We start from the raw sequence: 144179 nt of genomic DNA, 5'->3' as shown, positions 1-144179 counted from the left end.
TAAATATTCTGAATAAAACAATAAAAACAGTAAAACAGTTTTTTAATGTTTGCACAGTAAAGATATCAAAACTGAATTAATTATTTGATTAAAGGTTTAAATTTTAATTAAAACGTTATTTGTTATCATTTTCTCTTTTTCTGTAACTTAAGCAGAGCCAGCGTATTTTGTAAGGTATGGTTTCACGAGAGAAGTCCATTTATTAATGTGTCACATTACATTACTTCTTCAAAGGTTTTCTTTATGATTAAAAGGTAAATCAGTTGAAGTTAAAGAGATATTAGCCAAATAAATAAAGCCGTTATGCTTTCTCTGAAAATAATGATATTTTAACAACAGATCCTGGGATGAATAGAATAAAGGTTTCATATGTATTGCTTAATATTACCGGCATTTCTGCAAGCTTGCCGTATTGAGTACGACAGAATCCTTTGCTCAGCAAAGAAGAATGGTAATACCATTCTCAACAATTTTTTTTTTAATTACTTAACTAAAAAAAAAAAACCAAATAAACCATGTAGTATTTATCAGTTTTTTCAATTGTATCTAGTTTTAAATTTAATTTGATATTTCTGGCACTGCATACATTTTGGATTTTAATTTAAATGAATTGAGTACTGAGCTGGGTTGTTTTTCTACGGTTAATGTTCTTCATAATTTCAAAATATTTGATTCCAAAAAGAAATATAACACAATGTTTTAATTTTTTATAAATTGTCTAATATTATGAATTCAAAATTTTATTCATATAATTTGGATTTTCATTTCATTAAATAACTCATTAATATTGAAAGTTGACCGTAAACTTAATTTGTAAAAAAAATAACATAAATAACTGATTACTAGTTTAAATTGTGATTTTCATCATGGTGTCAACATTTTACTTAATAAATTTACTCTTCCACACTGATAGAAAATAAATTTTTAAATTTAAATTTCGGAATAAGACGTCTAGTTTTGCTGGGTAGATATTTTGGCTATTCTCTTTTTTGAATAATCCTCAGAAGGAAATCAGAATCCTTTGAAAAGCCCATGGGCACAGTCATCATTCCACCAAGTCTAATTGTTTCACTCATTTAGTGAACGGCACAAAATCATATATATAATACAACGAATTGTTTGTATTAAAAAATATAAGAAAAGTAATATAACAAATTAGAATGATCCAACGTTTATAAATAAATCATTAATAAACATCTAATTTTAATTGCAAATTCAGTCGCATTCCTAATATCAATAGGTCTATCAGGATATGCTTTCAAAGAGAAAAAATCTATATCAAGTGCCATATGTATAATAATTTTGTAATATGACCTGACATGAGTTATAAGTCACTCCCGAAAATTTCACACTAATTTAAAAAAAAAGAATATAACAAGAATTCTATGTTAGGATTACTAGCGAAAGGTTTCCCGTTTCTAAATGGAAAGTATATTCAGCATTATTAGTTTAATAACAACTATAAGTCTTTTCACTACAGGAACTTTCTAGTTAGTAAAAGTCATTTTCTTTGAAAAAGTGACTAGACTGGTGCCTCTGGTAACTCAACTGCCTTATATAGCTCATAGCAATAAAGATACTGGGAGAGATAGTGTAAAGCCAGAAACTATTTTACCCCTTTCTGATACGTTCACTCCTTAAACTCAGCGGATGAACGGTAGAAATGAGAAACACTTTCTTTCTTTTTTAAAGAGGTGGAGGAACCCCATTTACGGGCGCCTAGCAGTGTCGGGCTGCTAACAGGTTCCGCCAGTTATAACCAAGGGCATATATATACCTCCGCACTACCGACTAAATCTCCACCCCAGGCTTTTCCCCTTTCTCATACTGCTTATAAAAGCATTTCACCAGAAGAAGGGGGAATCGCCCGCACACACAGTCATAACAAACCGACAGATGGCACACACCACACAAACAACACCATTGGAAAGAACACACACAGCACGTCAAATACAAATACCGACGCGATACACACCCACAAAGCAGTGAAGACAGAAATTTCAACTAGTCGCATCACTTACCAGCGGCCACTAACAGACGCACGAGTAGAGTGTCCCCGCTCTCATCGTACCCAGGCGACCCTCATACGTACGAGGGACCCCCTAGGCACTCAGTCGAGAACCTGTTCACCCCCACGCCTTCCGGCGCCATTATCCTCTGTGGGACTCCTTATATAAATGCAGCTTCCTCATAACTGTCCTGATGAATCTTTCCGGTCTACCACTGTGCCTCACCTGGTAATAGGATTCGTTATGTATCTTCAGGGCGAAACATGTGTTCACATCTCAGGTTGCCCTGGATGTGTGCCACATCTCTCTATGCTCTATGGCGAATCGTGGGCACAAAAATAATACGCGTTGGGGGTCTCTTCCACCTCGCACTCCGGGAAATTTTCAGATAGGTCGAGTCCGAATCTGAACAAATAAGACCTGAATTCCCCATGACCAGCCAGGAATTGCATTAACTCAAAACTCAGCGTGCCATGGGTCCTCCGGCACCACCCCCTGATGTCCCCAATAAGGCGGTGGGTCCACCTACCCTTCCTGGTCCGGTACAGTGAGGAACACTGTACTAAATTGGTTTATTCGTACCGCAGTCAATTTTTGAAGCAAATTATTTTCTATTTATTAAAAGAACCTTCATGTTGTATAATAATCTCGTCCTGACAACAGTGGGTTGTACATTTCTATAGACATCAAAATCGACTAGCTTTTGAAAATTCACAGCAGACCTGTGGATTATATTGTTGAAACGTCCTTCAATTCTTTTTCCGATGTATCCCGTTGAAGTATTACTTTTTGACATTACTACTGGTGAAATTAAAACGGTGGAATGTAAAAGATAGGAAATCAAACGAAAAAAGACATTGCAGGCTGTTTAAAAGGACGTTGAAGTTATCAGGAATTCAAAAGTAAAGCGTGAAAAAGTAAAAGCAAGGAATCTATTTCAGGGAAAATAACCGTATGGTTATGTTGATGAAGATGGCCAAAACTATAATTTTGATTTAGCAGGAAATCTATCTATATTTTGTTTTATTTTAGATAATTGATGAATTGGTTCATTTTATTCCAAGAACTCAATTCAGGTTAAAATAATTATAACCGACTCATATTTGAGTCAGATTTCGTTAATCCGAAAATTGGTAACCAATTCTTTTTATTTTAAATGAAACGGAATAGAAACGCTAAAATATTAATAATAATATAATAATTATCACTGTTTGTAAATAAAATTTAGTTGGTTAGTACCTTCCCTCACTTACATAATTTCGCTATCATACTAATATCATTTAATAAATAAGGTATTAAATATTCTACTAATAATAGAATAAAACAAAATAATACAGTTTAAATACAAAATGATTTTTACTTATTTAAGAAAATAAATTACTTCCTTTTTTATTTATACTCCTTTGAAGAAAAAAGTGAACTTTTAATGATCAAAAAAAATAAAAAAACAAATCGGAGATGGAGGGAGGACTGTAGAAAAAAAGCCTTATAAATCACCTTTTTTATTTAAATATAAATTCTCTTAGGATGTATATTTAAGGATACTCCTTTTTTAATAAAGTTAAATAAAAGAGTATATAAATTCTGTCTTTTAATGAAATGCTAGACTTTACTGATTTTCAATGTTTTTACCAATTTCCGTTCTTTTGATATGAAAAGCCTGCACTTTATTAAAACAAAATTGATGTCAATTCATTTGTTTCCTAACTCATATTTTCTAAAACACTACCTTTGTAAATTGTAACTAAATTTCACCCTATTAAAATATGAACAACGTTACGTAGATTTATAATAAATTAATTAAATTTAAAAAGTATGTATTCAATACTACAGCTTTTGTAACGCTTTTGTTAATGCATCCTTTCATGTATGTGGGAGTTTGCCAGATCAGGTTATCAGTTTACTTTCACAGTTTTCAGTTTAACACGGACGCCCGCATTTCCCTTCCACAGACCTGTTAACGGTCACATTTCAAGAGAGCTGGCGCTACTATTAATACCAAGCGTTGTGTATTGTTTTAATTAAAAGAGGAAAGGAATGGTCGAAGCGGGAAAAATAATATTTATGCAGAATTATTTTGCTGTTTCTCTTGCACATAAAGAATGTAGGTATACAACAGTGCATGATGATAATAACACGTAGTCCAGTAGAAAAAAATCGATTTCCTTTGATAAAACCTAATTATATTCTGTTATTTAAAATTAAATATCAGTTTAATTAAATTGGAATAATTCTTTCATAATAAAACAATTCTGATAGTAAAATGAAGAAAGAAAGATGATGTAAGATTTTAAATTGAATTAAAAAAAAAATAATAGCTTTAAATAAAAAAATATAAAATAAAAATTTACTAAATTAATCTAATATATGAATCTCACCAACTCAGGAATCTTATTTTACAAGATTATCAAATTATAATTATTTTTTTTTTGCGTTATATCCATCGACTCCTGCGGTCATTAGCCCTCGTCACATTGTTTAAAAAGAATTAAATTACCAGCAGAGGATTGTCAGGCATAAGGATGTGTAGAACCCTTACCTTTTTATAAAACACAAAACTAACGTAGCCCAAAACATTTAAACCAAACGCACACATATAACATACTTACACAGTGTAAAGAGCCCTGATATTTTTATAAAACACAGAAATAAATTTGAAACATTAAACACACACTAAAATAAAAACCATAAAAGATGGACAATACCATGTAAATTTGAGAACTCGATGTTCAGGTGTAAACTGCCTTCAAAAGAAAATTCTCTGTCAGTTGTAATACATAATGGCTTAATCGAAGACGTACTATAATCTCTTCTAATTTGCTGGCTTAACAGTAACTATTTTATCACATACGCTGTACACTGGTCTTTCTTATTCGGTTAACAAATATTAATTTTTTATTTGCGTGTGACCGACTCTGAGGCTGGTCATCGCCACACTTCTTTTCTGTAGTCATTTTCGCGTTGCTCTTTCATTTAGAGTAATTTTAATCGCACTTAATTTTGTATTTATTCTTCTCCATTTATTACTCCACGTGTTTCTGATAGTATTACACGATTTTTAACGTGTACCATGCGAATAGTAATTATATTTATATTCTCACAAATTGTTGGCATTCTGGCAGCTTCGTCTTCAATTTCATTTCCTAAGAAAAAAGCATGCTCTGGAGTCTAAAACAAATACATATAGTTCTCCTATTCGGTTTAATATATAGAAAATGGTCAGAAGTTTGCGATAAGGATATCCTCAATCTTCTTGTTGCAAGTATCAGTTAGTGCACTTAAAGAAACAGAAAATATAAGGACTCTGTCTTTGCAGAAATGTTCTGTTTAGCGAAATCTGCCGTGTAAACACGGACCATATCTGGCAGTCTCCATGAATGAGCTTCTCCAAGTATGTGTATGCACCATTCAACACCATATTCAGTTTTAGAACAATCAGTAAAAACATATCCTTCATCGTTACTGATGGTTGATGAAAATCCTTGTTGGATGATCACGGCTTGTTTCTCTTTTATTTCTTCATGAGAGAGATCTAATCTTGTGCTTACCGTTGGTAAAAGCCATGCAACCACGAAGCCATTTTTTTGTAGAAATTACTAACGTATTCGGTAAAGCAGTTCAGTGTTTTCTTGCTTCTGAATTTGAAGCGTCGACAAAGAATGCTCAAATGTTATATTTGGTCTATGTCAATGTATGGGTGTGAGATCTGGACATTGAAAGCTGTGACTATTATATGAGTGGGAGCGTTTGAAACGTGGTTCCATAGAAGAATATTTTGCACCCCATGAACGGAACGGAAGTCTAATGAAGATATTTTGTGAAAAGGCGCGGGATTGGACCAGAACTCTTGATTAAGTGTAGGAAGCTGGCTTATTTGGGTTATGTTTTAAGGAGGGGAATGTATCGACTTTTGAAAATGGTTTTTCAGGGAAAAATTAAGAGGTGGTATGAATTTGGAAAGAGACAAACCTCCTGGTTGGACAACATTAAGGATTAGAGCGGTATGCAAGGACAGAAAATCCTTTTCATAGTACTCAGATCAGAGAAGAATATTTCATATTGACAGTCAACGTCAGGAAGACCTGATATAACACTTTAAGAAGGAGAAGTTGCTAACTCACGATACAGCATTCCGGCTAGTCTGGAGTAGGTAGCGCAGCGTTCATATATTGCTGCTAAGGAATTACTATTAAAGTTTTATAGTTTATACGGGTGGCAAAGGCCCATTTATTTGCTTCATATAACTTTTAGTTATAACATTTAACAACTTAACATTTAGTAACTTCTACTACTTCTTCTACTTAACTTCTTCTACGTAACTTCTTCTACTTCATTTAGTAACTTAACATTTAACTTTATAACATTTAGTAACTTCTGTAATATAATGATATAAAAGATTTCGACAGTGTTTCCTGATGATTAAACTGTTGTATATAGAATTTTTTAAATTGATCATCTGGTTACTAGTTGAACTGTATTGTCGAAATCCTGCTTGATGCACGGATAAAAAACTTTCTCTTTCTAAACTCCAAACGAGTCGATTATTTATCATTTTTTCTGAGATCTTTTCAATAGCACTCGTCAAGGAAGTAGAATGTTTTTTTTTTAATTGGAAAAGTAAGTGTTTTATCACACTGCCGTGGGTACATTCCATCCTGCCATATATAATTCTAGCAATCTATGTTTAACAGCGGTGCTTAGTTGTCTGATCATGAAATAAGGTATTTTGTCTGAACCAGATGCTGTATTGTCAGTTTTCCCAATGCTTGTCGTTTTGAAAGATATATTGTATAAAAAAATTAATTTCAGTTCCAAAATTTGGAAGACCCTCTAGTTCTGTTTTATTTTGAATTTTGAAGCAGTCGGCATTATTAGCCATTATCGCAATATAATAAAGTTATGAATGAAATTAACAGCAAAGTAAGACAAATAAAAAATAATATTGCATTAATACATTTAAAGAAAGCATGCGAGATATTCGAAACACTTGGCGTTAGTAAATGACTTGATTATGAAAAAGAAAAGTCAGCAACAGAAATTGTGTTAGAAAACATTAAACATAAATCATCATTCATAATAGCAACAAAATTTAGTGATACATTTAAAGATAGATACGATTAGAATACACTTAATATGAAAAAATTATTCCAATTACGGAAAAAACCACAAAACAAAATGAAGGAAAAGGAAGGTTTTATTTAAGATAGATACAAGATAGAAACGTAGGTAATATAATGAAAAATAAAACTATAAACGCAGACCAGGTTTGGGCAATAAATGACATCCTAATGGTATAAGTAATAACATTAACATACTATATCAGTATTATTCAAACTATACAATAACTTACTAAAACAAAGAGAAATACCTTTAAAATACATAATACTAACACCAATTCATAAAATGGAAACAAAAACGAGACACAGAATTACAGGCCAATAAGTAATGAAAACTTTCTGTTAATAATATTAGAACTTATCCTAACACATAAAAACTTATCGTAACATATAACTGAATGAACATATAATTAAGCAGAAATAATAATACAGATTCACAGAAAAAAAGTCCACGCAAATTCTATTGTATGATTTTATTAATGAGCTTTCACTCAAGTAGATAAGAATAATTGTGAAGTTGGGGTATTCTTGGACCAAAGAACAGAATTTGATACCATAATCATGAATTACTAATTGATAAATTACATAAAATAGGAATTGGTGGGAGTCTGTTGAGTTGCTTCAAAAGTTATCTGAGCGAAAGTTGGGTTATTGCTGATATTGATAACGTGATTTCCAGACCTATTGAACAAATATGTGGTGAAATCAAATCAACCAAAGGTCCAGTATTATCAACAGTGCTATTCACTATATACTTAACACACATAAATGAATTGGAACTAAACTCCGAACAATTTTATTTTGTTGATGATATGGTGATACAATTTTCTCACAAAAATCTAGAAAATGCAATACAAATAATGATAAAGAAAATGTCAATCAAATATTCAAATATATATACAATAAACAAATTTCTGTTAATAAAAAAAATCGCAAGTAATGTTTCTCATCCTAGTCCATCCGCGAAGTATTTAGGCGTGTGGCTGGACAAGAACCGATCCTTTATTATACATGTTGAGGAGGCGGCGAGAAACGGCGATAATGTGGTGAAGGTGCTGAGTAACATGACGAGAAATAAGGGCGGTCCTCAGACGGGTAAGAGGAAACTGTTGGTCAGTGTGTACTCTTCTATGGTGTTATATGGAGTTCCTATATGGCTGGGAGCGTTGTCGAGGGCAAGGAACGTGAGGCGTTTGGTTATGCAACAACGTAGGCTGAACATACGTGTCATCGCAGGGTATTGTACGATCAGCGCCGAGGCGGCTTCGGTTATAGCTGGAGTACCGCCCATAGATTTACAAGCGCAAATAATAGCTGCAATAGTGAATGGAGGGGCAGAAAGGAGGAAATTAACGGTCTCTACATGGCTTGGCGTGACAGATGGCGAGATTCGGACAAAGGAAGGTGGACCTATAGGCTCATAAGAGACGTCAGGAACTGGGTGGAGCGAAAGCACGGTAACACAGGCTACGAATTCACACAGTTCCTGTCTGGACATGGATGTTTTCGAGACTACCTGTACAGGATGGGCAGATGCCATACAAGTCGCTGTCACGATTGCGGCGGACTGGATACAGCAGAGCATGTAGTATTTTTTTGCCCTAGATGGCGCAACTTCCGCGTAGTGCTCGAGGGTCAGGGTGTGGAGGGGGCCAACAATATAATCAAGGTAATGCTCAGCGATAGCAACAAGTGGGAGTGTGTCTCGACTACGATCGCATCAATGATACGAGTGAAGGATAATGATGAGAGGCGACGGCAGGCTGATTTGATGCGAATCTATGGAGGCTTGGATTTCGATGACGGGTGATCAAGGGAGGCCAGCTTCTGGTGGTGGGCGGCGGGGTCTCCTCAGAGTCGTTGCTCTTCGATTGCCCCCTGGGGACGCCTTCCGATCACACGGATTCGGATAGTGGAGGCCTGGGTGATCATGCAGGCTCTGTACATACCATATGGCTTAGATCCGGCCTCTGCATGGTAGAAGGGGAGGTTTTTTAGCGGGTGAGAGCCCCGCACTGCCGTCAGTGCGGGCGGGCCTGACAGAGATTTTTCCTCCGCTACGGAAAGAAAAAAAAAAAAAAGTAATGTTTCTAGACAACAATACAACACAACACAAACCAGTATGAATAATGCAAATGATATAAAATGCCAACGGACAAAATGCTTAACAGACAATCGATGTTAAATTGCATTACCTTGGATTTCTCCTAGAATGTCAAATACCTAGAAGTACATTTAGACGAACAGTTAAAATGGGACACGCACATTAACAATTTGACAACAGAATTAATACAAATTTCCTACAGATTAAAGCATACAGTACTAAATATGCCAATATATACAAAGTAAATTATCTTCTCAGGACTTATTGAATCAGACTTCAGATATGGACTAGCGATATAATCTAGAGCACCATTATACATGACTACAAATCATAAGACAAAGAGAAAAAATGTTAAATTACATATTCAAAGATTTTTTCTTCAAAAACAATAGGATATTTAATTTCATCCAATTAACTTCATACACTACAGTCATAAATAATCGTTGCAATCCAAATTCCAGACAAAGAATTAAACATAAGGATGACGCAAGAGAAAGCAGCAAGAATTATATACCATTTAAAACCAAAAACTATTATGCATAATTGCTCGATCCCAGAATATAATCTGGTACATTTATTTAACAAATTAAGAAATAAAAAAAAACCTTCACAAACATAGGATCATATACTGAATTAAAATGGAATATGTCAGACTATTTATTTGGATAACACAAAGCACACAACTGCACTGTAAACAAAGCAAAAAATTATATATAAGTATAAGAATACTAAATACTATATTTAACTCAATATGTTAACAAAGTTTGATATACGGAGGCCATGCAAGAAATGTACGAAACAAAAATTTATACGAATTAAAGGAAAAATAAAATGTTTTTCGATGAGTAGAATTTAAATCTTATTTTACAAACTCAAATTGGATGAAATTCACCTAAAAAGTTTTTTTTAAAAACGCTTCATATTGCCACTTAATAGAAGGGCAAAGCTACATACAACTACATACCAGCGATTTATTTCAGAGTGTAGAAGCACCAGTGTACATAAGAATGCAAATAGCATAAGACTAAGCGATAAAGTGTTAAAATCAATATTCAGAGATGTGTACTTCAAAAACCAATTTCCTAGATTTATATGCTTCCTCAAATTGTATTGAAATCCCAATTAAAAACAATATTTATCACAAATAAACCAGTTTCAGCGAATAAAATGTAGGGTCAAACGAAAAAATTATGTAAAAAATGAGGATTAAACAAACTGTGAAAATTAAAAGAGTAACAGTAATTGCCTTTGCACAGTTCCTTTGACCCTGATGCAACTTATCAGTGGAAAAGTACTGTTGGTAGATTAATATACTAGTACTTTATATTTTGTGGATTATTCCGTTGGCACAGTCATTGATTATAATTCATTACATACTGAATTCATCACTTTCTAAGTGAACCTAATCTTCTTCCTCTGCAGCTATTATTTTCCATATATTTTTTTGGATATCTGACCATGAGAAAATTCCTTCCACTAATTCTGGTATTCATCTTTGCTGGTCATTGTTATAGACGTATATACATAAGTAAATTATTTTCATCAACAGTATATATCTTTTTATTTTATTAAAACAAAAAAATTACATTGTTATTATTGTAAATGTTTTAGTCTACAACTTCCTTGTACACTATTTAGCCTACTCTGATAATTATTACTTAAGTATTCAAAAACTATCAAGTTTTAGGCATTTAGTAAAAGTTATTTTTAAACGTTTTTAAATATTTTCTATATTTTATTTCAATAACCATTAAGTAGGTTTTATATATATATATATATATATATATATATATTTATATATATATATATATATATAAATATATATATTGTAAACAATTTATTATAAAATATAGAACTTAAATTTATAAATAAAGTCAATCCATACTGTGAAGATAAATCCTTTATTCTCAGACTGGTAGATGATTACTTTTCCTTCTATGTTCGGTTAAGAAGATTTAGAAATATGATATCAGTTTTTGAAACTCAGAGCTTGTTATTTGTCTTTTTTATTGTAAAAATGATACAAAGAAATTATAAAAAAATAGTTGAATTATATTTTATTTAAAATTTAATAATAACGTATAAGATAAAGAAAATATTAATTAAATAACTCTTTTATTTAATTTAACGTTTAATGTGTTTTTTTCAGTCATGTAATGCTGTTACTAAAAATTAATGCAAGTTAAAAAATGAAGTTGCGAAAAAACTGTTCTTTACAAAGAGGAACCAAAATTTTCTTCCTACATATTTGAAATGTTTGTAGCCTAGATTTGAAGTGAATTAGTAATAAAATTAGGCTACCATTTAAAACATATGAGACATTCAAGAATGATGAGTAAGTAGATGAAATCCAAAATAATTTCAATGTAATTGTAAAGTGTACGGTAAGAGTCTAGCAGATATCATCGACTCAAAAAAAAAAAAAAAAATTTCTGTAGTTTAAATAAAATTGTTTGTAATAAATCGATACTGGTATTAAAAAATCTCAGACTGTATTTAATCTAAGACTTTATTAAAATCTGTATTTCTTTTTTTTTGCTTAAATATTATTTGTTATCTATTGTCTATTACATTAATTTAACATGTATTTTTTTAAGGAAAATTGTAAACTAATAACATATTTTGATCACAGAAATGAAGAGTGTTATCTTTTTTGATATCAGTATCGTTTTGATAAAAACAATTTTATTTTTTTATTTATTTTTTTTTTCTTTCCGTAGGGGAGGAAAAAGCTCTGCCAGCCGCCGTCAAGCCCGTACTGACGGCAGTGCCGGGATCTCACCCATTAAAAAACCATCCCACCTACCATGCAGGGGCCGGATCTAAGCCATATGGTATGTACAGCCCCTGCATGATCACCCAGGCACTCCGCTATCCGAATCCGTGTGACCGGAAGGCGTCCCCAGGGGGCAATCGACGAGCGACGACTCTGAGGAGCCCCCGCCGCCCACCGCCAGAAGCTGGCCTCCCTTGATCACCCATCATCGAAATCCAAGCCTCCATAAATTCGCATCAAATCAGCCTGCCGTCGCCTTTCATCATTGGCGTTCACTCGTATCATTGATGCGATTGTAGTCGAGACACACTCCCACTTGTTGCCATCGCTGAGCATTACCTCGATTATATTGTTGGCCCCCTCCACACCCTGACCCTCGAGTACTACGCGAAAGTTGCGCCATCTAGGGCAATAAAACACTACATGCTCTGCTGTATCCAGTCCGCCGCAATCGTGACAACGACTTGTATGGCACCTGCCCATCCAGTAGAGATAGTTCCGAAAACATCCATGTCCAGACAGGAACTGGGTGAATTCGTAGCCTGTGTTACCGTGCTTTCGCTCCACCCAGTTCCTGACGTCTCGTATGAGCCCATAGGTCCACCTTCCTTTGTCCAAATCTCGCCATCTGTCACGCCAAGCAATGTAGAGACCGTTAAATGCCTCCTTTCTGTCCCCTCCATTCACTATTGCAGCTCTCATTTGCGCGTTTAAGTCTATGGGCGGTACTCTAGCTATAACCGAAGCCGCCTCGGCGCTGATCGTACGATACCCTGCGATGACACGTATGTTTAGCCGATGTTGTTGCACAACCAAATGCCTCACGTTCCTTGACCTCGACAATGCTCCCAGCCATACAGGAACTCCATACAACACCACCGAAGAGTACATACGGCCCTTTACGATTCGTAAAGGTACATTAAAAAATTGAATAAAATGACATATTCGAGTCCCGCGATTCATCAAATGGGGGAAAATTGTCTAACAAAATTTTTTGAAAGTATTCTTTATTATTAATTTAATTGAACTGAAATATAATGTTTACGCGCGTATTATTTATTTTTTCCTTTTTTCAAGTTAGGTCATGTTTAGAACTGTATACGTAGTTCGTTGACTTCGTTGCCTCTTATCGACGAAGTTCTAAACTACTCCGTGATCATTTATATGTAACCGTAAACAAAAAATTATAAATTAATAAAAAATTACAAATTTTATTACTATTCAAAATTAAAGTATTAGTTGTACAAGCATATTTTTAAGAATAGCATTTAGTCTATGAACTACCTTTATATATTCATATTTATTTATATATATATATATTCAATTTAAAGATGAGATATAAAATAAATAATGGTAGTTCTTTTTACCGTTGTAAAATGTTGTATTTAAATAGATGTTTAAAAATAAATAAAATTTGTAATCAGTAGAATTAGTTTAAAAAATATCCCATTACTTTTCATTATTAAGCTTAACTTAAAATCGTATTTAGTCATTAATACCGCGAGAAACCTAGTAAATAAACACTTCCTATAACATCGAAACTCAAAGCGAGAGTAGTTTAATTTAAAATAATGATTGCCTTACGTAATTCGTTAAATGTCAGATAAACAAGATAACTTATTCTGAAAAGTTTCTTGTCAAATAAATTAAATATTTTCTAACATTCAAACAATTTCTTAATAAGAAATAATAAAAGTCAAACAAATCAATATTCATTAATATATTTAATCATTTTCCTGCGAATGGAAAACCTAAATGAAATGACTAATTTCAAAGAAAAACATTCCTAAATGCATTTTTATTACGAATATCTTAAATTTTCCTTTTATTATTAACTTTTCTTATGTAGGCTTGTTTCTCATTAAGTTATTATGGAAACAAATGTGAACTATAGTTTTTATCCTGGTAGATAGGAAATTATATAATTTTTAAACAAGTTTTATAATGAAAATTATGAAGTTATACCATAAGTCTCATCCCATAAAATAGACGATACGTGTATTTGTTTGCTTTTGTTTGTTTAATGTATGTGCTTATACTAGATCGTGGATACCGGTGTTCTTTGGTGATTGGGTTTCAATTAACCACACATCTCAGGAACGGTCGAACTGAGAATGTACAAGACTACACTTCATTTACACTCATACATATCATCCTCATTCATCCTCTGAAGAATTACCTAAACGGTATTACCGGAGGCTAAACAGGAAAAGAAATGTATGTGCTCACATTTTTATTTTAGTTACTAGTGGCGCAGAGCACAAAACTTGATGCGCTGGGTGGCTGCGCGCAGCGCACGAACGATTCATTCGTTCAAAAGATTTATATTTCTTAATACGAACGATTTATCTAAAATTATATTTGTGATTTGGGTATAAAAAAGGAAAATATTGGAGTTAGAACTGTGTGTTAAGAAACTTAAGAAACAGCTAAATATTTTCAGGATTTCGAAGCTTTTCATTGCAAACGTTTTTGCTGTTGTTAGTACGCTAAATTCATGATCGTTATTTAGTTATAATTTGCAAAAACAAAATCATGTGTAATGAAAAATAACAATGTAACATTTTTGCGGTGTGCCATAGGCCCGCAATTTTTCTAGTATAGCAATAATAATAATTATAATAATAATAATTTTTAACAATGCAACAATTTTTTGCCTAATAATTTAAGTTCGCTATCAGATATTTCTGTACTAAATGTGGTTATACATAATTGACAAAAAAAATCTCCTGGATCTTCTCCCAGCTGAAGTTTTAAAATTTTGATAATCTATTGTAGATAGTAATAGTGAAAATAATATTATTTAAAGTTAAATAAACTTATAATTCACAATTAAAAAATTGATATTTATATATGCAAAGAAAAACTACAACGAATATACCACATAGAGTCGACTTTTATTGAAAAAAATCAGCCCACTGCATTAATAGAACATAAAGTGGAAGAAAGTAAATAGTAAATGGATGGTTGTTTGAGTCAGCTGCCTGCGTGAAAAAAATTTACTTATATAAGTCTGAAGTGATGATTCCTTACAAAATATCCCTCTTCAATTTTTTTTAGTTACATAATGGTTCGAAATTTGAAAAATTGCTTCTGTCGTTTTATCTTAATTTGTATAAAAAAATCTCAGTGTACGCCCGGTGCTAACAGTACGATCATACTAAAACTTACTATATCCAATCATAACGATGAGTTAAATGCGCAAGCGGTCTTAGGACTATCGACTACCAAAAGGAAAGGAGCGCTAACCATCTCTATACGCATTACCATCAGGATCAGCCGGCAAATTAAAAAGGTTGTCGAGTGTATAAAGAGATTCTCCAGAAAAAGAAAGGCAAAAAATGAGTTATGCTCCTAAGATTGTATCTAAAGGATCCCTAGGCTTCCATGGGAGATCAGTTGACGGTCGCTAGGATAATTTTTCATTGCTAGAACGGGATACACCTAAGAATTTGAATAACAGTTCAGGTAGTTAATTCAGTGCTCGCTCTAACATTAATCCCAGGTCATTTTCTGAGTCAGTAAGGCATATTATTCGTGTTGATTCAACTTCTTGTGATAAACTTGAAAAAATTACTGCTAAATCGAATTACTGGAGAAGCATAACGGGAATCTGATGGGACTCCTTTAAAACGGTCATTTTAAGATTTGTCAATGAGGAACTATTTAAAAGTTGCAGCATAAAACATCGGTTTTGCACCGACGAGAGAAGCCAGAGATGCTACTTTACTTGGAGAAACCGGATATCGTCTTTGACTCAGAATCCCAGTTTATGGATCGAAATCTCCTGTACATTCTGAGTTTCAAAATGTATGTGACAAACCATCCTGATGGTTGGGTCCATGGGGTTCTGCTTTTTGATAGGATATGGGATAAAAAATATTCAGCTTCCTCCTTTCGTAACTGCTCGCACGCAGGCTACCTCTCTGGAGATATTGATTGGACTAAGCCACTCAGACTTTATACACTTTATTATTATCCACCAAATCACACGATCTCGAAGAACATGTTTTGTGAGTACATTTACAGCTCGGTAATGCATTCTTCCCAGATGATGACTGTAATACGAAAAACGTATTCTGGAGTTCATGCCTAATAAACTACAAGGAGAAGAGCATTGAAACTGTCTACAGAGAAATGGTGATTGAATGTTAAAACCGGCCTACTGATCTCACAAAGGTCCCCCCCTACATGCTGAATTTTTTTATTAGCTGGGTATTTCTTCGTTTCATACGGATGTGTAAAATGTTTACGACTCTACGTCCGACCATTTTCCTATAATTCTTATCTTTACTACAATGAATATACGTACGATAAACTCCTCTACCCTGTACAAAAAAAAATAAATAAACAATTGGTGGTCTTTCAGTGACTGGATGGAGGTAGAGGTGCATTTGGATATTCCATTGAAATGTACAAATGATGTGTACAGATGACATTGACGAAACCACGAGATACTTAAGCTCAACAATGCGAGAGACTACTTGGCATTCCACGCCTAGTGGAAAGCTTGCTAATCTGGCAGATAGGTACTACTCAGAGAAGTGTGTAACCTGATTTTTCACAAGAGAAAGATCAGGAGGATATAGCAGCGCTACAGGAGGTTGGAGGACACGACAGCCCTGAACAGGGCTGCTTAGAATTTAAGTTAAGGAAATTGCTGAGGAATATCAAAAACGAGCTATTCAGCGATTTAGTTGAATATCTGTCCTCTATCAAGAGAGACGATTACTCATTATGGAAAGTTACGAAGAAATTCGAGTGGCCACCGCTCTCATTTCCTCCTCTAAGGACTCCCGACGGATAAGTTTGTGTGGATGTCAAGAAGACCGAACTATTTATTAAACATTTTGGCACAGTAATTCGGCCGTAAAATGAGCAAGAAGCAGGTGACAAAAAAATCTTTGACTTTTTGAATAGCCTTATTTTTCTGAGTCTGCTCACAAGACATTTTCTCAGAAAGAGCTGGCTAGTGAATTCAAGGGAATAGGAATAATAAGAAATACACCCGGGTTCGATTGTATAACGCAAAAGATTTATTTATGCTGCCGTTTTCGGGCATATTATACATAAGAAACTTGTTTTATGGGGTTCTTCGAACGACACACTTTCGTTGGAATGGCAAATCTCTCAAGCGATGACCATCCTAAAGCTAGGTAGAACCTTCGAGAAAATTTCTTGTTACAGGCCGATTAGCTCCTGCCAATTTTAACTAATATCTTCGAGAGGCTGTTTCTTCGAAGCCCTATACTGGAGTGTGATATAATACGTGACCATTAATTTCATTTCAGAAGAGGCCACTTAACTATAGTCACAGGAGGGCAGGCTGCTGCCACGAGATCCTGAGGTGACCGAGTGATGCTTAATCGCCGAAGCGGTTGCCTTAGGGGTGTTTAAATCAGAAAGAAAAAATATATATAGATCAAAACCATGGAACATATGATGTTATTATCGGGTGTCTCGAGAGAAGGAGGTCCTGCTTCTTTGCGTTTTTAAACGTGCAACAGACCTTTGACAAGATTTGGTTACCAGGCCTGTTTTTAAAATTGAAATCTTGTCTTCCTCAAACGTATTATTTGAGTCTACAAAGAAGGTCGCTTCTCGCAGGTTAGGTATAATCAAGGTCTACATAAATTCTCTAAAAATGCGTTGGGAATGCAGCAGGGCTCGGTATCAGTATTGGTTTTATTCCTAGTACATGGTTCGGACCTCTCTTGTACAGGATATCATACAACTGAATCGTATGCAGATAACAGGTGATTTTAAAAGTTGAGTATGACCGGATTGTAGCCTCGGAGAAGCTTCAGTTGGCGTTGAATGCAATCTGTACGTGGCTGCACAAATGGAATATTAAAATCAATTTGGAGAAATCTACTCCCATTGCGTTTAAAATTAGGAGAGAAAACTGCCCTCCAGTCTACTTTGATAACGTTGAAGTTCTTAATACAACTAGTGTGAGATGCTTGGCTTACACCTAGATCGAGGAGAAACATTGAGCGGTGAGGTCCTGGAGAAGAAAAAAATTGACTAGAAATTCAAGCGTACGGATGTATTAAAACGAACTTTTGCAGTTATTATAATCGTTTACTTTTTATTTTCTGGGGAACGGTGATAATTGGATGTCCCTGTCTCATGTAATATTTTAACATATTTACTTATTACTTATTTCGTCAGGAGAAACTGATTGTTAAAGCTGTAAAAATATATAAAAACATATACAAAAAAAAAAAACATGTAAAAGACAGGTGTTATATAAAAAACATATATATAAATATGTCTATAATTACGCTGTAATTACGTTGGAAAAATAAAATCTATCAAACAAATAATGATATTAAGCTAGTGTTTATGATAAAATATGTGTGATTTTGTTTACTTCTTATTTAATTACTGATAGATAAATATCTTCACCCTTTCTTATTATAAGGGTTTCATTAAAGTTCACGATAAATGAGAAAATTTAAAACCTAAAGTTTGTTAACTAGTGGGTGCGGTATTTAATAATTAAAGATGCAAAATGAATTTTCAATATGAAGGTTGAAAGTATCGAGGTATATTAATTTTCATAGTATGAGTGAATACTAAAGAATATTTCTTTTCAAAATCTACCACGATATGGTTTTACAAATTTCTGTGTATGAAAAACTGTTCAACTCATCAAATATTCAGCAAAATATTCATTAAAATTCTAATTTGTGGTAGTAATTAATGTTTAACAGAACAGTGTTGATACACTAGACAGATGTTTCTATCTAGGAACGTCATTAAAATATTTTTATGAAAGCAATGCTTTGTATAGAATTAAATAATTTCATTCCTATAATACTTTCGAAGAAAATGATATTTCGTAAAAATTATTTTTCTTAATAATGCTTCTACATAAACCTAAATTATTTAATAAATAAAGATTAGTACGACATAAGCTGTATCCAAAAAATTCAATTCGGTTAGTATCAAACTTATTCAGTTGACATACTGACTTAATAAAGATTAATTTAGTTATATTATTTTATTAACTACTTAAAAAAACAATCAAAAAAATTTATTGCGCGGTTCTACGCAAGAAGACCAATCTTTCGTTATTCTATATGGTTTCCTTTTGAAATAGTATTAACTCATTCTAATTTAACAATTACTAAAAAAAAAAAAAAAAAAAAATTCTTTGTTCTGTAAAAAGTAGTTAGTTGCATGTCAAAAACGTACAATATAAAAAAATTGAATAAATAATATTTCTAGCAATAGACCGCAGCTAAAGAGACGTGAACATCCAACATGCAGCATCATAAAGAGCCATGCTTCTAACTTAGCCCGCTCAAATTTTTTTGACATTAAATTGAGCGTAACTCAAGAAGGACTCAACCAATCTTCTTCAACGTTTTTCATGTCCAACTTCAGATACACTACTATAGCATACCTAAATTTCAGTGAAATTGATCTAGTAGTTTTGGAGATTGTCCAGCCACAAAATTTTACACTTAGGCCTATATACTTTTCTTAAAAAAACCGGGTAAAACATTTTAAGAATTATAAATAAAATTAATAATAAATAATTAAATTAAAAATAAACCAGTTAAATTCAGAAAAGAAAGGTGCACATTATGAAGTAGTTTACAGCAGGAGAGGAGAGAACTGTATAATCCAACTGTACTTAAATTAAGGCTTATGTGTTAAATCATATAAATGTCATGCGTGAGAATCATAAATGTATATATATCCACCCATGGTAAATGTAACCATATATCCATACAAATATAACCAAGCACCATCCATTAAAACCATGTTACCCCCATATAAATGTAAGCATTGCAACCACGTGATTGGGTGCTTCCGTGCTACCCGTGTTTTAAAGCTAGTTAAATTTTTTTTTATATGGGCCTAAGGTAATATAAATTTTATTAAAACCAAAATTACAACCTTGAAAATACGAGGTTTTACATCAGATACAAGATTATGACTGTTCCGGATTTTACAGACCTGTAGTTAACAATGAAAAAAGGAAACGGTGAACTATCAATTTTTTCAAGTCACCTTCTGAATAATATTTTTTTACATAATTAGTGGAAGGTTTTGGTCCACTGCAAACATATTTAATTAATTAACCGGTCTAATTATATAATGAAAATCGTCATCGAATTTATTATGAATGAATTTTTTTGTGTTCCATATATGAATCTTAACGTGAAATAGTTGTAATTAAGCTTAGTTCGCTTATAATGTAATTAACACTAGTCTACAAGAGTTTTATAAACAGATGACGTTGGCTTATTCTTGTGTATTTTTAATCCTGAATATAAATACGACTGTAAAATCATTCCTAATGCTTAATTATTTATAATTTTTACTCGTAAATAATGAAAATAATTAAAACTATTTATTTTCTCTATTTAGAATAAACATTTGTAAAGTTTTGCAGTGAGTAAATGAATCGTTTTCGTTAATGGGTCAGACTGGAATAATTTGGAGGGGGTACCGGCTTGACTTAAATAGTATTATATCATACAGGACATTGATACCGATTACCATAACTCATTCCTTCTAGAAAAAATAAATTTATAACAGCAATATAATTTAATAAATGTCCTTTATTAATGAAATTATAATCGATATAATCATTTCAATCAACAATTTTAGTGTGAATAACCCAGCCCAGATATCTGTTTCGTTCTGTATTTCATGCGAATAATATAGCGGGTTTGGCCTTTTGTTTTATTCCTACTGTTTTATCGTTTATTGTTGTGCTTCATATATATATTTTTTTTTGTATATTGTTAGTAATTTATATAAAAATATCTGGTAGTTGTACAAATCATCTTAAGAGATCATCCTACTGAATTTTTTATAAATAAAAAATTTATATAAAATAAATCTCAATGAAAAAAATATACTTCTGGTTAAAAAATTATATGAACTCTATTTTGGATGTAAAATACTCATTGATCAGAGCGATTTTTAGGTTTCTGATATCTGATGTAATTCTTGTGTAAGTTTGACTAAATAGGAAGCGGCGACGTAAGCCTTATGCTGTTCGTATTGTATGAAGATAACCTAAGGACCACTCGATAGACGGTTATATTTGTATCACAAATATTAAAGGCATCACAAGTAAATTGAAGAAGTTTTTTGACATTCTAGTCTTCCTTCAGCCAACTCTAAGATCTATTCCACACAGTGAAGAGTTATGTTTTCCAGTTCAGCCAGAAACATGAAGTCAGAAAGAAAATGTTGACGATGAACTAGGCTACAGTGAAAGAAAGAAAGAAAGGAGAGTATCGAAAAATAAGAGGACTCCAGGGTGAGAATATCCAAGGTGAGAGCACTGAACCTCACAAAATTACTCAAGCAGAACTTAATGATCTGGTTCATGATATTAATTTATCTAAAACGCAGAGTTACTGGCTTTAAGGTTAAAAGGCTGGAATCTCCTTGAATGTGGTACTAAAATATGTTTTTTCCTCTGTAACCCGGCAAGAATTTTAGCACCTGTTCCTTACAAGTTAATATAGCCTACTGCACTGATGTAAATTTTTTATTAAATTTACTAGAACAGCATCACAATCCTGCGGAATAGAGATTATTTATAGTTTTCTCTAAAAGGAATTTGAAAGCCACCCTACTTTCACTATAGAAAGGAAAAAGGATAATTTTTCCTGCTTATACAGAATAAATGAAGGAGACGTATGATTTTTACTGTATAAATGCTAAAGGTGGTAGCTATATTGTTTGGACTGCAGCGCAGTTATACTAAGTATTATTATTTCTTATGTGTGTGGAACAGTGCAGTCAGAAAAAACACTGTACATTGCGACAGAGCAATATAGGCAAGCGAGAAAGACGCTTAACTTCCTCATAAAGCAGGCCAAAAGAAGGAAATGGTTAGAACTATGCGAGGAGTTGAATGCTGATCCGTGGGGAAGGGCTTTCAAAATAGTAACCAAGCGGCTTGGGAGACAAGCTCCGACACTGAATGAAGAAACGGCTGCGTTGCAGATCAGAAAGTTATTCCCCAGAACGGAGGAGCAATATAATAGAGAGGTGATAGAATGCCAGGGAGGAAGATTTACACAAAAAGAGGTCATGGAAGCTATAAATAAATTAAAAAATAAGAAAAGCCCCGGCCCAGATGGCATCCCAGCGGCCATCATTAAGATAGTAGCTAGGATCGTACCTTGGGAAATAGTCGATGTAGCCAGCTACGGCCTACAAAATAGAAGCTTCCCTGAATGCTGGAAGGAAGCAAGAACAGTCTTCCTCCCAAAGGCAGGACAAATTGAAGAGAACACAGCATATAGACCGATTACGCTCATAAATAATATGGGAAAAGTAGTTGAAAGGTTGTTAGAAAATAGACTTAGAGAGGAAATAGAGGAAAAACAATGTCTACATCCGGAACAATACGGATTTAGAAAGGGACGGTCCACGGTGACCGCAGTCGAGAAAGTAAAAAACTGGGCATTAAATTGCAGAAGCGGTACATGGAGGACTAGAAAAATCCCCATGATCATAATGCTTGATGTTAGAAACGCATTTGGTACGGTCCCCTGGACAGCCATCATTGAGGCGCTTCAAGCCATGCAAATAAGTAAATACTTAGTAAATCAGATAGATCAATATCTGCAAAATAGGTTCATAAAGGTCAAAACCCTAGAAAGGAAAGCCATATTTCAGGTATTCGGAGGGGTGCCGCAGGGATCTGTCCTTGGCCCAACCTTATGGAATGTTTTCTATGATAAAATCTTCAGGCTGAACTACCCCGAAGGGGTATCGATAGTAGGATACGCGGATGATATCGCAATATTAGTAGAAGACAGAGATATTAATGAACTGGAGAACAAGGCAAACCAAGCGCTTAGAACAATAGATGAATGGATGGAGGATAACAAATTAGAAATAGCTCCTAATAAATCCTGTTGCCTGGTCCTTTCGGGTAGAAGACCATTAAGAAGTGTGAATCTAAATATCAGAGGACAGAGAATCGATGAAGTAAAAGAAACAAAATACTTGGGGGTACTTTTGGACAAAAGTTTAAGGTTCAGCAAGCATATTGATAGGATTTGTGGGAGAGTTACTCCTGCTGTAAAGGGATTAAGAGGATTATTTCAAAACCACGGCACACCTAAAATGGTTATTCGAAGATTGATAACCGCGGCTATCACTTCGACGGTACTGTATGCGGCTCCCATATGGGGGGCGGCAATGGACATACAGCGAAATAAAAAGAAATTGAGAAGTGTCCATAGACTGGCATTGCTGCGTGTAGCTGCTAGTTACTGTACGGTATCGTATTATGCGCTGTGCGTACTGACCGGGGTCCTACCCATAGACCTTCAGATAAAAGCCAGAACCCTCAGACACAGCGGTATGTCGAAAGTAGAGATGGAAGGGATTATAGAACAGGAATGGAAAGAAGAGTGGACAGGGTCCAGAGTGGGAGAAAGGACCAGACGCCTAATCCCTAATATTAAAACCTGGAATAACAATAGACTCGGAGATGTCAATTTTTACATGACACAATTACTGACGGGGCACGGCTCTTTCGGTCAGTATCTGTATAGGATCGGGAAGAGAGCCACCCCGCAGTGCATCTATTGTCCAGAGAACGACGATTGCGAACATACGTTGTTCATATGTCCAAGATGGGCTGTTAACAGAGGTCAAATAGTAATTAATGGTCTTACACCAGAAAATCTCATAAACCGGTTGGGGTACAACAATGAGAACTGGGAATGGTTCCGCAGGTTCGCCGGGGAGGTCCTGCGGGCCAAAGAAGATGAAGACAGAAGAATGGGAGTATAAACAGTAGGGTAGGGTGGACAGTCACTCCATGGAGGGCCTGTACGCCTTGGTGTGCGGGTACCTGACTGGTTTGATGCAGCTCTCCAAGATTCACTATCTAGTGCTAGTCGTTTCATTTCAGTATACCCTCTACATCCTACATCCCTAACAATTTGTTTTACATATTCCAAACGTGGCCTGCCTACACAATTTTTTCCTTCTACCTGTCCTTCTAATATCAAAGCGACTATTCCAGGATGCCTTAGTATGTGGCCTATAAGTCTATCTCTTCTTTTAACTATATTTTTCCAAACGCTTCTTTCTTCATCTATTTGCCGCAATACCTCTTCATTTGTCACTTTATCCACCCATCTGATTTTTAACATTCTCCTATAGCACCACATTTCAATAAAACAGTTAGAGCCAAAAAAATGGAATATATCTTTTTTTAGAGATGGGCAATAAATTTTAAGAATAATGTTTTTGATTATATTCATATATAGTTTAAACTTAACAAATTTGCTGAAGTAAAGCTTTCCCTAAATCTAAATATTCTTCAATAAAAAAATAAAATAAGAAAAAAAAATTAAAAAAAGATTCTGCATTTTAAGTCCGGGGTGTACAGTTTAAAAACATTGTAGTTATTTCTTGATGGCTTTATTTATGAACTTTCAAAATATGTAAAAAAATTTTTAAACCGACGGAGATAGAGCAAAAGAACAAAAAAACATATATATCAATTTTAAGAGGTGAGGGTTGATTTTTTTTTTTTTTTTTGTATAAACTTGTTTGGATTCTTTATATGCTTGCATTATAGGAAAAAAACTGATTTAATAGTTTCCTATAAAATACCTGTCAAGAAAACCGAAATTGGTTTTTTCGCGATATTCTTCCACCCTACAGAAATATTTGAGCCAAATTTGAAGAAAATCGATTTGGTCATCCCTGAGATATAAGTGTTATAGCAGTGTGACAAACTTTAGTAGATACTTAATTACATACGTACGCACACACATATATACTTACAATATTTTTTTGGTCTTTATAAATTAGTTTGGTCTCTAAAACGTAAAGATTTGCAAAAAGTCATAATCTCAAATTGTCTTGATCATCATACTTAATATAGCTATTCTAACAATATTCGACGGGAAAGTTAAAGTTATGTGGAAGTAAATAAGCACATCTTCAAGTTTAAGTTAACCACTATTATGAAATACCTAACTTCACACACATCGGAAAAAAAGTAGCAAGATTAGTACGTACAGTGACTTGCATTCACATTCTTTTTTAAAGTTTGTTAAAATAAGAATTCTTATGAAGAATGTTATTTTTCCTCTATCAATTTTTCTTTTAATTTTAATTTTCTCTAAAAAAAAAAGTAACAATATGCCGTAGTATTTTTGATTTAACAAAAAATAACGGTGATAACTTTACTATTTATATTTTTCCTCTTTACGTGCTTTTTGTTTTCTTTTGACTTCCTCTTAATAAGTAAATTTTCAGTTTCTTCTTGTTCTGTACGCATTTTAATTGTATTGCATTTGACACACTTTGAATCAAATAGTAAACGTTCACTAAAGTAAATGTGTATGTACATGTGTATATCCAAAAGCAGAAAGTAAATTTGTTACTTTTATCGAAGGTGTACAGAAGTTTTTATTTTAGATACGCAAGTATTTTTTAAAATAAAATATATAATTAATATTTTATTACCTAAGATGCCTTTTTGTAGTCTATCTACTTCAAAGTAAATTCAATTTAATCATATTTCAAGTAAAAAAAAAAAAAAAAAAGAAAAAAAACGCTAAAGAAAAAAAATTATAAGTTACGGCATTTTCACTCCTATTTCATTCTTTTTGATTCGTTTCTCATCGTATGTTAGCAATCTTCTTCTTGACAATTCTCAGTTTTCCTTCACTGACTCAAAGCAGCTCAATAGTCGTCAAGGCAATCCAATTTCTAAGATTCCTCAACAAAGTGATCTTCTTTAACTCAATTTCAACTCCTTTCCTTCTTTTATAGAAAAAAAGATTAATTTCAAAGGAAATATATTGTTTGTTTCACGACTTAAATAATAACAATACACCATATTTATTAATTTACACGCTAATTAAATTAAAAAATTATTTACTTCATTATTACAATTAATAATTATCCGGTAATACAAACCGATCATATAAATGCTACTAATCGGTTACAAAAAAGATACAGCTAAATGCTGAAGCTGTGTCTTCTTTTGAAAAAAATTCCTGGAAATCACAGCAAATCAGCGATCAGAAACCATCACAAATTTCAATAATAAATTAAAAGAAAGGCAAATAGTCAATACTAATTCGATCACCTGATCGAATTCGTCAGTTATGCAGCAATGTGAAGTAACAACCTCAAGGCGTTAAGTAAAAAATATGTGTATTTATTATTTAAAGATTAATTAACAGAGCGATATATTCTTTTGTTAAAGTATACAAGGTGTGATCAAAAAATACGGTGAATAATTTTTCATTAAAAAAAGTAATAAGGTTACATAGAATTCGATCTAATCTCCTTCAAAGTACTGTCCTTGGCTAACAATGCACTTATCCCAACGTTGACTACATGACTGGAGGCATTTCTGGAAGGCGTCTTTCGGAAGGGCTGCTAGGGCGTGGCCCTCTCAATGTCAGCAATGGTGTCAAAACGTTTTTTTTTAAGCGCAGTTTTAATTTTTGGGAAGAGCCAAAAGTCGCCTGGTCCTAAATCCGGTGAGTATGGCGGATGTGGACAGACAGGAACACATTTTTCGGCCAAAAACTCGCGAATGAGAAGCGAGGTGTGACACGGCGGGTTGCGGTGGTGAAAAAGGAAGCCATCGGTCCATTTTTCTGGTCGCTTTTGTACTCACTTTGCAATTCATTAGTTAAAATGCTTTGAACGGATCCGTAAGAGATGTTAAGGACTTCCGATAGCTCTCAAAAAATAATAATTCGCCTGTTTGAACGAACCATTGTTTCCTCTTTTTGCACATTTTCAACTGTTTTTGAGGTTACTGGACGTCCCCGCACGCTGCTCGTCTTCAACAGACTCATTTCCGTTTTTAAATCGGTCATACCACTTGTACACAGTCTTCAAAGTTACCATATTATCGCCGTACACCGATTCTAACGTTTCGTGAGCTTCTTTGGCAACTTAAAACAAAACTTAATGTTAATGCGTTGTTCAAAATCCATGTTTTGCGACAGACACGATAAACACAACCTCACTCTAGCGGCTCTGGCAGCTGACTGGCAAGCTCGAACGTGTTACAACTTGTCCCTGCTTGTCTCAGTTGATCACGTTATTGGACAAATTACAGCATATGGATGTAGCGTCGGCAGTTGCCGCTATAAAAATTCATTCACCGTATTTTTTCATCACACCTCGTACTTATACTTTGTATTACATATTTTAATTTAATTTTATATAATATAACATGAAGGAATTCTATACGGGTAGTTAATTCATTAAACATGAGATAAATATTAAAAAAACAAGACTGCCAAAAAAAAAAATACATTGCTCTTTCATGTAAGATTAGAGTAGTAATCCTACATATCCTTTATTAGTAAATAAAGAATAATTAAAGAGGGTGCGGGAGCCAAATTTGTAGATAGTGTAATTTTTTTTTTTTAATTTTTTATTTTATTTAAATATATATATTTATATAACCTGACGTTCCCGGTATCTAAGGATTCCAACGCAGGATCATAAATCTAAATCGGTTCAGCTGTTTGAGCTGCTACGGTAGAACATACATACATACATACACCCTAAATATATTACACTCTTTTCTGAGCAGCCGTGTAAAACAGCCTCTAAACCATATATTCAGTTATTTTGATGTTTATTTCATTTTTTTCTGCTTGTTATAGAGTAATGATTTTTTCTTTAACTCAGCATGGTTTATATTCTGGTGATTTAATTTTAATTTAATTATTATGAAATGTCACTCAAAATATTTCTGTGTTTTAGCTTTTTTATATTTTTTAATAAATAACTGAATTAAGATAAGTACCGTATTTCTTAAATATAAAAGCTTGAATATGTCAGAATTTAATTATATTAAACTACCAAAAAATAATTCTTTGCACAAGTGTATTAAAAATAAGATGAAAAGTTTGACTGCTTTTAGTAAACCGATTCATTCTTGGCTGTTCAAAATTGGAAACGTGACAATCGATTTTGATTAATTGTTCATAAAAAAATATCGATTAATTCCCAGTCTTATGAAACTGTTCTACTTGTAATTCTGTTCGTTTATTATTTGTAATAATGGCGAAGCTAACCCAAACGATTTATGATTACTTTTAATTATTAAATAAATTAAAAATTATCTCTAGGCGCAATACTGTCTTGTGAGCCTAATTACGTGATGTTATGTATCATTCTATTTATTTCTAACTTACACTATATAATTTATTTGCGTAAAGTTGTTGTATTAGCTAGATAAAACTATATATTTTTAACAGTTATGAAATAAATTTTTAATAGAAGATCGGTAAAAGGTAAGTAGGATTATTAGATTTTGCACAGCGATTTTTATTAAATATAATAACTACACTATGAAGTGCTTGAAAACCAGTGTCTTGTTCAAACTTTTAAAAATGGCAATTCTTAAATGCAAGAAATAATTCCTATTTGAATAATCCTTATAAATATATTAAAAATCAAACTTTGTTTCAATAGTAATACATGGAGGTACTCGTGCTATAATAATGCTAATTATCATCATTCATTTATCGTATCGAGGAATAGTTAAAGAAAATGCGTGCACAAGAAAATGGAAGAATGTGTAATGAAGTAAACCACAATTAACTTATTAAATAAAATGTTAATTTGTAGTCAGTTTTTCTGATAAATTTACGCTTAGAATATTTAAAAACAATTTTGAAATCAACAATTTTTTTAAATAATAAGTCGATGATTTTAAAATAAACTATTTTAAAATATAATGTTCTCAAACATTTTTCATAGAGCTTATGACAATGCACGTAACTTCAAAGAGAAGTACACAGATTATAGTCGTAAATTATAATCTCATTACAAGCTTTAAACAAAAGGATTTATGAAAAATTTATAAAACTCAATAAGAAGTAGTAATATTTCTGTATAATAACTGTAAAAATACAAAGATTTATTTGTAAATAAAAATTTATACGATCAGTATCAATATATTTTGCTTACGTAATACTGTGCTACTTTTGTTCGGTGAAACGTTCTGGTAGATAGCGCTAAATAAAGGGAGTAGCCGCGGAATAAGAATTACTGGGAGTTGGCTCGGTGGAAAGGGATATTTAAATTTGTCAGGAAAGGAGGTACAAAAATGTCGAGCGGGGAAGAGAGGGCGGTAGAGCCCGCGGAATCGCGGGACGTTAGCCCGGCTAGTCACGGAAGTTTCGATAGGGCCAGCCCGATGTTGCGGCCGGACAGCGCGCTTAAGTCTTCAGCGTCCTCGGCAGAGCTGAGAACTCGGGGACACAGCGATAATGATGATACGGATTCAGAAGTTTCGGAATCGGAAAATTTCCTTTCCAAAGGAGCTTTCCTACTCACGCCTGCCGGTGAACTCAACATGGAAAAGGCATCGGCTATTTGCGAAAAAATGAATTTTAAGGGACCGTATTCTCTTACAAAAACTGCAACAGGGATTCTCTTTAAGTTCGCTGAACCTGAAGATTATCAAGCTACTTTCAAAAAGGGTTTCCATAAAGTCACAGGAGCTCGATTTTATAGAAAGGTAAAAAAAATTTATTTAAACTATTATTACTAAACATTTATAAATTTTCAATTTTACACAATCATTTATAGAACCACTCTAAAGATATTGTAAATTACGGTTAATTTTAATAAATATAAATATATATAAAAAAAAAAAATAAAGAAATATTTTTATCTGAATTAGCTTTGAAATTTAATAAAAAGCGTAAACCTTTTTTAGACGGTCTTAGAATCTTGGTTTTCATGAAATAGATTTACGTAAAAATCTTATATCGTCGGCAATTAAAAAATTAAGGCGAGCATCTTAGTTAATCAGTCAATTTTTTTTGCAAAAATTGCTTAGATAAGCTTTTAACTAATTACAATTAAAGATTAATTAATTTAGCTTGTAATGTTTAATTTCCCTGTAAAGTTAATTAACTTGGACTTTATATCGAAATGTTTTTATCGCATTAGATTACCCACGATTTGAATAACAAAAACCGTAGGTAAATGTTAATCTGTTACAGCACCACAATTGTATGAAAACCTTTTCGGCTTTATATAAAAACGATAGGAGTAATTATTGATATATAAGAAATTATAACATCTGGGTGGTGACTACATTCCAATAAAACTCGTTATAAAATATTATTCTTATCTTATTTTTTTTTTTTTTTTAGAAAAAAGTGATTATCATTAAAATTTATTTTTACCAATCTTTAAGCATATATATATATATAGTTAAAATAAACCTTATTATTGTTATAATATATACATACATATTTTATTGTGAAGCTCAGAAATTTCAACTGGAGAAACCATATTTACATTTGAAAACGATATTGAAAAAATTTTATGCATATTCCCAATTGTTAAAATCCCCTACTTCAATAGCTTTTTTAATAGTAAATTGAACCCCTTTCTTATTTTGAGACAGATGCATAAACTAAGATTATAAGTGTCGTAAGAAATTAAAAATCATTTTATAATTTTTCCTTTATAAATATATTTTATTTGTTTTTTTATTATACAACATATATATATGTATTAAACAAGAAACGATTTTTTGTTTCAGCAATCTACATTATTGCTGTTCATAATAAAAGGACAATAAACATAAATTTGGAAATAAAATTTTTCTTTTAATTAGAGTAGGAGGTATTAATTAATACTTTAATAAAATAATAAAAGGTTAGGTTGATAAAAATTTAAATAAAAAAAGGAACTTTAAAAATAACTTAAATTTTACGGTTTTCTAACGGTCACCTTTATTTTATTTCCTCTTTCTTTTTTTTTATAAATTATTTTCTCTGGTGGCTCCTTCCTACGTTTTTTCAAGAGATATAAGTAAATTAAAAAAAAATAAAATTTACATGATCTGTATTGAAAATTTGTAATTTTATTTTTTAATTTTTTGATAGAGTAATAACACGCAGCCTGACGTCATTCTGACATTCATTGTACTTTCCGGTAATAATTTAAGAAAATTTTGGTAGAAACCATAGAGAAATATTACAATAAATTTTATTATATTTCAGAAAGTTTACTTATAATAGCCGTGGCTTTACAAGTATCTTTACATTCCCTGTTTTACCGCAATCAAGATACTTCATTATCTTTGTTTCTTGCAAACAGTTTCTTTTTTTCAAATTATGAGCAGTTTTCTAGGACAATCTATATTTTCAATAAAACTTAAAAATTGGATAATAAAGTACATTTTAAAGACTATTAAAAATGTAAGAAAACACAATATCGTCAAAATAATGATTTAATTCTCGTTAAATATTTAACTTTCAGAAGATCCTAGTACACTAAAGTTAGTAAGTTGAGGGTTAGTTTACCCTCAACTTACTAACGTTAGTGTACTATGTTGAGCTTACCACTGGATTTAAAGTAAAAATTTAAAACTTAAAATTAAAAAAAAAAAACATTTATTTTAATTTTTTAGCAGATTTTTTTAAAATTACTGTTATTGTAAAATATATATATATATATTTATTTATATTGTAATAAAATACACAGTATTGTTTTTAATACACAGTATCTACTTCATGGAAATTTTATTATTTCTGATGAAAACTAAACATCTTTAAATAATACAAATCTAAATAAGTATAAAAATATTGATCCTATTTTGGATGTAAGACAGATATATATATATTTATATAACTAAGACCTTAATAAAGAAATACATTACCTGTAAAATGGATTTTTTTATATATATATAATGAAATGCTATATTTACGAATCCAGAATTATCCTCAATGAAATTCTTGAGAGGCTAAATGCACCACTATAGACTATGGCTAGTTTTGGCTGCTATAGACTATAGCTCTCAGATACAACGGAAGCCACTCATTGGGAATGATACAGTAAAGTATACTTAGATTAATATTCTGGTAATGCCTCTCAAAGGGAGTGGCAAACTCATATACTAATGAAATTCAATCAATATTATGACCAATTCATGGAATAAGAATAATATTAATTCTTCTGAGAATTGTATAGGATATATTTTCTTATAGATTGTAAATCTGGAAACATGTTATCAATTTTTCCCAAAATTGGAAATTTACGCATACAAAATTTCTTAATAATGTTGAATAATATGTGGCCTTTAGTTGTTATTCTCTAAACAGATTTAGTTAATTATATTTATTGAATTTTTAGAAAATGTAAAATTTAATAATAGAATTATCAAATAAAAATTAACTAGACTAAACCAAATAGAAAATCAGCTATTGCTCTATGAGCTGAACTCCCTGATAAAATTCATACTAAAAGGTAGAGAATATGTATTAACAAAAAAAAATCATCTTTAGATTACGAAGTTTCACACAGTTAAAATAAAAAAAAAAAATTAAATCTTATTTTAGCGCTTAGTTTAAATAGTTAAACGATAAAAATTAATTCAGTATTTTATTTTTTATACTAATTTTCTGAAGATATGTTTTAAAATTATAACTTTGTTATTTAAAATAAAAGTGTAAGTCTTTAAAAAAAACAACCACTTTCACGAAAAATTCCGTTTACAAGAACAGTTTCGACGTTCAGTTTGCATTTCTGATAATAAGAAACAGAATTTAGATTATGACCGTAAACTACTTATTTACTTATTATATATTCTATAATGTGGTTATATGAATTGATTGTTTTTTACTTCACGTTTTCCAACAAATGTTCGTGTAATTTAGTATAAAAATATTTTGAATATATATATATAAAAATCATGCTAAAACATTCCTACAGGGCTATACTAAATGTAAATGGGATAAAATAATAAAAATTATATACAAAAATCATATACGTGGCCATGTAATGTTTCTTTTAAACTCTTCCACAGCTGTTATACACGACATATTTACTTCAATATTACTAAAAAACTCATTTACAAAACATAAAAGAATAACTATCGAAATAGGTCCATATGATGAGGAGTAAGCATTTAACGTAAATAAGAAATACATATAGGTCGAACTGAAAACTCCACCTACTTTTTAAGGAGGGTTTAAACAGCTTTTACGTTAAAAAATGATAATATTGGTGTTGTATACGGATGTATTATTTCCCATAGTTTATACTTTTATCTCTTGTATGCAACTTTTTTTTAATTAACGTTAAAAGATGTTTTTTATAGTTTAAACTGCTTTATAATGTTAGCTGCCATCGCTGAAATACTACTGAAAAAGACATCACGAAAGATGATTTAATGTTAAGACTCTTTACAATAATCCAACAAATATCCATTAAAAATTATATTCGAGATGGGTTAAACTATTATATAAATCAGAACACACACGCGCGCGCGCTCGCGTGGATTCCGTGTAGTAGCCAACGTAGATTCCAGTACACTTCTACTACTTTTTCTTTAATATTGATCATTTTTTACAAAGTTCCATTTCTGACAGTCACAAGGTCACATAGTACTTATTTTGGAAATGAAACGAAAATTGAAAAAAAGTAGTATGGGAATTTTAATTATCATCTGCTGATTTAAAACAGTTTTCATCAGTTTATGTGTATACATATATGTTTATTATGCATCTTATTTATAGTTAATAATTAGTTGTACCTGAGAAACGAAATTGAAAATAAATAACACTACAAAGTTGGATAAAGGTTTTTAATATACGCATCAGTTTTATTAACCTTTAGTCTCTATCAGAAATATAAGTACATTAATATTAAATTTTTTATTTAATTTAACACAAACGAGTGAAATAAGGTCATTAAAAAAAAGTACCAAATTTTTATTAGTATTTTCTAATGCATTTTCATATCCAAAAATTATTTCAATAACACATTTTTTACGGTTATAAACGGTAAGTTAACAGAATTAATTCATTATATAGTTTTAAACAAGTGTTCCATAAATAAAATTGGCGTAGAAGATTACACATAAAATTGATGATTTAATATTAGCTAATTAAGCTGTACATAATACATATATTATATTTATTAATTTAATAGATTAAATTTTTATTAATATTTAGATCGTGTAATAACTGATTAATTTATTGTTAAAAGTAGAAAAAAATATTGAAAGAAACTTATACAATTTTAATAACTACAGAAATTTAAAACATGAAATTTAAAAATGTGTCACATAACGTTTAGAAGTGGGGCACACATTCACATAAATATTTCTGAAATCATTTAACTGACAATTTAAATTTGATTCATCTTATATATATATATATATATATATATATATATATATATATATATATATTTATTTGTGTGTGTGTGTGTGTGTGTGTGTGCGTGTGTGTGTGTGTGTGTGTGTGTGTGTGTGTGTGTGTGTGTGTGTGTGTGTGTGTATGTGACTATACTTTTTATATAAATTGATTTTTGTCTTTTCAGTTAGGAATGGTAATATATATGTTTTTCTTCAAATTTGAACTAAAATAGTAACAACAAGTAAGAAATTAAAGGAAAAACTACTCTGAGTACTTCACTTACTTATTATTGAGGGGATGGATCTTTACTTTTCTACTGAAGTTAACCAAATGACAAAGAATGTATATGAAAAATTTGTTAAATCCAAACCTGGTATTTCACCCATGATGTAATTTTCTTTAAACTGATTTTATAAATTATTTTTTAACTGAGAAAGTAAAAAAAACCGAGACAGTAAAAAAATGTATTTTTTTAAATTTAATTTAGAATTGCGAAACGGATTTTTTATTTATTTCTACGCACAGAACGATATCTTGCTTTCTTATTACGTACACAAATTTTTTTTAGATACTGATAATATTTCACAGAATTTCATCTGCATTTAAAATTTTCAAACCTATCTCGGGTTACACTATCAGAAAAAACCTACTGCATTGTATCTTTACACTGTTATTCCTAGAGTTTTTCCATGTAATTTTTTAAGTTTCCGGTTCTGTATATCATGTTCTGCAGGGAAGAAACTCAGGGATGTATTCAACGTACATCCATTATAAAAAAACGGATTTACCTTTTGATTATATATAAACATTTCTTATACATATATATATATATATATATATAAAGTAAACGTCCAACATTACACAGATATTTTGCGGAATACTATTAGAAAATTAAATGAAGTTACTGTAGATCAGTCTATGTGATTTCGTACACGTTGCTAACTTACTGGGTAATAAACCAAGTAAGTTATATTATCCATTATACAAAGTTACCCAGTAGGTTAATATGTTGAATGGTTGTAATTGTGTTTCAAACATGATTAATGTTTCAAACCTTTAAAAATATAAATTTTGATTGTAGTCTGCAGACGGAAAAACAAAATATTTTACCGGATGTAAGAATTTTTCTACCACATATAATTATTTCCTATCTTTTTCACTAAAATACAATTTTTTCATTATTGGTTGCGAATATACCTCAATCTGAAAATAAAAAGTTATCGTAAAATTTAATTTCACCTATGTGCTTTTTTTAATATTCAAATTTTCGATAGTTAGGACTAGCTGTTTCCGTTTGTTCTATGTATGTGTCTTCCAGATAACCCGTTTAATAAATGGTAAAAGTAAATGCTAAGGTATTTATTCAGTAGTGTTCGATATGTAGTGTTTAAAAATACTGGGAAGAAAGTGTTTGTGTGGGTGTGTTAAAGTATAAAGATGTAATGATGTAGACTTTATTTTGATTTTGATTGACTTCATATTGATTTAGTGATGTAATCGTTCAATTTCCTGCAACTTACAAGATATGAGTAGTTATATGAGCTGTAATACAATCTGGAGATATTATTTCACTGCTCAGTGTTATGAGAAGTAAAATTCATTTAATCTAATGCTTTGTTAAATTAAATTTATTCTTCATTATGTTCAAGCGTATGTTCACCTTTATATACACGTTTTAAAATAGACATACATATTTACTACATAGATATAGTTTTGATATTTTAATTTCGAATGTAATAAAGCAAGTACAGTTTGTTCCAATATGAATTAGTTCCATATAAATTATCCTGAAAATTAAACGAACTGAAATGAATGATGAATGTACAGTCCACTAATATAATTACTAGAATAGGCTGTATGACTCTAATATTGAGCTGACTGTTCGACTAGAAATCGGTTATTCTGATGTAGTTGAATGGTATTCGAATGACATAACATTTACGGCATACAAAGCGTATTTTGATAAACGTTATGTGAAACTGTACGAGGTAAATGTCGATGAAGTGCTCATGGTAATTCTAGCATCAAAACTGCATTGCCAGTCACCACATACTGTACAAGTTATTTAATAAGCCTAGAAGCGAGCTAACATTCAGCATTTGAATGCGGTTCAATGATAAAATATGCCTCGCTGAGTAATGTACAAAAGCGTAATACATACGGTTATATTGACGAGTTCATGTGTGATAATGAAATAAAAATAATTTGCGTTTGACCACAATCTGTACTTTAAAAATATAAATTTAAAAATAATATACTTTCCACGTTTATAAAGCTACATGATTACAAAGGACCAATATTTTTTTTTTTGCAAACGAATATTTCAAATTTCGATTAATGAATATTTCATAAAAATGGCACAACTTTTAAAGATGAATAATATTATTTTCATACATATTAAAGGAATATTATTTTATTACTAGATAACTCTAGAATATATCGTAAAAAACTAAACCAAACTTTGGTATGATACACTTTATTGTGAACGATATTCCAGCTGTAGCATACTAAGTAGAACCCTACTCCTTCACGTTTAACGTTTTCATCCATTTTATATTTAATATATATCCTACAATGGTTGGATTTATGTTGAATTAAAGTCAAAATAAAAAAGTAATTTCATACATATTGATGCTATTATTATATGTTAGTGAAGCTGAATGTTAATTTATTTATTAAATACGTAGTTAATAGGACAAAATACCCCACTGTATACTATTACTATCTTACACCATAAAAACATTCTTTTTGAAAAAAGAACCAATCTTATCTTACATTTTATGAAATAAATCGTTTGTTTCGGTCAAGATAAAATATTTCCCAACATAAACTGGCATTATTCAAGGAAATACTTAAACTGGAAATAATTTTTAATATGCAACTATAAGAAACAGTAATATATAAGATCTATATCCACATGCGTGTATGTATATATGATTTCAAGAAAGATTTCAGAATAAATCTTTAAAAAATTCTACTTTTTTTCCATTACATCTGTTGAACTTTTAAGAAGATTACATATAAAACTTTAATCAGTTGTGTAGTAAGAATTAATCTAAGAGTGATTGTTTTTTGGAGGATTATTATTTTTAGTCTCTACCTACATAATATTCTATATATATATATATATATATATATTTTAGATGTTAACTTCAGAGGATGAGATGAATGACTATTTTTGTAGCGTGTGAAAATGCCATGCTTGTCGGGATTCGAATCCGGGACCTCCGGATGGAAGGTTGAGACGCTACCAATCGCTCCACGGAGGCTGGCACATAATTTTCAATTAGTCTTCGCTTTCGGAATCCAGAAACAGTATTTCGAAAATAAACTGATATTTAACAAAACCTTTCAATAGACAAAAGTAACATTCGAAATAACTTGCCTTGGTGATTTCTTATTCATTTTAAAACTGCTGCACAACTTATTAAGAAAAAATTGATTTTCTATTGTTTATTAGGTGTAGTTGATGCATTTTAACGAATAATTTGAGGCGATAAAAATTAAAGATAAGAACTGGCATCTGGAGAAACCCTGATTTATTTAGTTTGTCTTAGAACTCAACAATATAATTTTATCAATAATAAAAAATTTATAAAATTTTCTTGAAATTTAATACAATTATTCATTAACTGTGTTTTCTCTAATAACAATAATTATATATATTTAATTTTTTATCCGGAAAATTGGTCCGAATGATTATATTAACATTCTTCAAATTCAAAAATATAATGTTATTTTTTTTGTTATGTTACCTTAAACATCTATTTATGTTCTCATGTATTTATTGAGTTCTCAATTAACTTAGCGAGTAATCTGTAAATAAAAGATTGATTATTATAATAATTTTATGAAAAAAGACAAGAATATATTTTACGGGTTCATCAATGTTCATTTTTTGGGTTTTATTTTATACGTTTTTCTTATTTTTAGTATTTATCAAATAAATTTCATCTTAAGTTAAACACAGTGCTTAACAGAATAACAGTTGAACGTTTTTTATGGTCTTTTTTAATATAACTTAAAACGTATACTGAAGAAGATAAAAAGCGAAGAAAACTATCATCAATCATTTTGAACAACTTTACTTTAAAAAGTTTCTGGTGACGGTAATCTATACGAACCTATATAAATAGTTTTTATCTGATCTTTCAATTTTTGTTTCATGAGAATCAGAGGAATAGTTATCTAAACAGTTGTATTGATATTTTCTGAAGAGAAAGACCTTTGAATGCTTTATAATTTTAAAGATTCACGTCAAAAATGTTTTTCAATATTAAGGAATTACGAAGACTTCTTTTGAAATAGAATGCATAAACTCAGCAAGGACTACGATCTCACCCGAAAGATAACCGGATGAATAGTAACAATACAAGGAATAACAAAAAAAAGAATCACCACAAATAATTTGGTCAATAGGATTTATATTCCTATTTACAATAGGAGGTTTAACAGAAGCAATCCTATCTAACTTATCAACTGATGTAATTTTACACGTTACATACTATAATTTCTTACTTTCATTATGTTTTATCAACAGGCGCAGTACTTGCATCATTATTCCCTGTCTATTATAATTTCATTTTAATTTTTTGTGGAGGTATGGATTTAATATTATTGTGACCTATAAAAAACGGATTAAAAATCTTGAACCGATTATAGAAACGTTAAAGTCGAAACTTGGAAGTGTTTTGACTGAAAATCGTTTTATAATTTTTATAACATAAAAGCTCTACTTCAATTTTTTTTTAATTGTACAACGTGTTCTGCAGAAATTAAACAAAAAGCTGTGCAGTCGCATTAGACTTGCATATACTCTGCTCTAATAATATTCGAACGAGATATTTGTATGAGTGTAGTATCCTTCGATTATTTCACAACCCGATACCTGTAGTTAACATGAAACATAACTCCTTATGAAAAATATCATCATCACTCACTTCAAAGAACAAATGATCGAATGGAGGAGGAAATGGAATCCTTACTGATAAAACTGACGAATATTTCAAATATTCAACAGGTTTTACTATTTTAATGTTGTACTATTTTATACGGAGGCAAAAGTTTTAAAATGTGTTTTCCCTTAGGAAGGTGCATTTAAAGAATCTTTGAGCAGCTGTTCTATTGGACAACCTAATTAAATAGTGAGTGGAAGTATTTAGTCTCAATCTTAAAAATAGTTTTTTTGAATTATAAAAAATGTATTAGATCTTAATTTTCTACCTTTGCCGTTATAATTATTTAACTACTTTTGGACTTGTCAGATACACATTTCGTCTATTTCAAGAAAGTAAATTTTTATCTTGCACATTTTTTCCAAAAGTGAAGAAGGTCATTTTATTTTACAAATCAGCTCTAACATATGTAATTCAATAAATTAAAGCATGCGTACTAAAATTTTTCAAAATTACAATAAACCTATAATTAAGAAAATGAAAATAAGGTTTGTAGTTATATTTGTAGTTATAATTGTAGTTATATTTATATTTTTACTCCAATATTGATTTATTTAGCGGCAAATTCTAACACAGATTAATATTAATTACATAGCGGGTACAGAACATGAACGTAATTATACCTACGGTAATATTTAAATCAGAGAGTACAAATAAGTTTAAAAACGTTTACTGTAATAAAATTATTTATTTTCTAAACAACTAAATCGACTTATAAAGCAAATACGTACTAAAAAGAAAAAATGGTTTATCAATTATTAGTCAAATTTTTATTTTTCGTAACTGACATCAAATTAAACCGGCTACCAAAATTACTAACTTTTGATGTACTTAAAAAAAAATTGACATTTAACGAATAATTGAAAACGTATTGATTTTTTGTGTTGTCTCTTTTAAAAATTTAAAGTTAATTTAAATTTAATTTGGTTAGACTTAAGAAACCATTGCCAAGGAATAATAAAAAAAAAGTTTTCAAGAAAGGCAAAGTTGAGCAACGCACGATTAAGGTTCTTGAAATATAGGAATATGTAATATTTTTCCTCATGTGTAAACGTTTAAGCAAAAAAGAAAAAAAAGGTTTAGACTGTTAAAGAGCGTTAGCTAAGGCCGAAGAAAAGGTGTCAGATGAATCGGTGGAATTTAGAGAAGCTTGAGGAAGAGGAGGTAAAGAAGATTTTTGAGGAGGACATCGCAAGAGGTCTGAGTAAAAAAGATAAGGTAGAAAATGTAGAAGAAGAATGGGAGAATGTTAAAAAGGAAATTCTTAAATCAGCAGAAGCAAACTTAGGCGGAATAAAGAGAACTGGTAAAAAACCTTGGGTTTCAGACGATATATTGCAGCTGATGGATGAACGTAGAAAATATAAGAATGCTAGTGATGAAGAAAGTAAAAAGAACTATCGGCAATTAAGAAATGCTATAAACAGGAAGTGCAAACTGGTGAAAGAAGAGTGGATTAAAGAAAAGTGTTCAGAAGTGGAAATAGAAATGAACATTGGTAAAATAGACGGAGCATACAGGAAAGTTAAGGAAAATTGTGGGGTACATAAATTAAAATGTAATAATGTGTTAAACAAAGATGGTACACCAATATATAATACGAAAGGTAAAGTCGATAGATGGGTGGAATATATTGAAGAGTTATACGGAGGAAATGAATTAGAAAATGGAGTTATAGAGGAAGAAGAGGAAGTTGAGGAGGATGAAATGGGAGAAACAATACTGAGATCTGAATTTAAGAGAGCATTAAAAGATTTAAATGGCAGAAAGGCTCCTGGAATAGACGGAATACCTGTAGAATTACTGCGCAGTGCAGGTGAGGAAGCGATTGATAGATTATATAAACTGGTGTGTAATATTTATGAAAATGGGGAATTTCCATCAGACTTCAAAAAAAGTGTTATAGTTATGATACCAAAGAAAGCAGGGGCAGATAAATGTGAAGAATACAGAACAATTAGTTTAACTAATCATGCATCAAAAATCTTAACTATAATTTTATACAGAAGAATTGAGAGGAGAGTGGAAGAAGTGTTAGGAGAAGACCAATTTGGTTTCAGGAAAAGTATAGGGACAAGGGAAGCAATTTTAGGCCTCAGATTAATAGTAGAAGGAAGATTAAAGAAAAACAAACCCACATACTTGGCGTTTATAGACCTAGAAAAGGCTTTCGATAACGTAGACTGGAATAAAATGTTCAGCATTTAAAAAAAATTAGGGTTCAAATACAGAGATAGAAGAACAATTGCTAACATCTACAGGAACCAAACAGCAACAATAACAATTGAAGAACATAAGAAAGAAGCCCTAATAAGAAAGGGAGTCCGACAAGGATGTTCCCTATCGCCGTTACTTTTTAATCTTTACATGGAACTAGCAGTTAATGATGTTAAAGAACAATTTAGATTCGGAGTAACAGTACAAGGTGAAAAGATAAAGATACTACGATTTGCTGATGATATAGTAATTCTAGCCGAGAGTAAAAAGGATTTAGAAGAAACAATGAACGGCATAGATGAAGTCCTACGCAAAAACTATCACATGAAAATAAACAAGAACAAAACAAAAGTAATGAAGTGTAGTAGAAATAACAAAGATGGACCACTGAATGTGAAAATAGGAGGAGAAAAGATTATTGAGGTAGAAGAATTTTGTTATTTGGGAAGTAGAATTACTAAAGATGGACGAAGCAGGATCGATATAAAATGCCGAATAGCACAAGCGAAACAAGCCTTCAGTAAGAAATATAATTTGTTTACGTCAAAAATTAATTTAAATGTCAGGAAAAGATTTTTGAAAGTATATGTTTGGAGTGTCACTTTATATGGAAGTGATACTTGGACGATCGGAGTATCTGAGAAGAAAAGATTAGAAGCTTTCGAAATGCGGTGCTATAGGAGAATGTTAAAAAATCAGTCGGGTGGATAAAGTGACAAATGAAGAGGTATTGCGGCAAATAGATGAATAAAAAAGCATTTGAAAAAATATAGTTAAAAGAAGAGACAGACTTATAGGCCACATACTAAGGCATCCTGGAATAGTCGCTTATTGGAAGGACAGGTAGAAGAGAAAAATTGTGTAGTCAGGCCACGTTTGGAGTATGTAAAACAAATTGTTGGGGATGTAGGATGTAGAGGGTATACTGAAATGAAACGACTAGCACTAGATAGGGAATCTTGGAGAGCTGCATCAAACCAGTCAAATGACTGAAGACAAAAAAAAAAAGCTAATGCTCTCAGGAATTTAGAAAAATAAGTCTTTTTACACAAAATTTCCCTAATAATTATCTTAGGTTTTGGAATAAATATATTTCTCTCAAATGACGTCAGGCTATGCATCATTATATTATATTGGAATAATTTAATACTAAACGATGATGAAGAACAAAATCTTTTTGTCGTTTACTTAGACATGTAACGTTTGTTTAACAAATATTTTTAGTTTTCAATTAAATAGATTAAAAAAATTACAACGAAGCCACTCAAAATTTCCTATAAAGAATTAAATTGTGTCATCGAAGTCGGTCATTTTGGGGTAGATTAAACCTTGAAAATTCAAAAATGTGCCATACAAGTCAATTATATTTGAGAAGTTTGTTTTTAAAATCATTTAATAACATTACTTGAATTGTTATTTCTCAATTAGCCTTCAAAGTCTACTATATAATCAGAACGGTTTTATACAAGAGGTTCAACTAAGTGAAATTTAAAATTGATCACTGTAATTTTATTTCTAATGAAATTTTGGGTAATAATACATTAAATATAAAAAAATAAACGTTTATTACATTTTTAATATGATCGCTAAAATACACTGTACTAATTTAATACGCAGGAGAACTCAAAACTGAAAATGTATATTTGTTCTATTCCAGATACCAATACCTTGCAGACCTCAAAAGACATTTGTTGTCTTTATATTGGAAGTACCGGAAGAAATTCCAGAGGAAGACATCAGACATTCCTTGTATAAATATCAGTCAATAGTGGAAGTTACTCGTCTCCAAAACATCGGAGGATTATCAGCTAGCCCGAGCAGTTCATCTATACCTTCCATTCAACAATCTTCCGGTAATTTTTTAAATAACTATTTATTTGTTTTTATAAAACTATTTTGGTATCGAATGAATATCTTGAGCCAAATTTCATGTAAGTTCAAATTCAAATTCAAGGTCAAATTTAACTAAAGACTAGTATTTACTAAAGTGACCGTAAAATACATTTACATTTGTTAATATAGAGTTTAAAAGCTGATAATACAGTTGAAGGACTTTCTCATCACGCGGCTTTTTTCTGATGCGTGGCTTAAATATTTTTAAAAAATTATAATTTTATTTAAATATAATATTTTTTGTACAGCTGTACTTCAGTGCTGCACTAGCGCTCCTTGTGGTGACAAGGGGAATTATTGAAGAAGTATACCCACTTAACCACTAGTTTAGAGCATTTTTATGCGGAAGGGGTGCGATTTTGAAAAAATCTTTATTTACAAATAAAACCTTAATTAGGCGAAATCTCGAGATACTGAGAGTGACCTTGCTCTACAGCCTCACCATCTTAAGTTGAAAATTTAATGGCATCAAAGCCCCATATACAGTAATAATCTGACCAAGTTTGGTCAAAGTTTGGTTCTGTAGTTCTGGATATATAGGGTGTGAGACACTGAACACACATACGTATATACTAACATCCGGATAATTTCAATCCGTTTGTTTGGTTTTATGGGTTCCTTAGGTGTCAAAATGTCAAGATCCGAATATGTCCAAATTGGATCGATTACAATACTTTCCCTTCTACAGCTACAGCTTTGCTTTAGCGCTGAACGGGAATTTAAAAATCTAAAATATATTTGACATCCAGTCATGTTGCTTAATTAACAGAATCAAACGTCTTCGCCGAAATTTTTTCCACATTCATGTTTCCCTTATTTAAAAATATAGTATTTAAAGTTTTATTTAATTACACTGTTATATTTTTCCAGAAAGATTTGATGATTTAAAATGTTTACCTATAAGTATATGCGGTCAAACTTGTTATCGTAAAATCTGCTGATTTCAAATCCAGAGTTCTAAGATTCCAGTCTTTGTAAAGGAAGTTGCTTTTATATAAATTTCAATGCTAGACTGCGGATAGCAGTATTCTTTGGTGGTTGGGTCTCAATTAACCACATGTCTCGCGGAGTGATCGATCTGAGTGTGTTCCCTTCTGTATGTTTGTAGGTACATTTTCACTTACATTACATTACAATTGCAGCTACGTCTGGCAAGCCGTAGTAGCGGAAATTGCATTTGCCTACACGCTCACGCGCGCACACAAACACACACACACACACATCCAGACCCGGTAGTAGATGGCAAACCGGTTGGAAAAAACAAAACCATATGTAAGTATATGGTGATTATATAGTCGGGTTACCAATTAAAGAGAAGTACGTAAATATGTGAATTTATTTACACCAGAAAAATATCAAAGGAATAATGAAAATTAGGATCAAACTAAAGATGATATAGGCAGAAAGTAATATAACAAAATTTAAAACGCAAAAAATTTTAGTAGCAGACAAATATGAGTTATTAACCGCTTTTAATTATAAATAAAATTTATTTTTGAGATTTAGCTTGTAATATTTAGAAGGAAGCTTTTTTCATGATATATTAAGGTGTTATACGTGACAAATTCTCCCTTTACACTCCATTATGAAAAGCCATTATTAGGCAGTAGAAGGGAGAGGCCATTATAACTTCTAAGTCGGATATTAATTGATACCACACCAGGCTCGGGAATTTATTTAGGAATTGCTCAGTACACCACTACCTCCGCCCAACCTCTACCACCACGCCATCGAAAGCGGCAGCAAAAGCGACATTATTCACCGAAACTTTTTAATTACTTCCTCTGATAACTACCCGACCACGTTATTAAACATATTTCTTCCCTTTTTGTTTCATATAACATCACTTATAACATCGCTTAATCGATTGCGCGGTAATTTATTTAATTATGACTTTAAAATTTTAAATCACCTCTGACAGCAGATTAAAAATATGAATACCTTTTTCTGAAATAATATCGACACGTTCACTACAGAAGATAAACGGCTCCTGCAATTAAAAACTACCAAATCTATAGAAAGCAAATTATTTTCCCAAAAAGTAAAATATATTTTACATAGAAAATACCGCCGTACAATAAACTTACTATAATATTTCGTTGAAAACATAATTTAAATCCTAAACGTATAAATAAAATCCTGTAAATTGCTGCAGTGAAAATAGTCTTAGAGAGAAATTTAATAATCTAGAATGTTTATAAATGAACTATAATACAATTCTTTATTTTCACTCACTTATGAAAGATATTCGAGGCAAAAGGAATTATAAGTATTTTAGAACCCTAAATAAGGAATTTTTACTTTTATTCTATTCTTCCAGATGTAAAACTATTTATTTAGACAAAAGAAACTTATATTACCACCTAAACCAAAGGGATTTGGTTGAAATTTACACAAATATGTGAACCAGAGGAGTTGGTTTATTCAGGCTTGAATGTTAACTGTAACATTAATGTGTAAAATTAATAACGTCTTGTTATACAAAGACTAATATTAACTTACAGATAGCCTAATATATTTTCTGATATGTTTTGGACATCTTATTGACTCCTAAGAAACAATAGTGTATATTTAGATTTTCAAAAATTTATTTAATTAATTATTATGCTAAATAAATGTATTACAATATGTAAGATCTATTAAAAAACTGATTTGGACACCACATGACTCCTTGTACGCCTGTAAAATTCACATTTTTAAAAGTACATAAAGTTTTATTTCACTAGTAACTTCTTATTTTTTTGTTATTATTACTGAATTATTGTTTTACGTAAAATGGTTTTTACAGTCAGCGGTTAATAATTATTAATAAATCAATATATCTAAATTAAAAAAAAAAGTTAAAAAAAGGAAATGGAGTCAGATTCAAACTGATGTGCTTTCCCCTTGTAAGAACCAAATATTTCAATAATTAAACTTTTATTTGGCTATAACTCTGGAACCAATGAAAATAAGTACCAGTTATGATATATCGTTTAAAAGCTCTTAATGAGGGCTTATTACTGCTGTTAAGAAAAAAGGTCATATCCAAAAAAGTCCAAAATCCAATTTTTGGGGATTTTGAGCTTTTTTGAACATTTTTGGTCCAGTCGATTGCAATCAAAAGGAGAGATGCACAGCTAGATGTTACAACAGTACTAAATTAACAATTACAACATTCTATGACTAATCGTTATTGAGTTATGCGAGATACATCCATACACGTACGTACAGACGTCACGCCGAAATTGGTCAAAATGGATTCAGGGATGATTAAAACGGATATTTTCGTTGAAATCTGAAAACCGAAAATTTTCACGATTCCAGTAGTAGTACAATAAAGTACAAACAAATATATATATTAAATATATATGTCTTTTAAGGAGAGGTATTTTTACGTAGAGAAATAAAAATTAAGTTATCTCTCATGGCCCATTAATTAGGATCGGAAGGGATTTCTGAGATGATTATGCGAATCTAAAGTGGCATTTGAGCTGGAAAAAAGTAATTTTAATATAATTAGTTCAAACGCAAGTTATTTGATAGTTTAATCATGTAACATGCAAAATCAACTAGTGTATTGGATTAGTATGAATATAAACATTGTTAAAAAAATTAATTATTGATTTTCTATCTTTCTTTAATGCCTAACGTATAATTTCGCTCATAGACTGTTTTCTGTAAAATATTAAAAAAAAAACATATTTATTTTTATTGTTTGGGTTTGCAAGCTATTTAAGAAAACCTAAAAATTATGAAAAATTCCTTATGAATCGTTATTCGTTAATGTTTCTTTTTTCATAGAATTTTTAAAAAATTCAGTTTCGTTTAGGAATTTTACATCTTACTTTATATGTTAAAACATGAGGCGTTACAATTTAATAAACCTTTGATTAACTGAATGACTGACTATCATACGATATTATTTATTTTTTATTTTCTATTAGTATTCCTGATGTAATATTTTACCTCTGACAAATGACAAAAAAAAATGATCCATAGATTTGGTGGATTGAGTTATAACATGACATCTATAATTTGAAGTAATTTAGAACATGGGTGGTTAGGATTTTCACATTTACATTTTACTACGCTGAAGCAGTCGGCTGTACTTCCTGCTGTTATAAAAAAATTAACATAATATTCTTAGAGGCATTAAAAACAGTGTAGCATTTTAATAAAACAAGTATAAAGTTTAAACATTACTCATATACGGAATGTATATTTTTTTAAGAATTATATATAAGTTACAAAGGTTTAACGAATTTAAAATTTTTAAAATAAATCAATGAAAAAAAGCGTAGGTTAATAGACTACATAAAATTTCTCAAAAATAACCATAAACACTATATTAAGCCAACGGTAATTTGCTTTTGAGTTTTTTTTTTGAGATCAACCATGCAGTTAATATAATAATTTAACGTAATATTAATCTGAATATCAACATATTTTTCTTTGAAAATCGCTGCCAAATTCAAATTAATCGTATCTGATACAATTAACATTAATTTTTGATGTCGGCTTTGAAACGTAGAAAATGAATGAAGAAGCAATCGAAAAATCATTCTTTTTTTTAAATTGTACCATATTTTATTTAAGTTATTATATATAATTTAATTTGTTTTATTTGGCACTTGTTAGATTTATTAATTAAAAACAAACAAAAACATTGATTTTATGATGAAAGTCATTTGAAAAACTCAAAAAATTTGAGACAGTAAAAAAAATTTAAAGCATTACGAGTGCTGAGAAACGAAGTGATGAGACTATTGAAGAGCATGAGATAAAGTATTTTGGAATGCGAGAGTTTGTATTATATTTTATCCTAGGTTTTTCTAAATTTTTGCGTGAAAATAATCTGAATATCGGAATGGAGTGATTCTGTATAAAATTACGTTATACATAACCAATACTAAGCAACTATGTCAAAAGTAAAAAAAAAAAAAAAATAAAAATATTCGATGTTACTTAATGAAAATCCATTATAACAAAAAGAAATAAAAAAGATACGTTATTTGATTTTCACAGAATTTATTTAAAAATTACGTCAGCTGTTTCGGTCTATAGTACCGAAATTGTATTCTATGTATTCTGCTCATAATATTTGAGGACATTACTGCATACCGAAACAGTTGTCGTTATTTTTTAAATAAATTTTATGAAAATCAAATAACATGCTTTGTTTGTTTTCTTTTTGAAAATAAAAATATCTTCAAATCTTTAATAAAGACAAAGTAATTTTGTTTTTCACTTCGGTTATACGGATAAATTCTAATTGGGACAACCAAAGAAACATCCTCAACAAAAAAAATAAAAATAAAATAATTCGTCTAAATCGGTTAATTTGTTGACTAATAAATACATTAGAGAAAAGATAACAATAAACGATCAGGTACAAACCGTCCTTATTTTTTTCAGGTCAGTAGCTAAAATAGTCTTGAAACTTTTTCGCTTAAAAGAAAAGGTCTCCTATACTAATTACAGATAATTTAGGCAAATAAATAGACAATTTCCGCATATACAGGAATAACTAACTGTGACATCTTCGTCTGGATTAATAATAATACGCCTTGTAGATAATAAAAGATTTCATAAAAATTAAAAAAAAAAGAAGTATATCAGTTAACACGTTTTTTACAAAGAGAAGATATCATACATAGCTTACTTTCTGGAATAATATCCAAATGTAAAGGATAATTTAGTTTTCAATTTATAATCCATTTTTCTAGTTCTTTGGTAACTTACCTTTATTATACGGTTATTTATTAGCATCATTATTCAATTAATAAAGAAGAATGTAAAAGTTAAATTATTAAAAAAAGCTCGTGTGTACTTATGTATGCGCGTAAGAATTCTTTGGCGTGAATAAAAAAATAATATTTTTACGCATTCTAACAAATTTGAACCGAGTGATACAATTGAAAGACGACATTAAATACCACGAATAAAAGTTTGAATAAACAAAACTTTAATTATAAAAACTTCAACAATTTCTCCTCCACTATGAATCATGAGACCTTGCCGTTGGTGAGGGGGCTTGAGTGCTCAGGGATACAGAGTAGCTGGACCGAAGGTGCAACCATATCGGAGAGGTATCTGTTGAGAGCCAAACTAAGGAATGATTCCTGAAAGAGGGCAGCAGATCTTTCAGTAGTTTTTAAGGGCGTAGGTCAGGACGACTTAAACGGCCATATCAACATCACTCAATTCTCTGAGTATTGCTCAGCTAGCAATTAAAAGCAATTAAAAACTATAGCTGCTTTTTTTCCAAGAAAATGTAGCTCTCTGCATTTTCATATAACAATGATGGAGGCGCCTTCGTTGGTAAAATATTCCGGAGGTAAACTAGTTCTCCGTTCGGATCTCCTGGTGAGGACTACTAAAAAAGGGGTCACCAGAAAATTAAAAAATAAGATTCTACGAGTCGGGGCGTGGAATGTTAGAAGTGTAAAAATGGTTAGTAGGTTAGAAAATTTAAAGAGCGAAATGGGTAGGATAAATTTAGATGCAGTAGGAATTGGCAAGGATCGGTGGGAAGAGGATAACGACTTCTGGTCAGGTGATTTCAGTATTTCAAAATGCATAGTGATAAAATCATTGTAATAAGGATAAAATCAAAACCTAAGCCGACAACGATTGTTAATGTCTATATGCCTACAAGTGCCCATGATGATGAGGTAGAGTGTGTATATGAAGAAATTGACGAAGCAGCTAGACACATAAATGGGAAGAAAATTTAATAATTGATGGAGATTGGAATGCAAATATTCGAAAGCATTGGAAAACTACAGCTATTTTTTTTCTTCAAGAAAATGTGGCTCTCTGCATTTTCAAAAGCAATAATGGAGGCGCCTTTCCTTGTAAAATATTCCGGAGGTAAAATAGTCCCCCGTTCGGATCTCCGGATGGGGACTACTAAGGAAAGGGTCACCAGAAAAGTAAAAAATAACATTCTACGAGTCGGAGCGTGAAATGTTAGAAGCTTAAAAAAGGTTGGTAGGGTAGAAAATTAAAAAAAAAAACAAATTGTTAGGGATGTAGGATGTAGAGGGTATACTGAAATGAAACAACTAGCACTAGATAGGGAATCTTGGAGAGCTGCATCAAACCAGTCAAATGACTGAAGACCAAAAAAAAACAACAATTTCAAAATTAAAGTTTTGATACAATTGGAAAAGATGAAAGCTCTTGACATTACTTTCTCAAAACTATAATACTTTTTCCAATTGATATATTAAGCCATTAAGAATCACCTAATTTGTAAATAGAAGGATGCATAAATGATAAAAAACGGAGTATAAATTCATGTTAAAATTATATTAAATCTACAGCTTAAAGCTGAGAGAATATAAAAAAATATGATGTATTAAAAGTTTAAAGTAAAACAGAAAGTAATGGAGAAATGCAACACCCTAATAAATTGACTGAAGACAAAAAATTACTTACAAAATCTATATCGAATTGTTTTGTGATTTTTTAGCAGTAATTTAAATTATTTTATTTGGCAACTTAGCAAAAATACTTATGTAATTAAAATAAGTTACCTTATGTAAAAAAATAAATTATTATGTACAACTTAATCTAATAATGCAATAACTGTTCATAACGTAACTTAAAATAAGATCATTATCCTCAAATAAATATCAACCAATCTGCCTAAACTAAATACGTTTAAACCTTAATTAATGTCGACTAAATTTACGTACATTTATTAAGCTCTTGAATTATTAATATTGATAACACTCAGTTTGCTAAGTGTGATGAAATACAAAGTAATGTCTACACTGAAATACATTGGTAGAGAACGGTAGCTAACAATCATGAACAAACTTTAATAGAAATTAGAAGAGAGGTCGGGATTATTAGAGTAAAGTGATAACTGTTGTATCAATTATACCGGTCTTGTAAAGGAGATATGAGTTTCATTAAGGTTGGGTGAAGACACGACAACATAATATCTATATCTAAGAAACAAATGATGCAGTCATGAATGATTCACGTATCACTTCACGTTGAGTACATACATCCAAAATAATTGTATTTTATTCAATAAATAAATTTTACAATTCCTAATAGGTCTAATGTATTTAAAATCTATGTATTTTCGGTTGAAATAGTTAAAACTTACGAATTATTGTAAATATTATTATGATTATTTTTTTAAATTTTGTTTTCAGTCATTTGACTGGTTTGATGCAGCTCTCCAAGATTCCCTATCTAGTGCTAGTCGTTTCATTTCAGTATACCCTCTACATCCTACATCCCGAACAATTTGTTTACATATTCCAAACGTGGCCTGCCTACACAATTTTTTCCTTCTACCTGTCCTTCCAATATTAAAGCGACTATTCCAGGATGCCTTAGTATATGGCCTATAAGCCTGTCTCTTCTTTTAACTATATTTTTCCAAATGCTTCTTTCTTCATCTATTTGCCGCAATACCTCTTCATTTGTCACTTTATCCACCCATATGACCACCCATGTGATTTTTAACATTCTCCTAAAGCACCGCATTTCAAAAGCTTCTAATCTTTTCTTCTCAGATACTCCGATCGTCCAAGCTTCACTTCCATATAAAGCGACACTCCAAACATACACTTTCAAAATTTTTTCCTGACATTTAAATTAATTTTTGATGTTAACAAATTATATTTCTTACTGAAGACTCGTTTATCTTGTGCTATTCGGCATTTTATATCGCTCCTGCTTCGTCCATCTTTAGTAATTCTACTTCCCAAATAACAAAATTCTTCTACCTCCATAATCTTTTCTCCTCCTATTTTCACATTCAGCGGTCCATCTTTGTTATTTCTACTACGTTTCATTACTTTTGTTTTGTAACGGGGATAGGGAACATCCTTGTCGGAGTCCCTTTCCTATTACGGCTTCTTTTTTATGTTCTTCGATTATTACTGTTGCTGTTTGGTTCCTGTACATGTTAGCAATTGTTCTTCTATCTCTGTATTTGAACCCTAATTTTTTTAAAATGCTGAGCATTTTATTCCAATCTACGTTACCGAATGCCTTTTCTAGGTCTATAAACGCCAAGTATGTCAGTTTGTGTTTCTTTAATCTTCCTTCTACTATTAATCTGAGGCCTAAAATTGCTTCCCTTGTCCCTATACTTTTCCTGAAACCAAATTGGTCTTCTCCTAACACTTCCTCCACTCTCCTCTCAATTCTTCTGTATAAAATTCTAGTTAAGATTTTTGATGCATGACTAGTTAAACTAATTGTTCTGTATTCTTCACATTTATCTGCCCCTACTTTCTTTGGTATTATGACAATTTATTATGAATAATTGTAATATATTGTGAATTCAAACCTATAAACGCAGTACAAAACGATAAAGAAAATTATGCTGTCACTGTATACAATGTATTTTTATTAAAATGACAGAAAGTGACACATTTCTTAAATTATATTTTACAATTCTATATCCGTTAATGAACCGATTGGCCAGGTCATCCTTAAATTAAATTTTTTACATCCAAATTGTCAAATTTAGATAATAAAGTGTTGTGGTCAAACCAGTAATACATAAGTATGAACTTATGTATTCCTGTACACTTGTGTACGGGAACGTAAGTAGTAACAGTGAAGTGCACAAGCATCAAACTACTTACTAATCTTTCTAACAATAAAAATTTTATAGAAATATTTGCTTATTTGCTTATGGCAGTAGTAATTCACACGTAGGATATTGCCATGTAAAAAAAAATTGTAAATATTGTAATACCTAATACCGATTCAATGTTGCGTTCGTACAGATACGTATGAATCAATATTTTAAAACGATACATTTCTCGTAGTACGTTAATTATTTTTCAAATAGAAAGAGTAATCACATATTGCATTTTCGTTTTAGTTAAAGAAAACTTATAACCATAAAAAATAAATCCCATAAAACTTGCTTACATTTTTTAAATTCAACACAACAGACAGAAAAAAAAATTTGGAACGAAAAATACTTTCGCGTTATCATCGCCCATACGTACATATTATGGTAGGGCTTGTTCTTCCTCTTTTATTTAATAAAAATTAATAATAATGTTAAAAATCAGACGGGTGGATAAAGTGACAAATAAAGAGGTATTGCGGCAAATAGATGAAGAAAGAAGCGTTTGGAATAATATAGTTAAAAGAAGAGACAGACTTATAGGCCACATACTAAGGCATCCTGGAATAGTCGCTTTAATATTGGAAGGACAGGTAGAAGGAAAAAATTGTATAGGCAGGCCACGTTTGGAATATGTAAAACAAATTGTTAGGGATGTAGGATGTAGAGGGTATACTGAAATGAAACGACTAGCACTAGATAGGGAATCATGGAGAGCTGCATCAAACCAGTCAAATGACTGAAGACAAAAAAATAAAAAATAAAAAAAATAATATGTATAACGTTTTGCAATATGAAAAAAAAATAGTGTGATTAAATAAAAAATCTGTGTATAAGATCTAACAAATCTATAATATATCTTAGCATTCTTAAACCAACGATTACTCCGTTCGGAATTGTCAATGCCTGGATCGCCAAGATACGCTGTCCATTAATACTACAAACATCTAAAAGTTGGCTTTAATATTTCAGTAAGATAGCAATAATTCTAATATATAATAAATTAATTTATATACTATTTTACTAAAAAAAAATACAAACCTTACATGCTCTGCATTTAAATCGTCACATAAACATGATATAACGTCTTACACGCCGCTTGTAATAAAATTAACCTGACAGACGACAAATTTTCAAATTAAGTAGTTCAAGTATAAGTAGTTCATAGGTATTTGTAACTATGATTGTAATGTATGAGAATATTCACTATTCTTGTTTTGTTTTTTTTGTTAATCACGGTTTGTTTACAACACTATTCAGTTCTTACGTGACTTCTATTATACCATCTAAAAGTATAATAATAATCAACTAAATTATTTGTTATTGCTGCAATAGCCTTTAATAATCTCGTTAGATTTATTCATACTATAATGAGCTTCAAATTTTGATTTATATCTTATTAAAAATTCTATTATTATGATTTATCAAAGATAAAATATCGATACAGGTGAAAATATTTTTATTAACACAGAAATAACGATTAAAAAAAAGATAAGAATTTTTAAAAGTTGTAAGCTTATTTTTACTTTAGTAAAACTTCTTTTGTTTAAGTGATATCGTTTTTCCCTATGGTCTTCGTACTTTTTTTGAGGTGCTGGTTTACATTTCGGTGTATGATATTATTAAAAGAAAAATTTAAGGGATAAATAAGTTTATCATTCGTAGATAATTTGTGAAGAATAAAATAATAGGATTTTTTATCGGAGGAGGAGAAAACTTTTATAGGCACCATATGGTCTCACACTCCATAGTACATGGGACTCTCTGTTGTGAGCCTACCCACTCCCTCAACAACCTGAGATGCCGGGTTCACCTTACGATATTATCACAGCGTCCCATGTGACTTGTCTCCATCCGAGCCTCTATTGTTGGCCCCACGCCTCGAACTTGTCAGGACCGTGGTTTTTTTTTAACTTCGACTTTTTGGGGCTAGGGGCCTGTTCCAAGAGAAACTCAGAGGTAGTTATTCACTGCTAGACATCTTCGACCGACTTCTTTTTTCTTGTATTTTAATCCTGCCTCCCGGAACCAGACCCGCAATTAAGTATTATTATGGTTCCGGAAGGTGCCTTCGCCACTAGTCGGTAGATGAGGGAAACGCCATACCCATCTCAGCTATGGCGTTCGCGGCCTCCAGCAATCGGAATTCAATCTTTGTGCTTCACTTAAACGGTGACACCCCCGAAAGGGCAACACCGCCGGGACTCAGTTTTTTAGCTCAGGGGCTCGAGAATCCCTGCACTTCATCATCAGTACCCACTTATGCAAGCACGGGCAAACGGCAGCTCCGTATGGAGCTGTATCTCACCTCTGCGCTTCCCGAATTTTCATTTGAAGTATTCCCAACACAAAATCCCCCACAGTGTTGAAGTTCACTAGACTGCGTAACATCGTTCCAACGATCGTGTATACCTCGAGATGCCTAGTTACGGAAGTACAGTCGCGGCGTTCTCCTACCCACCTCGGGTACTGGAAAATCATGTGCTCTGGCGGGCCCAAACCTCAAAATAGGGGCAAAAGAAGTCTTCACCTCTTTTTTGTCCAAACAGGTATGAACGAAAGAAGTGACAACTCACCATTCCGCACACAGCGGGTTTTCTAGCATTTAAATCGCCTCCTACAAAGACAGTTTTTGCCAACTATCTACCTATCTCCACCATTATACCGTCCTGGCAATCCTCGAAAACATCGAACGAACAGTTCGACGAGATATAGTAACAAAAAAACAGGCCCATCGGACTCTCTAGCCAGGCACGCTCTGGGCCGCTGCCTGAGAAAATTACCGGCAAGGCACCAGAGACCTCAATAACGGCAGCGCTGCTCTCAGAATCACAGATTCACTAATTCGCAGCGGATAATGGCATATTTGGCTTGATGCACACCATGAAGTCGGCTTTTCCCCTTCTTGTGACTTCTTAGACAAGTCATAGACCCTCCGGGTCCTGTTTTTATTTATTTGGAGGAATTTCATTTCCTATATTTATGGCACTCTATTCTACCAGTTCTGTGGCATGTAGCTTTGCAGGGTGCTCATCTTTGTGCTTCTTTGCACAAACATGAGGACTCAGACCTTGTTGTTTCAACTGTGGAAGGTCAACCTGTGGCCGGCCTTGCCACAGTTGAAACAAAGCGCTGAGCGGTCAAGGCCCTTGCACTTTAGAGGCCAGACAGCCCGTACTCCTGCATCTAAAACACTTGGAATCTTCCTCCTGTCTGGCAGGACAGCAGCTGATCCACCTGATTTGGATCCTGCCCATTGCGCGAAGCTTACGAACAGCGTCCACCGGCAGCGCCACGATTGCCTTCTGAGTTTTACCAAAAGCCGGCCTGAGAGACGTAACCGACACCGGGGTTTTGTTCCGAACGGCACAAGAGACGCCGGCATCTAAGTCCTTCAGGAGGATTAAAAATTTTTATCGGCCTTCCCTCTGAAAGTCCCATCAGCACTCGCAACCTCTTTCCGTAAACTCAATATATTATCGCCTCCTTATCGGGAAATTTGTGCTTAACTGACCTCAGGAAATTAATGAAGGACAGTATGTCGGTGCTAGACTTGATAATAACAGTTTTAGCAGCGACTTTTACGAGAGGCACTATATCTAGGGTGCTTTGGCTTGCTTATATGCAAGAGTGGGTGGGTCGGAGTTCCTAAATGATGACATGGGGAACCCTGAAGGTGTGTGCAGTGGGCGCGGATCGCAAAGGATATGCGTAAGGCATGTCTGGAGTATGTAGGTTAGGGCCGGGGAGGTCAGCCCTCCAGCGGAGGAGCGCGTCGGAAGAGGAGGTCGGCGTGTCCCTACGAGACACGGGGACACCCCTGTTGGGAAAATCCTCTGGTGGGGGTAAGATAGCGAGGGTAGACACTGCTACCACGGCATCCTGTGCGACCGAGTATTGTCTAAACGGCAGAAGCCAGTTGCGTTAGGGGTGTAAAATAAAATTCAAAAATCAGATATTTTTAAATGGTATTTCTTCCTAACAATAAAAATTATTTTTTATCGACTTATTTATTATTTATTTGAAGGAACTTCCTTTCATTATTAATAACAATGAAGTAAAGTAATTTTAAAGATACAAAATTTAAATGACAATATTCTTCAATTTTAGTTTTTATTTATGGTAAAATTTATTCTCAAGCTGAAACATATGTTTTAGCGCTAATTTTTATTACACTAATATGGACGACTTTATAATTAAATTTTTTAACCGTGTTTAGTAACTCATGTAATTAATAATAATTATTGTTAAGTATAATATATTACTATCCTCGTTTTAGTACTTGTACAAAATAAAATTCATCAGGAAGTAAAATATATTATAGTTTGTTAAACTTTAAACTAGATAATGTTGTAGATCAAACTGAATTTCTGTTTTATTATACATAAATTTCAATGGATGTATTATTCTGTATACGTTTAATATAACGAGGGAATTATCAATGTTGTTCTTAACAATTTATAACGTTCATAAAATTTGTAGTATACTAAGAAATATCTAATTAACTAAAACGGTAGTTAAGTATTATAATCGATTCATTAACTTACCCCATCTGTAGAGCGCAGTGATAAAAATGTACATTGTTGAATAGGTACCTAGAACAAATACGCAGTTTATTAGAATACGCTTTTAAACTTATTAGAATAGGAGCTTAATTATATTTAACTGTAGTAAAATATAAAGAATGCATTGTTAGAATCCGATAGAATCACGCAGTGTAGACGCAACATTATATTACATACATCTCTAATTCACTTTATGAAAATTAAATACTTCAAGAAGTACTTTATCGTAATTAAATTAAAAGTTTATTAAAGAGATTAATTTAATTTATTTAATGCTATGAAAAAATAAAACTTTACAGTAACTAAAGATTTTCATATAATTAAAAATAGTTGCTGAATTACGTATAATAAGTATAAAATTAAATTACATTGAAATACGAATATGCTAGCAATTTATATTTCCCTTTAGTTATGTCGTTTAGAATAAATGTTCCATTTAATCAAATAATACGAGTGAAACAATGTCTCTAAAGGATTTAAATGAAGGAATTTTTATATTCTTGGTAAAATGCTGAACAACATCGTAAGCTTTATTTCTTGTTGTTTATTTTTAGTTTTTTCAATTATTCCAAACGGTATTATAGAAGAACCCGGAATAAACTCGCTGAAACGTAATTTTACTAGAACTGAAAACTGTTGCGTTCATTTTTATTGGTCTGCTGCAACAAGGGAATAAAGAAGTAAACAAACAAATGAATTTCGGCAGGCAGCAACATGTGAGGAGGTCACGCTGTCCTCCCCGGCCTTAATCTTCCAAATGATGATGACTAGCACGCGTTTTCTTTTCTCCCACGTCGACGATCGTACTCCGTTTCATGTAACGCTGCGTATCCCGCCCGCCGTATTTTTTTCAACCCGACACCATCTTCCAGACCGTCATAAAACTGAATCACCGACATTATCATTGTGCCGCTTGTGTTCTATCTTTGCGACTCGCTTTCAAGAGACGACGTTTTTATTTTCATAATTTCTGAAACATGATGCTATTGTATATCGTACACGCTTCAAAAATATTTCATCTCGAGGGCGTTAAGTGCATGATTTCAAAGAGGAAACTGCTATAACGGGACGAGTCCATTTCCAATGATCAAATTCACTCTCGACAACAATAAAAGTATTATAAATATTACACTCCATTGAATTTACAATATTTTATTGCATTATTACTTTTATTTTACTTTTTTTTTATGGAAGCTATTTATAAAAATATTTTAGCAGAAAATGTATTTTTCAAATGGATGAAATTTAAAAAAATTGCCCGGTTATAACTGTTTTTTTTTTTCTGTTTAGATAATTCTTCAGAGGATGAGGATCTAAGCCTTAAAATTTCTAACGTTATCCAGCCCATTTAATTTTCAACACTTATTTTATAATACTACATTTCAAGAGTGTAGTACTTTTCACACCCCTTTCATTCTAGAGCTTCTGTTGTTCTTGTTAGTATCCAATAGACGTTTTATTATTTACGAATATTTTTTTTAGAATTTATTTTGAATTCCTAGTTCCTTAAATAATATTACCAACATTTTGCTTGAAACTTTTCCTAAATTGAGCTATTTTATTTTTTAATGATTTCATTAGTCAGTCATCTTTTGAAATTTTAATGCCTAAATAACAAAATACCTCATCTAACAGAAGATTATGTTTTTTTGGTTTTACGTTTAGGTCCTACACCCAAAACAACAATACTTGACTACACTGCTACAAATCCCCCCCCCCCCAACAATCATTTCCAATTTATACATTTTTTATGAAAATTTCATTTTGTTTTAAATTTTATGTAACTATAATAAAAAAAGTAAGAAATAAATTTAGGCTCACACCATTTCAGTTAGCAAGATATAAATTCTGGGCTTAAAAAAATATATATAGCAAATAAGACAATAGATAGACATTAAATCTACAATACAATATTTATGAGAATGACCTAAGAAAAAAACCATTTCAGTGATCAGAGCTAATGAAATCTATGTAGGTTTGTCACAACAATTCACAACGCAAATGGAAAAAATTTTACATCCAATATTTTACATCGCTAAATTTTTATCTATCCCTTTGTAATAACATTATTCAAAAGGAGTTCTTTGACATGGAGAAATCGAAAAAATAAATAATTTCTAATGAATGTAGCAGTTTTTAAAAATATTTAAAAAATCTATAATTCTTTTATCTATAATTATTTCGATCTGATAGTGTTTAGAAAAAAAAACAGTCCATGCTCATACGCATAACATATCCTCTAGACTGAGCCTTATATTTTTGCCCATCTAAATTACAAGATTATTCCATAAATTAAATGTATATCTGGAAATCACCAATTATTATACAGTAATGTAAAAGTTTATAGTTTTTGGTAATAAGTTAGGAAACTTTGAACGAGGCAATGCATGAAGGTAAACTGCTGAATAGTTGAAATTTGCAGTATTACAGTATGAAGTTTTTTAATGAAAAAAAGACTCAATAAAATCCCTTTGCATTTGGGAATCACTATCATAGTGAGATATCAAAACGTGTCTAGCCTAGCTGTACACATACCTTAAGACCTGAATTCGGGTCTCATAGCAGCCAACCTATTAATATAATCAATCTTTCTTAACCATTTATTGTTATTTATCTGAAATGAAAGTTTTTCTAAGTAGAAAATCAACAGAAGTCAGTAAATAATTTTATATTTTTATGAAACGCTTCATATTTTCAACAGATCTTAACAACACGTTTATTAATTTTTTAAAGTTTTTTCTGGGTCGTTGCTTTGATCTCGAAATTCTAATTTTAAGCATTCATTTATTTCTGCGTATTAAAGTAAAAACCTAAACGTATAATCTATAATTTTTGTTCATTTTTTCTGTTCTAGAGATCTGATTTCATGATTAGTTTTTACCAAGAATAATTGATTCTCATTCAGAATTATCAATAAGTGTCATCAATAACTATTACTTTCTAATTTATTTCAGATCCATTTTCCATGTAATTCTTTTCTTTTATAGTAAACATAAAGGTAACACAAAAAAAATAGTAATATCACGTTCGTATTTAATGTTTTATTTAAAGAGGTTTGATGGATTAAACATTACCACCGTAGATTATTATGTTGTTATCTTTTGATGTATTCTAAAAAATCATAACATAAAAAGATATAGAAAGAGGTAACAGAAAATTCGATGTCACTTTTTAACGCAAACTAAAAAAAACACAAATTTTTGTAAACTGTACATTATTTTCCGCTTAATTTTATCCGTTATATTTTACATAACACTAAGGATATACACTTTTTAATGAAAGAGGATTAAATCGAACCCCCTATTGTTTAAATTATGAAGCCCGTTATCAGGTTACTGTTTAATGTTGCTTAAGAATAAAGGGGCGTTATTAATAAACGTATATACATGCGAAAAGACCGAAAGTGAAAGCGACAAAGCAAATACCATTATTTAGTGAGAAAGAGAAAGTTAATGAGTCGTACAAAGAAGACTAATTTCTCTGTCCTGCTTTACCAGGACCATCGATCCTTCTTCAGTCTTCTCACCTCGCACTTTATTACAGACTCTAAATAACAACCGCACTTCTCTTCTTCGGTCCATATAAGTCACAGACGTCTTTATTAAAGCAGTGCCTAAATTTATACGAGTGGCTGACTCTATTCTTAAACCTTTAAGCTGCTAAATTTTCAACTACTTCTTTCAGTATACTTACTTTTTTCTTATATTTGGAAAATGAGATCTTCTTTGCTGATCAAATTTCGACAAAACCCTGAGTATTATTTTATTCGATAAAAAAATTTTTAATAACTTCTTGTTCGATATTTTTTACTTCTCTGTGCAAAGTAAAAGACGTATTATAATCGCGAAAAATTTCGGTTTACAAATTTCATCGGAAATATCCATTTTGATCATCCCTGAATCCGTTATGACTAGTTTCGGTGTGACGTCTATACAAACGTACGTATGTATTTTGCATAACTTAAAAAATTTTAGCCGTAGGATGTTGAAATTTTGGATTTAGGACTGTTGTAACATCTAGTTGTTCACCTTCCCTTTTGATTGCAATAAACTGAAATAAAAGTGTCCAAAAAACTCCCAAAACATTTGGATTTTGGACTTTTTCTTAACTAAAGTAATAAGTCCTCATTGAGTTCTTTTCAACGATATATCATAGTGTACTTATTTTCATTGGTTCCAGATAGCCAAACAAAATTTTAATTGATAAAATATTTGGATCTTACAAGAGAAAGCACATCGGTTCGAATCAGAATTCATCTCATTTTTTTTACATTTTTTTTTAAATTTAAATATGTTGATTTATTAATAATTATTAACCCTTGACTGTTAAATAGTTTTTACAATAACTAATAATTCAATAATAACAATTAAAAAAAAGAAAAAAATCAGTAGTTATTAGTGAAAAAAAGTTTTATGTAGTTTTAAAAAATGTAATTTAATAGGAATTATTTCATATGTGTACGTGTATAAATTTGATGAAACATCTGATTATATAATATTAATTGAAAATTATAATTTAGAATCTTACTATTTTTGAATTTTGTAGTTTTATTTCTGTATAATTTTATTCAATTATTCTGGAATTTCTGTTTAATTTTATTTACGTTAAAGTTAACAACAGAATGACTGAAAACTAAAACCCTAACAAGAACAATATATACACTAAGGCATACATGCCTGATCTTTACAAAATTGTAAAAAAGTCTTATCTTTCAGTTCATCACTTCTCTGATACTGTCGGACAATATTCTACCTAAGTCGAATTTGATCATCATTTCGTTTGGGTTTTTTTTTTGTTTCCAATCATTTAATCGCACTTTGGTTTGATATAATTCTTCTGACCTTAATTTGTGTACACGTTCTCTAGATTCAACAATTGTGTAACTGTCCGCTTTATTACAGAATTGGAGGACCGTATCTCTCTTTCAAATGAAATAAGTTTATATGAAGTGCAGCAAAAAATGTGTATATGTAATTTAATAGGCGTACAAGGAAGTCATATAGTGTCCACATCAGATATCTATTTCATAATATATTAGATAAGATCTAAACAAATATTAAAATATATGCCAATTGAAAACGTTCACATTTATTATCTTAGCATGATCAAAGCTATTTATTGAACTCGGTTAATAAATATTCACCTCAATTGCCCTTAAATATATCATCAGCAGATTTTTACTTGTACAAAGTAAAGCAAGTATTGTGATTGCGGAAAATTTCGGTTTTCAGATTTCAACGGAAATATCAATTTTGATCATCCCTGAATCCATTTTGACTAGTTTTGGCAGGACGTCTTTACGTCCGTATAAATCTCGTATAACTCAAAAACGATTAGCCGTAGGATGTTCAAATTTTGAATTTAGGACTTTTGTAACTTTTTTAGTTGTGCACCTTCCTTTTTGATTGCATTTGAGTGAATCAAAAGGGCCAAAAAACAAAAAAAAAGTAATAGATTTTGGGCTTTTTCTTAATTGCAGTAAAAAACCCTCATTGAGAGCTTTTCAACGATATACGAGGTCTGTAAATAAAGTAATGAGACTGGGTCAGAAAAACATTTTTGTTCACAATCCAATTACCTCTATCACCTTCGAAAACAGTTCCCTTGGGAAACCACGCAACGCTTCAAACGGTTTTCCTAATCTCCATAGCAGTAATTGATCTCAAAAACCGGAATATCTTTCAGATGGTTGGTTACATTTTTTTTTAATGTTTTCTACTGTCCCAAAATGGTGTTCTTTGAGGTGTATTTTTTAAGCCAGGAACTTTTTTTTTGAGTCAGAAAACTCGTTAATTGAGAGTGCAGTGTGACAAAGTGCATTGTCATGATGGAGCATCCAATTGTCTTTGATGACTGATCTCACGCGAGCGACTCTTTTCCGCAGTCTCTCAAGAATTTCTCAGTAAATATATTGATTTGCAGTCTGTACTGTAGACAGAAACTCCTTACGGCCAATACCATTACTATCGAAGAAACAAATACCAAGGTTTCTGATTTTTGATTTGCTCATTTTGGTTTTTTTTTTGGTCGTGGTGAGTTTGAAGTGTGCCACTCCTTCCTCTGGCTTTTTGTTTCTGGATCGTATTCAAATATCCATGATTAATCAACAGTAACAAATTTTTTTAGAAAATCAGGATCAGTTTCGATTCGCCGTAAAAGATCGCGGCACACTTCCACCCTGTTTTTTTTTCTGTTCAACAGTGAGGTTTTTTGGGACCAAAATTGCACAAACATTTTTCATGTCCAATTCGTTTGTCAAAATTTGATGTACTGTGGTACGGTACAAATTCAATCGTTCTGAAATCATTCTGACAATCAGCCACCGGTCGTATCGTATCAAGTTTCTGATTCGTTCAACATTGTCGTCACTTTTTGACGTTAACGGTCTTCCAGAGCGTGGATCGTCCGCAACTGATTTTCGGCCATCTGAAAATGCTTAAAACATCTAAAAACTTGGGTTTGTGACAGAGCGTCATCTCCCTACGTCCTTTTCAATTTTGAAAAATTTTCAGTAGTATTCTCACCGAGTTTAACACAAAACGTGATTGCACAACGTTGATCATAATTAGTATCGCTATCACTCATGTAACGCACAACAAAAACTCGTTTCACGAACAGTTTGTTTACGTCTCACGTGGCAACAATATATTAAAAATATTAATACCTAATATAAATCAGCTGTTCATATAACCATATGTTTAATAGTAACTTTACAATGTTGCCACTTTGGCTGCCAAAAAAAAACTAATCTCATTACGTTTTTGTAGACCTCGTATCATAAGTGGTACTTATTTTCATTGATTCCAGAGTTACAACCAAAAAAATTTAAATAATAAAATTATTGGATCTTAGAAAACTTTTGGCACATAGGATAGAGTTAAACTTCATCTCCTTTTTTTTAACATTTCTTTTTTTTTAAATATATTGACTTATTAATAATTATTAACCTCTCATTGTAAAAAATATATAGAATAATTCAATAAAAAAAAAAAAAAAAAAAAATATGAAACGTCATTAAAAAATTAAAAATGTAATTTTATAGGCGTACAAGGAGTACACGTGGTGTTCAAAACGATTTTTTTTTATAAGTTAGTATTTTGAATAAATCTTTATATTAATACTACCAATTTACGACTGTGGTTAATAAATAATATTTATTTCAGTATTATACTATTTTAACAGCCGATATTACTGCTGTTCGTAACATAATGCTGTCAGAAACAAAATAATCTTCTTTTCTTAATCTACAATATTGCTGTTAATTTTTTTGACACTATAGCTTGGGGGGTCTTAAAACAAATTCATTCAAATCCAATACTCTCTATGTGTTAATGCATATATATATATATATATATATATATATATATATATATATATATATATATACAGAGAGCGATTTACGAAGAATAAAACAAACTCTTAGGACATCTTCCACTGGTAAAAATAAGGAAGAAAGCGCGTATAAAGGTTCGGAAGGCTAACGAAAGATTTCACCCTGATTTCTACACCTACGCTAAAATTAAGCTAAACTGTAATTCTTGGCACCCAAATTAGAGGTAAATTTAGTCGTTTTATATGAAATCTGACCTAAAAATTATTAAAAAAAAATTGTCCCATAACTGTTTTTAGTAATTTTTGAGAAATCTGTCTTAAAAGACAAAAGATTGGAATCAAAAAACAAACTAATTGTAATAAACACATAAATGTTTTGAACAAATCAGAGAATTTGATTCTAAGTAAACAGGTATGAAAAAAGTTCACAGAAAATTAAATACAAACGTAGGAATTTTGAAGTTTATTTAAAACAAAATATATCAAAATTTAGTAGATTTTAACTATGTATTAAACGAAATAAAGTGTTTAATTTGTTATTTTCTTCGTGAATCATTTTGTATATAGAAAATTATGGACTGAATTGATAACCTTGTTAAATTGTTTAAAATCTCTTACAACTATAATTTAATTTAGATACAGGCATTATTTTTAAGCAATGTACTAAAATTAATGGGTTTTTATTTAACTGTCATTAATGGGTATTTAATAGATTATTAGAAAGTATGCCAGTTTTTTATAATATTAATTTTACGTATAATGTGGCTACTGTAAAAATACATTAACTGCTAATTCATCTTTCAAACATTGAAACGTTTTAACTACGATTAGTTTATTAGCAACAATAATTAACGGATGATATAGGGCTTCCATTTTACTGATGAAATTTATCAGACGTTTAAATTTATTTCATAACCAAAAATTAATCAATTACTATAATAATAATAATAATAACGCGTTTAATTATTATCTTTTCTAATTAACTTTCTTAAACTTGTTTCAAATATGGGCATAGCCTACTCTAATTTGTACTCGACTTATTACCAAAATCTATTAAAAATTGCTAATACTTGTATATTATTTCATAAAATACTTCCATTCTTCCTTATTGATGTAACTGAATAAAATTTCTGAAAAAAATTTTTTTTTAAATATTACTTACATAATTATTTTTAAAAAACATGACTGTTTTACTATTTTATAAAATAATTTTAATTTTTTTAATTAATTAAAAATGTATCTAAAATTTAGTAAAACTACCGAATGTCAAACGGCAAAACAAGATAGTTTAATAAAATATTTGAATCCAGAAGCACGGCCTTAAGAAATCGTAAAACATTAGGCAACAGAGATATATTGTTGGTTAAGGTATTTCGTAGGCTCTAATTTCAACTTACGACGCAATGCCCCATCAAATCAACAAGGATGTGGTGCACCATTACTCGGCAATCGCAACGAACAGAAATGGGTACATCCGTTTGAGTCATCAGATATCCATGAGTGTGGCTTGTGTGCCCTATTCGCAAAAGATAAATAATAACCTCCTGACAACGGTTGTTTCTACATGAAGAGTCTCTGGTGAAACAGTATTCTTAACTGGACGAAGTTTACTGTTGATGGTAGAATTCGATTCACTTGCCATCGTGAATCACCCTCTCCAGAAAACAGACAAGATCGTTGCGAACAATGCGATTATTCAATAATCGCATTGTTTCAAACGATCTTGTCTGTCCTGGAGAAAAGCGGCTTATTCTGCAGAAGTTCACGGTTGTGTTACGCGGAGTCATTTCAGAGCTGAAGACTGTACATCACAGTCAATAGTATTTTCTGGAGTACATGTCATTAATCGCCTGCAAGGCAATCATGATATCTGAATAGACAAGTAGTGTCAGAATATCGGGCTAAGTATTTTTAAGGCCTTGTTAATAGTGTACAGCTCCACGACGAAAACACTGGCGATGCTGTGAAGGCCAAACATGTATGTTCTATTAGCAAAGAAAAAGAAAAAAAATCCACCAACAGAATTATCTTGCCTAGAGCCGTCTGTATAAATTTTAACGTCAAGTTTGACGCTATGATTAATATCAAGAACTTTTTTCGTAAGATTCGTGTCCTTTTTATTATAACGATCTAGACTAAAGTAATAATTCACGAGGGAAGGCCGCCAAGGGAAGAAATAACGTTGAGTAACAGGAGGTAATTGTATATTTAGAGATAAGAAAACCCGATGAGCTCTGATGGCTAGAAGAGCAGTAGATATTGGTCTTTCCTCATACAGATTAACAGGATGGTTAGACAATACCGCTTGATTGCGTTTTAATGTGAGCTACATTGAAGCATAGTATTTACTTCCGTCTATTCCAAAGATGTAGCTCATCCCTGTCTATTTATAGACTTACAACAGGGCTTGAGTGAAATGCACGATAAATGAATGAATGCATCGTGCATCTTTAGAGCGGTAGCCTGTGATGCCGAATAATTCACGCACCCATAGTCTAAGCGGGAATGGATCAGTGTTCCGTTTCCACTTAGAAGTAACCCGGTGAAAACGCAACATACATACTCGATCAGAACCCCAACGGTTGTTATATAGAAGTTATCTACCATTTTTAAACATTTTATCTTCAGCTCCTTTGGATGGTTTACCCATGTTAGTCGTTGGTCAAACAGCATGTCTAAAAATCTAACCCGCATGAATACTTCCACCGGTTCACCATGATGAAACAGTTGAGGGTCAACATGTTCTCTCAAGCGTGAAAAGCATTTCGTTTTCTCTCGAAAAAATGTGAATCCAGTCGTTTTACACCACAATCGTAAACGGATTATTGTGTTTTAGAGCAGTCTTCTTTTGCCAGCAGCTAAAATTCTAGACACGTAAATCATCTACAAATAAAGAACATATAACGGGATTTCACGTGCAGTGTGTTATATTATTTATGGCTACGGCAAACAAAGTAAGACTTAGGATACTTCCCTGTCGTATCCCGTTTTCTATTGTAAAATTTTCAGATACCGTCGTACCAATTAAAAGGTATGTTTAATTCATTTCGCTAGTCTCTCTCTAACCAAAAATGGGATACTTTCTACCTGCAAGGGTTATACCTCATAAACTAAGGACAGTAAGATGATGTGATAGAAACTGAAGTAGACTAGTTTCTAAACGTCTTCGCCACATCAGTTGGCACGGTGACGAAGATGCCGTTGATTTCCGGCCCGATCGGCTGAGAGATTGTCATGATCCACATGTAGAACAAACTTTTTTCCATACAAGTGACGATGGTGTTGTCCGTGAAATGGATTTGACATAATTCAGCAACGATTTCCGTTTAGGAAACTAACACTTGACGACATACGACAAGAATGAGGGAAACGTTTGAGGAATAATTGTTATTTATTCGTATATTATCGAAACCACGAGAATAACTAACACGCCAGAGAGCGAATGGCTAGACGGGAAGGGCGAGCGAAGAGAAACTTGATCTGCTAATTTTCTAATAATAAATTTAAAAAAATTAACTTATGATTGTTCATTGCAACGTTATGTTGTTTTAATATTCTGATAATACCTTTATGTTTTTTTTTTAATAACATACATTTTTTATTTCATTGTACAAAGTAATGGCAGTATTGTGATGGTTTTCAATAATTTCGGTTTTCAGAATTAAACGGAAATATCCATTTAGACCATCCCTGAATCCATTTTGACTAGTTTCGGCATGACATCCGTACGTACGTATCTCACGTAAATCAAAAACGTTTAGCCGTAGGATGTTGAAATTTTCTATTCAGGACTGCTGTAAGATCTAGTTGTGCACCTCCAATTTTGAGTGCAATCGACTGACCCAAAAGTGTCCAAAAAAGCTCAATATCCAAATATTTTGGATTTTTTACTTTTTCTTAACTGCAGTAATAAGCCCTAATTGAGAACTTTTCAACGATATATAATGTGGTAGTGGTACTTATTTTCATTGGTTCCAGAGTTACAGCGAAATAAAATTTTAATTAATATAATAATTGGATGTTACAAGGGTAAGGCACATCGGTTCGAATCAGACTTCTTCTCCGTTTTTTTAAATTTTTTTTCTTTTAATTTAAATATATTGATTTATTAATAATTATTAATCTCTGATGGTAAAAAACTTTTACGATAAATAATAATTCACCAATAATAGTAAAATAAAAAGAAAAAAATCATAAATTATTAAAGAAATAAAATTTTATGTACTTATAATACATATACTATATATTATTTTTATACTTATAAATAATGTGTATATGTAATTTAATAGGCATAGAAGGAAGTCATATGATGTCCAAAAAATCACATTTTTACGTTTCATAAAATTATTCTCTTTGGATAATATTTTATAAAATATTCATGACCTGTATATGTTTACGACTTGTTTTCGTGAATCTGAGAAATTATATTCTCTAACCAAAATAATACATCAAATATATTACTACTACAAATGTATAAAGTAAATTTATAGTAAAATATACTTGAATATACTCGTATATAATATTGGTATTATTTAATCGTTGTTAATTAATTATCAAGACTAATGTATTTTATCTGAAGTTGGACTATATGTAAAATACATAAGACCGTACACTGTGTGATATTTAACTAAAAACCATTACAATTTTTCTCTAATAAAGTTTATACAGTTTTTATTTTTTTTCATATCCTCCGCGCTTTAAAATATCTAATTCAAAAATGGAATAATCTCGACCCTTATATGGTTATAAAGCTTGTTTTCTATGTTACTGTTATTAATTGTGTTTTACAAAAGAATTAAAATAGATATGTTTGAGTACTAAAGATTTCCTTGTGAAAAAGTTACTTGACTTCTCTGTAACTGGATACCTAAGAGAATAATAACAATCCTTTTGCAAGGATTATTACAATCTGGAAGGCCCTGTTATATGATACATCCACGTTTTGCTTTTCCCTACGGCATTAGGATCTTCTGGTTATATTTATAAAATTTTTTTCAATTTCATCTTTACATGTCAATAATCACCAAATATGACTTATTAACTTTCAAATTCTTTTTAAATCTTCAAAGCATTTTATGATGCTGTGATAAGCAATATAATTGTTTTTATTATATATTATTATTTGATACTTGTATCAAGATAATTTAGTAGTAATTTTCCTTACCGATAAAAATGAATTCGCATTTTGTATCTACGAGTATATGCCGTCTACAAAATAAATCCTGTAAGATTTACAGATTATAAGGTTATCAGTATAGTAATAATTGAAATGAATTTTTATTAATAGCTAATTCTTATTAATCCTCTCTTGGAGCTAGTTTCAGAAATATTTAATAAGCAACTGAACTGGACCCTATTTGCAAAAAAAAAGATATTTGACATAATAATACAAAATGAAACAATATTAAATTTCACAGGAGGAAACACAATTAAACTATAAATACAAAACAGAAATTATCTTTCCGCTTGACAGCGATACTAGCAAAAATGGCGACTGCTGGATAGAAAGCAGCTTTTTGTGTTTTACAGTTTAGTCCTGAATGTGAATATGTAGAATACTGTTCAACGCGCGTTCCCTAGAAAGTTTAATTGTGATCTTCCAAGTAAGAATAACATTCGTCGATGGTACAAAGTTTGAAACGGCCGGTGTAAAGGGAAGAGTATGGCACGATCAGGGTACCTGAAGAAAATGTTGAACGTGTCAGATAGTCAGTCATTCCTGCGTAGTTCTTAAAAATTCTATTAGGTGGACCAACCACCATCTAGAGATATCGGTGATGACAGTGTGGAATATTTTAAAGAAACGCTTACATATGCGTCCATACCGTTTACAGTTGTTAGAGGCTTTGAAGGCTACCGTCTACTCTGTTCATACCGACTTCGCGATCGAAATGTTACAGCAAAAGGATGACGACATTCTATACGGTAGAGTGTTTTGTGATGTTATAATTTAATCTTATTGGAAAAGTTAACATACATAATGTCCACATCTAGGGGTCAGAAATTCCTCACGAACTCTTACAATGTGAAACGGACTCTACAAAATTAAATATTTTGTGTGAAATATCCATAAGGCAACTTTACAGCCCGTTTTTTTTCGCTGAAGCAAGAATAACAGAATTACTAATTTGTATATGCTACGTGCAAGGCACTTTTCTCAACTGCTAGATGGACAGAGAACTTTATTTGGCAACAAGGTGGTGCCTCTTTATTAACATAACTCTGTATGGGATTCGATTAAATGTCGTTTTCCCCAGCCACTGGATCGGTCAGCATGAACGATGATACAGCCTGTTTCCAGTATTCTCCATCCTTACCCGATCTGACAGAATATGATCTTTTCCTTTGTGTTTTTATAAAGGAGCCTATGTATGTACCTCACTTACCTACTGATCTACTTGATTTGAGTCAAAAAATTGAAGCAACTGTTGCTTCCATTACTCTAGACATGCTGGTTAAAGTATGGGAAAAACTCTCCTATTGGTCGGATGACTTTCCTATTGGTGCGGCTTTCTTACAGTTTTTTACTCTTTTAGGCAGAAATTATAAAAGTTACTCTTTCATTTTGTTTGAATTTCACTACTGTATAACAAAAGTTAAGATTAAACGACTTTAAAAGTCCGATATTCTTTTTTGTATACTGTATAAATATTAATATAATTATCTGCATAGTGAATCCATTTATTGTTTTTAAATTTCTTTTTTTATTTAATTGCTTATATCCTAAACATTATTATGGGTTAGAATTTATTTAGTATGCAATACGTATGACAATGCGTAACATATATTACATCACTTGAGAGTACTTATTAAGTATGTGCAGTCTCATGCATAGTTTTGCCGTAATGTTTCAGGTAATTTTCACCGTTTAGATAATATTTGGAATTAACCAGGAGTTGTAAAACTATCTGTAAGAAAGTTATGTTTACCATCTATTGTAGAACTCTTTTCTTCTGCTGGAAAACAAACAAAAAATTATACTATTTGAGTATCTTCATACCTCTGAATGATAAATAAGTGATGATCCTTATCAAGGAAGGATATACTTTCCTTATACGCTTCAGTATATATAATTTATTTGAAGGGTTTATGTAACACACAAAATTTATTTACAAAAAACAGAACTCTTAGTCAATATTTCAAGTATTTTTAATAAAAATTACAGCTACTTATTTTTGCCCACGACGTAACAGAGACGTTATATGCGTTTGTGGTAAGAGGTTGTATGTGTGTGTGTGCTACTTTTTCGTCAAAAACTACTGGACCGATTTCGATGCGGTTTTTTTGTATTATATAGGTATCACTTCACAGTAGGTTTATAGATTAGTTTTACGGTTATAGGCCACCAGGGGACGCTGCAGTAGATGTTGATCTATAAAACGGTTGGACCGAGTTTGATGCGGTTTTTTGCATAACATAGATATCATCTCAGAGCAGGTTCATTGATTAGTTTTACGGTTATAAGCCGCCAGAGGGCGCTGCAATAAAACGGTTTCTTCAAAACGGCTTTTGAATTTTTCTAAGCCTTTCTAATTAATATTTTAATTTTTAATTATCCAATTTAATTTCGTCGTTAGTTATTTTAAATTTTAATCTTATTTACTTGTTATTAGAAAGAATTAAGAGTATTTTTTTTTTAAATCAGATGGGTGGATAAAGTGACAAACGAAGAGGTATTGCGGCAAATAGATGAAGAAAGAAGCGTTTGGAAAAATATAGTTAAAAGAAGAGACAGACTTATAGGCCACATACTAAGGCATCCTGGAATAGTCGCTTTAATATTGGAAGGGCAGGTAGAAGGGAAAAATTGTGTAGGCAGGCCACGTTTGGAATATGTAAAACAAATTGTTAGGGATGTAGGATGTGGAGGGTATACTGAAATGAAACGACTAGCATTAGATAGGGAATCTTGGAGAGCTGCATCAAACCAGTCAAATGACTGAAGACAAAAAAAAAGAGTATTTTATTAAATTTCCTTGATAAATTGTTTTACATTTAGAGTGGAATTAAATTTAATTATAAATTTAATTAATCCCATTTACTATTTGGAAACATTTATAAATTACTAAAACCAGATGTAGTCATCAATAGCAGTTTAAACAAAATTCTAACTATCATGGTTTATTGCCTAACTACAACTTTATTTATTTCATAATCTACAATTACAAATATTTTACAAAACTGTAGCCTAACTGGCAGCGGTATCTGAAAAAATGATACGAATACAAAATTAGTTTGTAACATAATAATTGATATTTCCAAAACAGCATGAAAGTTTTATAATATATCTTAAAATGCAGTATACTTTACAAATTTAACAAATATTTTATAAGTAACATAATGCAATACATTTTTTGTTACAGGTAATCCTAGCAGAGGACAAGATAAAGGCGGTAAAGATGGGTCCGATAAAAGTCAGGAAACAGCACCTTCAGGAACCCCTCCGCCGATTATCCGTGTGACATTAGCATCCCTAGATGAATGTAACATTTTAATTCAAAACGGATTAGATTTCTATGGTGCTACCTTTTTTCCTGCCGAGCCAGCCATTAACACAAGCCTTGTTCGGGCTGGAAGAAAATCGGCAACAGGCAACAGGTAACACCTCTAACTACTTCATCACCCCTTTTTCTCAACACAACCGACTTTAGCACACGCCCACTAATACACACATACATAACACACATCTTACTATAACATCTCATTCCTATTCTTTGCAGAACTCACAGAAAGTAAGCGTGCCTCGCATTTCACCGTAAAATGAAACGTAAAAGGTAACTCAAACAATTTCCTCGCTAAATCAGAGATCAGCAATATACACACTGTAAAGAAAAAATAAGTAATTTAATCCATCATGCACAAAAAAAATAAAATAACAAGATTCTATTAAAAATAGTTCTCTGAACAAAAATAAAATAAAAATATGAGCAACTACAATAACTAATTGGTAATAATAAAAATTCCGTATAATAATAAAAATTAATATAATTTTTATCATTAAAAGAAAATTTTATTGTTGAAACGGTAGACTAGTTGGTATTGTGGTTAGCAACATTGCCTCTTGATCGGCTGGTCACAGGTTAAATTCTTGGCAGGTACTTTGATTTTTTCATCTATCATTGTATCCGAAACATATTCCTCTTTAAATTCATACAGAAGCAATTCCGACCGAGGTAGTAATAAAAAAATTCACATATTTGAATACCGACTAGTCCACATTGAGTTACTTTTAATCATCCGACAGGTTTTACAGTATTAAGTACAAGTTTTAATATAAAGATTATCTTACTTTTATATTTTTATTTGAATCATTTCACTAGCTAACGTACTTCTCTATATTTTTTTTTTACAGTAATATCTTGACCGCGATTTTTTTGCACCATTTATTATTTTTTTCAAGTAATATAATTTTTGTCATCCTTTATTTTTTTTTACTTATCTTCCTTATGAAAGCCCTTTCTTAACCCAACTGTCTTTAAAAAACTGCGTTCCTATTTTGTTTTAATTTTTCTCATAAGTTTCACGCTATAATCTTTTCTTTTGTCAAGTACTTCTTAAAATTTCTTCATTTTTTAGTTACCCACCTAATTTTTTTAAATTCTTCTGAAATATCTCTTTTCGAATTTTTTGTTTAAATTTACGAAATGTTACAAACATTTTCAAAAGAATTAAAAATTTTTCTATTTCAATTAAAAATTGATTTGTTCTATGTTTCATTTCAAATATAAAATTGTATAAATATTCATTACTAAGCGATAAACAAGTACAAACCCAATGCGACATTCTTAAAAAAAAAAAAAAAAAAAATATTTGTCTTCTAATTTAAATAAAAACTGTCTACTGTCATTTCCACTGAAATTAAAATGAAAAAAAAAAACATGAAATAACAAGAGGGGATAATTAAAAAAAAGATTTGATATGAAAAAATACATCGCTTAGATATAGGAGTAAATAAGTTATATTTTTAAAAATATAAAGTTTTATTTATTCATAATAAATTTAATTTAGAACCCAATATAGCACAACAAGCACAGTTTAAAATGAAAAGCAGCATATATTCGTACTATGTATAAAATTTCTATTAAAGTTTGATATAAGATTTACTTCTCTTACTACATGGTGATATTAAATAAAACAAACTGTACTTTTAATACCCAAAATAGACTTAATTTAAAGCTTAAAAATCCTTTCTATTATTATTTACAAAGAATCAATTCATTTACTTACATAAATTAAAATTATCGTACAATTATTGTTGTAATTTTTATTATTACAAAAATCTTCTCTTTCCCATATTCGTAATCATTCAACGTATTCATTCTTTTTAGAAGATATTTAAATACTTAAAAACATGTAATATTAAAATATTTTCTTCAAGAAAAAAATTAAACTGAAATAAATGTTCAGTTTAATTTTTTCTTGAAGAAAACTAATTTTCCATTTCCCTAAAAAATAAATATTGTTTTTCTTTTTATAAATACTAGTCTAAACATAGAATAAAGTTTGTAAACAGTGTTTAACCATTCAAAAAGTTTCTACAGAAAGGAATTCATTTTGTAACAACACCAGATGTTAGTGCATATCCAACGAGTTATTTTCTTCAGATCTTTTTCGTTATTGAGCTTCGACAAGTAACAATTCTTTTTCTTCACGTCTCTATCTACATCTTCTTTCAGATATACGTGTGTAAAATGTGTGTGTCTATCTTTTTATCAGTCTTTCTCTCAGTTTGTGAAGTTTGCTTGTGAAATTTAAAACAAAATAATTTTCTCTCCTTCATTCACTGGAAAAGGTTTTCAGAGATTAATCAAGCTAAAGTTGAGACAATTTTTTATTCAGTGTGAGAGTAGAAAATTATTTAACATTAAATGTTTATGAGCATTTGAGTTATTCTAAGTCAATGGTTACGGTAGTAGAAACACGTTCAATGCACTTTCATGAGATGTAAAATAAATGTTAGTAAGCTGAAAATTTATTTGATAAAATCTTGACTTCTTTATTGTTTTCAGCTGTTCAGAAAGCGTTCTCTCTAATTTTTTTCTCGTACTATTTAACTACAAACACTTAATTCAAAGTCACTATTTAATAAATACTAATTAATTTCATAAGTAATTTCAGTTACTACTTAATACAAAGATTTGTTTAACAGAGCTTGAGTGAATGAAGGGATTTACCTTTCGTAATGTGCGAAAAACATCAAACACATTTCCCATCAACCGAAGTTTTCTTGTATTTCATGTCTTAGCAAAAATTTATTTTTTCCAAAAAAAATCGTTAAATTCAGGGTTAGGATTATATTTAGGAAGAAAATAGCATCCACTTCTTGATAGAACAAGATTTTTTACACTTCTTAAGGATGCCATCTAAAAATATTGTTAAGTTATTTTGAAAATATTTTATTAAATTAAAAAGCTAAAAAAATGTATTTTAAGAATCCACAAACAATTTCGATAACACTAACAGCAAACATTACTTGAAATTGTTTTTTTAAAATGTTTCTTAAGATGTACTATTTTAATCAGCAACTCAGCAAATTTATTAAAATAACTTTGCTACAAATATAAATAATCAAACAAATGAAACACAATTTCCTGCTGCTACATAAAGAAAGAAAAATAAATACAGTTTTCTTTATTTTGTTTCGTACTGTGAGGATTGAACGTAATGATACACATTTTACGGAAACCGGATTACAAAAACTCATATAAAAATAAATGCTCCATAAAAAACCTGCTTTCTATCTAAGGCCGTTTTATCTAATTCCTTTTGTGTTTTGATTCCAAACATTTGATTCATTTTTTTGTGTTTTTGTAAATGGATATAATTTTTGTTGTAAAAAGAAAAACACTAATAAAAATTGAAGACCCCTTTATCCAGTAAAAAATTAGCAGAAACCATACAAACAAAATAAATAGAAAAAACATAGGAATAATGAATCATTTTGTCAACTAAAAAAAAAAAAGAATAAATAGGTTTTTTCGTTGATTATTATTTTATTCGGTATAAAGCAATACTAACGTAGAAAAAAACGCATAAATTTTATTTTTAAAGTTTAACTAATTTTTATAATTCTTTTAATAAAAAATTTAAAATATTAATATAATATTAATTTTTGTAAAAATTCAATGAACTTTTAATAACAAAAATTAAAGTTTATTTTAATAAAAGAAAAATTAAAGAATATTTATGAATATGTATAGATAAAAGAAATACTAAATAAATAAAATGGAATGAATGTCAGATATTAAATAACGCAGGCATATTTCTGATTGAATAGAGTTTTCAATACGAATGACAGATGAAGTGATAAGAAAATAATAATTAAATTTATTCGTTATTTTTAAAAAAAAAAAAATTGTTAATTTTACAAACGTTCAGTCATTTAACGTGTTGTAGAATTAACATTATAATTATTAAAAAAAAGAAATTCATTATTTTCAGGTTTTTTTATATTCAATCTGTATTACAAGGGGCTAAATGTTATGATATCACGACATCTTCCCGATATAAAAAAAAAATATATATTTAACGGGTAGAAACCAAGGATGAAAAATCATAAAAATAAATCTTTCAATCTGCGGCCCAAAAATAGAATTTTTTAAAAGTATAAACAAAAGTGTTTATATTCTATAATTTTATAATTATTAAAAATAAATTTTAAACCTTTAAACAACAAAGTTTAATTACATCTGACTAAAAAATGATAAAGAAATAATAAAAATTAAGATTTAAAAAATTATTCAAGCATCCTGTTAATACAATAAAAAAATTCTTCTTTTTTCTTTCCTTCTATTTTTATTTTATGAACTCTTTTGAAAAACAAAAGATATTTACAGATACCTTTTTTTCATTTAATACTTTCCTCTTCAATTAATTTCTTTTATTTTGTAAAAATCCACACCACACGACCGTGGTTTCTTTTAGTTTTATGTAGTTAAATATATATTCTTTCTTTTATTTTTATCTAATTGGTTACTTTATAACCTTAATTTTCCTGATTATTAATAGTTTTCCTATTTTGATCTTTTAAGATAGAAAAATGGTAATTACAAACAAGAAAATTATTTAATAGGGAGCTTAACGTCAGCCAGGGTTTATTTTGTTATATGTTACTGATTTCATATAAAGAGTTTAAAGAAAAGAAACTGAAATCATAGTTACTATACAATTAAAAGTTATTAATTGATTAAAATTAAACAGGATATTTTCATTTGTATGTAGAATGCTAGTTATGAAGAAAGAAAAAGGAACTATCGGCAATTAAGAAATGCTATAAACAGGATGTGCAAACTGGCGAAAGAAGAGTGGATTAAAGAAAAGTGTTCAAAAGTGGAAAGAGAAATGAACATTGGTAAAATAGACGGAGCATACAGCAAAGTTAAGGAAAATTTTGGGGTACATAAATTAAAATCTAATAATGTGTTAAACAAAGATGGTACACCAATATATAATACGAAATGTAAAGTCGATAGATGGGTGGAATATATTGAAGAGTTATACGGAGGAAATGAATTAGAAAATGGTGTTATAGAGGAAGAAGAAGAAGTTGGGAGGAGGAAATGGGAGAAACAATACTGAGATCTGAATTTAAGAGAGCATTAAAAGATTTAAATGACAGAAAGGCTCCTGGAATAGACGGAATACCTGTAGAATTACTGCGCAGTGCAGGTGAGGAAGCGATTGATAGATTATACAAACTGGTGTGCAATATTTATGAAAAAGGGGAATTTCCGTCAGACTTCAAAAAAAAAGTGTTATAGTCATGATACCAAAGAAAACAGGGGCAGATAAATGTGAAGAATACAGAACAATTAGTTTAACTAGTCGTGCATCAAAAATCTTAACTAGAATTCTATACAGAAGAATTGAGAGGAGAGTGGAAGAAGTGTTAGGAGAAGACCAATTTGGTTTCAGGAAAAGTATAGGGACAAGGGAAGCAATTTTAGGCCTCAGATTAATAGTAGAAGGAAGATTAAAGAAAAACAAACCGACATACTTGGCGTTTATAGACCTAGAAAAGGCATTCGATAACGTAGACTGGAATAAAATGTTCAGCATTTAAAAAAAATTAGGGTTCAAACACAGAGATAGAAGAACAATTGCTAACATGTACAGGAACCAAACAGCAACAATAACAATTGAAGAACATAAGAAAGAAGCCCTAATAAGAAAGGGAGTCCGACAAGGATGTTCCCTATCTCCGTTACTTTTTAATCTTTACATGGAACTAGCAGTTAATGATGTTAAAGAACAATTTAGATTCGGATAACAGTACAAGGTGAAAAGATAAAGGTAAAGGTGAAAATAAACAAGAACAAAACAAAAGTAATGAAATGTAGTAGAAATATCAAAGATGGACCGCTGAATGTGAAAATAGGAAGAGAAAAGATTACGGAGGTAGAAGAATTTTGTTATTTGGGAAGTAGAATTACTAAAGATGGACGAAGCAGGATCGATATAAAATGCCGAATAGCACAAGCGAAACAACCCTTCATTAAGAAATATAATTTGTTTACGTCAAAAATTAATTTAAATGTCAGGAAAAGATTTTTGAAAGTGTATGTTTGGAGTGTCGCTTTATATGGAAGTGAAACTTGGACGATCGGAGTATCTGAGAAGAAAAGATTAGAAGCTTTTGAAATGCGGTGCTATAGGAACATGTTAAAAATCAGATGGGTGGATAAAGTGACAATGAAGAGGTGTTGCGGCAAATAGATGAAGAAAAAATCATTTGGAAAAATATAGTTAAAAGAAGAGACAGACTTATAAGCCACATACTAAGGCATCCTGGAATAGTCGCTTTAATATTGAAAAGACAGGTAGAAGAAAAAAAATTGTGTAGGCAGGCCACGCTTGGAATACGTAAAACAAATTGTTAGAGATGTAGGATGTAGAGGGTATACAGAAATGAAACGACTAGCACTAGATAGGGAATCTTGGAGAGCTGCATCAAACCAGTCAAATGACTGAAGACAAAAAAAAAAAAATTTCATTTGTAAATACGAAGACACTCACTTTGATAAATAAAATATTAATATACCTTTTACAATTCAACCACCTTTTAGTGTTAAAAATAAAAAAAAAGAGAAATCGTTATAAAACAACTTGATTGTTTTTCATTTATTTTTTTTAAGCTTGATAACATCATTTAAATTTAAACTGTCCGAAGTCATAAATAAATTGCTGTAACGGCCTCAAACGTTGCGTGAAAAATATTAAAACGTTAAGTATCGTTACTGTCACTTCTTCCGTTATGATTCTTTGTTGTATGCTGTCGATATAAAGCTTTTTATAAAAAAAATATTTGTGTGCGGTTTAGTTTTTAAAATCGATTATAAAGTAGATCGATCGAAAAATGGAATAAAGTTTTTAATCGTAATTTGATATTAAAATGATCTATCGCTAGGAATACATGCTAGCAATTTATTGCAAATATTAAACCTAATGTTACAAAAAAAAATGATTTCGTTAATAATAAAAGATGACGAAATTAATATGAAATAGGTCCCAAATAACTTTAATGTATTTTAATGTACTGTACTTTGTTTCGATATTTAACAATGAAAATAACCCGACTCAACAAATAATTGTATTTTTATTTATGAGGCACTATATGTAAATTTAAATATATATGTTTTAGTGTTATGTAAAATAAATTAGCAAACTCCAAAAATAAAATACTTGTAATTTAATCTATTTACCGTCCCTTGTTAAAAAATACTCATAACTGGAATTGTTATATTTTCATTTCCTACTTTCAACGTTATTTTTTGCGTATTTATATCTAAATGTCTTCTTTATGTGAATATCATTGCTGTTTATAGCTCTAAATTTGGTCTTAATTCTATGGATATATCTAAAAAAAAAAAAAAAACATTAATCAGACAATTGCCACGTTAAAAATTTTAAATGGTTAAGTAGATTCGTAATAAAATTGGATTTACATTTATCATTCTTAAGTTCTATGACATTATTCTTATCCTTAATAATGAAATTCTAGTAAATCATTTCTCTCATATTTCCACTCTGACCTTCAACAAGCTGCACAATATCAGATTACTCAATATCAAAATATACATAAGGTGTAGGAGTGAATTTTAATAGTGCAATTATTATTTATTTAATTATTGCTTTAATGTAAAATACATTTTAAAACTGCTTACATTTTATTTTTTTTATACAAACAGCTATCGAACACAAATAACAAAACTACAAATAACGTGAGTTATTGCAAAGAAAATTTCAGTAACAACTAAGTACAAGATTTTTATATTATACAATCAAAATAAGAAACTAATTAAAAAAAAAAAACGATACTTTTACTCTTCTTTCTACTTTGAAAGTGTTTACTGCTTCTTAATAAATAGTTTTACCGCATTAAAGATATTAACATACAAAATTAATAAATGCAAATACTGAATTAAATATTTGTAATTAAATAGTAACGAACTAATATAATAACTGAAACTCAACTCGAGCGTAAATTTCAATTCGTGTAATAAAAGATCGAGAAGATTTTCATGTTAAAGTCGGTTTCAGAAAGTAAAAAATAAAATATATAAATTTCAACATTTTGATAATTACTTTTACTTTTTTAAGTACATTTTGTTATTATAATTATTATTCATCTTTTTACGATGAATTTATTCACCACAAAAGCTTACAACAAAGGAAGCTTGCAGTACGTGGAAAATACTAAAATTAAATTTTGCCACGTATGAAAAATGCTATGCCCGACTGTGATTCGAACGCGAGACCCCCAGATTCAAGGCCGAGGTGCTACCACACTGCCATAGAGATGAGCTAATTAATGACCATTACAAAGCTTTGTACTAACAAATATCTATTAAAAAGTGAACAAATATTTTTAATGCTGTTTTTAAACGCATCATCAATTAAATTTGTTTACTTTTCTTGTTATAAGTTATTTTTTCCGTTTAGTTATTTTCTTTGTGGCCTATACATTTTATTATTTGTTTTTGGGAGTAAAAATTTAGCCTATTATCCATAAACGTGGATTTTCAACTCCTTTAAACACAAAACAAACTTTATTTAAAATAATTTTAAAATGCCCATATTTGTTAATGCCGTTTGGAAAATATAAAAATTTTTCCGTTGTTTAATATATTTATCTGAATAAATTAACAATTAATATAATCCACCTTACTAGCACGTTGATATGTTCTCTTGATATGTACTAGATCTTCGGCTTACTTGGAAGCCACTATCAAGAGTTAAAATTAGAATATTTAAAGTCAAAAGTTTAAAAATCAGAGTTAAAATTTAAAAAAATTAATAACAGTCATGACTGTCCCGGTTCTACGAGTATACTAGTAGGACTGGGAAATTTTTACTATGAAATTTAAACTTTTGACTTTAAATGTATGAATTTAACTCCTGATAGTGGCTTCCAAGTAAGCCAAAAGACCTATAATATATATCAACGTGTTGGTAAGATGGATTATATTAATTATTAATTTATTCATTTAACATATCAGCGGTACCATGTTTGAGAAATTAATATTTATTTGAGTCTGCAATAACTGTCAAATTCAACATTATTGATTAATTGAAACATCACCGTCCACAAGGACAAGGACTAAAAACTGGGGAAACAATATGATATATTATACCGTACGTTATAATGAATTATTTTGTATTTAAAAAAAATTATAATTGATTTAAAAGAATAATTTTTTACATATATTTAAAAGAAAACCGTTCAGAAAAATTATAGAATTTTTATTTCTTCACCATTAAATTTGTTACTGTATTTGCGTACAACAAACCTGAAATCCATTATAACAACGCATTAATAAATCATATACTAAGCTTAAAAATGTTATTTTATTTTGATTAAAATATTATATATCCTTTTAATCCAAGTTTTCTATAGTATTGTGTAATAGAAATATAATGACAAAACTAATCATTACTCGTTAAGTGAGAGTAGGGAAAAAATATTTTACCAAAAATAGTCGACCGTTGTAGTCAAAAAGGTCATGACCTAAAATATTTAATATAGCATTTGTGGTGGAGAGAAGCATTGGACAGGGTTAAGGCAGAAAAGCAGTATTATCTGACCGCGGGAAATGACCGATATAACTCCACTGGCCAACAGGCTCCCAGATCGATAGCTTCCAGCTTTCTTCAATCTACTTTTATTATTTTCCTTCTTTCCCCTTTATATTTTTCTTTTTTCTCTTACACGTATTCCTTTTTCCTACTTCGTTAAGAGGATTTCATGACATACACGTATAATATCTAGCAGTATCTTTTTCTACAAATTTTAATTTCTTTTCTGATTTATAGCTACAAAAAATAAAGTAAAAGTTCATTTTTTGACTGAATTTTTTTTTTTTTGTCTTCAATCATTTGACTGGTTTGATGCAGCTCTCCAAGATTCCCTATCTAGTGCTAGTCGTTTCATTTCAGTATACCCGCTACATCCTACATCCGTAACAATTTGTTTTACATATTCCAAACGTGGCCTGCCTACACAATTTTTTCCTTCTACCTGTCCTTCCAATATTAAAGCGACTATTCCAGGATGCCTTAGTATGTGGCCCACAATTCTGTCTCTTCTTTTAGCTATATTTTTCCAAATGCTTCTTTCTTCATCTATTTGCCGCAATACCTCTTCATTTGTCACTTTATCCACCCGTCTGATTTTTAACATTCTCCTATAGCACCGCATTTAAAAAGCTTCTACCTTTTCTTCTCAGATACTCCGATTGTCCAAGTTTCACTTCCATATAAATATGGACACTCCATATATAAACCGACACTCCAAACATACACATTCAAAAATCTTTTCCTGACATTTAAATTAATCTTTGATGTAAACAAATTATATTTCTTACTGAAGGCTCGTTTAGCTTGTGCTATTCGGCATTTTATATCGCTCCTGCTTCGTCCATCTTTAGTAATTCTACTTCCCAAATAACAAAATTTGGCTGAATACTACTTCTAATATTTATAATACTGAATGATAAAATAACGAAATGAAGCGTATGTTCATAAGTACTTTTGCTTCAATATAAAACCAGTAGGAATGTGGTTGAGACCATAACTACTGATTACGTTGTTCTTCATTCATTAAAAAATGCAAACAGCTTGTAACAATTCTGCACCTATCATTATCTAACTTCTGTCACAGAGACTGAAGTTAAAGTTGAAATCTTATCCTCGCTCTTTTTAGTTTATACTTATATTTACATATTTTTATAAGTTTTTACCCCCATTGCTTGCTCTAATTAGGTTTATGGGATTATGGGAAAAGGTTTGGCGGGAATTTTAAAGCCTAATGTTTTACCGTCTTTAAATTTCTAGAAAGAATATTTGGAAATTATGTGCCAGATCAGGAAGGTATCGGAATACTATTACTGTAAATATTCATTCATACTGAATAACAAGTAAATAGTAAAGTCAGAAATAGACAGTAATAAATTGAGATTAAAAAAAAATGACACACAGCTTACCAGTTCATTTAATACCAAGTTACCAGTTCGTATAAAATTAATAAAATAATAAAACCACCAGCTTTAAGTAATGATAACTTGAAAACTTGACCTGACGAGTATTTTCGAACACGTATTCTGATTTACCATGAAAAATACTTTACAAACTCATCCACTTGTATCCAGTTCTATTAATTTTATTGAATTATATAATTAATCACAAGTTACTGAATGTGGTAGTATTTTTCAAATAATTTCTAAAAATAATCACTGACGAATCGGTCCGATATTTATTATGATTTTTTGTACGTATATTTACTAAAATATATGTATAAAAAAACAACTTCAGAAAAATGTTTTCTGTTAGATCTAAATTAAAGTGCTGATCTTTTAATCTGAGTATCTGGAAGAGTATCTGAGAAGTAGTATCTGACTAGTAGGAGTATCTGAGAAGAAAAGATTAGAATCTTATGAAATGCGGTGCTATAGGAGAATGTTAAAAATCAGATGGGTGGATAAAGTGACAAACGAAGAGGTATTGCGGCAAATAGATGAAGAAAGAAGCGTTTGGAAAAATATAGTTAAAAGAAGAGACAGACTTATAGGCCATATACTAAGGCATCCTGGAATAGTCGCTTTAATATTGGAAGGACAGGTAGAAGGGAAAAATTGTGTAGGCAGGCCACGTTTGGAATATGTAAAACGAATTGTTAGGGATGTAGGATGTAGAGGGTATACCGAAATTAAACGACTAGCACTAGATAGGGAATCTTGGAGAGCTGCATCAAACCAGTCAAATGACTGAAGATAAAAAAAAAAAGATCTTTTAATATTTTTGAAAGTAAAAAATAATATTTGTTTTTTATTTGTGGTTTACTTTAGTAAACCGGCTAAGAATTTTACTGCTTCTCCAAGTGTATTAATTTTTTCATTTTTCTAATACATCTTCATTAACATTTGAATCAAAGTTTTTTCAACGCATTAGTAAATACAACAATTAACTTTTGCAAATAATGTAAATTAAACGTGGGTACTGAGACGCTATACCAATACTCTTTTTGAGCATATAATAATTTAGTTTTAATTATTTCTTTTCCTAAATGTAAAATAGAATTAATTTAAATGTTTAATTATAGGGGTGGCAATAAATACTTATTAAATTCACCATAACTTTCTTAATAAATCTAATTTTTATGAAATCCTAAATACATGTGTAATAATCACATTATAGGTATTATTTCTAATAATATTCATTTGTAACAATACAAAATGTCAGTTCGAGACAATGTTTAATATTCTGGAGTGTATCCGTCAATGGTAACAATATAATATACCAAAGCAGCATAGCTGAAGCGTACTAAGCAAATTTATACGTGTAGGTAGACGAATTCTCATCAGATACACATACTGCTAAACAATAATTTATATCTGTGGATGGAATTGTAGCCTGAAACAAATTGTGACAAACTGAACTAACATCATCACAGTCATGATACAGTGAGTTTATAATGAGAGAACGACAACTATTATAATTAATATAATACATCATTCGTACATAGCCACCGAGAATATAAATAAAACTAAATATTATATACATCAGGTAACAGGAAGATAAAAGTATATCAAACAGTGAGACAGGTGAACCCTGTGTAACAAGATTATGAGAATTTTATTACTTATTTTATGCTGTAATATTACAAAGACTTTATGATCTAAGGAAAATACATTAAAAATACTTTAACAAGATGGCGGAAAGCGTTTTACGAAATATGCATTAAAAAAATATATATATACATACATATATATAAGTATACATCTTTATGGCATTGAAGGGTAAAGCAGTAAAGGAAAAGAACATAAGCATTTGCATTTCTAAGTCATAGAAGAATGCGGAAAATTAGAAAGGTAGATACGATTCGAAATGAAGGATATTTATGATTAATCGTTAAAAAAGGAGGTAAGTCAAATTCTTCCTAAAAAAAAAAGAATGGAAAAGGAGAAAAAGAATATAACATATATTTAGCCAACACAAATCGTAATAAAAGAAAGTGGAGAAAGTAAAAAATGTGTAGCAAAACAAAGCATAGAATTACAAAGAATATAATTAAAAACATAGGATGTAACAATATGGAAAAATTATAAAATTATAGATGGAAATTTATGAAAGGGTAGTAAAGTGCACCAAATAAATCAAAAGACTGATGACAGGGAAAACAAGGTTTTTTTCTATTTCTTAGTGTTATTCTAAAATGATATGCGTGTATTAAATAACATAGTCATTATATTAGGCATATAATATTAAAACAGATTTATTGACAACGAAAATTAATACGCGTACTTTAAAAAGTCCTCGATGTTGGAAAATTACAGTTATTAATTTACTAGCCTATAGTAACTAAACTAAATTCTCAAAATTAAAAATCTAGATATAATTATATTAAAAATTTCCATAAATTTACGTTGTAGATATAATTAAAAATTCATACTAAATAATAACATACTTGTGTCCCATATAAAACGCAACCCAATCTTATATTGGTAGGTACTGAAATAATAAAAAGGCAAAAATGTGTAAATGTAAATGTAATTTTTATAATTACCATCCATTACCTTACATTTAGAGTAAATGTAAGCAGTGGCCGCCATCTTCTTGAATACAAGCTTCAATTCTTTTTACAGCATTTCTTGCAACTTTTTTCAAAGTTTGTGGGTGGATATTTAATGCAGCTTGTTCAATATTGAATTTCAATCGTTGAAGTGTTCGTGGTTTGTTGCTGTAGGTTTTTTCTTTGAGGTAACCCCGTAGAAAAAAATCCGCCGCAGTCAAATCTGGAGATCTTGGTGGTCACAAGCCTCGACCGATAACACGATTACCAAAGAATTCTTCAACGAAATCACAAGTTGAACCTGCGTAGTGCGATGTCGCACCGTCATGTTGTAGCCAACAGTGTCTGTCTTCCTCTTCCAAGAGTGCGATGAACTGAAATAAAATATCCTGATATCGTTCTGCATTAATGGTGTACTCGAAAAAAATAGAACCGATTATTTTCTTCCGCGATATCGCGCACCACACGCCCAACTTCTGCGGGTGTAATTGTTTTTCGTGATAAACGTGGAGATTTTCAGCGCTCCAAATTGTACTATTTTGGCTGTTTACGTAGCCATCCGAATGAAACTGTGCTTCATCTGTGAAAAATAACGAATCCATAACATTAATATCCTCACGCAGAAATCGACGGAATCCTTGACAATATTGTAGCCGTTTTTCTTTGTCGGGCTCAAGAAGTCGATGAATCGTTTGAATGCGATAAGGTCGTAATTGTAATCGTTTGGTCGCCCGATGAACAGTTGATTTAAACAAATTAATTTCAGCAGACAAACGTCTGATCGATTTATTTGGCGAGGCGAGTAATCGGTCTTTGATTTCAGTGACTGTATCTGTATTCAACACTGACGCAGATCTTTTGTGTTCCTTGTTATTAACAGAACCGGTCTCTTTAAATTTTGCATCTAACCTTAATACTGATGTTTTGTTAGGAGCTGGTTTATCCGGGTACTTATGGCGAAACAAATCTTGCCTGCGACCACTGATTTCGTACTTAAGTACGACTAGACAATGAAAACTGGTTCATCTAGCAAAAACACCATCTTGTCTCTAGCAATACACTGAACGTTATGATTGCATTGTTGTTACTATCGGTAGCGTTCTATTGCGTCGTCGCGATGTTCAGATGTTGGACTACTCCATTTCTTTAACGAGTAAGGGATTAAGCTTGACTTTTGAAATTTCATGGATGAGTAATTGATGAGTTGCGTTTTATATGGGACACCCTCATATATCTATGCTATTATTTAAAAAGGAAGATGGATTTTGTTTGTGCGGGATAAACAAAAAACTATTCCATAAATCGCAACCAAAATGACCCATGTTTCTTGGCATAATTCAGAAAGATTTTAGATGTATATCATCTTGAAAAATGTCGAAAAAATGTATGTAGTAGTGGAGATTTGGCGGTTGAAGCACAACATTTTTTTTTTGTCTTCAGTCATTTGACTGGTTTGATGTAGCTCTCCAAGATTCCTTATCTAGTGCTAGTCGTTTCATTTCAGTATACCCTCTACATCCTACATCCGTAACAATTTGTTTTACATATTCCAAACGTGGCCTGCCTACACAATTGTTTCCTTCTACCTGTCCTTCTAATATCAAAGCGACTATTCCAGGATGCCTTAGTATGTGGCCTATAAGTCTCTCTCTTCTTTTAACTATATTTTTCCAGATGCTTCTTTCTTCATCTATTTGCCGCAATACCTCTTCATTTGTCACTTTATCCACCCGTCTGATTTTTAACATTCTCCTATAGCACCGCATTTCAAAAGCTTCTAATCTTTTCTTCTCAGATACTCCGATCGTCCAAGTTTCACTTCCATATAAAGCGACACTCCAAACATACACTTTCAAAAATCTTTTCCTGACATTTAAATTAATTTTTGATGTAAACAAATTATATTTCTTACTGAAAGCTCGTTTAGCTTGTGCTATTCGGCATTTTATATCGCTCCTGCTTCGTCCATCTTTAGTAATTCTACTTTCCAAATAACAAAATTCTTCTACCTCCATAATCTTATCTCCTCCTATTTTCACATTCAGTAGTCCATCTTTGTTATTTCTACTACATTTCATAACTTTTGTTTTCTTCTTGTTTATTTTCATGCGATAGTTCTTGCGTAGGACTTCATCAATGCCGTTCATAGATGAAGCACAAAATTTAATGAATTGAATTAATGAACTGTGAATTGTGAGTCTCTGTCACTGTGTAATCTATGTTTGAACTGAATGATTCGAATCAGTTTGAAAAGTATTACACAAATAATAGGATTAAATCAAAGTAAAAAAATAAAAATAAATAAATTAGAAAAAAGTTTTCTTTTCAGCTCCGTTGAAGCTTAAGATATAAAAAATATTGATTATTTCTTAGCCCCCAAGGAGGATGAAGTTGTGAATTAAAGATATTCATTAAGGGAAAAAAAAACAAATTAATCGTTTTATCTCATTATTGTATTTATGCCACCATGGTACAGAAATAAGTAAGAATTTTTCGTCGTCAAATGTGTGTGTACTTTACTTACCATAGTTACTATTATTCTATATTTTGTAAATTAATTTCTTTTTCAGGTTTCTATAAAGCCTAAATACTACAATTATTTTTTGTTAGTATTATTTTCACAACCATGCCGATAAAGTACAGTGCGGGAATCCAGGGAGTGGAGCCCTCTGGGTAGATGGGAATGGCTACTGAAACAAGCTCTGCGGGTGTTCAGGGGGCCAGTCTTCCTATCAATTGGGAATGGCGAGCGAAGCGAGCTCTGCAGCCATGAGGTAGGCCACGTGACCGCGGGAGGCCCAGAGGAGCACCTGAGTTGTCTCCGGGATTCACCTGGGCTGACCTGAGCCCGAGGATTCAGGTTCCGGCTAATAAAATTTAAATAAAGTGGTAAATGATAATATGCGTAATAATAATAATATTAAATTTATTGCTGCAAATAGGCCAGACATGGTTCTACACAACATTAGAGAAAAAACTGCTTTTCTCATTGGTGTCAGTCACTTATCTGATCACTATATGTATATGGCTAAAGCAGATAAAATAACCATGTTCAACCCTCTGCCAATAAAATATAAAGAAATTTACAGACTGAACTCAATAGAAGTTATTCTCATTGTGATAATAGAAAATGGATTAACTAACAAAATTTTAAATAAATACATAGAACAGGTTGACCTGGATCCTAAAATCATAATTCCAAAAGCCCAAAAATCAGTGATTCTGGAGACGTGCAGGATTTTACTTACTGTGTTAAATGCACCACAGCACTGAATGAGGTATGTGCCCCAATGGCTCCTCAAACTGAAATTCCGGATGTGAATCTCCGAGACAAAAAATAATAATAATATATTATAATTTATTAAATATAAATTGAATTTAATGTAATACTAAATATATTATTATAGTTTGTAATTGTTTGTAACAATTAAATATGTATGTACATATTTGTTTTCAGCCGTTTATCAGATATTATGGCAGCAAGTGGTCAACGAGTACGCGATCTGCTTCCAGTTTTTGACGCAGCAGGTTTTGCTAAGATACCTCCACCGGCTAGCAGGATTGTAAAACCTAAATCCACCTGACTAAGAACTAGTCATTCATATCCAACACTTATATAACTACTGAAAATCATCAAATAAAATTATGTATTTATAATCTTTATTACATGAAATTATAAAATCAGATATCATATATCAACCAATGTTTGCACTGAAAAAAAGTTTTTGCAAAGTTATTACTTGTAAATAATAAGTTTTAGCTTTTTTCAAAATACATTTGAAAATATAATTACTCGCATTTTGACTGAAATCTATTTACGCTGAAATTTTAGCGAATGTTTCCGATTAAATTTTGGAAAACTATTATTTTTAATATAGGGTTTAACAGAAAATTAAAATTCTTATAAAAATATTCACGCCTGAAATGTATAAAATTATGGATAATTCTTAATAGTAGTCAAATAAAATGGCTTAACCACTGTCAGAATAATTCGATTCAATGTACTAGGTGTGTAATTATTATATATTAAGCAAATTAATTACTTAATAATTAATTTAATTGTCAGAACACTGAAATGAATGTACCGTGTAAACAATTTATTCTGTGTAATACTTTTTTATTAAATAATAAATAAAGAAAAAGTTGCATTCCACGCATAGTAACTTTTACAAAATGTGTTATTTTAAAAGTGTGAATTCATTAAAAAATGTATTAATTAATTGCAACGTAAATCTAAAAATAAATCGTAATTTCCATTAAGAATATAGTACAACTCATTAATTAGAATAGATTTGTATTTCTTCATTAAATTTTTATTTTTTACGAATTAAACTTTATGATAAGTTTAACTGACGTAAAATTCCTTATCAGTTTTATAAAAGTTAAAGCAGATTAGTAAATTAAGATTTTGCCATGAATTCTAAGACTAATTAATAATAATCAGTCCTAACAAACAATGCAGAGCAATGTTAATTCATCTAGGATAAGATATAAAAAAATAACAATTGCAAGAAATTAAAATTTATTAAATTTATTTTCAATGAAATAAAAAAGAAACAACGCAAATGATGATAAAATATATATATATATTTTTTAAATTATATAATATTCTTTTAGAAAAAAAATAACTTTTTCCAAAGTAAACTCGAAATAACAGTTATTTAACGAAATCCTTATTAAGAAAAAAAAAAACACAGATTTTTTTTTACAAGTGTACTTGTTTATTTTCAGTTCCCTTCTTTGAAAGTTTCTGTATAGAAGTTTCTATAATTTATTCTAAGAATATTAAAAAGAATGAAACTTAATTACATTACTGAAACGTTTTATTGATCAATGACTACCAAATTTGTACTAATTATTTTGTATATCCTATTAAAAATGACGTATAAACAACGGTATTTGTATTTATACAACATATAACTTGTAACTGAATTCGTTAATTAATAATTGAAATTATACGATCAGTACGTAATCTACAATGTACTTTTGCAGCCAAAATATTAATGTAACACGTACATTGTTAGTAATTAAATTTTATAAAACCAACAGTTTGAATACGTTTAGACGGATAAATGATCATTAATCAGTGATTTAAACTGAGATTAACTTAATCCAGTTTACTGAATCGTAAACGATGAAAACTAAGAATCGTTCCGTTCAATTATATTAATCATAACTAATTTGTACGTGTGAATAACAAGCTTAATATACAGTAAATCTTTTATCCTCATTAGTTCTTGTTATTTGTAATGATTAATTTATAGATAATCTTTCATGATAATTAGAAGCAAATTAAACTTCTAGTTTGAAATTATTGGATATTAATAACCCATCTGCATCTACTATTTAATTCCGTCAAAAAATAAACGTTAAAATAATTTTTTATTGTTAAAATAACAAAATTATGCAACTCCGGTTTTATTAGATTAAAATTAGATTTTAAAATTAAATCGTTTAAAAATAATAAAGAGAAACAATAAAAGAATAAAGATATATATAAATTTGTTAATTATAAAGTATTTAATTAAATATTTAAAATAACACAGTTCGAAATTACAAAAATACAAGCTCTCTTGGACCCTCGTTAGATCTGAGTAAATTACTAAACAGCTAAGTGTTCGAATCCACTTACAGCCGGACACTTTTATTGATATTTTTGATTGAGGAAGTGAGAAAAAATGAATTCAAGCGCGACCTACAGTATTATAGTAATAGAATTCATTACTTTATCTTACATTTAAATCACATATAACAGGTAACTAAATAAATGTATTTTGTATAAATAATAAAAAATTCTTAATCCCAGTATGTGTTACATCAAATTAAAAAATTTCCATACTAGCTGCAATAATAATATATGGAACTGATAGACGAAAAAAGATAATTTTTCGTGTAGAACCAAAAAAATCATTTTAAGCTGTCATTAATTTAATTAAGATAGCTAATTTTAATCATAATAAGTCTTTAATTTCTTATCAAATACAAATAATTTGTAAATTATTTAAGAGTGATTTTGTTTTATTTGAACAAAGATATTGTATTAAAAGCTAACTATGGATAAAAACAAAACAGAGTCTCTTAGCATTTAACTTGAATTCTTGTCAGCAGAACTTTTATATTCATATATAAATATGTTTCAAAAAACATAGAAAAAATATAATAATTTCAAAGTGAATAAAACGTAGGTTAAAATTTTTCTAGTAGAAATACTTAAGATGAATTTATTAAGGATGTATAACATTTAAAAATTCTGGGAAACAATTATTAAAACGCAATAATTCACATAAATATAAATTATCTACAACCAATTAACTGTCGAAAAGTATAATCTTTGCTGCATTATGGTACATTAATAAATTTTAGATTTAGTACTGAGAATTTTTGAAATTAATAATTGTTTTTAGTATATAGATTTAAAATAAATAAATATAAAAAAAAAAGGAAGAAATGTATTGATGTAAACCAGGAAACCCCCTTGAAACTAAAACATTGATCGTTTTTATTTGACTCAACAAACAAACATAATTTTTATACTAAAAAAACAAGTGAACGTTCAAGAAAGATAACGAAGTTTTAGTTCCAAGTACAAGACAAGAAAATTCCAAGTACACATTTTTTTTTTTTTTAAATTGAAATAAAAATTCAAATGTTAACCAAAAAAAAACATAAAAATTAAAAATTATAATGTTGATATGTAGAACTAGGGATCACTAATCTTAATTTGGAAAAACCTCCGGCCCAATTAGTTTATCTTGTCCTTAAGAATGATCATCTTATAAAACGACTTCAATATTAATGTATAGATTTATGCATTTATACGATTAGCAAGTTCGTTATTAGCTTTTCACATTTTTATTTATTTATATCGTTTAGAAAATAACTGCTTCAGTAGTTTCCTTAGTGAATAATAGAATTTAAATATTTCAATGTATTCGTTAAATAGTAGTAAATTAATAGGATAATATTTTCTAATGTAGTAATAGTAATGCAAATTTAATATAGTTTAAAAATAAGTAATAAAAATGCTTCTTCTAAGGAAAACTATGTATTCTATTAATATAATCATTCGCTATTGTTATGAATATAATCTATTAATTTGTGTAATGAGCTATCATTGTACATATATTTTTCTAAATATTGAAAATTAACAAATTGTATCAATCTATCATTTAATGTTTTTATGGGCAATTTAAGCATGCCTATATGCCTTTATTTTAGTTTATTTATTACCATTTTTTTTTCAATAAACCAATGACTTATTTTGTAATCATTTTTAAACAATTAATTTATATTACTTAGCATTCTTTTATTTCCTAAAATAATTGTTTATTTATTATACTTAATTATAAGAAATAAATAACGCTTTAAATTGTACGTATTTGTTTTTTTCTTACCCTCTGATAATATTTTTAATGTCATAAACCATTTATTATACTGGATCTAACCGCGCCATAAGGATATTCCATTTTCAGAATTATAATAACAAAACAATTTTTTTTTTTGGTTATCATGAAAAGTAAATCATATACAGAACAGTGGTATTATAAAATTGAACCTACTTGAGCTCGCGTTTAAGACGTTGTAGAGGGAAGGCTAAAGATGGTTGTTCATTCCACGTTAACGATCTTTGAAATTGTTTAATATGAATTGGTATTTCTTCGTTCATCAATATAACTTATGATTAAACTTTCAAATAGAGATTCCAAGGAATAACAGAAACGGCATTCCTTTAAACTATGATTAATTTTATTGGATTGGTATAATAAACAGATGTAACAGACTCCTATTTATCAAAACTCAACCAAATTTCCAATAGGTAACAATAAAAAAAGAGTTTATAAGCTACTCACTCCATTCTTATTGTTTTCTTTATTCTTTCATACATTTGGTGTTTTAAATCATTTGTGATGCAGTTTTTTCTTCCTTTTCTTCAAGTTCCTTCCAGAAATTGTTTCAACGCATCTTATTCGCCTAACTTGGACTCTCCAGATATTCTTTCTTTATCTTATTTCACTGAATACTTCTTTTTTTTTTGTTCCCTCTACTCCCCTGGGCCGGACCGACTTGATGGTATTACGCCACCCAGGGGAGTGTCCGTTACTCTAATAGGCCCTCCCCACCTACCGGCATGGCAGGTCAGGCCTACCGGTGGCTCTTTTGAGATTTTTTCCCTTTTTTAACTTTGTCCTTTACAACAACACACCATACCTATTTGTCGTGATGTGCTGTTTGGAATATTTTGCGTTTCCTCTTTTAAACCTGATATATTTTTTAAGAAAATCTAACAGTCAACCCAAGGAGTCCTCAGCGGCTCATCGAAACCAACACACCTCAGCATGCTGGCTCTCACCGCTGAGGCTGTCCACCCAAACTGCAATCTAAACACCCATATTCCTTTCATCTATAATTTTTTGTTTCTGACCTTATGAACTCTATAACCTTTCTCCAATTCTCTACCCTACTGAGCATATGATCTATTATATCTCTCGGAGTCTTTCCTTCAATACCAGCATTGTATCTTAGCATTTGCCATTTTTGGCAATTCAGGAAAATATGCTCTACATCGTCAAGTTCGTTACAATACATGCACGTAGGCTGATCTCTTTTGCCGACTTTGTGAAGGTATTCGTTAAAGCACCCACGGCCAGTTAAAAACTGTGTGACGTGGTAATCTATTTCTCCGTGGCGTCTGCCTGTCCATCTAACTATATCAGGGATTAAGGATCTGGTCTATCTGGCTACCCCAGCCTCAGCCATCTTTCCTGCCATATATTATTAATATCTTGTCTGACTTCATTATCCACACGTCCTAAAAGAAAGCACACAGAGTGCTTCATACGAGTAAGCGGATGCTACTCCAAGCAATACCCTCCTGTGTATCTTTTTTAATCTGTCCTTGTTCCTGTTAATAGTCATAGCGGGCCACCATGCACGAACCCCTTACAAAATCGATGAGACTATGGTTGTCGCAAGTAGTCTCCTTTTCGATACCCTAGAAGCTCTGTGCTTTGACATAATAACGTTCAAACTTTTAATCGTTTTCTCTGCGCTATGACAGACGTTCAACACATGTTCAGTGAAACGACAATTTCTTTGCAGAGTATACTTTACAGAGAATACTTCTTTACATTGATTAATTTTTTCAACGCTTCCTTGCCGGATATTATTTTATTTTAAGCATCAGTTTTTTTTTTTTTTTGTATTAAACGTCCTATTTAAAATCTGTACAAAAATAGTTTTGAAAAAAAACCTTTTCATAAATTTTATATTCACTTTTTCTTTCAAAAATGTTTCCTTCCTGCAATTCCTTATTAGCCTCATTCCGTTTTAAATTCAACTTGTTTTTCGTTTTACAATTTTTACTGTAAACATAACCTGCTACAAATTCAAATATATTTTCTACCCTCTTCATCTACAACTTCCTGGTCGACCTCATAGATCCATAAGCCTCTACTTGGTTATATTTTTTCCATAATGGCATCTGACATGTTTTTAATAATTTATTTAGCCTTATGTACCCTTTTATTAAAAATAATTTTCTGATTTTTATGAACTACTTTACGCTACAAAATTTAACGGTTTGAATTTTATTTTCACATATTTCACATAGTTTTATAATTTAATTATAAAACTAAAAATTACGAGTACTGTACTTCAATCTTGGTTCACTTGACAAAAATTATAAAAACACATAAAAATAAATAAATAAGTTGGGTAGCTCTGATCTTTAAACATATATTTTGCGATCACGGTCACGCTTTCATGAAGATGAAAGCGTGGCCGTGATCGCCAAGCATTAGTACACATCATGTTAAAAGACGACTCGTCGAATAACATTTATTTATATACAAGTATAATTATCTATGATAGTTATATATGTATAAACAACTTATCCTAAAGTATTTCTATTATTTAAGACTAATCTAACACCAATAACATCAATTTTACCCTGATTATACGGTTCTAAACTCGTAACACCTTATAAAATCAAATTTCCAATTCTGATTCTAAACATAAGTTACATTTTACTTTATTGATATTAGAATTAAATATATTACTTTAAAAATTTTAAATGTAGATATGTTACTTACAAAACTAAATCATTAATTAATATTCCTCGGTTGTTATCCACTAATTTCTGAAACAAAATTGCTAGCTTACACGACATCTTGAAATCTAATATAGTGAAGTTCTTTTTACTACGTGAGTACCAAATCATCGAAATGGATAATTTACTAAAAGTTTACGTTATCCGTTAATATTATGTGGTTTATATTGAAGATAAAAATTTTAATAAATAACATTTTTGGTGTCATATACACTGTTGTAATTTCATGTCTTACAGTTATTTTAGATTATTGATGATAATAATTACTAATAATAACAGTAGTACTAATAATAATAATAATAACTATTATTATTATCTCAGAATTATTAAAATATTCCATTGTGAAGCCCTGTAATTAAAAGTATAATTTCAATTCATTTAGATATTTTAATAATAAGACATTATAGGCTCTTTCTTTTAGAGGTGAATATCGGCAAGAAACTCGGCAACTCTTAGGAATTCTGATGAATACGGAAATAAAACAAAAACCGAGGCACTCAGCCAGAGAGATTCATGAGAAAGAGGGAAATAGGTCGAGACGCCTAAGAGAGTGGAAGAGAGGTGAGTTCTGAATATTCAACGGAATGAAGGTTTAATGACATTCCTTTACTTCAACAGTTCTAAGCAAATTAGTTATATTAACCATTTAAATTGTTTTCTTAACAAAATAAAGCATATATCAGAAGAAATCGACATCCAGTGTAACTGTTAAATGAAATTAGTTGATTTTTAATCAAATTTAACCAGATTTTTTCAATCGATATTTAAAAAAAGAGGAATACTATTTTCTCTATTATATTTACGTAATAAGTTTGGAAAAATTGGAAGTGGATATTTAAAAACTTAGCAGGGAGTAATAGTAATCAAATGTTTAATCGAAATGTTTAATTTACTAAAATTTTACGTTATCCGTTAATATTATGTGGTTTATATTGAAGATACAAAATTTTTAAATAACATTTTTGGTGTCATATACACTGTTGTAATTTCATGCTTACAGTTATTTTAGATTATTGGTAAATAGTAATTGCTTAACAGTAGTAGTAATAATTAAAAAAATGCTAATTGAAATACAGATTAGATATTAAAAAATTGATATAGATAAATAATTTGATAGCTTACACGACATATTGAAAAGTAATAGTGAAATCCTTTTTACTACGCGAGTACCAAATTATCGAAATGGTTAATTTACAAAAATTTTACGTTATCCGTTAATATTATGTGGTTTATGTAAAGTTTCACAAAATAAAATCATATGATTTCAATTGGTATGATTTCAATTCATTTAGGTATTTTAATAATAAGACATTATAGGCTCTTTCTTTTAAACCCGCCGGGTTGGTCTAGTGGTTAACGCGTCTTCCCAAATCAGCTGATTTGGAAGTCGAGAGTTACAGCGTTCAAGTCCTAGTAAAGCCAGTTATTTTTACACGTATTTGAATACTAGATCGTAGATACCGGTGTTCTTTGGTGGTTGGGTTTCAATTAACCACACATCTCAGGAATGGTCGAACTGAGAATGTACAAGACTACACTTCACTTACACTCATACATATCATCCTCATTCATCCTCTGAAGAATTATCTAAACGGTAGTTACCGGAGGCTAAACAGGAAAAAGAAAGATAATGAAAAGATAAAGGCTCTTTCTTTTAGAGGTGAATATCGGCAAGAAACTCGGCAACTCTTAGGTATTTTAATGAATACGGAAATAAAACAATAACAGAGGCACTCAGACAAAGAGATTCATGAGAAAGAGGGAAATAGATCGAGGAGACTAAGAGAAGGCATATGTTGGTATATGAAGGTATGTTAGGTATATGTTTCTTATAACATAATATTTAGAAACTTTTATTTATTTTTTTGTATCTCAAATCATATTTTCAATCAATTTCGTAGGTAGAAACCAGAAATAAATTTCAGCACAATAAGCAAATGTAACGGAGTTTCCATGAAACACTTTAATTAAATACATAACAAAAATCAATAATAAATCAAAGGTAGCAAATGCAACGATGAAGTCAACACAACTAGTCAGTAAAACCCATAAAAAATCCAATAATATGAATAAAACCACAGATAAAAGAAAAAGTAACCTAAGAACAAATGACACCATAAACATAAACAATCATAAAATTAACATAAATACTTAGATGATGCATAATTCAAGAATAGAAGCCTGTTACTGATTATCACTTCACTATTAGATTCCTAGAACTAATACATGTAGCAATGTAGCAGCTTTAATCGTTTAACATCTTTCCCGTTATCCAAGAGGTTAACAGCTAAATTGTTTACGCACTAAGGTTTATTTTGTGCTTGCTTTCCAATCGATTGCCTTCTTCCCAAACAAACGATAATCTTAAGCAATCATGGATTTCGGCGTACCGAATGAACCATGGCGCCTGCATTATGCATCTCACAAATCTATTATGGAAGAGCTGAATAGTCTCTATATTGCTGGTAATTGCCATATTCCAAAGTTGGATTCCGAATGTTCAGATCGGTTTTACGATCATTTTGTCAGTAGCACCTTGTACGGACAATTCCGAATTCCTGCCTATTAACCTATTAGCCTATTAAGGGGTACAACTGCTTAAATTTAATATCTACCTGCTTCCTCTTTTTCTTTCATATGAACCTTTCATGTTATACGAAGATCTAGATGAATTCATAAAAACCGTAAACTCCGGATTTAACTCCATCTAAATGGATTCTTGGGCAGTCATTCCTTCCATCGAGAAAGTCATCTCAGTCGACTTCATGATGTATAAATATTTTCATTTTCTCAACTACTGGGCTACAATGTTTAATTCCGAGTGCAACCTAGCTGTGGCATGAGTTAGATCATTATCAACGGTCATGATTGCCATGTAATCGGCAAACGATGCAATACTGGTATCGTTCGTAATAAGAATATTCGCAATGAAGACGGAGTGGAGGATAGGTGAGCGCTGGGAAACACCCGAGGTAGTGTTAAAGAAATCAGATAATACTTCCTTACACTTAATCTGGGAAAAGCGACCGTCCAAGTAACTATGCAATATAAGATAAAATGGTTGAGATAAGATTCTTTTTTAGTTTTTATGACAGATCAGGTAGCCGCTTATGCTTATGCTTATGCTTACAACAGATCTTATCGATCGCTTGCTGGACATCTAAAAAAGCAGGAAAACAGCATTTTTTTCTCCTCTAAGCATTTGTGGAGTGACCACTGCGGAAACTAAATCGGAAGTCAGGAATAACTTCTCCCTGTTCTACAAATAACTAATATCTCCGAAGGAATAGCCTTTCCAATACCTTGGATCTAATAGGTAATAGGCATATTAACCTGTAAGGGGTCACCTCATGCGCTGTCTTGCTCGGCTTAGAGACCATCATAATTTGGGATACTTTTCATTCTGACCGGCAGCACCACATTCGAAAGATACTATTAAACAACCGAGTCAAATAAATTACGGCCTTGAATAGGTATTTTTTTTCTTTTTTGTTTTTCAGGGCGAAAAACACGATCGTGTTATCAGCGCCCGGGCCTTAGACAGGACCATAGCAAGTATTTTGTCGGTAATCAAGTCAAAGCCAGGTGCCTTAAATGAGTTTTGCTTCTTCTCAATCGCCTTTAGCACCTCACTAGATGAGAAGGGCTTAATCGTAAGATTCATCAGAATTGAGCACTCTAAGAAGTTCATAAAATCTTCTTCACCAGCGCCGTGGATATTAAGCGGTTTAAAGATCGATCGCATGTGCCTAGCAAACAGGTAGGTAACCTAACTGTCACTTCTAACCCATGATCCAACTGATTTCTTAAATGGAGGGAATTGAGGCAACTATCATTGAAATTTCCTCTTGACCTTCCACAAAGAGTAGTCCTCCCTTTTTGAAGATGCAAGATTACTTCCAGTATGTTTTACTATTGGTTTCTTCCACGAGAAATGCGAAAAATATCGTCTCGATTGAGTTTATACCGGGATAACTTCCTAGGGCCTCTATCCAATATTTTATAAATCCATGTTTTTTACCAGAGGTAGTTCTACCAGTCGTAATTATTGTCATCAAATTGATTACGAGACAACTGATGACCCCTTTTACATTTTGAAAGGTTATGGGTGTAACCACCTAAGTAAAAATTAAAAACCTAATAACTAATCAAAATTAATATTATTAATATAATACCATTCCAAACCGTACATAATCGTCCACAAATAACCTCGTTTTTAAACACTCATAAAAAAATTAAAATAATTATCAATCAGCAGCAGTTTTATACGTTAAACCAATAACAGCTGTTAATATTTAATATGAGAAATTAAATAAAATGACAATAGTGTTCAACCTCTGATGAAATATAAGAAATAAAATGGGTAAACTCAAACAATCTTCTCCAAGAAATACTTTATTTTTTATCTCAGATCAATTATATTATACAAAATATTATTCCACAAATATTTTTCTCATAGTAATTTTAGATAATACTATTTTTCTTAAAATTCTCCCGTGAAATTGAATAATTTAAAATGAATAAATTTCAAGATAATAATTCCTTAGCTGCGTAATTTAATCTTAACGACCAAAATACAATCTACATAAATAAAGTAACTATAACTTTACGTGGATCTAAACCTGACACTCACAGTGTAGCAGCTGTAATTTAATTTTAGCGTAAAATATTTTAAATTCATCTAAAAATGTACAATTAAGTAGCTATAATAGATGTAAAAAAGAGCGATAAGGAAAACAAATGAGTGAGCGAAAGGGTACAATTTACCCAAATTAATTTTTAATTTTTACATTCAACGAAGAATATATAAGAAACAAATCTGATGAAAATAAATATGAAGGAAAAAATTAAATTTTAAAATATGGTGGCATGTTTTTAGACTAAAGCTAGGAATGAGTTAAAAAAATAATTTAATAGAATTGATTCAGTAGGGGAAAAGGTAAATTTAAATTTAAAGAAAAGCAAAATAAAACGTTATAAAAAGGAATAAATTGAAGAATTAATTATTCGGTTAAAAAGAGATAATTCGATCGCAAAAGTTGCAGAATTTTGTTAATTAAATACAAAATTATTGAGGATAAGTAAAATAAAGAAGACATAAAAACTAGACTAAGAGCACAAAAAAAAGAAACACTGAGGTACTGAAAAAAAATTCAGGAATCAGAAAAGCAAACAAAGTTACTCGGGTGGGAAGTAGGAATTCAAGATAGAAAGAAATACATCCATAAAAATGGAAAATCTAAGAAAAAAATAGGAGATTTCAAGATGTGGTATTAGATCAGATTTTTAAGAAATAAGGGTGAATATACATAGTTCAAAATGATAAAATTTTAAGACAAAATGGACAAAGAGTCTGATGAAATTTTACACAGAAAATGTCTGAGTCTTTTTTAAAACATCCAGGAAGCAGAAAAGAAATTTTAAAATATATCAAACATATAACTGAGGATGTAGAAATAATACATTTATTTTATTTTCATATTTATCAGAAATATGTGAAGTAAATTAAAATTTTATTGAAAGCTCAGGAAAATACTGTGAAAAGTCTATAAAATCAAAGGATAAGAGTAGGTGTCTTAAGCTTAGCCTTCTACTGCAGTTGTAGCCTAGAATCTAATTAAAATACATATATATATATATATATATCACAATGGTTTGCGAAAAAAAAAAAAAACTGAAATAAACGATTGATCTGGGATTGGCAACCGGTCGAGAGAAGAAACGGCGATTCGGTACAAGATTCAAAACGAGACTGCGGACTTCTGAACTGGCACTGAACTTTCTGGATAACAGCGAGAACGTAAGGCGCCTAAAGCGACTACGTATATTAGATCTATAAGTGCTCCGAAATATGAGGTGAATCAGCTATCTTAGGGATTGTGAATAGTCAAAATTTTTCATTTTGTTTCGCCATTTTCTCTAGTTGGTTCTTGATTTGTTTCACTCTTTCTGTGCTTGATTTGCTATTCTTTGTGTAATTAATAAACGTATTTTTTTTTTAGTATTTTGTTTGATTTTTATGTTCTTAACTTTACCGGTGTTTCTTGGACTCTTGTTTGTATATACTTATTAATTTTTATTACATATTTATGTATACTGTATAAGATATGTATACATATCCATTTCTTAGAGGGATTTCAATGGAAATCACTGTGTGCCGGTCAATTTTTTGAATTCAAATTTACTTATGGTTCCGGTAAATTGGGACCAATTGTAAATTATACACTGCGGCAAAAAAAGTCTTATTAATATAAACGTTTTACGATCCGCGCTAAAAGAAGGAAGAAAAAACGTTTTAAGGTAGACTTCTTTGCACGATCAATCGACATTTTATTCGTAATTTTTCCCACCAAAATTTATATTTAAAATGAAAAACGATGATGAAATTCAACGTAATTTTTAAGCCGATAAATTTAAAAATTTTACAGTACAACTAATTAATGAAGAAAGCTTCAAACATAGCTGAATTTTAAAGTAATTTCAATCGAGTATGGGGATTCGATAAAAAGTAATTTGATGACTAGCTGAAATGTAATTATCAAAAATTTGCACCGTTTGCTACCACCGACGTAAATTGATATTACTGTACCTCCCACAGCCGGTAAATTTTATTTACTATAAGTTTATAATAATATTCCATTATTTAATTTCTTGTATTTACTACGATGTATAGAAGTTTGTTTAATTAGACTACATGTGAGATTAAAACTTTATTACGATTTTTATTCCCTAATAACTTATTTGGGTGTACATGTAGCTAATATATGGTAGCGTATTATATGAATACATGTGTAGTTGTGAGTTGCAAAGTAATAAGGTAACACTGTTACTGTTTTGACACAATAGCATCTGTTTTATTTGCTTGTGTTGAGCAACGGGGCTGGTTGATTCAGTTATACGTAGTGGAAATAATTAATTCTGAAGGCAGCTGGTTGGAGCTGGAGCCGGAGCTGCAACTGGAACTAAATATTCATCGAGGTGGAGGTGGTACTCGTTCCTAGCCCTGTCGTCCCGTACACCTTCTCCTTTTCGTTTTCCACCGATCCTCCATCTAACCACCAGCTCCGCTGTCCTCTTACAAACCATCCCTTTACCTGATAAAATTAACAGCACAAGATGTTTCTTGCCTTCTACTTGATTGCTTACTTTGCATTTTCATTGAAATTAGACTATATAACGAAAAGAATAACAAAATTTAAAAGAGATTTTTAATTATAATTTAAAATTATTCAACTAAATCTCTTTCGTTCTAAGTAATAACAGATAATAACATTACTTATAAATAAATCTTAATTTTCAACACCAGCAATTTTACTGATGCTAAGATGAGTAGGATCAAAAAAAAATTGTTGATTCTCAAAATAAGTGCAAATTAATTGTGGATATAAAATAAGTGCAGATTTAACCGAACAAAAAGCTTAGAAAAACTGAAGATGGTCGCTTATTTAGGGAAAATAGAATAGAAGGATCATTTTACCTACTGAAAAAAACGTTTCCATGCTGTATCATATAGGAACATACTCTTCGTAAACTGAAGATCCTTCGGAAATTCACCCAAAAATAAAAAAAAGCACAAGAATGGAAAACTACTTCTTCGTTCTCCTACGTACCATTTACTGAATAAAAAAGAGAGAAGCAACATTATGTGGTTGCTCTCCACATACATCGATTACGATAACTTTTTTTTAATCACTACACCCGGCGCTTCATAAGGTGGGCGTCCGTTTGATTAAACGTGAAGTGACTCTGCCGGAAGAATTCTCTTCTGATATCAATGGTCGAGCACTTCAAGTATAAGGTATCGACATGCCTTCTTTGTATCAAACATAACATTAGATATCTGTACTGCTTACTTATATTACTGAAGTAGCTGTTGCCACGATGTTTTTTTCTGCTATGTTGCCACTTTTCACTGCTATAGTCAACGTTTAAGTTTCATTCAGGGGTCTTTCTTTATTGCTCAGTAAATTTATGGCAATACAGCGTTGCAGTTAGTGAATATCTGAAGTATGATATTATTATTATTGGTTTTCTTTTTAAATAATTGTGTTGAAAATAGTTTATATTTTTGTTTTATATTTTGTATCCATTATAAATAAGGTTAATAACTGAAATTATAAATATAATTTCATTATAATTTTGTTTACACATAGAAATATTTCACAACAATTTATTAAGTATCAATTTAAATGTAGAATATTGTGTGATTCCATCATCTGTTTATCTTTATTTTTACATCAGTAATATTTATATTACTGTAAAGATCTAAGCACATAACGTCAAATTTACATATCACAAATTTTATTTACAGAAGTTATACGTAAAATATGTATAAAAATTTGATTTTTTAACATTCATTGAATGCGTAAGGTATCAGTCTAAAACATTTATTGCTTGTTACTGTGCACTATAGGCACTTATATATATATATATATATATATATATATATATATATATATATATAATATCCTAAGTAATCTAAAAAAACAAACTGACCTCTATAATAACTGGAATATGTAGAAAACATTAAATATATTGAATTTAATTGGTGTATCTACGTTTACTAAAAATTTAATAAAAAATTAAAATTCATGTTACAATGCGTAACGACAATTAGAAAAATCCATGCCTATACGTAAAGGAATAATAATGTGCTATGCTCTGGTGGATTCGTATTTGAAATATGCGTTAAATGTATATTCAAAGACGCCGCAGTACTTAAAAAAGGATATCGAATAATTAAACATTGTTCAAAAATCTAGAGTAAAAAACATAAAAATAATACCGGAACACATGTTCCGATATTATTTAAAATCGGGATTTTGAAGTATTCCTCAGATATCATACGATTTGATCTTCCCGGGTATATGGTCAATAGATTTAGAACAGATTACAGCCATTGCTGCTTATCATTGATTTATTTTTTGTGCCTCATAAAAAATAAAATTAATCATTTTGACACAATAGATCGTTAATAATTTTGAATAATAGAATTGTTCAATACGTATTACTTTTATTCATGGATTAACAATGTGATGAATATTTAATATCATTTGAATAATACTAGTATAACAAATAAAATAAGTGCAAATGAAAAGAATTATATCTAAAATGTAAGCTTGTCAATAAGCTAATTTCATTTTGATGAGTACCTAAAAAAATTATAATTATTACTAAGTATCTTAATAAATTGAAACTGAATTAAATTGTTATTACTATTAATCATATTATTATTGTACTTTTTAAATATATTAATTTTTACGATCATGTAATATCGAGTGTATAATTTATAATTACTGATTTTTAATTAAAAATTATAGGTCTTGAATTACATTCATGATTTAGTTACACTAAAAACTAAATTACGTCCACGATTAAAAATTAATTCTGAATGCTCTACCAATATTATATAATGTATGATTTAGGGTAATGTTTTATTTTTCTTTTGAAATAACATTTCAAGTAATTATTTTGATCAGTTAAATATTAACTTCTTTAAAATCAATATATTTTATCTGAACTCTCTAACGTGAAATAGACAGATCTTTATCGTTAAAACTGAAGTTTCTAACGTAAAATAACCAGAGCTTTATTAAAATTTACTTTAAAGGAAACTTTATAAATTTTCATAGACAAAATAATATCAAATTTCATAGTTACTAGGGTGTTTCTCCTATAATGTCATTGAAATTGATGGATAAACTCTACACACATAAGGTTCTTTGATATTTTATCCTTAAAAGCTCCTGACTTTAAATATAAAATCGGTTCCTTCAAAGGGTTTAAAAGTGTAAACGTTATTCTGTTACTTATATACTACTAAGAATTATGAACAAACTCTAAAAAATATATTTTGTTTGTAATACGATAATGGCATTACCTATCAGTCAGTTTGTTCGCATTGTGTTCAGTTTTAATAATATTATAATTAAAATAACTAGTCTCTTATACAACACTGAATATTTTTTAGAATTTCAACTGCAAGTGGTTTCTTTTAAGTAAACAAATTTTTAAATAGCGGTTACTTAAATAAAATATATTTTTATATTATTTAAAATACATAAAGAAATGACAAGACACTGTTAGAAACATTAACAATGGACGAAAACCTTTTAATTACAATGAAGAATTGATAATTACACATTTTAGAATTGAACAAAAATAATATAAATATTGCGGTAAACAAGACGGTTAAAGAGTTATTGAGACAACGACGAAAACATGTAGCATATAGTTTTTTTTTGCCCTAGATGGCACAACTTCCGCGTAGTGCTCGAGGGTCAGTGTGTGGAGGGAGCCAACAATATAATCGAGGTAATGCTCAGCAATGGCAACAAGTGGGAGTGTGTCTCGACTACGATCGCATCGATGATACGAGAGAAGGCCAATGAAGAGAGGCGACGGCAGGCTGAGTTGATGCGAATCTATGGAGGCTTGGAGTTCGATGACGGGTGATTAAGGGAGGCCAGCTTCTGGGGATGGGCGGCGGGGGCTTCTCGGAGTCGTCGCTTGTCGATCTCCCCTGGGGACGCCTTCCGGTCACACGGATTCGGATAGTGGAGTGCCTGGGTGATCATGCAGGGGCTGTACATATCATATGGCTTAGATCCGGCCCCTGCATGGTAGAAGGGGGGTTTTTTTAGCGGGTGAGAGCCCCGCACTGCCGTCAGTACGTGCCTGACGGAGGCTGGCAGAGCTTTTTCCTCCGCTACAGAAAGAAAAAAAAAAAAACTGACGAAAACAATCCGGCCATGAGTTCAAACTTCTTAATCTACAATTAAACCTTAATCTACTTTAACTAACTCCATGCTAAGATTTAATTTACCGACAGATATTTACCGGTATCAAACTGTCTTATATTATTTTTACTAAAAAAATACATTACTTACAAAGCTGCAATCTATCTCGTAGTTATGTGTATTAAAATTCGACAAATTCATCCAGGCTCAAACATAGTGTTAGTTTATAAGAAAATCATAACAATAACTTTACAATTACATTCTACGGAAAAATTTTATATTAATTATGTTAATTAATTTTATAACAAACCGCCAGGTTAGTCTAGCCATCGCAAAATTTTGAATTTTTTAAACTCATCGCAAACTTTTTTTCGAAAGTGATTTTCGAAGTCGAGAGTTCTAAGTTTCGAGTCCTTGTGAAGACTTTTATATGGATTTGAATTCTGGAATGTGGATACCAATGTTCTTTGCTGTTTGGGTTTCGATTAACCACCTCAATCTATTCAAGACTAAGCATGTGAGCCCATATCTTAGGAGACAGGTGAGAAGATACCTTTCTGACAGATCGTGCAGAATAGCAACGCAAAGTGGAGATTTGGAAATCAACATACAAAGTGGAGTTCCCCAGGGCTCCGTTTTGGGCCCGTTATTATGGGTTTTAACTTTTGACGGAATCCTGAATTTGGATTATCCTGCAGGTATCGAGGTCATTGCCTCACCAGATGGCCTAGTGATCTTTTTTTTTTTTTTCTCTACTCCCCTGCGCCGGACCGACTTGATGGTAGCCACCCAGGGAGTGTCCGTTTCTCTAATAGGCCCTCCCCGCCTACCAGCATGGCAGGTCAGGCCTACCGGTGGTTTTTATTCTCTATTATGTCTTCTATGGAAACACATCATACCTACAAGTCGTGATGTGACCCCCGGATCTTTTATAATATTCTCTTGTCACTACAGCACACCCCAAGGAGTCCTCAGCGGATTATTGAAACCAGCACACCTAAGCATGCTGGCTCTCACCGCTGAGGCTGTCCACCCAACCTAACATACTAGAAACCCATACTTCTTTCATCTTCATTCTTCTGTTTTAGTACTGTCTTTATATAATCAGCGACCTTCCTCCAGTTCTCCTTACTGCTGAGCATGAAATCCATGGTCTCCTTCGGCGTTTTTCCATGAATACCCGCGTCTTGTCTTAGTCTTATCCATTTATTACATACTAAAATCGTATGCTCAGAATCATCGTCCTGTTCGCAGTACATGCACGTGGGTTCATTCCTTCTTCCCACCTTATGGAGATAACCATTGAAACACCCATGTCCCGTCAGGAACTGGGTGAACCAATAGTCAGTTTCTCCATGCCGCCTGTTAATCCATCCTGTTAATTCTGGAATTAAGGTTCTTGTCCATCCAGCCACTCCAGCCTCCGTCCATCTCTCCTGCAAGATTCTATGTATGTTTTCCCTGACTTCATTTTCTGCTCTCCCTAAAAACCTGTCAGTTCTATATCTGGCAAAAAGGTCAATCGGTAACATTCTCGAGAGCACACAGAGGGCCTCGTAAGAAACAGTTCTATAGGCAGATACTACTCCCAGTAGTATCCCCCTGTGTGCTCTCTTCAACCTGTCTCTATTTCTGCTAATAGTGAGAGCGATCCTTGCGAGGATAGACGTGCACTGGAAGTACAAAATAAGGCCAATTTGGCATTACAGATGATAGAAAACTGGCTATGTAATAAAAATTTAGTGCTGGACATTGATAAATGCAAATTTATCACTTTCACTGGAAGAAGGATCATTGATCGGCTGGATATCAGGATCAATGGTCAAGCAACAGCAGAAACTGATAAGCTGAAGTACCTAGGCGTTACTTTTCAGATGAACGGTTCCTTCACTGAACATATAAACGATGTTTGTAACAGGGCTGACAGAATGATAAAATCTTTAAATATCATTATGACGAACCAAAGAGCGCCTAAGGCGCCAAAGAGAAGGGTCATAGCGTCTTCGGTAATATCGTCCGTGCTTTATGCGGTGCCGGTTTTGTGGTTTGCAGTGCGAGTAAAGAAAAACCTGGCACGTATGATCAGGACCCATAGGAGACTGTTGCTTGGAGTGATTTCTGCATATAGGACGGTCTCCTATGAGGCTTTGTGTGTGTTCGCTGGAGTCCCACCGATTGATTTATTGGCGCTTTTAAGACTTGAAAAAGACCAGGGAGTTGGAATTCACGAATCAAGGCAAAGGCTAATGGCAAGGTGGCAGGACAGGTAGAATGAGAATGGCCCTGGAGGTAGAACAAAGAGACTCATCCCTGATATTAAAAGCTGGATATATAGGAAGCACGGGGAAGTGAATTTTCACATCACAATACTTTACAGGGCATGGCAACTTTAATTTTTACTTGCACAGAATCGGTAGAAGAGCATCGACGGAATGTATGTATTGCGATCGCGAAGATGATGTTGAGCACACATTTACTGACTGCCGTAAATGGAGAGAAGAATTAGTAGACATCGATCTATCATCTGATGGTAACGGCAGATTAATTAATCACATGTTGCAGAGTGAAGATGCCTGGAAGAGGGTTGATTCAGCTATTAAGAAAATATTAACGCAGAAAAATGAGGACGAGAGGAGATTGGGGTTCTGATCTTAGTATAGGAGAGGGCGGATAGCCCCAGTGGTGAGGACTGGCATGCTGAGGTGTGCCAGTTTCGATGAGCAACTGGGGACTCCAAGGGTTTTCTTGATAGGAAAGATCAAAGAAAAGACCCAATCGTCACGTCAAGACAATCACGGTATGGCGTGGCGATATATATATAGATGGGCATACCAATAGACTCAAAAGAACTGACCGGTGGGCTGACCTGCCATGCCGGACAGACAGCCGGTAGGTGGAAAGGCCCATTTGAGTACAACAGGCCCTCTCCTGGGTGGCGCAATACCAACCAGTCGGATCGGACCAGGGGTGGACAGTCAAAAAAAAAAAAAAAGAGAAAAAAATGTATTCAAGACCACATATTTACTGATACACTTACACGCCAGACTGCGGAAAGATGCCTTGGCATCTCTGCAGAGTACTGTTGACATCATGTCACTGTGCTGTTACTCTGTAAGCCGGTATACATAAATAAATAAATTTAACCTATATACATTACAACAGATATAATGTGACCAACATGAAATAAATTCACTCTGAAAAATGACATAGCCAACCGTCCAAATTAAAAATGATCATCTGCAAGATTTATTAGACAAAGTGAATTCATGTGATTTTCCGTTGCCTTTCCAGAGCAAAATTTACTGCTGTATTCCAGAACACCGATTCATTTATTTTAGGTAATAACGAACTCTACAAATTAAAACTTCCTACTGATGATTACATAGACAAACTGCATAATATACATCATTACGTGCAAAGAAAGCAATTGAATAAGAATTGACATTTTGCAGCGCCAAGGTTACAAGAAAAAATGGGAGAAATTAGTACAAAACAGAAACTAGGAATCTTTTGAATAATATGTTTTGGTTCCTGTCTTGGTTCAATACCTCGGTAAGGTTTAATTATTCTAAATATTTTATTATTCGCTGGTTAATTCAAATAAATAAAAGTCTTTACTTCGTTTACAATATAAATTATTTTTATTATAATCTTTGAATTTTGTAATTCATATATATAACATTATTGTATTAATTAATTAATTATACATTCTTAATTAAGACATGTTGAGTCTTTGTAGTATGGAATAATACTCGTACTAATAGAACTAACAATAGAGCGTTAGATAAATTCAATTAATAACAGTAGCAAAAAAAGTGAGCATTAATAAATAGTAAATGAAAGAGTGAAAATTTAGAAAAGTAAGAAAAAAGTGAAAATTTTTACTTTTACATATAAAAAGTAGGAAATGAAACCTGAGTCTTAACAAGTTCTGTTGACTTCGAGAAGACCTGAGTCTTAACAAGTTCTGTTGACTTCGAGAAGTTGCTTTAATTTCTAATTTTACTCCTAGGAAAAAGGTAAACAGGTAACACTAATATTTAAACTTTATGTTTACAACAATGCGAATTATCAGCAGACTAAAATGTATCGTGACGTTGACGAAAACAAATAATTGTTAGCCAATTTACTAAAAATTTAAAATAAGAAACAAATATTAATACCGGATAAAAAATGCGGTAAAGATAAAAATATATAATAAATTTTTTAATTTTCTTGAAATCTCAATTCTTAATTGTTAGTTCTACATACAATTTCATGAACCTTAGTTTAGCGCCAAGTTCTAAAGTCAATATTATAGAAGTTAGGTTTAATTCTTATGTTTAAGTACGGATATTAGATATTTGTTTAAGCTGATATAACATAAAACATTTTGATTTTAATAACACGAGGTTTTTTTAAGCATCATATTTAGCAGAGTTCAAGAACTTCTGATGAAAAATGATTAATGATCAACTTCGTAAACTATTGATCGTATACGGTGTAACAAAATGAGTTCTCAGCAAAGACTCTTCGCAGTGTTTCAAAATTTTAGGCTAATCCGGAAAATAATTAAAGTGACGAAAATAAATATTTTTCATTCCATTCAACGTAGTTAATAAGTCAAATTAAACAGATTCATTCATTCAGGTAAATCTGTGAATATTCAGTAATGATTATTTTCAGTATAATTTCTCATATTTTCAGTCATTGGAGTTTATCTTAGGTTCTTACATGAAGCGTGCAATTATACTTAAGGAATTATTTTATTATCCGTGAAAATTATAAACTTATTATTTTACTGACTGTAGAATATATGTTTTTCAATTGTATAAATAAATACTGAAATAGAATCAAATTTCTTTTATGTAATTTTTTTTTAGAATTTTTATGTTTGAAAATACCTTAATTTAATTTGATAAAATGTTTCGAACTATCTTTCTAGAAGATATTTTCTTTTTTCTTTGACAAAAATCCGCGATATGTACCCATTAGTCAAGGGTCTTCCAAAATTGAGTCCTGTAGTAGTTACGCGGTAGATCAATGGACCAATAAAATTATTCTCCTTAACCTTAGCATCACTCAATTTATGAAAAGTTGTTCGCAAATGATTAATCTTTTTTTAGTGTGCCTTTAAATTTTTTTTTCATAAGCCAGAGTTTTGTGTGAAGCAGTACCATATGATACTGGTAACGGTAAATGTTTTACATTTATTTCACCTGCTACAAAATTTTACTGCAGTAGTCAATTATTTACTTGTTATTGACTTTATGAAGCCAACACTATCCCATAGACACAAAAAAGCAATACTTCATAAATATATCTTCTTAACTAAAAAAGAGACGCAAAAACTTTCATATCGCTACAAACTTCCCAAATATGGTCATTACACTTTATAGCTTCGTTTATTAAAGGAAAGCTTTCAAAGGTGTCTTTCATGTTGACTGTACGAGCAAATGATCACTGTTTATTAATGTTTCGCTGTAAAACCGAATTTAAGTTATCTTTCTACTAATTAATAAAAATACGAGGCACTGAAAGAAGTCGAATTCCAAGCTCTTTTATTATACCATCAGAATCTTTACACACACACACAAAATGAATTTTTTGTACCAAAATAAGTTGAAAGAATTTTATATTAACGAAGTAACACTTGTCTTTTCTACTAAAAGAGTCCACTGTTGTAGTCTACACCCCAAAAACTTCAACTTGTTGCTTTCATTACCTGCAAATGTGAACTAAGTCATTAACTTCATCTTGTTGAATTAAATTATCATCAGATAACAGTATTTATCATCAGATACTGAATAAAATTCCTAAGTATTTTCTTCGTTATCAGATGCTTCTTGTATTTAGATACTTCTAGCACTATTGAATTAGGTGATGGTAGAGTTATAAATTTATAATTGGGGAAAAAATTGATAAATTTATTGAGGTTTTAATGTTGGCTGAACATCCAAACACAGTAGTCAGGCAAAAATAGCTGTCAGTGCAATGGTTCTTTAGTTCATGCGTATCGCTGGTAAGACGAATAGTAGAGTTTATCGTTTATCCTTCAAACATTTAGTCAGAGTAATTGAACAAGTTACGTAAATAATATGAAGCCAAATGTTTTATTTTTATCTCCAAATGCAGAATTAAAATAAAATTTATATAACGTTCTAATCAATTGTTGTTATAAATAATCTTAATTTGATATTTAGGAGTAAATTTACTACGGGAGTAACAAAAACGTTCCGATGGATTGTAAAACCACTCATTTTTGGAGAAGCCACGTTTTCTTAGCGATTAATGAAACGGAAAAAACAAATTTCTTTTAACGAATTGATTAAAAATAATCAGCACATAATATCACAATGAGACAACAAACTGAGTATAAGACATAAAAAGCTTGAGTAAGATTTAAATGCACTGAAATACGTGCACACTTACCACACACTTTTACTAAACGTAAAATCTTTTGTTACTTAACCATGCATTTTATAAATGTAAAGTTAAAAATCTATTTTGAATTTTAACCATCAGTTATAAAAACGAATTTATCTTAATATCCATTTACATAAACTCTTAGTTCAATATCGTTTGAAATCAGTTCCGAATAATCAGAAAAGTTTCGTGTAACAGATTCAACTTTTGAGCATTCTCGTAAAATCTTACTACTCGAAAATAACGTTTTTTTCTACAATAACTCAATTACACCTTTTTTGATTGTGATGAACAACAAATAAACGTTAATTTTTAAGCAGCTATTTTTCAATTCTTTAATTTATAAAATTTTAAAACTCAATAATACACTAAAGTCAAAACATATATTTAAAATTATAAAAATTATACAACGATTTCAGAAGAAAGTAGCGAGGGTAATTGCCGAAGCTCCGTAGTTCAAGCGGAATGATGAGATTCGCGATTATCTGGAGCTCCCATCGGTTCGTGAGATTGCACAACAGCGCAATGTCAAATACCTGCAGAGACTTGAGAATCATGTAAACCACTTTGCAATTAATCTACTCGATAACAGCAGAGACGTCCGACGGTTGAAACGAACCCATGTACTCCACTTAGGGTCTGCGTAACAGTTTGGAATCTAACACCGTCAAATTTAGTGGTGTCGTATCTAATTTCTTGTTGCTTCTCTTTCTTTTTCTTTTTTACTTGTTAATAATGTTTGTTTTATGGACTATATGGTGCTGAAATTAATGGTTTGTGATCTATGATTGAGCTTGAAATTTCATATTGACTTTAAGTTTGCTTGCAACTCTTTATTGTGTATTATTTATTTTGGGGGTTCCTTAAGGACCTTCTTATCGCGTGCTTTTTTCAGGAAACTTACTTATGACTCCGCAGGAGAGCCGATTGTAATTGTAATTGTTTTGAGCAAAAAAAAATTTTTTAATGAAAACGTTCTAGATATCGCAAAAAACAGACAAAGGTGAAATCAATTACTTATCCTTTAAATATTATTAATTGTTCAGTCGTTTCCGGCTGATGAACAGTTTTCACAAGGTAGTGCTCAGTCCGAATTTTTTCCACTTTTGCAGGCTACCAATTAGCTTGATTTTCGCTCCCGTTACCTGCCCTTCGAAAACTGTTATTTTATAGGGTTTCTGTACGGTTTTATTATTATTTAATTTATCTTCTTTAGAACGTCAGCCTTATATCACCTTAAATTTTCAAAATAACCTTATCATAATCAAAACTTGATTTACGAAGTGAAAATTAATGCAGACAAAATTATAAAAGTGACTTTTAATTTGGAACATGAAAATTATGCGCGTATTTGTCAATACGGAACAGTCTACTTAAAACTAAAGGGCAGACTATTTCACAACGCTAAACAAATTAGTTGGAAACTAAAGTAAACTTCAAATATAAGAATAATCTCTTGTTTTCGTGGTTCTCCAGACTTCTTCTAGGAACTTTTCTAAAACTTATTTGGATAAATAGTGGCAAAAAGTTCCGTAAATAGTCTTTCTTATCATTACAATTATTGAAAAAAAAAATAACAAACCCATCCTTACATGTAACAAATGAAGCATTGTATTCATATAGGCATCCTTTGTCAACAACGAATTTTATCGTATACACTAACAATTTAAAGGTTAATAAACTATATATTTTTTAATTAAATAGAATTATTAAGCCAAAAACATTTAAATCGCTAAAAATACTTAAAATAGCTGTTATTTAAATAACGTAAAAATAAATCCAAACATAAGTAAAATGATGGTAATATTTATTCATCATACATTGAGAACATAATACATACAGCTAAGAACTCCTCCGGAGTAGGGTTCGCATTTCTCCCTCCTGATAGTTAGTGCCTCGTTGTGGCGTATTCCTGCTAGCCTATGAAGCGTTACCACCGAAAGGACTTCAGTGGACGGTCTGAAGGGCAATTACGTCGGGAGGACAGGTTGCATAAGCCTAGCCTTCCGCGGTCGGCCCATAAAATGGGTTCAATAACGCTGGTTTAACAACGGATTGGAATGCAATTAAATCCGTCCTTAAAATACTAAATAATAATAAACAAAACTTTTGTTTTGAAAAATTAGACCCGCCATTTAAAATAAACCTTTAAAAAAAAAACACGCCCGATTAGAATCATCCAGCAGCAAGGAACTCTGTCCAGGTTCTGCGATTTGTAGGAAGAAATAAACTCCCGCCAACTTTGCATTCCATTACACAGCTAAGAATTTACGACTTGTTTGTTTCTTGTAAGAAATAATTAAAAATTAATAAATTAAAGTATCAGTTAAAAATAACATTTTAATTGAATACATTTTACAAGTGGATTCTTGACATTTGCTGAAATAAGCTGATAAGCCAGTTTATTACATGCTCGTTTCGGGAAAAATTAATTATGACCTACATACGATTTATTAAGTTAATAAAATAATTTACTAATTAATTATCGAAACATAGTCCAGTGAAAAATGTTTTTTGATTCAGATAAAATCCGATATCGATATATCTGTCACTCCACGAAATCAATTAAAAGTATCAATTCAAAAGCTTTTGATTGAATGCTATATATCTTCTTTTTTTTACTAATCAAAGGAACCACAATTAAATCGAGAAAAAATTCTTTAGCAGTGTATGAATTAATTTCAAAGTGAATTTATAAAAAAACCACATAGAATTCATGACCTGGTAGATTCTGTGAACTTCTTGGTATTCACAGTACCGTTTTTTATTATATAAATAGGAATTTCTAGCACTCATAAAATTATTATACGACAGTTTTGCGTTAAAGTAATAGATATTTTTAAAAGAACCTGTTAGTTAAAATTCAAGGTTCTGTTACAGAAAGATTTACAGTTTTATTCAACCCTAATAATTTGATACGCTCAGAAAATGACTTTTCTCGTTACTGGATAGGATATATCGCACACATTTGAACTGAAGTGAGATAGAACTCTTTTCAAGTTTTGAACAAAATACGTCTCAAAGGAAGTATGAAAAGTGTGAAAAGCTAAAGTTAAAAATGAGGCTAAGATTGGTTTATTGAAAGTGAGAACTTTTTTCATTCTGATGATATTTTTTTCTTTTACTTATATTCCAACGACATTATTTTTTTAATACAATACAGTAAATATAAATAGTAGAGTATTTGTCCAAATAATATATTTTTTATATAATATAATCTTCATATTTTTTAAAGCTTTTTAAAATATTTATTTTTGAATGGCATTTATAAGTTATATATGTTCTATGTTTGTATATGTGTATTAATAAATTTACGTGCGGGTACTAAACTTATTTTATGCTGCGTTTATCTCAAATTAACTAAATTCTTTAAAAACGATTTAAATGATTTTTTTTTTTTTTTTTTTTTTTTTTTTTTTTTTTTTTTTACAAATAACGTAAGTACAATGTAAGCATGTATTTAAATAATTATATGAATTTAGTTTTTTCTTTCAAATTAACCGAAAGATTTTGAGTGATTAAGGTATGTTTTTATTTGATTTTTGAAAAAGTATAATGTAGTAACATAACCACAGTATATCTGTACTATAATATTCATATTGTGTGACTGATTGCTTCCATCTTCATCACAAGATATTTTAATTCTCAATGCCGAAAAGAAAATTATATAATTTATTTATATATATGTTGTTGTTGATCTTGGAATGATTAAGGTTTACAATTGAATCCGGTAGGCAGCGCTGCGATCGCGTTTTAGAATTTTTTTTAATTTTTGGCATATCAGTCAGACCCCGTAGTTGGTGCTGCGATCGGATTCTAGATAATTTTTTTATTTTTTTGCTTTTTTGCATATCAGTTACTTGCGTCGTAGCTTAGTGTTGTTATTACATTAAAATTCGTATTTTTAACGGACTATTGTGTTTAGAGAGTAGTTTGAATTAAATCCGATAGGTAGTGCTTTTCTGACAATTGGATTTATTTACATTCTGACTTTTTTACAAAGTGAAAGGTTAAATTTTATGAAGTTCTGTAATGTTTTGTAAGTTTATTAATGTTCAGTATTAATTGTAATGATTTTGCAACCACAACCCATTTTTTTTTTTTTTTTTTAAATTATTTTCCACCGACTACTGTGATTATAGAGTGATGTGAATTAAATCCGATAGGTAGTGCTGTTGTTTTTCCATTTGGATTTATTTACATTCTGACTTTTTTAAAGTAAAAGGTTAAATTCTGTGAAGTTCCTAATTTTCAGTTTTTTAAGGTTTTATGCAAATTTCAATTGTGTTCATTTAATCTGTATGTTTACTCAAATCTATCAATAGCGAAACATTGTCGAGTCTGCTAGAATTGCGCGCTTATTGAGAATATTATATTATATTATTATTTATTGAAATAACGTTTTAAAGTTTAATTAAAAAATATAAATTGTGCAAATTTGTAAGGTGTAGTATTGAGTTTAGTATTTTACATGGTTTTTCATGAATTTTAATGATGTATACAAGTGTATTCAATAACAATCAACTTAACCTACAAATTTAAATTGTCAGTTCTCATTTGATTCTGTGCAACTTATGGAGTACTGAACGGCTCTTTGAAAATAAAAATTTAAGTTTGTATAATAAATTATAACATTTATAAAATAAAAATATAAGTTACCTATAATATAGTTTAAAGTATTTTTTTAAAAATTGAATTTATAATGTTTTAGCTGATTTATTTTATAAAAAAATACCTAAAATTGTTTTTAATTTACAATTATCACAAATTTGGTAAAATAGATGTTGAAATAAAGAATGAGAAAATAAATAAAGAATAATAAAAATGATAAAAATTTTACTACGTTGCTTTTTTTACAGTGCTTTAAGTTTTTTTATTAATGATTTAATTACGCTATCACAAGGTTATGAAAATTCAAAATTATTCAATTAAAAAAAAATTTAGGCAGTACTTTTTTTAGAATAAGTGAAAATAGCAGAAATGCGGATGAAAATTTATTACTTACACTAATTATTAATTTTACGACGTTTCGATTTTCGTCAGATATCTCAATATTTAGGGAAAATAAATATTAACCATACTACAAATAATTAATCAATAAACCCATTACAATAATACAACAATCACAAACTGATAATTAGTCATATTAATGAAATTTCGTTCACATTCCTGCTAATTTTAACTTAATAAGTTACTTATATTTATGTGTTGTGCATTTATTACAGAACAATGCCACGTCAGGACAACGTCTGTCGGGTCCGCTAGTAATTATTTGAATTCAGCTTTTTCTTTCAAATTAACCGAAAGATTTTGAGTGATTAAATCATGTTTTTATTTGATTTTTGATGAAGTATAATGCAATAACATAACCACAGTGTATCTGAACTATAATATTCGGCTTACATCGTTGCAATTGAATCTAAGCTAGCAAACGATGCACTTTCCGCGGCTGATGAGCTGGATTCAATCTCTACTGCCGTACTGGGTCCAGCTGAAATAGATGCTCTCACCGAAGCTGTTCTTTGAGCTTTTGGAGCCACCATTGTTGCAGTTTTTATATCACCTGAATCTGGTGCTTTTTCAATAATAACTTGCACCTCAATTTCGGTAGACTCCGATTTTCTTGTCACAACTTCTTTAGGCTTGTGACTAATCGACGGAGTGATCTGTTTTTCTTTGTCAGATAAGTCAAGATTTTTAATTTTTACGCTAGTTGGTGGCTTTACGATCGCAGATTTGGTTGGTTTTTTAAACGGCGCTGGTGCGTCTCTCATGTCAACGGCGTCAGTCCGGGGATGAGCCGTCTCATCTTTACTTTGTTTTCTCTGATGAGTCGACTCAATCTTTGAATCAATGATTCTTTCAATCATCGTCGCAAGACTTGGAGCCATGGTGTTAAGCAACTGCTCCACATTAATTTTAGATATGGAAGGGGCAGCCCCTGCTTCTGCATAAGAAGTCTATGATAGTGGTGTGCGCTGATTAACAATTTTCTTCGCTTCAGGATAACTGACCTTCTGAAGCGTTTAACTTCCTGAATGGCTGTTTCTAATTTATATGTAGGGCAGTCCCTTGAACGACAGTTGTGATGCCCTTAACGCAGATTGGAGGGTCTTTACATGGTTCACCCTCGTGTGTTTTCTCTCCACATATACATATTTCCTGAGCTTCACATCTAGCTGCTGTGTGTCGGAATCGTTGACACTTAAAACATCTCATCAGCTGCGGAATGAAAGCTCGTACATCAAGCCGATGGATGGCAGCTCGTACCTTTTCAGGAAGGTTCGGCCTATTATATGTTAAAACATTCAAGGCCGAAGGAAGAACTTCACCATTTCTTCGCATGGTAAGTCTGCGACACCGAGTCACTCGCTGACTCGACATTTCTTGTACAATTTCTTCTTCTGTACAATTTAGAAGATCGCGTCAAACAACAACTCCTCTCGATGAGTTAAGTGTGCTATGCGGGTGGACAGAAACCGCAAATTCACCGATCTTCTTCAACGCCTGAATTTTCTGGCTTTGCATGTCGTTGATGGTTTCGACATGCAATCCATTAAAAGTTTTTCGAATATCCTTGACAGGACCACCTGCACATTTAGTAATTCCTCTTACGATTAAGAATGGACTAACTTTTTGAAAGTTTCCATTCTCCTTTGTAAAAATTAAAAATCTTGGTTTGGGGGCAATGTTTCCAAACAACGACTTTCTCAATTCCCTACTGATTTTGTCAGCATTTCTCTTGATTTTATCTGACTCCTTGATATTTTTCCTTCGCTTGTGGCGAATCGGAGGTTTCTAAACTAGGGATGTTTACGTGCACCCTCTGCCACGTTAGTTTGTTCAATATTCATGAACATTTATCCCTTCTGTAGCAAGGCTAGCCGCCGGGGTACACCCCCACTCCAGGGCTACTAACCTTGGAGGTCCGATCCGGTACTCCGGTGGAACCGGTATATGTCCTGACTGAGAGCGGATGCGCAATCTCTGCACTGACTCCAGGTTCCTACTCACCGAAGCTTTCAGAGCTCCCATGCACCGACATACATGGGCACCATTGCTACATGCTTGCCATCGCAGGGGGCATGTGGACAACGGAAGGGTCTCCGTTACACCTGCAATAACAGTTCAATAACATTACACATCGCCAGTTCTAAGTTTGGTATGTGTCCACTTCCTAATCAATTAAGTGTTCTTATCCTGCAGGTAGCCGAAAAATCCAATCCGTCTGTTGACCAGAAGATGGAGACAGGTTAATAAAGTAGTACATCCGAGGGATTTACTCGGAGCCCCGTTAGCCAGGTACAAGTATTGTACATAAGTACAGCTGTTACCGCCCTGGACGTGGAACATAGATGTTGTGTTCCAGACGTGGGGATTACCTACCTCAGGGCGGATGAATTTTTTAATTTTAGAAAATCCGACATTGTTATCAGCTTTTGACACATGAAAAATTAGCCCTTTTTATACTAACCCAAAAATATCATTTTACAAAAAAAAAGATTAAATGTATTTTATTATTATTTTTCCTTTTTTTATTATCATCTAGTTTATTACTCTATTTTGTGACTGAGAAGAAGTGATGCTATTAGATTAAATATAGAATCTTTATTTCAACCGTACGCTAAATAACAGGTTACTGTATATCACAGTTCCATAGGTGTAAATTTTTTCAATAGTTTACTGGATAAAAAAATCGAAAAAAGCCAATGTTACTTCAGGGAAGGAATTCTGATATGTTTTTGGCCGTGACTGAAAGTGATGGTAAAAAATCAAACACAATAATTATCCGTAATAAAAATTTATGGATAAATTACATAATTACGGATTTTTATTAAATTATTAAAAATTATCTGTCGTAAAATTTCAATATAAATTATTTATCATTATGGTGTTATTCTAATTTTATCAAACATTAAGAGACCTTACATAGGAATGAAAAACGTGTTTTGGGTCACACTAAACGACAGTATTATAATTGAAAATTGTTTTAACTGTTAAATAATTGTTTTTTTTTTTTTTTGTATAATTAAATAAAAATTAACGCATGAAATATAAAGAATATATCGGTCACATAATGGAATTTATAATCTACAATTTTTATTTGCTATAAACTATTTAAAAAAAAAAATTAATGACAAAATCCTGATTTTTCTAATATTACGAAAAAAGCCATTAATTTCCCGTATCTGAAATACGAGCCAAATACTTTAAGCTTTAGATGACGTAAAACCGAAACTATTCTAAATATTTATGTTACTAAACGGTTATTATTATTACATTTTAAAGGAATAAAATTAAAAAACTAACCTAATACAAGAATAGAATCGGGTGGGAAAGATATATTAATGACAGTTTATTCATGGACTCGTAATATAGGGACAAAAATCATTATTCCAAGATTTCTTCGCATGCCTAGCTTTTGAATTCAGAGTAGATATGACTGCTATATATATTTTTTCACTTTTTTTTTTTAATAGCCATAAAATAAGAGTTATTTATTTTTGATAATACGTGAATTGTTTAAATGAACCTATTGTTAAAAGGAAACCAAGTTTATATTTATTTAAGCAAAATACCAAGAATAATCATTAGAAATAAATTAGATATGCTGCTAGATATCTATTTCATCCAACTTCTCTTCTTTTTTAGAAATTGAACACGCGATGAAGAATTTGTTTGTATCAATAGTTGTTATGACAACTTGTACCACATAATATCAGTAGAATACGGTATGACATTCCAGATAATGAAATGTTCATTTCATTTATTTTAAATTTAATTTTATTATTATTCGCTTATTTTTTAAAAATAATAATGTTAAAATTTATTTTTTAACATTTAAAAGAAAATTACGTATATAAAAAATTATTATAATAAAATAAATATTAAAAAATATTTGCCGATCTCCGTGATGAAATGTTAGTATCTGCCTTTCATCCGGAGATTCTGCGTTCAAGTGTCGGTTAGGTTGAACATTGAATATCTGTTCACTGTTCTAAAAAAAATAAATTGAAAACATTTAACTGTGACAAAAAAAAATTAATAAATAAGAATATATATATATATATTTATGTGTGTGTGTGTGTGTATGTTACGGTAAAACCCCGAATACCGATAAATCATAAGTTTTACCGGTAAATTCTAACATTTACCAGGTCACTTGGTGAAAGTCCGAAAAAATCTTAAAAACACATTTATTTCGGACTTTTACTAAATCGTTTTGATCACTGTTGACAATTCTGTAACTAAATCACTTCTAAATAGGAAAGAGCATGTATTTAAAAATGCTCTTCTCAATTTCGGGATTTTAGTTAAAAAATTGCAATAAAATTAATCATTTTCAAATGTGAGAATAATAGTTAACTCTTAAATAAACAGACTGGGTCTAACACCCGGTTTTTTTTTTAACCCAATTTATTTTCAATTTTTGCTGCGGGAAAAAAGTTTTGAATCCCAACTGAATGTTTTTCATTAAATACAGTCATTTTGTTCGTTCCAACCATTTTAAAACTTAAGGAAGGATATAAAAAACCTAAAAATAAATATAGAAAGATAGGAAACCTGAAACCTAAAGATAGGAAAGATAGAAAAAACCTGTTTTATTTTTCACCCGCAGTGTACTGAAATTCCGAAATTGGGAAGAGCATTTTTAAATTCATACTTTTGAGTGATTTCATTACAGAATTGTCGACTTTTGAAACAGTGTATTCAAAAGTTTTTCGGACTTTTACCAAGTGACTTGGTAAATGTTAGAATTTACCGATAAAATTTAAGATTTACCGGTATTCGGGGTTTTACCGTAACACATATATATATATGTGTGTGTATATCAGTCATTTGACTGGTTTGATGCAGCTCTCCAAGATTCCCTATCTAGTGCTAGTCGTTTCATTTCAGTATACCCTCTACATCCTACATCCCTAACAATTTGTTTTACATATTCCAAACGTGGCCTGCCTTCACAATTCTTTCCTCCTACCTGTCCTTCCAATATTAAAGCGACTATTCCAGAATGCCTTAGTCAAGGATTTAGGCAAGGATGCTGCCTCTCACCGACACAGTTTAACATTTACACTGAAGGTATGATCATTAAATATATTAGAAGGAAGGAAAGGAGGAATAAATATAGCAGAACAAAAAAGACGATGAAAAGGCTTGCTAATCTTATAGTAATTCCAGTTGATTGCATATACACTTTTCAAAGACTTTTAACAGTCTTGGAGAGAGGAGTTAAAAAGGTTGGTTTAAAAAGAGAAAAGATTATTTATATATATATATATATATATTAATAATAATATATTTCAAGACCATCGTCTTGAAGATGATGGAATGAAAAGGAATATATGAAAAGCTAAACTAAAGGAAGTAAACAAAGAAGATTTTGAGATACAGACAAGTGAAGGAAGAATAAAAAGTAAAAGATTACAGATATTGAGGAAGTACTGTCATAGTGAAATGGAAAGTACAATGCATTAAAATAGAAGGAAGGATAGCGATGGTAAAGAAAATCTTCAGTAAGAAGGTAGAATTAATAAGTAGTTATAATTAATATGACATAGAGTTATGGGGAGGTTAGCGCAATGCCAATTTCTTGTTACGTGTGAAATAAGGACGACGAGAAAAGATAGAGTTTGCATTGAGGGTATTGAAATGAGCACATAGAAAAGGATGAAGAAAACAAGACTGGCGAATAAAGTGAGGAATGAGGAATTAATCAACGGGATTAAAGGAGAAATAGGACTTATCCAAAAAGAACATAAAAGAAAAGGAAATTGGCTAGAATAGGTGGGTAGAGGAACTGGAATCTTGATATCTACATTAGAACGGTCAGAAAAAGGAAAAAGAAGAGTTGTTAATAGATGAATTGAAGATTGGAAACTACAAGGCGACGAGGAGAAGGCATGGGACAGAAATTGATAAAGACAGCGGGATCATAAGGGACTTGACGCCAGGCAGGATAACATGGATGAATATAAAACCGTTTCTAAATAATCTGATGTTGACACCACATGACTTCCTTGTACGCCTATTAAATAACATATACATATTTTTTGCTGCACTTCTTTTAAATTTATTTCATTTGAAAGTGGAATCTTCCTTTTCTTTAATATAATGTACTCAATTTCTGTAATACAAAGTATTTTAATTTCTCAAATGTTTACACAATTTCTGAAATTTTTTTTGTATCATCTTTATTTACTCCTTCCCCCCAGGGACGGACCCGCAATTAAGCATAATTTAAGCTCCGAGGGTTGCCATAGCCTCAAACTCCCTCGGCAGGAACTCAAGCTCCCACTCAGGTAGCTGGGACTCGGTCATTTAATTATAAGCCATGCCTCTAATAAGGGGACCCCAAAGGGATCCTCCACCGGACCTACCGTCTTGCATTCTCTCAGTGACGCTGCAAAGGAGTTCCCGTCCGATCATTGATGGTGGGATGTCAGAGCCTCCCACACTTCCTGGATGAGGCTGTTCCTCGCAGACACTAAGTCTGTACTGAGCAGGCACCACATATTCACCGTAAAAATGAAGCCTTGCAGTCCTGACCCTCGGGTGCATGCCCGGAAAAAAGAGGCAATCATACAGGAAACAGAAAGAAAACATGAAGAAATATATCTCAAAAAAACGACAAGAAAATGAATCTGAAGAGGAAGAAAATGTTAAGAACAATTGAAGAATAAAACAAATTAAGAGAAGATGATAAATATAAAGAGGAAGAAAATGTTAAGATCAGGAAAGAATAAAAAGATTAAGAGAGGATGATGAATATAAAGAGAGAGAGAATTTGAAAACTAGAGAACGAGTACACAAATTAAGATCAGAAGAATTATATCAAACCAAAGAGCGATTAAATGATTGGCAACAAAAAAAAAAAATGATCAACTCTGAGTTAGGGAGAATATTGTCCGACATTATCAGAGAAATTATGAACTAAAACAGAGGTTCCCAAACTTATTTTTCTCATAGACCACTTTAAAAATTTTTCTGGTTCCGGTGGACCCCTGCAGCTACATTTCTACCATATTTCCAGTCGACGGAAAATGTAAAGATTAGATCTAACTATGAAAATTTGCGTTACGGCTGAGTTCCATGAATTAACAGCTTCCGAAAAAAAAGTGAGAATCGATCGGTTAATTTTTGATCGACTGTGCTGTGAGTGGATGTCAAAAAAGTAAAGTAGGCCGATCAAAAAAAATGCTTCCATCCAACTTTACATTTTTGACATCTACTCTGAGCACAAGAAAGCAATCGATTCTCACTTATTTTATTTAGAAAACTTCCCATTCAGAGTGGTAAAAAGCAAAAGAAAAATAGTATATTTTTTTGTGTCGCATTTATTCAAATATGTAATCATTACACTATTAATTATTATTGTTATCGTATTGCAATGTAATATAATAAAATTGTCGTAATATAATTAAAATTAAACATTAATAACGTAATGTAACATCTACAATGACAATCACAAAATAGTTACTATTTTAATGGGAGGGATGTACTTGATGGATTGACAGCAAATTATCAATATTTGGCTTCAGTTTTATTAGGAATAAGCGCAAATCTCCCCGTTCTGTGATATTGAATCTGCTCCTTTTTTTTTATAAAAGGTTTGTAACGACACTAAAACTTTTTTCGACAAGATGTGACGAGGGAAACGCTATCAAAAGCTTTCTCGCAATTCCCCACAGTCCAGGATATTTTTCTGGTATTTCTGCCTGCAGCGAAAATATTTGATACCCTCTTTTAAATTTCACCTTCGGCTCCTCATTAGTGCTAAGCTCTAGTAGCTCCTCTTGTAATATCACATTCTCCACTTCCGTTTCATCAAATGGATTTATGATCCATGGCGGTATTTCCATCGTCAGAGTATCTTCAAATCTTATTTTGACAATATTTTAGTTCTTCACTATCGAAACCGGATGAATTTTCGTGGACGCCCGCTTACAATTGTGAACCCCCATTTTTTTGTCACGCCAACGTAGACCCCCGTCGAGTCTCCCGTGGATCCCTGGGGATCCACCTGGACCACTTTGGGAATCAATGAACTAAAATATAAGAATTTATTGCAATTTATTAAAGATCGGGCATTTATGCCTCAGTATATTTTGTTCTTATAAGGGTCTGTTTTTCAGTCACTCTCTAGTTAACGTTAATGTAGGTAAAATTAAATAGAAATTCCAGAATAATTAAATAAAATTAAACACAAATTAAACTAGAAAATTCAAAAATAATACGATTCTAAATTATAAGTTTCAATTAATATTAAATAATCTGATGTTTCACCAAATCTATCATTACATATACACATATATAATAATAATACCTATTAAATTACATTTACACATTTTTAAAAGGACAAAAAAATTTTATTTCGCTTATAACTTTCATATTTTTTTAATTGTTATTATTGAATTATTAATTATTTTAAAAACCTTTTTACAATCACGGGTTAATTATTATTAATAAATCAATATAATTAAATTAAAAAAAAAGTTAAAAAGTAGGAGATGAAATCTGATTATAACTATTCCAAATATTTCATTAATTAAAATTTTATTTGCCTACAACTCTGGAACCGATAGAAATATGTACCACTTATGATATTTCATTGAAAAGCTCTCGATGATGACTTATTACTGCAATTAAGAAAAAGTCTTTTTTGGACACTTTTGGTTTAGTTGATTGCAATCAAAATAGGAGGTGCACAACTAGATGTTACAACAGTCCTAAATCCAAAATCTCAACACTCTACGGCTAATAGTTTTTGAGTTATGCGAAATACGTAAGTACGTACAAACGTCACGCCGAACTAGTCAAAATCATTTCAGGGATGGTTAAAATGGATACTTCTTTGAAATCTGAATACCAAATTTTTTAACGATAAACAATACTTCCTTTACTTCGAACAAGGAAGTAAAAAGGGCTAAATATTTCACTTTATTCTCAATTCAGTTTTACATTTAGATTTTATGGATTTGGAAACAGATTAAATTGGAAAAATTAACCACAAATGCTTATCATACAGTTGGCACCGATATTAACTAAATCTTATCAATAGTTGTCCAGAGTTTAAAATTTAAGTCTAAAGAAATTTTTTAATCTAAGAAGTAGTTGTAAAATTATTACTGTGGTATTTAATCCCATATTAACTGGTTTGAAAATATTCTACGAATATATCAGGAAACATTTTGAGTCATTTTAAGAAATCCTTTTTAAAAAAAGTAATTTAATCATATCCCTACTACTACGTAAACTTTAAAATTGTTACTATCTATTAGAAAGATAAAAAATAATTAAAGTACATCAGTTAAAGCAAAATAAGAATCCAATTAAATTTTTAAAAAAAATTATGAAACGCATATTTTTAGGGATTGTTCTTCAATTGCTTCTACATATTCTCGTTTCAGTAATTGTATTTTTGTCTTTTGGTAATTTTTAAAAAACAAACAAACAATCAAAATTAATACTACATCGTCGCGTATCCCAGCCTTTACGAATAATGGCTCTGCTTTATTAATATTATCCTACTACTCTTCAGATTTTTTTTCTAGATTTAATAGAATCGATTATTCTGATAAAGATTATGACATGCAAAGTTTTGTGGTTATAGGTTAACGTTTCCTAAAATGCAGTGCAAAGTAAACAACACGGGTAGATTGATATGTATTTTATTTTGTAAACAGGATTTTTATATGGTATTCAAAACCTACAATGACAAGAAATAAACAAATTTCTTTTAGGTCCTATTTTACTGTTGGAAATATATACGGTAAGGTTTATACCGAAACAAACGAATAATAATAAAAGAGAAAATTTTCTGCAAGAAAAATAGAAAAAAGTCGTCTAAAACTATTTTTAAATTCAGAATTTATTTTCTTTGTGTTCATTAGACTGTAAATTAATAAAGGATGTAGTAAATGATTCGTTTTATCAAAGTAATTCAGCAGAGAGAATTATATGACGTAAGTGAAATTGAACTGATGGAGTATAGAAAGAATAGTGGTAAATTGGAAGAACTCAATGTTGAATCGTTTAGCAGTCCTTAAGTTCTTTGTAGTAAGACAAAAGAAAGGTTCAAGTGGTGCTACTAATATCTTTTCAAGCTAAAGTGTCAATGACGTCGTTTTATACCATAAATAGATAGCATTGTCATTTTCATTTTACGTAAAATGATAAAATATTCGATTACCTAATTTTTTAATTTGGTAATTTTTATTAAAAAAAAAACAATAGAATAAAATTATATACGAATTAAATATTACATACAAAGGCGTTCCTGCAGAACGTATTAATGGGAAAATCTTCTGAGTTCCCAAATTAAAGTCAAAGAAATGAGAAATTTAATATACTTCTTATAAATTTAACGTACTTGTCATAAGTAGAAAGTGAATGAATAAATTAGGATAAAATAACTCAAACTAAATAATAAAAATTTAACTCATTTTTATGGTCAAATTAAGCGTTTAAAGCTCGTCGCTTATCACAGTATGTTATTAAACTCCATTCCATTCTTACTTTTGAACTGATATAAACTGTACTCATATTGGCAGACTACGTCCTTGATCTCACCGAAAATTCTTAACACGGCAGGTTCCGGTATTAACAAACTTTAAATTATTTATTTATCCGTAGGTTGTCATTGATTTTCTTATAATATTTTTAGGGATTGATTCTTCAATTGCTTCTACACATTCTCGTTTCAGTAAGTATATTGTTGTCTTTTAGTAATTAAAAAACTTTTTGTTTGTCTTCAGTCATTTGACTGGTTTGATGCAGCTCTCCAAGATTCCCTATCTAGTGCTAGTCGTTTCATTTCAGTATACTCTCTACATCCTACATCCCTAACAATTTGTTTTACATATTCCAAACGTGGCCTGCCTACACAATTTTTTCCTTCTACCTGTCCTTCCAATATTAAATATATATTATATTCCAGTATGCCTTAGTATGTGGCCTATAAGTCTGTCTCTTCTTTTAACTATATTTTTCCAAATGCTTCTTTCTTCATCTATTTGCCGCAATACCTCTTCATTTTTCACTTTATCCACCCGTCTAATTTTTAACATTCTCCTATAGCACCACATTTCAAAAGCTTCTAATATTTTCTTTTCAGATACTCCGATCGTCCAAGTTTCACTTCCATATAAAGCGACACTCCAAACATACACTTTCAAAATTTTTTCCTGACATTTAAATTAATTTTTGATGTAAACAAATTGTATTTCTTACTGAAGGCTCGTTTAGCTTGTGCTATTCGGCATTTTATATCGCTCCTGCTTCGTCCATCTTTAGTAATTTTACTTCCCAAATAACAAAATTCTTCTACCTCCATAATCTTTTCTCCTTCTATTTTCACATTAAATGGTCCATCTTTGTTATTTCTACTACATTTCATTACTTTTGTTTTGTTCTTGTTTATTTTCACGCGATAGTTCTTGCGTAGGACTTCATCTATGCCGTTCATTGTTTCTTCTAAATCCCTTTTACTCTCGGCTAGAATTACTATATCATCATCAAATCGTAGCATCTTTATCTTTTCACCTTGTACTGTTACTCCGAATCTAAATTGTTCTTTAACATCATTAACTGCTAGTTCCATGTAAAGATTAAAAAGTAACGGAATTAAAAAACAAACAAACAAAATTTATAATTCATCGTAGCGAGTCCCAGCCTTTATGAATAATACCCCTGCTTTATTAGTATTATCCTAGTACTCTTCAGATTTTTTTTCTAGATTTAATAGAATCAATTACCTGGCTGTACCGGAAGTTAGATTATACATACAGTCTATCAACCGCGTTTTACTAATGTCATGATCACTAAAATAAATGTTATATCAATTTCATATATAAAGTAAAATAAATGAACTACTGGAAAACTTAATACTAATTTTTTTTTCCTTTGTAATCTCTTACAGAATATAAATTATTAAAATATTATATCATTGAAAAATACGGCTTTAAAATGTTGTATATGTACATGTTAAACGTCATAACCGTAATAATTATAAGGTAACCACCTTGCACTTGTCAGAAATCACTCTCAAAAACGACACGATCGTTCTTAAAACAACCAACATCCTATAACAGGTTTGATAATAAAATGACGAGTGAACTGTCCCCAATTAGCTTATTCACTGAGTGGAATATACGTTTAATATTACTGAAGATTTACTCTATTAATCCCAGGGACTGGCTGTTTAATGAACATCACAACTCTCAGAGTAGATAACTTTGATTGGAGCCTTAAATACCTCTGACGATTAACACACATCATAACCATAAGAAAGATATTGGGATAGTGCAAATAAAGTTTTACATTTTTTCTATAGTGAAAACACTGTGTTTTCAGGAGAAAAATTTTAATTCGCTGAATATTAAAAAAAAATAACTTAAAAAAGAAATATATATGTATTTCTTCTTACGGTTAATAAGAATTAAATATGACACGTTAAATATAATTTAATATGTTATTTTTAAATATGACACTCAGTTTTTTAATCTCAACCCGCATCTATTGAACAGATTCTAGGTAATACCTCAAAAACTGACTAGTTCAATAATGGAAATAAATATTAAACGGATTTGAAAATCCATTTTTGTCCCTCTCAGTACAAACGTAATGAACACGACTGATTGTATCTTTTTAATATATAATTTAAATATATCTCAATATCTTTTAAATTCTTAATATTCCTGAGATAGAAATAACTCTTCAAAAAAAAAAAAAAAACATCATATTTTAATAACAATTACTTTTCTAATTACAAAAGTAAGTAAATGCAAATCTTATAAAACGTATTTGTTTCCATCACAACCTTAGATTACCAAATGTGCACAGTTTTACGGAAGTTTTAAATGCAATTTCTACAAATTTAAATTCATTCTATTATCGATAAAAATAAGTTTATTTAACACTCACTAATAATTAACTTTGAGTAATGAGAACTCCTTTGCAGAAAGTGACTGTAATTAACATTATTATTCCGTTGAGTACATATTTTTCTCTGACACTTTTACGCAATCAAATAGCTCTACTTTTTGTTACGCAGGGTTGACGGAGAAGCCTGAATGTATAGGGAGGGGTGTCGGTAAGAAGGTGGAGACTCTTGCTTGAATGGAGATCACGTCGCTCAAATCTAGCTTGCTAGTGCTTTCCATTCTGCCTCTACATTCCTGCTCTGCTTTTACTCGTCAGCCGATATTCAATATTCTCAGTAGAGCTTATAATAACGACCCGAGATATTGGCGGAAAAAATACGAGAAATTACGCTTTACTCTTTTTACCTAGAAAGAAAGTGAAGGGAACTACCGTTCTCACCTCTTTTTAGCCGTATAAGACGATTATTAGTGCTCCTAAATTACATTTTTCTATTAAAGTATAAAAATATTGGGAATTTAACGTATACTTGCGTTGAGTTTGCAGTAATTTTCATTGATTGTTTTACACGGAAAACATAATCCATTAGTATTTTCATCACAACCTGCATTTCAGATTTTATATAAACTGAAATATTCCTGTTAATAATGAAATTCAGAATATTCGTTATAATTTCTTTAATTTCCAGGCTATAAATGATCGTGTATAGCTTCACAACTTAAGTGGAAGTATACTAATCGAATAAAATTATGTTTGTCGGTGTTTGTATACATCTTGACGTTTCACGACTTCCTCCAACCAAAAAACATAATTTTATATCGAGAAACTGTGGAATGATGAACATCCATACTTTGGCCTGTTTTTTGCTTGATATTTCCAGACTAGATGGACCAATTTGGAAAAAAAATTGTCATTATCATTTCTGTAAATGGGGCAAGGGAGATATTACCCTAATGATATCTTAATACTTTATTCGAAGGATAGTTAAATTTGTTAACATAATTTAATTTCAATCAGGTAAATAAGATATTTTCTGATGGTGTTTAGTCTTCTTCAAACCCTCATTAAAGGGTAGGAGCAAAAAGCATTTAGTTAATTTTTATAGTTTTTGGACAAAATAATATTCTTTTACTAATTAGATGATCCATTACACTAGTACTTCACTTTGATTATGTATTATTCAATATCATTCAAGTTTAAGCAATAATAAGCCTATTTTTTATTTTTTATCATTTGTTGTTTTGGTTGATATAATCAAACAAAATAACCGAATTTAATGAAAAATTTTACGAAGACTTCTGAATTTGCCGTTCATGCCATTTAATTTTGGTTACAATTGGTCGAGAGAGTAGGAAGATGCCATATCTTCCTACTCTCGTCACGGATTCTGTACATCAAAACATTACTCGATGTAGAATAAATTTATGATATAATGTGTTACTAGCATATTTACGTATTTTTAAGTTCCGTTTAATTTTCATTCTAGCAAATAGTCTAGCTATTATGTTTTAACAATTGTTTTTCGGGAAAGTTATTAAAAAAAAAAGGATAATAAAAATAATCTTGAACAATATGTTTGATTGATTTTATACAGTATATATATATATATACGAGGTGCGACAATAAAGTAATGAGACTGATGTGAAAAAAAATGTTGCTTACAGTTTTAGTCATGTTTAGTGTTGTCTCCTTCAAAGTAGTTCCCCTCTGATTGCACACACATATTCCAGCGCTTTTGCCATTGACTGTAACATTTCTGGAATTTATCTTCTGTAATATCCTCCAAGACCCTCGTCACAGCTTTTTGGACATCTTGTTTTGTTTGAAAATGGTGTCCTTGACCGCCATTTTGACTCTTGGAAATAGAAAAAAGTCGCACGGAGCGATATCTGGTGAATAAGGTGGCTGTGGTAGTACTGAAATTTGTTTTGAGGTTAATAATTGCTGTACTGACAGAGCAGTATGGGATGGCGCATTATCGTGATGCAGAATCCAATTATCAGCAATGTTGGCACGGACACAAAGAACTCGTTTACGAAGTCTTTCTAAAATTTATTTGTATAAATATCGGTTAACTGTTTGTCCAGTAGGCACCCACTCTTTATGAACAATTCCCTTGGAATCGAAGAAGCACACAAGCGTTCATTTAACTTTTGACTTTGACATGCGAGCTTTTTTTGGTCTGAGTGATCCCTTTGAGCACCATTGCGAACTTTGGCGTGTTGTCTCTGGATCGTATTGAAAAACCAACCTTCATCACCGGTGATAACACGGCTCAACAAATCTGGATTGATTTCAGTTTGCTCTAACAGATCGGCTGCCACATTTTTCCGTGTTTCTCGCTGTTGTTGTGTGAGGTTTTTGGGGACAATTTTTGCACAAATCTTTCTCGTACCAAGATCTTCAGTTAATATTAGACGTACCGTTTCTCGATCGATGTTGAGTTCTTCTGCAATCATTTTCACGGATAATCTTCGATCAGATCGTACGATTTCACGCACCCTGATCAAGTTGACATCTGTCCGTGAGGTTGTGGTCGTCCACTGCGGTCTTCATCTTCATTTGTTCTGCCTTCTCTAAAAATGTTATGCCACCGAAAAACTTGAGCTCTTGACATAACCTCCTCTCCAAAAGCCTTCTGAAGCTTACCGTAATTTGTCGTCGCGTTTTCACCCGATTTAACGCAAAAAGAAATGGCATACCGTTGCACAATATTTTGCGGTTTCATTTCTGTTACGAGAGACACAAACACGTGTTCACTTATTACAGCACAACTCACGACTGAGCAGTTGCATCAATGTGCCGCTTGGACTAGAAGTAGCTTGTAGACAAAGGTCAAAGGTGGTGTGCCTACGCAAGCTGCAGGGTTGCCACATCTTTCAAAGAAAAATCAGTCTCATTACTTTATTGTCGCACCTCGTATATTAATATTTATAGTGTTTGAAATAACTACAAAAAATAGTGAACATAATGGTGAGCATAATTTAGTCTTCAGGCGGTATTAAAAATCAAATAATTTTTTAAACAAGCGTCACTTTTGGATTGACATTATGATTATTTTTCCTATTGTGTTAAAGTGAGTAACTAGAAAGCCAAATCTCAATTAGTAAGTTCCTCATATAAGCCCAGTTATAATTACACCGTCTAGTATTCATTCTCAGCACGATTTGTCGAAATTAAATGCCAAATACTGATCCCTAACGAGCAAGAATAACAACTAATAAGAGTTTTAAAATTCGGTTAAACCTTATACCCCCCACAAAAAATAAAAATCTATATGATTATTTCTTGAAGATTTTCAGTGATTAGATTCGTTAAGTAAGAAATCTAATCAAACGGTTGACATCCTAGAAAAAAGGTAAAGCATTAATCCTTGAAAATTTGTTTTCAATTGTGTGCTTTATAGTAAGTCTGGTTGCAAAACTATTAATAAAGAATTACAATATATATAAAAATTAAGAAATCTATTTTCTAAAAAAAAACTCATTAAGCTCGCTTCATAAGTAATTGAAACATTAATTAGTTGAATTCTTTTGATATCACTTAATTAAAAGAATCTTAAATAAATAAGAATTTTCTTTCCTAAAACTTCTAATTACAAGTCGGACTTTTTAGCTTTTATTTTTATGAGTAGAAAACAGTGATATAAGTCTATTTAAAAGTGAACATCGTTTTTAATTAAAGCAAATATCTTAGAAATCATGATTCTGGTAAAGATCAATAGCCGAACAGTAATTTATCTCACAGCCTCTCGTGATTTTATATAAAAAAATAAATAAATAATATACATTGACCGAGGTTCAAATATCTTAATTTAAAAGAAAAAATACTAATAGTCGATAAAAAAGAAAATTGTACTTAATCGTAAAGTACTTAATCAATGTTACGATATTAAAATACAATAAAATAATTATTAAAAGATAAACAACCCGACTACTAATTATTGTATAAATCTACCTAAAATAATCAAGAAAAACATACAAAAAATACGTAAAAGTTTTTTTTTCCTTTTTTTACAGGCGTTTTTGCAAGATACACTAAGTTAGTCGGCGATGTGCAATTTAATAGTACTTCTACATTTTACTAATTTATTTGTTTGCCTGTTAGTCTTAACAAAGAGGAGACTAAGTTACCGTTACATAGACTACACTGAAATCCGATTACAATATTAAATGTAGAAATAATATTAAATTTCACATCGCTGAATAATTTACTGCCTGAAATTTGACTGTAAGAAAAGAAAGAAAGAAAGAAAGACTTTTTAAACTATTTTTTGTTCGTTTTAATTAGTAATCGGATTTTTTTTCCTTTTAATAATTATTTTATTTACCGGTTTCTTGTTATTACCATAATTTTACCATTCACTTACTCTGGATAGAATACTGGATTATTTTTTAGAAATTCTGCGCTTTTTAAATAGAAATTTGAATGATAATGTAAATAAGTGTAACCCATGAATATGCTAGCCGCAATGCATTCCTGCTTCCTTTGGCTGAACCCAATTTTTGCTTATACAGAGTGTCCCATATAAAACGCAACCCAACCTTATATTGGTAGGTATTGAAATAATAAAAAGGCATGTGTAAATGTAAATGTAATTTTTATTATTACCATCCATTACCTTACATTTAGAGTAAATGTTGGAAGTGGCCGCCATCTGCTTGAATACAAGCTTCAATTCTTTTTACAGCGTTTCGTGCAACTTTTTTCAAAATTTGTGGCTGGATATTTTATGTGGCTTGTTCAATATTGACTTTGAATTGTTCAAGTGTTCCTGGTTTGTTGCTGTAGGCTTTTTCTTTGAGGTAACCCCGTAGAAAAAAACCGCCGCAGTCAAATCTGGAGATCTTGGTGGGCACAAGCCTCGACCGATAACACGATTACCAAAGAATTCTTCAACGAAATCAGAAGTTGAACCTGCGTAGTGCGATGTCGCACAGTCATGTTTCTAAGAGTGCAATGAACTGAAATAAAACATCCTGATATCGTTCTGCATTAATGGTGTGCTCGAAAAAATAGAACCGATTATTTTCTCCCGCGATATCGCGCACCACACGCCCGACTTCTGCGGGTGTAATTGTTTTTCGTGATAAACGGTGGGATTTTCAGTGCTCCAAATTCTACTATTTTGGCTGTTTACGTAGCCATCCGAATGAAACCGTGTTTCATCCGTGAAAAATAAAGAATCCATAACATTAATTCCCTCACGCAGAAATCGACGGAACCGTTGACAATATTGTAGCCGTTTTTCTTTGTCGGGCTCAAGAAGTTGATGAACCAATTGAATGCGATAAGGTCGTAATTGTAATTGTTTGGTCGCCCGATGAACAGTTGATTTAGACAAATTAATTTCAGCAGACAAACGTCTGATCGATTTATTTGGCGAGGCGAGAAATCGGTCTTTGATTTCAGTGACAGTAACTGTATTCAACACTGACGCAGATCTTTTGTGTTCCTTGTTATTAACAGAACCGATCTCTCTAAATTTTGCGACTAACCTTTATACTGATATTTTGGTAGGAGCTGGTTTATCCGGGTACTTATGGCGAAACAAATCTGAAAAAATGCAACCGCTGATTTCGTACTGAAGTACGACTCGACGATGAAAACACGTTCATCTAGCGAAAACACCATCTTGTCTCTAGCAATGCACTGAACGTTATGATTGCATTGTTGTTACTATCGGTAGTGTTCTACTGCGTCGCCGCGATGTTCAGATGTTGGACGTGTCCATTTCAGTAACGAGTAGGGGAGTAAGCTTGACTTTTGTAATTTCATGGATGAGTGATTGATGGGTCGCGTTTTATATGGGACACTCTGTATCTCGAGTACCATGAAGTTTTTGAAAAGAATTACAAGAGATAAAAGGTGTTTCTTTTTTTTCTACTGAATACGTTCATTAAAATTTGAAAGTTGAATAATTTTTTAATTTTAGATAATACAATTTAAGATAGCCTATGTTACATCCAGGTCAAAAACCAAAAGTTGGTTGTAATTGGTTAGAACTGTGAAGCTACAGAAGGGAACAAATAGACAAACATACATAATAGTTTATTATATTACTGTTCCTTCTATGGGCTAGTCGGGTAAAAATTGTCGAATCATGATAAAATTAATATATCTTAACATTTAAAAGATAAAATATTAATTTCTTGAGTAGTATGGCGGGGAAACAGTTAGTTAATTTTTATTTTTAATAATTAATGTAACGAAATAACGTGTAAATCGATTAATACAACTTAATCCATAACAGCAGAGGTAATATTATATACACGTAAATATATTTTCTCACTTGTAGGCAGAGTAAATATTAAATTGAAAATTTCCTCCAATTTGGCGGGTAAGACTGACATAAGATGAAATATGTAAAGCAGAGTGGGTGTTGAGACTTCAAGCGGTGTGGCCTAGCAGTTTTAGGAAAACACTCTGGATTTGCTCATTTTATGTTATAATCCTTAACCCATCCCCTTAATTCATTCTTCCGGGTTTATTCTACATAATTCTACATTGCTATATACCTATTAAATTCGACTTCTTTTGTATGTCTTAAAAATACTACGTTAAAATTTGGGTTTACAAAAAATATTTCGAAATATATCTTAACTAAATTTATAAATTAAAAAAAAAACCAAATTAACATTTTTCCTTATTTTAATATCTCTTTAAATCGCATTCGGTCATGTTTATCTAAAATAAAAATAAATAAGTATGAAATACTTAGGTTTAACTGGCCTAACGAGAACTTTTAAAACTGTGATAAATGATTTTTGTATTTTATAAATAACTAGATGATTTTTTTTTAAATTTATTTTGAGTTAATATAGCCTTATAACAGAGAATCTTGATTCGGCAAGAGGAAACAATGGTTGGATAGAACATTTTGTCCCCCTGAGACTGAATAAGATATATCGGGATTCAAAACTCAATAGCCTGAGAATTCTGTCAAAAAGGCCAGTTAAACTTAGTTAATGTGAAAATTTATTTGAAAAAATAAAATGAGAATAAAAAAAAAATAACAAAATGATCACACCAGTTCAAGTTTTTTATCTAACTATTCTATTTATTTACTTTTTGTTTACGTTATTTTTATACTTCTGTTTGATCTCTGTCAAATTGTATTTTAAATATTATTTTACAAATATTTATTGTTACTTTAATTACTGGTAGTAAAATATTACTTAATATTAAAACCATATTGTAGAATACTGAACTAAATTTGTTTCGTCGACTTTTAATTTTTTTTCATTACGTACAAGATAAAAATACAGAAAAAACCTAAGAATTTTAGATATAAACATTTTCTTATTACGTAATTAACTTTATTCTATATTTTTATCATTTGCAAATAAATTTAAACTTTAGGATAAGTCGCTCCTTCCTCCCTCCTAACGAGCTATTTGTTTGATTATAGTAATGCAGTATGAGGTTGACTAACTCTATTATTATTAAGAGAAACCTAACAAATGTACTTTATAAAAAAGGATTTAGAAAGTGTACATTAAATTTTCTTAAGATGCTCCAGAATAAAACAATTCCTCTTTATAAGTGAGATAATCATTCATACAGCCGATATATAATTCATGTATTTTCTAAAATCATATTTTTTATATAACTGCTAAAAAAAAAAAATTCCTTTAAATCTGTTTATAAGTAACATATTCATGATTTTAGGCCTCAGATTAATAGTAGAAGGAAGATTAAAGAAAAACAAACCAACATGCTTGGCGTTTGTAGACCTAGAAAAGGCATTCGATAACGTAGACTGGAATAAAATGTTCAGCATTTAAAAAAAATTAGGGTTGAAATACAGAGATAGAAGAACAATTGCTAACATGTCCAGGAACCAAACATCACAGTAAAAATCGAAGAACATAAGAAAGAAGCCCTAATAAGAAAGGGAGTCCGACAAGGATGTTCCCTATCTCCGTTACTTTTTAATCTTTGCATGGAACTAGCAGTTAATGATGTTAAAGAACAATTTAGACTCGGAGTAAAAGTACAAGGTGAAAAGATAAAGACGCTACGATTTGCTGATGATATAGTAATTGTAGCCGAAAGTAAAAAGGATTTAGAGAAACAATGAACGGCATAGATGAAGTCCTACGCAAGAACTATCGCATGAAAATAAACAAGAACAAAACAAAAGTAATGAAATGTAGTAGAAATAACAAAGATGGACCACTGAATGTGAAAATAGGAGAGAAAATATTATGGAGGTAGAAGAATTTTGTTATTTGGAAAGTAGAATTACTAAAGATGGACGAAGCAGGAGCGATATAAAATGCCGAATAGCACAAGCGAAACGAGCCTTCAGTAAGAAATATAATTTGTTTACATCAAAAATTAATTTAAATGTCAGGAAAAGATTTTTGAAAGTATATGTTTGGAGTGTCGCTTTATATGGAAGTGAAACTTGAACAATCGGAGTATCTGAAAAGAAAAGATTAGCAGCTTTTGAAATGTGGTGGTATAGGAGAATGTTAAAAATCAGACGGGTGGATAAAGTGACAAATGAAGAGGTATTGCGGCAAATAGATGAAGAAAGAAGCATTTGGAAAAATACAGTTAAAAGAAGAGACAGACTTATAGGCCACATACTAAGGCATCCTGGAATAGTCGCTTTAATATTGGAAGGACAGGTAGAAGGAAAAAATTGTGTAGGCAGGCCACGTTTGGAATATGTAAAACAAATTGTTATGGATGTAGGATGTAGAGGGTATACTGAAATGAAACGACTAGCACTAGATAGCTAATCTTGGAGCTGCATCAAACCAGTCAAATGACTGAAGACAAAAAAAATTCATGACCTAAAAAAAAGAACAGTTTAGCAGACTTCCTGTAATTGTAAACGGAATTTTTTAATTTTAGGTTTCATGAGTGGCGTATATTGTAAGTGTGATTTCAAATCTCTAACCCCTGTCTATTTATCTGTACGTTCGAAACGGTTGAACTCATATTAACTTATGGAACATTAAATCTAAAATAGCGCATAAAGTTTATTTCTCATTGATTTGTATGTGTTAAATTGATAATTTATTTGTGTTTTGCCCCATTTTTTTTTTTTTTGAAAATGAAGCCGGTGAAAATATTTAAATTTATTGTTTGTGTACTTAATATAAATGAATAACACAGTACCTGCTCGGAAAATGTTCAAACTACTAGGAAATTTTTAATTAATCAACGTATATATTAAAGGCATAAGTATCTTTGTATGGTTCAAAAATTAGGGATGAAGTCAGATAACAATTTTAAGCCATTTTTACATCAAAGATATTCAAACAGTATTGCTGTTTGTGACCGATTTTCTTTTTAATTGTTGTATACATGAGGGTGTCAAAAGGTGGAGCAGAGTATGTAATCAGTTGAATGTGATTAAGATAGGGATATCTACACAGTCTCCTGTTTAGGAATGATCAAGTAATTAGCACCTGGAAGGGAATATATTGTAATATATGTTCGAAAACAAAACAGGATATTTTATTTGTAAGCACAGAAATTCCACAATATCTGTAGACGTAAAGAATAGCCAAGAATTCACTGTTGCAGGTGCGTGGAGATATTAATGAAAGAATAAAAAATCAAGGTCAGTCTCAGAAAAGGTATTTCTTTACAATCGATAAACTATATTAAAACAAGTTGAATTATGCAATCCATGAAGTAAAGATACGATGAAAAAGAAACGTTTAAACAATTTTACATTATAGACTGCTAAAAATAACATAAAATAGACAAGATATTAAATAATTACTCATATTGTTCGTAGAACTGATATTTCTGTATCGGACAGACATATTTACAAGTAAAATGCATATTAGGAGTGAATTTAATTATGGTAATCCTAGTGAAAGGGTGTCAGAAGATGTACAGTAAGGGTGCGTGCTGTTGTCAGTGAAGAGGATTGCAAGGACCTGATGAATGGAATGACTAGAACCTGACATTGCAATCAAGATAAATTATTCCTTCTAATATATATGCGGATGTGCCACAGCGAACTATTAAACGTAACTCAACCTAAATTTAACTATTAAATTTCTTAATCGATACACGCGTTTATCGCTTGGTCTTAGCCGTTTATTAATTGTTCACAATTAATTACTCTATTTGAGGTTACACTCTGAAAAGAATTATGAAATAAAATTTCTGTGAAGAAAACGATTTCATTCATTCAAATTTAGTATGAGATGCAGAGATAAATCAAACAGTTTTCTTGTTAAATACTGTAATATAGAAAATGTAATATAGGTAATAAATTTGTAAAATTATATTCATTAATTATAAAATTTATAACTTTAATTTTTTTTTAACCTCCGGGAGGATGAGATGAATGGCAATTTTTGTAGCGTGTGAAAATGCCACGTCTGACCGGGATTTACACCAGGGACTCCGGATGAAAGGCCGAGACACTACCACTAGCACCACGGAGGCCGGCTTATACTAAAATGAATAATTTTGTCTAACTTATATAATAATATTTAATTAATTAATATTATTATAATATAATATTTTTAATAATATTACATTTTAAAAATTCCATTAATTCTCTAATAAGCCTCAAGCTATAAAATCTTTTTTTTTGTATTAGAAAGTGGACGTAAATATTAAGAAAGAATTTATTGCTTGTTTTACAATAATTAATCGATAATAATACTTATATCATAATTTTCCCTCTCTACAATTACTAAACACTTGGTGTTAAGATTGGATTTGCTGACTGCATCATTCGATTAAATATTACTAATGAACTTCATCCTGAAATTATTTGTTACAGCACTGAAAACTGTTCTGGAATTTTTAATTAAATACAGAAATCCAAAAAAATTATTCTACATAAATTCATTTATTCGTTTGAGTGTATGGAATAGTTGGTAATATCATCTGCTGGAACAGCAGATGATATTACCAAGTATCCTGTTAGCACTGTAATTATAAAATAGAATTAAGTAACCTTTTCAATACATTTGATTATTTTTTTAAAGACCACGAAGTCTACTTAGTTTTCATTACACCCATAAAATATTTTCAACCAATTCTTTCGCTACTGTAAAGCTTGCATAATAGATTTTCAGTGCTCTTTTGAGCAAAAGACACTAACTTATGCGTTTACATTAAGAGAATCTAATTAACTTCTGCTAAATTCTTTCATAAATTTTTTCATTTAACGTTAAATTTCTCGTAAACTTATAAACGATTTACACAGTTTTATTTTCCTTTAAAATAAAATAACCGTTCTACTTGGATCTATTTATTTTATCAAAAAATTACAACCGATAAATATTTAGAAAAGATTTATTTGTTTCTAGATAATATAAAACTACGTTTAATCTTGAATGAAGGTTTATTTTTCATTTTATATTTTTCTCTTTGTTACTTCTTTTTTAATTATTATTTCTCAACACTATTATAATATTTATTAAACGTTACCGGTGTAAAGAGCTTACAGAAAATATAGAAGAAATCTTTTTACAGTTTTATTTAATTCACGTATTCCTCAAAGTTGAATTCAAAAAAAATATCTATCGAAAATTAATAATAGGTTTTCTACTTCAAGAGACTGTATAACAAATATACTGGTGACTTATCATTGCCTCAAAATCCACTACGTGTCTTATGTGAAAGCAAGAATACTGCTTTCAAATGTCACTTTTTATTACTGTACTCTTGTCGATCTTTATTTTCAGTTTAGTAAAGTTACCATTTGAGTGCATTCCATATAAACAGAATTCCTGTTTCACCTTGGCTGTTTTACAACTGCAAAGGAATTTCGGTAAAATGTTCCCTTCTAGGATGATGATACATTAATTAAACCTTTAAACGAAAAGATTATAATGAACGATCATTATACTAGCACTAGTCAGATCATCAGATCGTACGATTATGAATTTTTTTTTCTATAGTGACGTACAAGTAAGAAAACTCATGAAAAAAATCATTTTACGTTTTTGATTAACTGAACTATTTCCTCTAAGTAATATACAGCAGCAGCAATACATTTCAGCTATGCTGAAGGAAGAGTGTATTTTTTTTTTTTTTGTCTTCAGTCATTTGACTGGTTTGATGCAGCTCTCCAAGATTCCCTATCTAGTGCTAAACGTTTCATTTCAGTATACCCTCTACATCCTACATCCCTAACAGTTTGTTTTACATATACCAAAGGTTGCCTGCCTACACAATTTTTTTCTTTCTACCTGTCCTTCCAATATTAAAGCGACTATTCCAGGATGCCTTAGTATGTGGCCTATAAGTCTG

At 31.0% G+C, this 144179-nt stretch overlaps 1 protein-coding gene across 1 annotated transcript; it reads left to right on the top strand.

The window, feature by feature from the left end:
- Positions 1-29116: 29116 nt before the first annotated feature.
- LOC142324073 (uncharacterized) lies at positions 29117-90673 on the top strand. The gene is made up of 4 exons (XM_075368533.1): positions 29117-29530; positions 43002-43197; positions 73096-73330; positions 90256-90673. Exons 1-4 carry the CDS (start codon positions 29117-29119, stop codon positions 90380-90382), a joined length of 972 nt encoding a protein of 323 aa, XP_075224648.1. The 3' UTR covers positions 90383-90673.
- Positions 90674-144179: the final 53506 nt, after the last annotated feature.

Source organism: Lycorma delicatula, chromosome 1, assembly GCF_047948215.1.
Source record: "Lycorma delicatula isolate Av1 chromosome 1, ASM4794821v1, whole genome shotgun sequence".
In the NCBI taxonomy this organism is placed as follows: domain Eukaryota; kingdom Metazoa; phylum Arthropoda; class Insecta; order Hemiptera; family Fulgoridae; genus Lycorma; species Lycorma delicatula.
This window is presented reverse-complemented; position numbering and strand designations above follow the sequence as displayed.

What these genes read in the sequence shown, in the direction of transcription:
- LOC142324073 (XM_075368533.1), top strand. Translation starts at nt 29,117, where the DNA reads ATGTCGAGCGGGGAAGAGAGGGCGGTAGAGCCCGCGGAATCGCGGGAC. An exon ending in GAGCTCGATTTTATAGAAAG is followed by an intron (nt 29,531 to 43,001) that starts GTAAAAAAAATT and finishes GTTCTATTCCAG; the next exon opens with ATACCAATACCTTGCAGACC. An exon ending in TTCCATTCAACAATCTTCCG is followed by an intron (nt 43,198 to 73,095) that starts GTAATTTTTTAA and finishes TTTTTGTTACAG; the next exon opens with GTAATCCTAGCAGAGGACAA.